The 144,179-nt window shown below is 38.2% G+C and overlaps 1 protein-coding gene and 2 long non-coding RNA genes across 12 annotated transcripts; 1 reads left to right on the top strand and 2 right to left on the bottom strand.

Moving 5' to 3' along the window:
* Positions 1–27,022: 27,022 nt before the first annotated feature.
* LOC138834294 (uncharacterized) lies at positions 27,023–28,366 on the bottom strand. Its single transcript, XR_011374050.1, has 3 exons — positions 27,876–28,366; positions 27,594–27,708; positions 27,023–27,380 (listed from the first exon to the last, which is right to left on the bottom strand). It is a non-coding gene; the product is annotated as an uncharacterized lncRNA (long non-coding RNA).
* A 397-nt stretch (positions 28,367–28,763) lies between these two features.
* Positions 28,764–119,790, top strand: Ktn1 (kinectin 1). Of its 10 annotated transcripts, none has more exons than XM_070032966.1 (44): positions 28,764–28,866; positions 43,421–43,973; positions 48,028–48,165; positions 50,136–50,306; positions 51,531–51,661; positions 55,032–55,148; positions 57,002–57,142; positions 61,113–61,219; positions 62,606–62,738; positions 64,435–64,522; positions 67,732–67,898; positions 68,467–68,535; positions 70,073–70,110; positions 70,806–70,896; positions 71,228–71,296; positions 71,902–71,939; positions 72,096–72,177; positions 72,555–72,623; positions 78,935–78,969; positions 79,709–79,772; positions 80,419–80,487; positions 81,226–81,263; positions 81,969–82,059; positions 82,258–82,326; positions 83,406–83,443; positions 84,925–85,015; positions 85,090–85,158; positions 85,629–85,666; positions 87,294–87,384; positions 92,701–92,769; positions 93,667–93,704; positions 95,946–96,036; positions 98,221–98,307; positions 101,696–101,785; positions 106,437–106,517; positions 106,993–107,082; positions 107,206–107,298; positions 109,055–109,126; positions 109,567–109,650; positions 109,802–109,885; positions 113,245–113,328; positions 115,644–115,736; positions 116,833–116,957; positions 119,312–119,790. In XM_070032966.1, the coding sequence occupies exons 2-43, from the start codon at positions 43,451–43,453 to the stop codon at positions 116,935–116,937; spliced, it is 4,026 nt and encodes a 1,341-aa protein (XP_069889067.1). In that variant the 5' UTR covers positions 28,764–28,866; positions 43,421–43,450; the 3' UTR covers positions 116,938–116,957; positions 119,312–119,790. The 10 variants fall into 10 exon arrangements, with proteins under 10 accessions (XP_069889067.1, XP_069889056.1, XP_069889072.1 ...); XM_070032955.1 differs by having other exon boundaries at positions 79,709–79,799; XM_070032960.1 differs by lacking the exon at positions 28,764–28,866 and adding an exon at positions 29,678–29,757 and having other exon boundaries at positions 79,709–79,799.
* A 4,521-nt stretch (positions 119,791–124,311) lies between these two features.
* Positions 124,312–138,427, bottom strand: LOC138808431 (uncharacterized). The gene is made up of 3 exons (XR_011366465.1): positions 138,246–138,427; positions 133,628–133,759; positions 124,312–124,466 (listed from the first exon to the last, which is right to left on the bottom strand). It is a non-coding gene; the product is annotated as an uncharacterized lncRNA (long non-coding RNA).
* Between the last annotated feature and the right edge of the window lie 5,752 nt (positions 138,428–144,179).

Below are 144,179 nucleotides of genomic sequence, written 5' to 3'. Positions count from 1 at the left end.
TCTTAGCAAAGTCATTTTGTTGGACTTCAGGTCTATGCATGCCCTGAAGATTTACTTCTGTGGATTTTCTGAGTTCCAAATGTCATATTACACCCAGCTCTTTGAAGTTCAAATTCCCTGAATTGCTGTAATGCACACAGATTATTACCTAAACAGACTCATAAAAAATAAAAGAACAAATCTAGCCAACTTTATAATAACCTCACACTAGCCATGTATGTGGGGTGTTTTATGAAGATTGTGTTGGCTCATTTTGATAGTTAGCATTTCTTTCTGTAGAAAGTAAATCAGAGCTGGGCACTGGTGGCTCACACCTATAATCCTAGCTGCTCAGGAGGCTGAGATCTGAGGATCGTGTTTCCTGCTTTGAAGCCAGGAAAGTTCCTGTGAGAATCTTTTTTTTTTTTTTTTTTTTTTTGGGTCCGGTCGTGGGGCCTGAACTCTGGGCCTGGGCGCTGCCCCTCAGCTCTTCAGCTCAAGGCTAGCATTCTACTACTTGAGCCACAGCTCCACTTCCGGCTTTTTTCTTATGTGGTGCTGAGGAATGGAACCCAGGGCCTGGAGCATGAGAGGCAAGTGCTCTACCACTGAGCCACCTTCCCAGCCCATCCTGTGAGACTCTTATCTCCAGTCAATCACTCAAAAACCAGAAGTGGAGCTGTGACTTAAAGTGATAGAGGGCTATTTTGAGCAGAAGAGCTCAGGGACTATGCACAGGCCCTCAGTTCAAGTCCCAAGACTGATAAAAAAAATTCAATCTGTACTCCTAATTTGATGCTAGTAATTCTAACGTTTTTACCTACCAAGTTGTTAATTATTTCTAAAGTATTACTAAAGCACAGTTATAGAGCTAAGCGAAAACTGCCAAGCGCAGGAGGCTGTGAAATGATGCAACATTCAAATTTCAACTCTTAGAAACAAAACCAAACCTCAACCCAGCTATTCATTAGGGAAAATACAAGTTAGAGCCTTGAGGAAATACCACTGTATCCTTGCTAGAATGGCTAAAATCAGAAAACCTGACAATCTAATTTTTTTAAATTTACTTTATTGTTATTATAGAGGGGATATACAGAGGGATTACATTTACATGAGTCAGGTGATTTTTTTGTACATTGTGACAATCTAATTATTGACAAAGATATAGAGGAAGCAGAAATCTTGTATTGCTGGTAGAACCATTTTGAAAACAGCTTGACAGGTTTTGGAGGTGGTTTTTCACATTTTTGCCAGTACTGGGGTTTGAACTCAGGCCATTGTGCTTAACCTGCTGGTATTCTTCCACTTGAGCCACACTCAAGATGCTTATTTTGGAGATGGAATCTCATGGACTTTTCTGCTCAGGCTAGCTTTAAATCTTAATCTTCAGGTCTCGGTCTCATGAGTAGCTGGAATTACAAGTGTGAACCAATCAGTACTTGGCTTGATAATTTTATACAAAGCTCAACATAAACTCTTATTTGACCCAAAAATCTCACTTTTGCTTACCCAAGAGAAATGAAAATTTATGTTCCCACCAAAATACTTATTTATAGCATGTATATATACATATACATACATGTAAATATGTATATATATGTATACATATATATATATATAATTATCCCAAGCTAGAACTACCCAGATGGCTTTTAATGGATGAATAAATAAATGATCTGTGGCATATCCAAGTGGAAGACTGACTAGTACCCTCCCCGCATCCCAGGCACCACAAGATACCCATGTACTCATACTGGGAGCCTCGGAATGTTTCCCTATATGACAACAAAGAAAAATACTCCAACAGTTATTAAGCATCTTGAGATGAAGAAAGGCATGTGTATCCTTATTAGAGAAACAGATTCAAAACAGAACTAAAAGGAAGCACTGACCACAGAGGCAGAGAGTAGAGTGATGTAGCCACAAGCTAAGGAGTATATGAGGCTACCAGGAGATGGAAAAGGCAAGCAGTAGATTAACCTTGAAAGCCTCCAAAGACTTTGTCAACACATTGATTTTGGCCTAATTAAGACTGATATTGGACTTGTGGCCTCCAGAACTGTACAAGAGAAACAAATATTCCCTTATTTTAAGGCACCAGATTCATGGTAATCTGTCATATTAACCAGATAAGCTAATAACCCACATAGACAGAAGAATACTACTCAGTGATCAAAAAGGATGAGAATCAGTATACATAACACTATGAATGTATCTCAAATACACTGTGCTCCGTGGGCGAATCCAGACTCCAGACTCACAAGGTTATAGGTTGTATAATTTCATTTGTATGGCCTTCTAGAAAAGACAAAACAAGGACAGAGATCAGATCACTTAGTGGACAAAGGTTGGCATTGATTCCGGAAGGACCAATCTCAAGAATTTGTGAAGGATTTAGAGAAGAGAGAACTATTCTGAATCTTGCTCATCATGGTGGTTTGTACATGATTTGACAAAAGTCATAAAAGTATATACTCAGGAGAGTAAAATGTTATTGTTATGTACATTTAAAAATAAAATATTAAAAATAGCATAAGCTTTAGCAGCCAGGAAAAATATGGAAGTGTTAAACTTCAAAGGTCACATAACACAAGTCCCTGGCCCAAAGAGGCCATGGTTTTCAGCTCAGACTTGAGGCCACCAGAGAAGTTAACCCTTTGTCAGCTGATAACATTATAACCCTGAAGAGCAAAGCTGAGAACATTTTTTTTGTGGGACACTGCAGAGAGAATACAAATACCTCAGACTGGAAAGAAGGGAGGAAGAGAGAGAGGAAGGGAAGGATGAAAGAGAGAAGAGGGGAGGGGGAGAAAAGAGAAGATAAGAGAGAAAAGGAGAAGAGGGAAAGGGAGGAGAGAGGAGGATGTGATGGGAGGAGAGAGGAAAAAAGGAGAGTATCATTTCTGGAGCACCTGTTAAGGCAGGCCTGAATTAGTATGATATATTGAGGAGAATAAGCTTCTTCAAAATCTGTCCTTAAGAGTTTTGGTACCAGGGATTGAACTCAGGGCTTGAGTGCTGTCCTTAAGCTTCTTTTGCTCAAGCGAGCTGTGCCTGAACTTCTCTTTTTCTATTACTTGAATCACACTTCCATGTCTGGTGGTTAATTGAAGACAGGAACCTCATGGACTTTCCTTCACTGGGCTGGCTACAAACTGTGATCCTCAGATCTTAGCCTCCTGAGTAGCTGGGATTGCAGCTGTGAACCAGTGGTGCTCAGCCAGGATAAAATTTAAATAACCCCAGATTGAGAATTCTGCAGAAGGCCCTGGGTTCGAGAAAGGGATCTTGTGAGAGCTTTCCCTCTGAGTGGAAGTGGGGTTTCCCTGCAACAGTGGTCATTGAAGGTGTATAGCATTCTCCTTCCAGGTGCCAATTCCTCCATTGGCTATGAGTCTTGGTTGTGCTCACCAGGCAACAAGTTGAGTGAAGTCTGGTCTTGTTGCCCTACAGGGTTGTTAAGAAGAAGCAGGTTAAGCATCAGAAAATGATGTAAAAATGATCATTGAGTGTCCAAATATTGTAAATATTTGAAAGTATTGAGTGACAGGTTGAGGAGAGTTCTGCTTTCGGCAAGAGTTTGATGTCCCCTGATGGCAGTTCATACACAGAGGTCTTCTTGGGGACAATTTGAAGTCCTTCTGGGACAGAAGCAGGAATCTGTAGGCCAGTTGATACTTATCTTGATGGCCTAATACAGAGAGATTGGACAGGAATGTATCATGGGCCCAGGGACCTCCTCACACCTCTGCACTTCTTAAGATTGGCCCAGTCCTCATCTTCACAGTCCTCTGGAAAAGACAAGACTTTTAGCAGGCTCCTATTTGTGGATCGGGCAAGATAGATAATGGAACCCAATGAAAAATTGTGTTATGCTTGAAGTGATCGCATTACAGGATGTGCTTGTATTCTGAGGTATTTAGATTTTTTTTTTTAATTCCAAAACCTGTATCTCAAGTTGGGCATAGTGGCACAGGCCTGCAATCCCAGTAATCAGGAAGCTGAAGTGGGAGGATTGTGAATTCTAGGCCATTTTTAGCTCTATAGTAAGACCTTGTCTCAAAAATAAATGAGTAAAATCACACAAAACCTCTATTTTGGGATTCATTATATTTGACAGCAAGTTGAAAGCAGATTGATTGATTGTGAAGTCACTCTGAGGAGAAAGTTGTCATCTTCAACTGTGGTGCTGAGTCCCAGACTCATTTATCAATTGAATTGTAGTTGGATTTGGCCAATGAGAAGCTGTGGGAGACAGAAGATGTGCACTGACTCATCCCAAACTGGTAGATTCATTCTAATCTCTTGAGCCCTTAAGTAAAGAGCTTCCATGGGCTAGGAGCATGGCTCAAGTGGTAGATCTCCTGCCTTGGGATCATGAGGGCCTGAGTTCAAATCCTAGTAATCTACCTAACGATAGATAGGTAGACAGATACATATATAATGTAATATTATATATATATATATATATATGCAGAAGGGGGAATCTGAGAGATCTGAGCCATGGCTAACTTTGAAAATAGAGTAGGAGAGCCATGGGCTAGCCTCTAGAATCCATTTTGTTGGTATCAATTTGATTCTGGCATGGTGCTAAATTCTGCCAGCAATGAGCTTGAGAACAGACTCATCCTAAGAGTCTCCAGAACAAGAATGTAGCTCAGACAGCACCTTGCTTTGACTTTTTGAGACTGTAAGTGAAGAACCCAGCGGAGCCACGTGGCACTTGCACGTCTCTCCTATGGACAGCAGTTCCTGAGGTTCGGTAATATCAGTTTTCCCTGTTGTCCCTCCAACCTGAGGATCCTAAGAGCTCCCTGTTAGACATGTTGCTAATGGCTGGGATTCCTACCATTCATCAAGAGTCATCTCAGTCTCTTCTAACTCCCAGGATAGTAATTCAGTGTAGAAAATCCCCTCTACCTTAAATCATGTGAGTGAGCTCAACACCCTGATTTGACTCTACATGATGAATATAAGATAATACAAACCTTGCGGTGTCTTGGTAAATTGGAAAAGGAATCAATCATCCATTCAGCAAACATCTGTTGAGCCTCTATATCACACTGGTGATAGACAAGGAAGACAAGGTCTTTGTCTTAAATGAGATTCACATTCCAATCTAGCATGCAGTATTTTAATTAGTAGTTAAAACAATTACAAAAGGGAAGAACAGGGACCTATGAGGACATAAAGCAGAGAGTTCTTAAACTGACCTAGGAATAAGGGAAGGCCATAGGGACTGTATGTACAGTTAAGTTCTTAAACTGACCTAGGAATAAGGGAAGGCCATAAAGACTGTATGTAGGGTTAACCACATCATGCAAAAATGTAAGTAGTAAGGCTAGGAAAAGGGAAGGGTTTGTTGGAAAATAAGAGCAAAAGGAGCCTGTTTTATCCTGCTTGAAATTCTAATTGTTTCATTAAAAAGTGTTTCCCTAGGTTCTGAATCTCATGCAAATCTCCAGGGGTAAGTCTGAATAAATACAAGGAGTTGGCTGGGCTACATTAAGTTCATAGGCTTAAACAGTGTCTGGGTTTTGTCCATCGAGAAGCAATGATCAAGGAAAAGTTAAGAGCACCTTCAAGGATTCTGCAGTTACGCTGGATTGCCTAATCCAGCGCCTGTCCCCATTGCTTCCCACCTGCCCACCAGAGGCTCCTGCACAGGCTTGTTCCCATCTCAGAGTAGCTGCGGCAGGCCTGCAGCACAGGTGTGGTCAAGCACACTTGAGAAGGACTTTCTAGAGGAGCGTCTTCTTTTCCAGGTAAAAAAGCCAGTCCTGATTTACATGGCTGTCCTTCCCCTTCCTGCCCCAAACTGGATAGCTTACCTGACATGGTCATCTTGTGGTCAAGTAGCAGCAAAGGTAAATACCTTCATGGTAAAGTGTGGAAGGGCCTTTCCTAAGTCCTGCTACTCCTTAGAAGTCTTAAACTAACACACGGCTGTCTAAATTATCTGTATACATTAAAAAGAAGACAGAACTTTTTCTCTTATTGTACCTGTCAATTTAAAATAAATGACAATACAAATGAGGTTCTGAGGGCAGACTACTGCCTCAAAAACTACAGAAATAGACATACAGACTGACAACTTAGCCTAGAAGAAACCTCTGTAGGAGTCAGTTCCAGTGAGGATTGATTGTTGGATTGATAAACTAATGGAAACGCAGTGACTCTTCTGAGAGCTCAAAATGCCAGGGAACCAGTTACAGAGATCTTTCCATCTGCCTGAGAGTTTGACCTCCAGTTACTGTACCAAGCTCTTGTGATAAGTATTAGAAAAAATTCCCTTGTCCCCCTGTCAGGGGAGAGAGAAAAGGAGCCCTTTTGAACTACATCCAGGGGATTTTCTTCTTAGCAGGATCTGTCTCAGGAGAAGTGGTACCAGAATTTAGCTAGGTAGAGAAGGGAAATGTATTCTCCAGGTTCTCTGACTTTTCTGTCCACCTACAGGGTGAGGGAAACTGAGAAGCACAGGAAAGCTCATGATCCAGGGGGTCTGGCTCATCAAAGGACTGACACTTGCTTTTGTGTTGTAATGTTCTGTTCCCATCTCTTCCCCCACTATACCACTGACACCTGTTTTGTTTGCAGTTTCTTTACCAGTGGTGAATCATGTCTATGTATTTGTAAATGCCAGTCCTGCTACAAGTAGTACCATTTAAAGAGACTAGACAAACATCAGAACCACATTGAGCTATAGCAGGGTTGTTAGAATTACCAGACCAGCATAATTAATATGCTCAGAGCTTCAATGGTAAAAGTAGATTGCAAGAATAAGTGAATAATGTATGCAGAGATAGGAATTCTTTAAAAATGAGAAAGAATTGCTAGAGATCAAAGACAATGTAACTGAAATGGAAAGTGTCTCAGATGGACTCATGAGGAGATGGGACATGGTGGAAGAAAGAATGGTCAAGATTGAGGCTAACACAATGGAAGCTTTTAACAGAATAAATAAAGGCTGGGAAAGGGGAGAAAAGATTAACCAAGAATGAAAGGTATAACATACACATACTAGGACTATTAGAAGGAGAAGAAAAATCATATTAGCAATAATGACTGAGAACATCTGAAATTAGTATTGGACACTAAGCAACAAATCAGAAAACATCAAACAACATAAAAGTCAAAGGAAAACAAATACAAATATCTTCCTCAAAACACAAAATCCACAGGCCTGTAACTAGACATATATTCAAGTTTCCAACAAAGATAAAGAAAAAATCTTAAAAGAAGAGAGAAGCAAAGATGATTATATATAACTTCTCGGAAGCCATGCAAATTGAGAAGAGAGTGAAATATTTTAAATGATTGAGAGTCAACAGAATCAAACTAGTCAAAACAATATAGCAATGGCAAGTATATAGACAGAGAGATCACAAATAGATCAAATAATTTAACTTAAATATGGGCAAAGACATCTTACCAATGAATATACACAGATGGAACATATGAAAGATATTCAACATTGCATGTCATTGGGAATTGCAAAGTAGGATGATAAGAGATTATACAATTGGCTGGGCACTGGTGGCTCACTCCTGTAATCCTAGCTTCTCAGGAAGCTGAGATCTGAGGGTCGTGGTTCAAAGCCAGCCTGGGCAGGAATGTTCATGAGACTCTTATCTCCAATAAAACCACTAGAAAACCAGAAGTGGCACTGTGGCGCAAGTGGTAGAGCGCTTGCTTTGAGCTGAAGAGCCCAGGGACAGCGCCCAAGCCCAGAGTTCAAACCCCATGAATGACCAAAAAAAAGATATACAACTGTTAAAAATGACCAAATTCCAAAATATTGACACCACCAATGCTGGCAAGTTTGTGGAATAGCAGGAACTTTCATTTATTGCAGTAGAGGATGCAAAATGGTCTAACCACTTTGGAAGTTAGTCTAGCAGTTGTTTACAAAACTAAACATACTTTTTACCATATGATCTGGCATTCGCAGGTCCTTATGAATTATTTATTTTTGAAATTTCTCCCTTAATAACACAAAGTAAATATCACATATTTATCCAGATGAGCTAAAAACGTATAGACAGAAGCCTGTACACAGATAATTATAGTATTTATATTCATAATTTCCAAAACTCAGATATAACTAAAATTATCCTTCAGTAGGGGAGTGGGTCTGCAGTCCATCCCAACAATGGAATACTATTCAGCACTACAAAGAAATGAGCTAGGTCATAGACTGTTGACTTACACACCTGCAATCTCTAGCTACTCTGGACACAGATCCAGAGACTCTTGGCTGAAACCCACTCCAAACAGAAAAGTCTGTGAGACTCTTCCTCCAATTAACCAGCAAAAAGCCAGATGTGGCTCAAGTAGTAGAGCACCAACTGTGTACAAAGAAGTTGAGCAGGTATGAGGCCCTACTTCAAGCCCTGGTGTAGGCAAAATTAAATGGATTAACTAAAAAAATTAAAATATTTTTAAAATAGAAAAGTGCTATTAAGCTATGAAAAGACATGGAGGAAACGAATTCATATTGTTAAGTGATAGAAATCAATCTGAACAGGCTACCTACTGTGATTTCAAGTAGGTAGCATTCTTGAAAAAGCAAAATTAGGGAGACAGTAAAAAAGACCAGTGCTTTCTAAGGGTTGTGGGGAGAGAGGGATGAATAGGCAGAGTACAGAGGATTATAGTAAAATAGTGAACAATAGTGAAACTATTGTTGATGATTGTACAACTTGTAAATTTGTCAAAACCTTTAGAATGAACGTGAGTGAGCCCTAATTCTAACAATGGACTTTGAGCAACAATGATATATTAATGAAGGTTCATTGATTTTAACAAATGTACTATTTATTGTTATTATTATTGAAAGAGTCCCACTATGTAGCTTGGCTCTCAATTCTTAGCCTTCCTCATGCACTACATGTCTGGCTTATAAGAACCATTTTGGGTTGGATCTGGTGGCTCATGCTTGTAATACTAGCTACTCAGGAAGTTGAGATTTGAAGATCATGGCTCAAAGCTAGTCCAGGTAAGAAAAGTCTGCAAAGCTCTTATTTCCAATTAACTATCAAAAAGCTAAACGTGGAGGTATAGTTCATGTGGTAGAGTGCTAGCCTTGAGCAAAAAAGCTCAGGGACAGTGCCCAGGCCCTCAGTTCAAGTTCTAAGACTGACACAAAAAGGAAGGGAGGAAGGAAGAAAGGAAAAAGAAAAGAAAATAGAAAAAATACAAAAGGGAAAAGGAAAGGAAGGAAGAAAGAAAGGAAGAAAGAGAGAAAGAGAAAGGAAGGAAGAAAAAGAAAAGAACCATTTTGGTATAAGATGCTGAAAATCAGGAAGACTGTATATGGACGGGGATAGTGGGTATGTGGGAACTCTGCACTTACACTCAATTTTTCTGTGCCCTCAAAAGCTTCTCTGAAAAATAGTTTTTTAACTTTAAAAATTCCAAATGCTATTTTAGTGGCAAGCCAGTGTAGGAAGTGATGTTTTCACCCATCATTGAAAACCCAGGCCAAGCTATATGAGTTTTCAGGGATCCACAGTGGGAGCTGACCTTATTGGACTTGTATACCAAATCAGGTGTCTAGTGTAGTATCTTTTTCATGCACTATTGAGAAATGTACAGAGTAAAAAAAAAATACTTTTCTTGCTACAATAAATAATGTACCCAGTTGTTGATCTAACAATTAAAATTCATATAATTTAAGATGAGAAAATATTTATTTAAAGAAAATATTTATTTAAAGACGTTCAAGCTGGGCATTGTGGCAACTGCCTCTAATCCCAGCATCATGGAGGCCAAAGCAAGGAGATCATGAGTTTGAGGCCAGCCTCAAGGCTGGCTACATAAGTTATCATTGTCTCAAAAATAAATACAAATGAAGATGTTTACCTCAGTGTTTGGCATAGCAATTTTTTAAAAAAAGGAGTTATATAGAAAAGTTATGTAAAACCAAATGCATTCACTATTCCACAGTGAAGAATATTAGTGGGTACCTATTTTTTTCTCATGCAAAAATGTTCATACCATGCTATTGCAGCAAAATAGCAAGTTTTAAAACCTGCTAGGTGCATGCAGTTGACTCATACTTGTTATCTTAGTTATTTAGGAGGCTGGGATCTAGAGTACTGCAGTTCAAAGCTAGCCAGGTCAGAGACTCTGACTCCAATTAACCAGCAAACAATCAGGATGGAGGTGTGGCTCAAGTGGTAGAGTATGGTGACCTCTAGCACTGTAAGCTAAAAGCGAGAACGCAGAGTTAACAGGAGACCTTGAGTTTAAGGGTTGGTATTAGTACAAAAATAACATGAAACAAAAATATTCCCCCCCCCACAAAAAGCATACACATCTTTGCATACTGTCATGTAGCAGTCCTAGATACTAGGATTTAGAATATTTGCTAGTTCCCAGTGTATTGCCTCTTAGCTCCACATTTATGCTTCATTGTTTGCTTTACAAAGAGCCAAACTCTTTATATGTTTGCTTTTGCCAGTTGGCACATGTATTGAAATTTATCAGTGCAGGGATCTGGAGTTGCACTGTAAAAGGAGGGGTTTCTTCCTGGACAAATATGCTGTCTTGGCAGGAGGCTCCTGTGATCAGAAGCTTGCTCAACACTCTTGACCTGTCAGTTGGTTTTCTAGCAGAATGCCCCTATGATCCACCCTGGGACAGCTTTCTCTAGCATCTTGAGAACAGATGTAAGCAAGTTTTGACAGCACAGTGGCACAGCCACTTCTCTGCCAGCTGTTAAGGTGTGATAGCTGCTTCAACAGGGTCTGGCCCTGTGCCCTATGGGATATGAGGATTCTTACTTGAGTTATATGGCTGTTCCTTCTACCTGCTATTCGTATGGGGTTTTAAAGATTTTCTTTATCTACTAATTGACTCTGACTTTCTGTTCTTCTGTTATAGTGTATTTTTTTTCTGGCACTGGGGCTTGAACTTAGAACTTCCTGGCTTCTGGCTTGCTTGGTTTGCTTGCTTAGCTGGTACTTTACCAACTTGAAGCATGCCTGCAGCCTGGTTGTTTACTGGTTAATGGGAGGAGTCTCCTGGACTTTTCTGCCAGGGCTGGTCTTGAGCCTCAATGTTCCAGATCTCTTCCTGCTGAGTATAGGATTACAGGTGTGAGCCACCTGTGCCTGGAAAGTTAGCACTCTTTATATTAAACTCTTCTTGCTCAACACAAAGCAGAACAAAACACTTAGACAAAAAAAATCTTAAGGGCTGGGAAGGTAGCTCAGTGGTAGAGTGCTTGGCTCATATACCTGAGGCCCTGGGTTTGATTCCTCAGCACCACATAAGCAGAAAAAGCCAGAAGTGGCGCTGTGGCTCAAGTGGTAGAGCGCTAGCCTTGAGCTGGAAGGTCTGAGGGACAGAGCCCAGGCCCAGAGTTCAGGCCCCATGACTGACCAAAAAAAAAAAAAAAAATCTTAAAACCCTGCTTTCCTCATGCAACTTCCATTTATAATTTGGTGTCTAAATTTACTTTGAATCTATTTTGCTGTGTGATTGTGTGTGTGGATTTGTTGTGTATACATATGCAGATAATACCACATTATATATTTATATACACACACATATACATAAATACACACACACAAGAAAATCACGCAGATTGTTTAGGGAGTTTTTCAATACTTTGAGTGCTTACATAGCATTTCACACGGGACATATACTTTGAATAGTTAAAACCCATCCCACCCCACCTTGGTTTGGGTCACTTAGGTTATTTCCAATGGTATGCTGTTATAAACAGTGCTCCACAGAACCTCTAAGTATCTGATAGCTTGTGCTTACTCCTCCACATTCCTTTTCTATTCTTCTCCCTAGAGCTCCACTCTAGGGATTATATTCACATCGACTTCAGCGCATAGCAAGTGAGAGGGAAGGACAAGGGTGTCAGCGTCTTAGTCCTGGGTTTTCCCCTGTGAGGTCTCCAAGAGATGGATGTGGTCCTACACTGAAGGATTTTGTTCTCAAGGTGGCTACTTCTACATAGTTCTCTATCCTCCTCTGTATACAGGAATAATTCTGGAGCTTTCACCCAAGAATTAGTGCATATTAGACAAATGCTCTACCACTGGTCTTCACCATTACTCTATCTTTTCCCTTTCTTCTGGGCCTAAAGAAGGGTGGTAACAGCTCAGCTATGGCTGCTAGTACCCCTGTGGGTATCCTCCTTGCCATTTTCCCACAACTCCTCTACACCTTTGTGAACAATGCACTTGAATTATCCTATTAGAATGTGACCGTTTCTCTCTGACTGATAGAGCTTTTGTATATTAGTGCTTATATGTATTTTAATTATCTTCAAATAAATTCATAGATGGAGAATTTGCCAAGACATTGGCAAGCATTTACTTATTTAATTAATTAATTTAGGTGAGTCCTGGAGCTTGAATTCAGGACCTGGGCACTGTCCTTGAGCTTTTTTGCTCTACCACTTGAGCCACAGAGCCACTTCCAGTAAGAGAGAAAGACTCTCAACATGATTTGTGTGTGTGTATTTGTGTGTGTGTGTGAGTACCAGTACTGGGGTTGGGTTCTCTCCCTTAGTTTTTTTGCTGGCAATCTATTACTTGAGCCATACCTCCACTTCTGGCTTTTTGTGGTTAACTGCAGATAAGAGTCTCACAGACATTCCTGCTTGGGCTGGCTTTGAACTGTGATTCTCAGATCTCAGCCTCCTGAGTAGCTCGGATTACAGACATGAGCCTCCAAAGCCCGGTTGAATAGGCATCTTTTAAAAATGTATGATGCATATTTTGGCATTTATTTTAGATGGAGTGTCTATTATCTTGACTTTATAGAGAATTTCCCTATACAGAATGGATAATCCAACCAGATGAGAATATATGTAAAGATTTAATGTGGAGGGGTTGGAGGTGTGGCTTAGGTGTTAGAATAACAACAAATGAGCAAATAGTGTCAGGTAATGAGTTCCAGTCTCAGTCTGGGACAGGAAAAGGATTTATTGTGGAGAAAGAAATTGAGAAAAAATAGAACCCACCATTTACTTTGATCCTTATTAAAGCTCTAGGGTCCTCCAAATGTCTGGGCTTTTAAACCAACTTATTTTGTAAAGGAGAACTATTATTACTAGTAAGATGCATTAGAAAGTGGACGAAAGTGACAAAAAATCCAGTCAGCTGAGGCTGCTTTCTAGAGCAGAATAAATCAGCCTTCTACACGTCAGCTGTGATCTGGGCTTTCTGACTTATCAACCATCAAAGTCCTAATGCAAGCAGCCACATCCTTAAATTTGTTTTCCCTTTTTGATTGAATGCATACTCACTTGATGGTGATTTCTGCATATGAACTTTCTTTTTGAGATGATACGATACTTAACATAGCTATACTGAATATTTTCTGCCAACTCAAGGAGGAGGACAAGGAATATTATATGTTTATATGAGAATTAGGTATATTTGTAAGTCAAATCTATTAGCAATTTAATATGCTAAATCTCCATCTTACTTTATCTGGCCATGTTCTCCTGCTAGAAGTATGACAAAAGTCCAGGAAGTGCTGGGGCAGGAGTGGGACAAGCATCTGAGCAAGTTGATGCAGTGCCTCGTATATCCTTGCTGCTGTGTCCTCCTCATGTTGATATTGGAGGTGCACATCAAGAAGGGCTGAACAGGCTCAGCACTGGTAGCTCAGGCCTGAAGTACTATCTACGCAGGAGGCTGAGAGCTGAGGATCATGGCTTGATCCCAGCCCAGGCATAAAAGTCCACAAGACTCGTATCTCCAATTAACTAGCAAAGAGCAGAAGTGAACGTGTGGTTCAAGTGGTAAAGCGTCAGTTTGAGTGAAAAAGCCAAATGAGAGGCACAAGACCTTGAGTTGAAGTCCCAGTACTGGCACAAAAAAGAAGGAAGGAAGAGAGAAAGAGAGAGAGAGAGACAGAGACAGAGACAGAGACAGAGACAGAGAGACAGAACAAAAGAAGGAAAGAAAGGAAGAAAGGAAGAAAGGAAGAAAGAAAGAAAGAAAGAAAGAAAGAAAGAAAGAAAGAAAGAAAGAAAGAAAGAAAGAAAGAAAGAAGGAAAGAAAGAAAGAAGGAAAGAAAGAAAAAAAGAAAGAAAGGAAGGAAGAAAGGAAGGAAGGAAGGAAAGAAGGAAGGAAGGAAAGAAGGAAGGAAGGAAGGAAGGTAGGAAGGGAGGGAGGAAAGCAAGAAGGAAAGAAAGAAAAGAAAAGAAAAGAAAGTCAGTCCTTTTCTTTTCTTTCTTTCTTCTTCACTGACACTGATCAGTGACTTCATAAGAAGTTTTCATAGAAGTCCAGCCCTGAGTGTAAAGGGGTTTTCAAAGGATCATGACAAGGCTTACCACAAAGATAATGGATCATTGTCCACAGTATCTGGAATGTCACTGGCACTCAGCAAGTATTGATTAAAGGAATAAATAAAGCCTCAACCTGAGCATAGTAAGCAAAATGAGCGGAAAAATAGCAATAGCCAACACAGAACTCTTAATGTGACGGGCATTGTTCTAATTGCTATACCTACATCAACTCATTCAATCCCTGAAATGGCTATAGGAAATATGTAATGAACCCAGCGAAGGCAGATTCCTGTATTCTGATTCAAAAGCCTGCAGACTGAATTACTTCATATTGCAGCCCAATCATGCAATCAAGGGTGCTTTTAACTTTCTAGAGAAAGAGCTGGGCCTTTTGATGGCCTTGGATATTGCATGTGGTTTCAGAACAGATTTCACCAGTGACATTAATCTATGATACTTAAGAGCACTTACAAATCCTAGGCAACATCCTGGTATATGGCCAGCCCTCTGGCATTCCTATTTGGCACATTTTGCAGGACTGGTCATGTGATAAAGACAGCTAACAGCAACAATTGCTGGGTGATGAATGGCTAGAAGTAGGGCAGCTTGAAGCATGACAGGGGAAAAGGAATGCAATCAGGAAATGCTGACCTGGAACTTAGAGCGGGTAAGTGAGGCTGTGATGGATGGATGGCAGCAGCTGCACGTACAGCACATTGGCATGCGCAGTCTGCAAATGCATTGCTTCATTTGAATCGAAATGGGCAGCTCAAGGAGCAGAGAGACAGTGACTACAAAGCCACATACCAAAATACAAACCTTTCATTAATCTCTCCATCTACGCTTATACTTTCCGATAAGTTGAACAACAACTCATAGCTGTGTAGAATCATATTTCTTTTTGTGCTGATATTAGGGCTTGAGTGCTGATATTAGGGCTTGAACTCAGGGGTTAGGCACTGTCCCTTAGCTTTTTTTGGGGGGGGGTCTGGTCATGGGGCCTGAACTCTGGGCTTGGGCGCTGTCCCTCAGCTCTTCAGTTCAAGGCTAGCACTGTACCACTTGAGCCACAGCGCCACTTCTGGCTTTTTTTCTTTTTGCTTATGTGGTGCTGAGGAATCGAACCCAGGGCCTCATGCATGCAAGGCAAGCGCTCTACCACTAAGCCACCTTCCCAGCCCTCCCTTAGCTTTTTTACTCAAGGCTGGCACTCTACCATTTGAGTCACTCCTCCACTTCTAGATTTTTGGTGGCTTTTCCTGCCTGAGCTTGCTTCAAACTTTAATCTTAATATCTAGCCACTGGAACTTGACAGCATCATTTTTCAATATGATAAAGAACCATGATATAATATTTAATGCTTAGCCTACAAAACTAGGAAAATTGAAGGGAGGGGTTGAGAGGGATAGAGGGGAGAGAAGGAAGAAAGGAATGATGTCAATCATGATCCATTGTACTTATAAACTGAATAGTAACCCTTTTGTACAACTACTTACTGATAATATCTATTTGTTATATAATAAATTATATAATACTATATATATGTATGTATATATATATACTGTGATATAGGCCTCTGAGTCCAGGCATTATGAGACTTCGGATAAAAACAGGAGGAAGCAGTTGCAAACTAAGATTTAGTGCATGTATCTGAGCCTATGGTCCTGTTTAATTGTTTTTGTTTGTTTGTTTGTTGTAGTGGCGGTAGGGCTTGAACTCTGGGCTTGGGTGCTGTTCCTCTGTTCTTCAGCTCAAGGCTAGTGCTCTACCACTTGAGCTACAATACCACTTCCGGTTTTTCTGGTGGTTTATTCGAGATAAGAGTCTCACAGACTTTCCTGCCCCAGCTGGCTTTGAACTGCGATCCTTGTATCTCAGCCTCCTGAGTAGCTAGGATTACAGGTGTGAGCCACCAGTGCCCAGCTCCGTTTAATTGTTTTGACAGACATGCCAGCTCTGGAAATTATGGAGGTGCTCATGTGTATGAGCAGAGTATTGTTGGTTCTCCTTATCTCACATCTCAAAGTCAAGGGCTCCTGTTATTTTCCTGCTGTCTATTTTGCTTATAGCTGTGGCATCTCAGCCTGGATTGCCTAAGATACAGCTTCTTGGTGTCATGAGACCATGTGGTTATGTAACATTGGGTTATCAACATTGGACCTACTTGCCCAAGTTGCCAAGGAAGGCACTTCATAGGTCTATACTTTTTTTTATTCCAAACTTTAAAGGAGACTTAGAATGGATGATTAATGTGAGAGAAAAAAAAGAATGTGATTCAATTTTAAGATTCTTAAGGATTGTCATAAAGTCAATCTCTGAAACAAAATTGTTATTCAAGTCACATCCTCTTCATATGTATGAAAGCAATTCTAGATCTAAATGCATAAGATTTTTTTCTTTCTTAATTTCCTTTCTAAATAAGGTCCCATGAGTTTCTAGATGATTTACAGTGGGACTAGTAATTTATATAATCGTCTGATTCAAGACCTAGAAGAAATGTCAGAGATGAGCTAGTAAAACCCCTTGATTTAGAGAGCATAACTGAGTAAAGGGTTAAGTGACTCCTCAAACATTGTCCATCTGAGGAGTGGCAAAACCCAGCGTTAAAGAGAACATCTTTTCCCTAATGCCGGTTGATGTCTCCTGGTTACTTTCTGTCCTTATGGAGGAGAGTGACATGCATGCCTGGCTTGCTTTACCTCCATTTCCTTCCTGTTTCCCTCCAGGGCTCTCTGCCTGTAAGCCTAAACTCTGCTCTGACCTGCCCCTCAGGAAATTCCAGTTCATTTAATCAGTGTTGAAGTCTATACTTTGACCTCCAGCAGCCTCATAATTGTGTAAGTTTTCAAATCATTCAGAATCTGAACTAGGGAGAGGAATGCTAATAGGGGTATTACCTCAAGGCTCCATCCAGCACCTTAATCAGTCTCCTTCTCCATCCCAGCTTCCTTCTACTGCATGTCAATGCTCCCTGCAGACTTTCAGAAGGAAGACAGCAGTGGTTATCATGATATTGGAGTATACGCAGGATGTGCCGTCATTCATTCTTTCTGGGGTGTGTGTGTGTGTGTGTGTGTGTGTGTGTGTGTGTGTGTGTGTGTGTGTGTGTGTGTGTGTGTGTGTGTGTGTGTGTGTGTGTGTGTGTGTGTGTGTGTGTGTGTGTGTGTGTGTGTGTGTGTGTGTGTGTGCTGGTACTGGGCCTTGAACTCAGGGCCTAGGCACTGTCACTTAGCTTTTTTGCCTTCTTGGGCCACAGCTCTATTTCCAGCTTTTGGCTGATTAAGTGAATTACAGGCTTTTCTTCCCTGACTAGCTTTGAAGAATGATCCTCAGATCTCAGCCTCTTGAATAGCTAGGATTACACCCAGCTTTATTTAGCATAACTTTAAAAACTTAAAAATTTTCCCCCAGTCCTGGCCCTTGAACTTAAGGCCTGAGAGCTATCCCTGAGGTTCTTTTTTGCTCAAGGCTAGTACTACCACTTGAGCCAAAGCATACTTCGGCCTTTTTCTATTTATGTGGTGCTGAGGAATTGAACCCAGAGCTTCATGCTAGGAAAGCACTCTACCACTAAGCCACATTCCCAGCCCAGAATTTTTTTGGGGGGGTCATGGGGCTTGAACTCTGGGCCTGGGTGCTGTCCCTCCATTCTTCAGCTCAAGGCTAGTGCTCTACTACTTGAGCTATAGCACTACTTCCAGTTTTTCTGGTGGTTTATTGGAGCTAAGAGTCTCACAGACTTTCCTGCCCCAGATGGCTTTGAACCTCAAATCTCAGCCTCCTGAGTAGCTAGGATTATAAGTGTGAGCCATCAGTGTCTGGCTCAGGAAATATTTATATACAGAATATATATATGTATATATATATATATATATATATCATTGGCTACATAGCCATTTTAAATTGTATATTGTGGTGACATAAGGTACATTCATGACACTGTGGAGCAATCATGACTTCCTATTTCCAGAACTTTCATCCAGCTAGCAACCTCACTCCTATTAAGTGGTAGCTCTCCATTCCCTTTTCCCATTGTCCCTGACAACCTTGTTTCTGCTTTTGTCTCTATGAGTACATCTGTTCTGGTTATTTCACTTAGTGGTGTTATGTAATATATCATCTCTGTTTGGTTTCTTTCCCTAGGCCATGTTTTCAAGTATCTCCTAGATTGTAACTCAATTCAGCATTTTATTCTTTTTGTGGATGAATACTATTCCATTTCCTGAATGTACTACATTTTATCAGTTCTTCTACCTTTGGGTGAATATGTAATGTTAAATTCTTATATAAAGGCTTTACCGCCACCCATGGGGGAGAAGCCATGATCTACTCACCCCTTAAAGGCCCTACCACTTGGTAACTTGCATTGAGGACTGAGTTTCAAGATGAACTTTGGAGAGGACACAAGCACTCAAACCATATCAACTCTATACAACAGTTAACTCCAAATGAATCAAAGACTTAAGTATAAGAGACAAAAAAAGAAAACTCAGGAGAAAACATAAGGACAAGTCTTCATGACTGCATTTACCAATGGTTTCTTATATGGGAGACTAAAGCATAAGTAACAAAAGAAAAACTAGGTTACTTGAACTCCATCAAAATTGAAAAGTGGTATACATGGCAGTATACTAATCAAAGAGTGCAAAGACAATCCATAGTGTGGGAGAAAAAACATGAAAATCATACACCTAAAAAGAGCCCAATGTTCAGGATGAAAAGAACTCTTATGCCTCAACAATCAAGGAAAAAAATCCCAAAAGTGAGCAAAGGACTAACATGTACATTTCTTCAGAGATAATAGACAAATGGCCAAGAAAAACATGAAAAGATGCTTAATGTCATTAAACATAAGAAAAATACAAATCAGAACTATGTTGAGATCCAATTTTATACCATTAAGGTGGATATTATTAAAGGAAAACAAACCCAGAAAATGTTACTGAGGAGATAGAGAAATTAAAGCCCTTATGCATTTTGTGAGGGATGTAAAACTATAAATCCAGCGTGGAAAGCATTGTTCAGTGTCTCGAAAAGTTAAACACAGAAGTATTGTATGATATAGCAAAAACTCTGCTTCTGAGTCTCTACCTCCAAAGGATTGAAATCAAGGATTTTTGAGTCCTTGATTTATGACTTTTTTTTTTTTTTTTTTGCTTATGTGGTGCTGAGGAATCAAACCCAGGGCCTCATACATTGCAAGGCAAGCGCTCTAGCTCTACCACTGAGCCACCTTCCCAGCCCCTTTGAGTTCTTAATTTATATGTAGATGAAGTTTCATGAAGCATTTGGCTTTTTTGCTCTTCTTCCTACTCATTTGCGTTTTCTACACTCCTGATGGGGATTGAACCACTGCCAGGGAAGTGCTCTATCACTGAGAAACATACCCAGCTGGACACAGGCTATCTTTATTTTGATCTTTGTTTTCTTTAAGCAATGTTTTATAGTTTTCAATGTATGATGTCTTTTATCTTCCTGATTTAAATTTATTTTTAATTATTTTATTCTTTTTGGTGCTATTAAAAACAAATGTTCTTTTTGACTGATTTGTGCTAATGTATTGAAATATAGCTACTTTTTTTTTGGGAGAGGGGGCTGGTCCTAAGGCTTGAACTCAGGGACAATGCAGTGTCCCTGAGCCTCTCTGTGCTCAAGGCTAGCACTCTACCACTTGAGCCACAGCTCCACTTCTGGCTTTTTTTCCCCGAACAGTTTATTGGAGATAATGGTCCTATGGACCTTCCTACCCCAGCTGGCTTTGAACTGCAATCCTCAGATCTTAGCCTCCTGAGTAGTTAGCATTCCAGGTGTGAGCTACAGACACCCAGAGATATAGCTACTTTTTAATGTTGATTTCGTGTCCTGCAAGTTCACTGAATTCAGTTATTATTCCTAGTTTTTTTTTGTGGATTTTATAAGATTTTCTGTTTATAAGTTTATGTCATCTGAGTACAGAGAGAGCTTGTCTTCTTTTCCATTTTGGACTACTATCTTCATGACCACTGTTGAGGTGGGGAGAGACGTATATCAAAGGTAAGAAAAATATCATGCAGCTCTCCTACCATGTTTTTGTGGCCCTTTTCCTATTTCAGCACATGTCTTTGACTATCTTCCAGTAGTCTGTGAAAGTTGATTCTAAAGGGTTTTCCTAGCTCTCTTGTGTTTCTGTGGAGGAATGACTCCTCAGTTTCCTATTCTACTATTTTTACTAACTTCACAACAGCATAATAGACTCAAGATTAATCATGTTGTTGATTGTATCAGAAATTCATTCTTTCTTATTGCTAAGTAGTGTTCTATTGTATTAATACATCACACATTGTATTTCCATATTCAGTGATGGATAGTCATTGTTTCCAGTTTACTTGAGTTTGTGTGTTTACAGGTTTTGATGATATTAAAAAACAGTACTGTACGCATTTGTGAAGATATACGTGCTCATTTATCTTTCATTTACTTACCAATGAGATTGTGCGTTGTATATGATTATAGGTTGTTCCCTTCAAAGTCTTATCTTGAAGCCCTGATTACTTCATAATGTGATTATAATTGGAGCGAAGACCTTATAAACATCTTTATGGGCTGGTATGACTATTCTTTATGAGGAAAGATTAGGACAAAGAAAGAGACACCAAGAGTATGCATGCACAAGGAAAGAAACAGGAAAATAAACCAAAAAGGTGACTGCTTGTATGTCAAGGAAAGAGGCTTTAGAATAAACCAAGATTGCTGATACTTTGAGCTTAGACGTCTAGCCTACAAAAATGTGAGAAAATAAATTTCTATTTATTTCTCAGCTAACCTATGCTATCTTGTGATGGCTGCCCTACTATATTTAATATATGTTGAGCGTTACAAAAATTATCAATTTATTTTCTGAAGTGATTGTACACTTTTCATTCTCACCAATAATGTATGATGCTCCTTTGCACGACAGCTCTTTGTATGCTTGTAGACATTTAGTATGGGAAGAAAATTTAACACTAGCCAGTAAGATTTAATTGTGTTCTAAATTTCTTTAGTGACTTAGTAACATTAAGCATCTTTTATTTTTATGTGCCACTCAATTTGGTTTTGTGATTTTCTGATGGTTAGTGATATTTCTGAATGTTTTTCACTTGTAAAGAACCTGTTCAAGTATTTTGCTCATTGTGGCTCACGCCCGTAATCTTAGCTACTCAGGAGGCTTAGATCTGACAATCCAGGTTTGAAGCCAGCCTGGGCAGTAAAGTCTATGAGGCTCTTATCTCCAATTAACCACTAAAAAGCTTATAGTAGAGCTGTGGCTCAGGTGGTAGAACACCAGCTTTGAGCAAAAAAGCTAGCTAGGCACTGGTGGTTCATGCCTGTAATCCTAGCTACTCAGGAGGCAGAGATCAGAGGATTGCAGTTCAAAGCCAGTCTGGGCAGGAAAGTCTATGAGACCAATTAACCTCCAGGAAACCAGAAGTGGTGTAATGGCCCTGTGGCTCAAATAATAGAGTGCTTGCCTTGAGCTGAAGAGTTCAGGGACAGTGCCCATGCCCAGAGTTCAAGCCCCACAACTGGAAAAAAAAAAAAAAAAAAAAAGCTAAGGGATATCACCCAGGCCCTGAGTTCTAGCTTCAGTATTGGCGCAAGTGTGTGTGCGCACACACGCGTGCACACACACACACACACACACATTTGTTTTTAGATATCACCTTTCTTTCCTGACAAGCTAATGAACTGAAGGACTAATGAACTGGCTTTCTATGCATACTGATTATTCCTTGGTTAATATTTAAAATCACAGCTGTTTCTGCAAATCCTGCTGTTCTTCGTTGCTGACCTAGAAAAATCAGAGAATTGATTCGTAAGAAATTAACACAAGACTAGTGATATATTTAAAGCATTGTTTGCGAGTAGCACCCATGGAGGTTTTGTGGAAGGCCATTGTCCTGTCCAAGCTGTTTCACCAATGAAATGAGATGAATCTTAATCTTGGATTCTTGAGTTCTACTCAGTGGTTGGTGCCATTAGCCAAGTCCATCTGGAGGCAGATCTTCGCACAATCACAGATGTCATTATCAAGGCACAATAGAAAATAAGAATGATTCACAGTACTTAGAAGACCGAGGTCTCATTGAGTAGTGAGATTTGATGAAAGCCAGCGATTTGAAAACCAGAGTTCACTCTTGTTGTCCAGGCAAAAGTCAAGTGTAAGTATGCAAGTGTAAATCTTGGTTACTTGAAGAAACGAATGTCCGAAACAAAAAGATAATGAGCAATTGCAATTGAATGTGAAAATACTTGGGTTTGGATTTGATGGTGTCTATGATCCCTTCAAGAATGAGCCTAAAATTCCCATAGTGCTTGAGAGAATTTACAAACAAATAAGTAAATCACCAAGGTGCCTATTATTGAGATCACCCCTAGAAAATACTGGAAAACATGACTAAAGAGCGAGAATGAGCTGAAGTGTGTGATATTCTGCTCTTTCCTTTCAAACTGCCAAGGAAGCATGGCTCTGTCCTCAAAGGCATCTAAGCCTCCTCCCTACCTCAAAGATGCTATCTGGGTGTCAAGGTGAGAAAAATGAAGGGGAAGACCTATTTTCAGATATTTGTTCCTGGAATAGGGAAGAAATTTGAGTGTCATCAAGTTTACATTTTGTAAGGTAGGGATAGATTCTGTCAGACATACGTAAGATCCACTCTAAAGAAAACAGTGTTTTCAATGTTCCCAGATTGGTAGTGGAGTGCACAACTATCTCAGGTTGCCCAGGACAAAAGCTGAGATGGTCTCAGGTACATTGGCATAACCTGGCTATCCCATTGATGATCAAATGAAACAATGGTCAGATCTCCTTGCTGGTGGAAATCTCTGACTCCAATCAGAAGAGTACATCTCCTTTCTGTTGGTCAGTGACTTGAGAAATGCCAAACGACCAGATGGAAGTCCCAACTTTATATTCAGATAGGAATATGTTTGCCTCCTGGTGGAAAATTATCTCTTTTAGAGCCTAGGCTTCTAAACCTGCAGAGATCAGAAGCAATTTTTTTAATATGTATCTGTACTATCATTGGAGGAGCCCCTCCTACTTCTTGGTTTCTGCAACTATGTGTCCTGTCTATACCTTGGTAGCTGATGGGGAACATCTTTTGCATCTCCTAGGACAGCACTCTAGTTTTACAAGACATTGTCTCTGTCTCTCACTTGTTATCCAAGCTAGGCTATGATTGTATAGCCAACCATTCTATAACGCCAGAGACTTCTGGCAAATCCCGGGGCTGTACCCCATGGCTTTGCTCTTTTTGCTGAGAAATGAGTTCTCTCCTTAGAGGCCATATTGTCAGAAGAGCAATGTGGGTGAGGAGACTAAAGTCCAGAGACAGTCTTCTAGAAACAGTCAATGGTGTTACATATGATAAAGAGGTTCTTCCAGATAAACTCTGAGATACTGTCCTGACGTTAGCTGCAGAGATGTCATAGGTTACTTTAGGAAATGCATTTCAGGATGCATTTGCTAGTGTAGAAGCAGATTGTGGTAGTATGGAAGGGAGTGAGTAGTAAGAAGACCCACTCAGGTAAGTGCTTCATACCCCAACAATCAAACAACATCCAGAAACTTGGCTTTGTAGGGAATGAGATAGCCAGAATTGTCTGGACTTTGAGGGATTTTGCCATTTAAGTGGAGAGAGCCCTCATTGTATGAGACAGAGAGGGGCGGGGGAGAAAGGGGAAAGGGAGGAGAGAGAAATATTGATTGAAGACACAGGCAGAAAGGGCACTGCTGATGGAGTGAGGTCTCTCAGGAGGCCAAGAGGGCTGACAGCCAGAGCTCTGTGTCATGAGACTTGGCATCCAGAGAAATTATACTGAAGCCTGCACAGAATACTGATTTGTAACCCAGCTGGGAATCGACTTACTTTGTCCTCATAAATCTAAAATTTCTCAAACAACATACAGAAGTAACAAAATGTTTTTTTAAATTGTTGAACCAGGTCAAGAGAAATGGTTAAGTTGAAGACATGGTCAGAAGTAAATGGAACAAAGCCCTCAAAGGATAATCTCAGGGTTGTCATCCTACAGGGAGGAACATTACTGGGCAAGTACTAGCTAGAATCTAAGAGCTATTGCTGAGGGGCTGTATACTAGTCATTGAGTAGATGCATGGTTTATATCAGCACCATTCTAGACAGTAGGAAAAAAATTAAATAGATGTTTATCTTAAAACACCTGTGTTGTGCACATCGCATGTGCACTTGGTTGGATTTGATTTGATTTGCCTTCACCAGGTCCAATTCTTAAATTGTTATCTGGATAGCAGTGTGATGCTTTATGCTGATAGACTTACATTCTCTTGCCTGATTACCAAGATGTTCAGGACATCATGTAACCTATAATGGTGCTGGCTAGAGTGGGGTCTGGTAGGGAGTGGTGGGGGAAGGGAAGGAGTTATTTATTTATTTATTTATCAATCAATCATATGTGACAACACTAAACAGCTTGAATATGAATAAAATTTTGTGTTTCGGCCTTATTGAGGAGCTAAGATGAATTAACTGATTATGATCTAATCTACCAAATAACGCTGGCGAAGTGAAGACTAAAGAATTACAAAGTAACTTTCTGATATCTTAAGCAAGTTACTAATAATGTCTACTAGCAGTTATTAAATAAATATTCATAAGAGGAGCCCAAAAGTGAAGGAACAGGGAAAATAAGACCTGTGTGAAACTAAATTAGAAAAAGGAGAAGACTGAAAGGATGAGGTTACAAAACTAAATATTTACAAAAAATTGTGATCAATCCAAATGATGCAAGAAAAGGTAAAAACCACACTAATTTCTTTGTGTGTACATATATATATATATATATATATATACATATACACACACACACACACATATATCTGTTTCTACAACTTTTTTGGTTTTTCCTTCAATATTTAGTGATTAAAAACATTGATCATAAAGAAGCATTGACAAACAGTGCACTGTACACCTGTATACTTATCACTTAGACTCAACAAGTGCTGATATTTTTCCATATTCACTATCATCTATCTATAGTGTCATTTGAAAATTTGAAAGTTACAGATTGCAGTTTACTCCTAAATACTTTAATACACATTTCTTTTTTTTAAAAGGCATTCGATATCCTCTCAGGATTATATGAACAATGTAGAAACTCCTTTCTGCTTAAACATTTCTTGAAGTTTAGAAAAGCAGAAGAAAGTTTCTGTTATGTATCTATTACTGGATGTCAAACCATTCCAAATTTACAAGTTATTTTCATTTTTGTGGGCTCACCATTTTGTGGGATTAGAAATCCAAGCAAGTTTGAGTGATTCTTCTACTTCATGTGGTAGTAACAGAAACCGCTTGGTATTTAATTTATGGCGTGGATGGCCTGGGGTCCAAGAAGACTTCATCCATTTATCTGGCATCTTAGTGGGGACTATTTGTTAGAAGCACGGGTCTAGCTAGGCCCTCTTCTCTCCCCTCTCCTCTTAGGGTCTCTCTCCAGGATTTCTTACATGCAGCTCAGGGTTTAAGATCAGTGGTTGTAAAAGACAGTAAATGGATTTGCCTGGGCCTAAAATTAGGCACAATATTACTTCTGTCACATTCTACGGGTCACCGCTATCACAGAACCTTCCCAAATTCAAGAAGAGGAGACATAGAGCCCATCTCTTTATCCTGGGATTGTTAAATAATTTGTGGTCATCTTTAATCTGCCATGAAAACACTTGAATACCATAGGATTGAAAAGACTAGATTTCAAAGAGGCACAGTATATACCTCTATGTATCACATACTTCACTAAAGCTACAAGCTACCATTAGCCTTTAAGCTGGAGAAGTTTTAAAGAACCTTCTGAATTCATTATTTGGACAAAGGTAGACTTGGACTATTCCCTTCCAGTTCTATGAGTTGCTTCCAATGTATGTTCATCTCTGTTATCCCTGATACAGTAAAGTCAGGAGCTATAACCTGTTAGTCAGTTGCTACTTAAATCTCTACCTGACTTTGGCTTCTGGGGAATCCACCCTAGACAAGACACGATAGACAAATTTCTCCCTATCTGCTGCAGAGATGTATAACCGTGTCTTTATCTGTTCTAAAACTTTGCAAAAATAGAATTGCTTCATACTGTTACATACTAAATCAAGTGTCCTATAAATTGCATTTTTGTTAAATGTGTGTGGTATATACAGAGAGAGAGAGAGAGAGAGACAGACAGACAGACAGACAGACAGACAGAGAGACAGAGAGAGAGAAAAGGGGAGCAGGCTGAGGAGAAGCAGAAGGCAGATGCTAAGAAGTTTGTGTCTTTAGGTAACATTATTGTGTCTTGCAGTTTCCAATAAAGTTCAAGAAAGTTTAATTTTTGATTGTTACAAGATGTAAGTCAGATGCTCATCCTTTTTAGCAAGTTGATGTGGGTTTCAGTGACATTGGAGGATAGTAACTAATTATATCTTAGATTAATATGTTAATTATAGCTAATTATACTATATTACAAAATTTAGAGGGTAGGCCTTAATTCTTAATAGGATATGCAGTGTGTAACATTTCTAGTAAATCTTTTTGTTTTGATATGAATAATTAGAAGGCTAATAAAGAAAGAAGACTGCAACCACTTCCCTTTCAAAAATTAGAGTTCAATCACTGGGAAAAGCTGAGGTAGCTGATACATTTATAACTTTGTGTCATACTAAGCAACACAGAAGTGCTCCCTGATTATAAGAGGTAGTGTATTAGGGGAAATGTATCCCTAAACTCCACTGTATTGCCTTATTTACAAGTATCTAAATATTAATGTTTATAAGATGGTATTTTGACATTCCTGGTGCCAGGAAAATGATAGAAATTTTTATTCTAATCTGAAAAATCTGCTCCAGTACTAACCGAAGAAATTGCACGGTTATTTGTAGGGCACTCAAGAGCTCTTAAACTCCATTACAGAAAGGATCCATTTCCGTTTCCTATTAGGACAGTAATCGGCTTCACTTTCCAACAAAGCTGCATCTCCTGGCAGTAAGACGGAAGACAGCCAGTGGTAGTTCAGAGATAGATTGCTCTGCGGACCTTGAAGCTGCCAAGGGCTGTGTAATCCCGAGGAGAATGGCGAGGGGGGCAGGGGTAGGCCGATGTCTTGGGTTCACCTACAAGAGAGAACGCAGTTTTTTTGGAGAATATGGTGTCTGAAGATGGGCAGAGCTCTGGGCGGCTGCTACCTGTTCACTTTTCACCGGGGAAGGTGCCCTGGGAAGTTGAGACACACCTAATTAGCACACAAATGTATCAGACACGTACTTTCAATCAGCCGATAGCAAAGAAATCGTCTGTCGGGCTGAGGGCTGCTGTTCCTCTCTTACCAGGATGTCGTAGGTGGTGGTAAGCCCACGCGTCCCGTGTCTCTCTATCCGTGCTCCCGAAGCCTCGGGATCACTTTGGGCTCTGCGAACATTTGGGGAGAGCCTGGAGTGTTGTCTGGATGTCAGGCGTTCCGTGAGAGATGAGCAAGGAGTAAGTAACGAGAGTCAGCACACATCACCTGCCAGCCCCGGCGGAGAGCAAACCCCAAGCGGGGATGCGGGCCAATCCCCCCTTCCCACCGCAGGTTCTTAATGAATAACCACATCATCATATTTGCATACCATTTATTGGGGTCGGTTCCTAATTCCTCTTCATTTGTAGCTAGGATTGCCCGAAGGAGAAGAGGGAGAGTGACAGGGAGAGGGAGAGGAAGAGAGAGAGAGAGAGAGAGAGAGAGAGAGAGAGAGAGAGAGAGAGAGAGAGAGAGAGAGAGAGACAGACAGACAGACAGACAGACAGACAGACAGACAGACAGACAGACAGACAGAGACAGACAGAGACAGAGAGAGGGGGGAGAGACGGGAGAGGGAGAGAGGGAGGAAGGTAGGGAGAAGGGGAAGAGAGAGATAAAAGGGGAGAAGGAGAGAGCAAAGAGAAAAGGAGAGAAAGAAGGGGTAGAGGAGAAAGAAGAAGAGGGAGGGAGAGGATAGAGAAAAGGGGAGAGGAGAGAGAAGAGAGGGAGGGAGAGAGGAAAGAGGAGAGAAGGGAGAGGGGAAAGAGGAGGGGGAGGGAAGAAGAGAGAGAAAGAGGGAAGGGAGAAGGGGGAAGAGGGGGGGACCGAGCCCGAGCACTCCCGCGGCAGAAGCGCGGAGACTCGGTTCGGCCGTGATTTCGGAAGAGCCCCGCGGGTCGGGCGGTCGGCAGCGCGAAGAGACCTCGCCCACGTGGGGCAGGCCAGGTGGTGGTATTTGGGGGTGGGCAGGGCCGCCGGAGACGAAAACCAGCTGTTGGGGGTGGGGGGCGGTTGGAGGGAGAGCTGGGCTTTCGGGGTGACCCGCGTCCCGCAGAGCCCCCACCGTCCACCCCTCGGGTGCGCGCTGGCGGCGGGGCGGGCGCCTGTCCCTTTAAGGGGCGTGTCCCTGGGCCCGGCCAGCCCGGACGCCGGGACGTGCGGGAGGCCGCCCCGCCCCGAAGCCTCCCGTTTCCTGCGGGGCGGCGCGGCGGCACCTGAGCGTCTGCGGCGGCGGCGGCGGCGGCGCCTCCGAGTGGGCAGCCCGGGCTGCGGTGTGGGCGCCGCCGCGTCTTCCCGGTGTCCTCTCCCGGCCGCGCAGGGTGAGGGCCCACAGGCCGCCGCGCTGGGTCGGGCGCCGGCCGCGGGGTCGCCGGGCAGGGCCGCGTCGGGCGGGGGGCGCGGCTGAGGGGTCCGGCCGGGTAGGCCTCGGGCGCCCGGCCGGCGCCTGAGGGGTCCGGCGCGGGCCGCGTCCCCTCGCCGCGGGCGGGCGGGTTCCGGGGCGGCCGCCGCGGCCTCGCCGGGCGGCGTAGGCCCGACTGCTGCCGGCCCCGCGGCGCCCGGGGGCTGCTCGGGGACGTCTCCCGAGGGCGAGGGCGGCCGGGGAGGCCTCGGGGTGACCGAGGGGACTATTTTTAGCCGGGCCCGAGGGCCCCCGGGAGGCCAGGCGGATTACCGCCGCCCGGCGCGGGGACGGAGAGAGGGTGCGTCCCCCGGCGGCGCCCGCCCCGGGCCGGAGCTGGGCCACGCTAACGCCATGCTGGAATTCCATCCTCCCCCCCCCCCCCCCATCCTCCGGGCCACCAGCCCGAGGGGCGCACGCCGTCCCCTCGCCCTGTGCGCGCCTGGGTCGGGGTGGGTGGGGCGGTTGGAGACGGGAAACCAGCTTGGAGGGAGAGTTGGGTGGTGTGTGTGTGTGTGTGGGGAACCCCGCGGATCGGGCGGGGAATCGAGCGAAGTTGTCCCTTCCCGTCTCCCGAGGGGTGTGTCTTCCTCAGTGGGTCCTCCGCCCCCCCCTCCCCATCACTGTACAACGAGGACCACGCCGAAAACCCCAGTGGCTGTGGAGATGCAGACCTAGGGCGAGATGGACCCGGCACCCAGCGTGGGAAGTGCAGCCCCGCACGTTGGTGAGGGAGCGTGAGTGTGCGGGGCGGAGGCGGAGGCGAGGAGCGGCGTCCTGCAGCCCGGTCCCCGCTGGTACCTCCGAGCAGGTGAAGAGTGAGCTCTTTTGAATGTGAGCCAATCCTGCAGGGGGAGGTGAAAGGAAACCGGATTGGTAACCGGGCTGGGCCTTTACCTGAAACGTTCTCCCCCCTCCCCACCCCCCCTTCCCCAGCAGGCCTTTTGAAATAAGCAGTGCTTAAGAAGCTACAGTTGAAGTTAACTGTTACGAGTTGGGCTATTGGAGATGCTTGGTGGAAAGCCTTGAGAGATCATTGCTAGACACCTATATAGTCAGCTAAAGATAAACCTTCCTGGAATGAGCTAGCTACGTTGAATTGTGTAGCACTTTGAGTTCATTTCAGTTTCCCTTAACTCCTTGCTGGTGTTCTCTGTACCTCACCTATTAGGCAAATGGTAACCGCCAGTTTCCCAAGTTTGGCTAAAAGCCCTTGCCAATGAGAGTTAATATTAAAAAAAAAAAAAAATCTCAGGAACAGCAACTCTTGATCCGATCTGTATTTTGTGTATTCCTTGCAGTAGACTTTTAATAGTTGATATGTTTAATTTTTTTTTTTTTAAATTTTAGTTCCCTCCTTTCAGGGATTCGAAATAGCTGGGCCTATTGTTTGTAGGTTCCATCTCCAACCTTGAGTTAGAAATGTCTCTTCTAATTTTGTAGCTCTCAGCAGACTGTCTCAATTATCAGGTGCGTTTAGAGAATAAGATGTTCTACTTAATTTACTGAGGCACACTGAGACAAATGTAGCAAGACCTATTGAAAATGTCTCAGAATTATTAAGGCAATCCCATATTGAACTTTTTCAGGGTCAGCATTATGAAAAGCTATTCATTTTATTTTATTAAATATCGAGATAGTTTATAAATATCAAGATATTTCTGTGTTCTCCTTTAGTATGTCTCTTCTCTTTGATGTAGTGTTTTTCTCTTAAAAAAAAAAAAAACCCACCCCAAGCCAGTTTATAAACCTGCTAGTTTGCAGACTTTAGTTTGCTTCTGTTAGGGAGAGGCATTTTAAGAATTAAATACTAAAAATCATTTGCACCTTCTTTCTAAAAATGGCCTAAAACGTGAAGGTTTATTGTAAGGCTTAATTTTGAAGGACACAGGAAAGATTGTGATTGCTTGAAAGTTCTTCTACTTGATACACACACACACACACACACACACACACACACACACACACACACACACACACACACACACACACACACACACACACACACACACACACACACACACACACACACACACACACACACACACACACACACACACACACACACTTTTTGTTGTTGTTTTCTTTAAAAGTACTGTTAGTCACAGCCCTGGAATATTTCATTTGTGTGTTTTCAATAATTTTCTATTGCAAAGAACACTTGAGTTAAAAAGATTTCCCATAGTTTATAGTGCTTAAAAATGTTAATAGATTTAGTGGAGAGTTTGGCTTTGGTATCTGACCTAACAGTTAATAAGGAAATGCAGAGACAGTATGCTCTTCAAGAATATGTTTGATGATATAGAATGAATAAGGTCTTAAAAATATATTTGAAACATTTGAGGTAACATCTGATCTGCTTGTTCTGTGTACTGTTTGTAGTTTTAGTTCCTTGGAAAGTAAAATTCAGGGTATATGAAGAGGCAGGAAATGATACTAAACAGTTGTGAACAAATGGCCTTGCATTAGTTCTCTTAGCAGTTTTTTTGAACTGAATGTTCTGATGTGAAAAATGCAATTTATATGTAAATCACTGAGAAACCATTGATTTGAAGAAGAGTATGTAACTTTATTTCTATAAATAGAAATCAAACACTAGGAGAAAGATGTTTTAAGTGCCCTGAACTAAGAGGTTTGATAAACTTCTATATCTGAGGTCCAGAAGAAGAAAAGTAGTTTGTGTGTCAGATAGCTGAATGTTCCTTGCATGAATTTTTGGTTTTTGAGAAGGTGATGTTGTATAAGCTATTTCTTTTTTCCTTTGAAAAATGCTGTAGACCATGAATTATTTTTATGTGGAAAGAAAACAAGTACAATATACTTGAATTTGGCCTGGACATTGTCACTGAGCTTCTTTTTTGGCTCAAGGCTAGTGCTCTATCACTTGCGCCATAACTTCACTTTTGTCTTTTAGTGTTCTACCACTTAAACCAAGCTTCACTTTTGGCTTTTTTAGTGGTTAACTGGAGATAATCTCACAGACTTTCTTCTCCAGGCTGGCTTCAAATCATGATCCTCAGATCTCAGCCTACTGAGTAGCTAGGATTACAGCCAGCCCATTGGTGCCTGACTGGTACATTTTTAATACGAAGGAAGGTTGGTTTTAGTAGATACTCTAATGAAAAGTATCATCTTCCTAGGGAGTAACTTTAAAAGGTTATGTTTTTGTATTTTACATACTTTTTTTTCCTTCTTTTTCTTTTACTGAGGATTGAACTCAGTACAAATACATGCCAACCAAGTGTTCTACCACTGAGCTACATCCCTAGTCCTGTACATATGTTCTTTACTACAGGCTAATTGAGAACTTTTTAAACATAGGTTAAATCTGGTTTGTTTAAAAAATACAGCAAGTGAATTGTTTACACTCCTTTTTTGTTGTTGTTCCAGAATACTCTGCTTTTGGTGTCTTTCTTTCTTACTAATTGCTTTTCACATTTCTTTCTAGGTCTTTGTTCCCTTTTTCAAATTGCTGGGTCTGGGCCTGGGTGCTGTCCCTGAGCTGCTTTTGCTCAAGACTTGAGCCACTTGAGCCACAGCCCCACTTCTGGCTTTTTCTGTGATTTAATTGGAGACAAGAGGCTTATGGACTTTCCTGCCTGGGCTGGCTTTGAACCACTATCTTCAGAGCTCAGCTTCCTGAACAGCTAGGATACAGGGTGTGAGCCACTGACGCCTAGCTCAGTTTTCTTTTAATATTTCTTTGGCTATCTTATCTTGTATTGTAGCTGTTAATAACCACATTTACATCCTCATAGGTTTAAATACTCATACTTACATCCAACTTTTCTCTGGATTCTAGTCTGCTCGGGGACTGTCCTTTTTTATGTGTAATAGTGAACTCAAACTAAGTAAACTTCCATATTTCTCCTTAACCTACCTCAGGTTCAACTTAACAGCAACTCTAATGTTGTGGCAGAAAAACATTGGGCATTACCTCTGACAATCTTGTTCACATTTGTCCTGCTGTGTTCTTTAATATATTTGGAATCAAATCACCTCTTACCACTTCTGCTGCTCACTAGCCTGGTCTAAGCCATTGCTATCTCTTGCCTAGATTTTTGTAGTTTCTCTCTTACGTCTTGCTTTTATACTAGCGCCCTACAGTCTGATTATATCATTTTTTTAAAACCCTGCAGAAACTTGTAACTAGTCCATAAATAAACCTGTAAGGCCTTACTGAATTTGGATGCTCTGTCTCTCATACTTCTTAAGTTTAGCTACTTCCCCCACCAACCTCCTCTTTTTTCCTTCCAGTCTCTCTGAATTGTATCACTTTTTCTTAGGATATTTGTATTGCCAGCTCCCTTGTCTCCTTTGCTCATCAAATGCCACTTTTTCAAAACTGATTTCTAATGCCTGTATTTTGTGCATATCACCTGTTTTTCAGAAAAAAGATAATTTGTTTGTTAATTGTTATTGTCACTTTCCCTCCCCCCTAAACACACACTATAATACAACCTCTATGAGAGCAGGACTTTTTGTCTTTTTCTTTTTGTACCTGTCCTGGAACTTGAAACTCAGGGCCCAGCTACTTTCCCTGTGCTTGTTTTTTTCCTTTTTTTCCCCTCAAGGCTTGTGCTCTACCCTTTGAGCCACAGGCTCCACCTTTGGTGGTTAATTAGAGATAAGAGTCTCATGGACTTCCTTCCCCTGACTGGCTTTGAACCGAGATCCTGAGATCTCAGCCTTCTGAGTAGCTAGGATTACAGGATTGAGCCCCTGGTGTCCACCTTAAAAAGGTTTATTAATATGTTCTAAAAGTTTAGGATATCGTACATGTGCTTGGTAAGGACTTATAAATGAATGGATTAAATCATTATCCTCTATTTTTTTTGATGGCTACTGCATTCTTTTATACATGTAGTTTTCATACTTATTTTCCTAGGAATCATTGGAGAGCAGAATCAAGTGTCAGGGAACCTTTTGGGAAGGAAACCTTTGGTGGACAGAGTAAACATTAGGGTGTGTTGTAGACCCTCTTGCCCAAACTATATAATTTAGATCATGATTAATTAATTCAAAAAGTTAGGTTACAACCAGGGGCTCACAATCTATGTATACTTTAAATGTACTTAAAGCTTTAAAAAAAGTTGGGGATCTTTTATTTGGACCAGTTAGCCTTTTTACAGTCAAGGTGCTTTGATGTTTCCTTTCATAAGTCAAACCCTAAAAAACATTATCTGTCATTTCTGGTAATTTGTTTTAAAGTAGAATAAAAATATATACATGGGGAAACTCCCAATTACAAAATTCTATATATTTTCAATCTTTGGTTAAACCTTCCAAAGGACTTAACAGCTTTTTCATGAAATCTTTTGACTTTATTCTCATATTTAGTAGTTTTAAGCAGGTAGGGAAGTTTAAGTGTATACAAGAAGCATTTGGCTTTCAGTAAATACCACTTCATGCATGTATGTATGTTTGTTATGGGGCTTGAACTGTGGGCCTGGGTGTTGTCCCTGAGCTCTTTAGCTCAAGGCTAGTGTTCTACCACTTGAGCCACAGTGCCACTTCTGGTGTTTAATTGGAGATAAGTCTCATGGCTTTGAACTGAGATCCTCATATCTCAACCTCCTGAGTAGCTAGGATTACAAGTGGGAGCTACCAGCACCCGGCCACTTCATGCATTTTCATGAAGGGGGAAAATGTCACTTAAATCAATGAGAAGTCAGGACATCTATTTTGAATAAACTATTGGGGAGAATATTATATACTCATATTTCTTTATTTTAGGTTCTAAATAAATTTATAATTACCTGAATTTATATCAGTTTCAGTGAGTACATTGTTTATCAAAAAGTATGATACTATGGTAAATCCACTGGAAAATATGAGGGGTGTTTCATATACATGAATCATTTAAATTGTCAAGGAAATTGTCTGGTGTAATAAGCTAGCAGTCAGTAGTTAGAAGATCTATAGCTCTTAGACATTAAGGTTTTATGTAAATTCTTTCAAATAACTGTGATATTTTGGAGAAATGAATGTGAGTGTGAGGGAGTCTGAAGAGCTTGGGTTTGAATTTGGCTTTGGCTAGTTCTGTTTGTTGCTTGTGTGAGTTTATCTATCTTAATCTGCCTGAGGCTCATTAAGTAAGGACTTATTGAATTTGTAGTTACTACTTAAGTGATAGCTAACTTTAGAGTGCTTACTTGCTGTCAGCTTCTGTAAATATTTTATGTGCAGTATCATATTAGTCCTCTCAACAATCTTATGAAGTAGTCTCTGTTTGCTAGAACCTAGGGAGACAAGTTGAACTGTCTTCCTAAAGATACAGAGAATAAAAGGAGGAACCTGAACTTAGCATTTTGATTTTAGAGCTCATTTTTATCCATTGAGCTGTTTTGTTAAAAAAAAAATACTGTTAGGGTGGGAAGTGAGCCTTGGCTATGAGCAGTTGTCTAATGGGTGTGTAAGAAAGCTAAGGTTAAGGTTGTAAAGATTATTTTTTTCTTTTCAGAGTGAGAATTAACTTTTAGTGACTTAAATTTGAAGATTAGAAGCTTTCCACGTGGACAGAATCCTTAAAGCGACTTAAAATCTGCTGTAGAATGTTTTAGTTACAAAGAAAGCAGTGAATGGTCTGTGGTTCTTTGAGATTCCAAGTAACTTTTTTATTGTCAGTTTGTGTTTATGTGCATTGTCATACCCCACCGTGACCAGGGACAAGGCAGTTACAGAGACTGGACCTTGGAATTGAGGTATGGAGTACCAGGAGACCTGTAGCCTTCCTCTAGCTTCAGGTGCCCAAGGTCCTTTTCACAAGGTATTTATTGAGTAGGGTATAGGGGCATGAATGCAAGCAGAAAGTGCGGTATCAATATCCTTGAAATCGCAGGCATCAATCAAGAGACACAATCTCGTTCAAGTGATTAATGACTTCCTTATCTTAGGAAGTGGAGGTGAGCAGTAAATGACTTAACAGTTTGCATAAGCTTTTGTCTATCCCCAAGCTCACAGAAAGTTTAGGGTCAAATTATCCTTCACCCAGGATAAAAGGCTGAATTCTTACCATGCCAAGGACTGATTGACCTTTTCTGGAAACTTTGAGAGTATGTTGGGAGAAGGCCTTCCAAATTCCCAATCCTTTCTGGTCTCACAGCTCTGCTTTGGGGGCTCTCACAGTGCATTATGAATTACTTGTAGTTTTGTAGACATTTATCAGCTATTATCTTAGAGAAGGCAATCTAATCACACTACCTAAAAAGCATACCTTCTCTATTTCTTTGTTCTAGTGTTTCATTTTTCATTGTATACCGGTCACTATCTGGCATTATATACTTACTGTCTCATCTACATGAATATAACACTTATCAGGTGAGAACCCCTGTCTTATCACCGAACTGAGACAGTGCTTAACTTCATTTGAAAGTATGGCTTGAGGTTTGAAAAGGATTGGAACTTGTTGAGTCTTAGCTTTACTTGTTCTTCCTGATGTGCTTCTTTCCATTAGCTTGGGTAATTAAGTGGAATTTGGAATGCAATGTAAAGGCGAAGTTCTTTCGGGGAATGATTTGAACAGAAATGGCTTAAAATATTAATTTCAATCTATATTTCTACCTGTAAATCTTGTTAATCATCAGTTAATCTGTATCTAGTGATCTCAGTTGTTGTGATCTAGTTAATTGAAATAAACTTGAGCAAACGAAACTGAAAACTGAAAGTTCTCTAGGGTTCTAAATACTGCATTATTGAACACTAAGATGTTTCCTTAAATCTTTTAATATACAAAGTATGAATTCATTTATACTATTGACCTGTATTTATCTAGGCTATTTGGAAATCATGTATGAAATGTGTTCTATAATATTTTACATGTTTTTCATATCCTTAGATATCTGAGGTTGCCTGAATGTTCAGATTTCAATTATGTAGATTTCTCATTTGTAATTTTTTAGTGTTTATGTGTATCATATTTGTAGTTTATATTCACTGATGAATGGGGAATTATTTCATAATAACTTCCAGTTTAACTTAGATGTATATAATAGGTGAAGTTGAATCTCTGTAAGGAGGATTTAGTTCTTTTGCTTTTTTTTTTCTTTCCTTGTCCATCAGGTTGGAATTTTACTAGCCAGTTTTGGGGCTTGAACTCACTGCCCTGTATTCTCCCTGGGCTTGCTTACTCATGATGTTCAAATGGTGTTCTACCATTTGAGCCACCCCTCCAGACGGGCAGGCCTTTTTTTGCTAATTAATTGGAAATAGAGGCTGACTTAAATTTGTGATCTTCCAGATCTCAGCCTGCTGAGATTCTTATTGTCAATAAACCACCAGAAAACTGGAAGTGATGCTGTGGCTCAAGTGGTAGAGTGCTAGCCTTGAGCTGAAGAGCTGAGGGACAGCATCCAGGCCCAAAGTTCAAGCCCCATGACCAACCAAAAAAAAAAAAAATCCTTTGATCATGCTGTATGTGAGTATATAATTCAACATGTCCTGGTGTATTTTCTGTCTAGCTTCTGCATATGAGAGAAAACATGCAGTTTGTCTCTCTTGAGCTTGGCTTATCTCACTTAACACGGTTTGTTCTAGGTCCATCTATTTTCCTGCAAATATTCTTTCTAATGGCTGTGTAAAATTCCATTGTGCATAGGTTACCCCCCACCCCCTTCCCGCTTTTTTTCTTTGATCTTCTCATTTGTTGTAGGGCATCTGGGCTGTTTCCCTAACCACTTTTTTTGCTTTATAACTGAATATAGTTCCACTTGTGGTGTTTTATTAGTTAATTGGAGATTAGAATCTCATGGACTTTTCTGTCCAAGCTGGCTTGAAACTGAACTTCAGATCTCAGCCTCCTGAGTAGTTAGGTTTACAGGTGTGGACCACTGGCACCTCAGCCCCCTCTCCTTTTTTAAAGAATATCTTGGACGTGTTTAGGCATTCACTAATATACTTTAAAAAAGAAGTCAGCTATGTACCTGTAGCTCACATGTATAATCTAGCTACTTAGGATATTGAGAGCTGAGTATTTTAGTTCAAGAGACAAATTTGAAAGACTAGCAAAACATTGAAACTGGCAGTGTGACCTACGTAGTTGAGCACCAATGAGAGCCCCTAAGTTCAAGCCCTGTTACTGGTGCACGAACACACACAATTGAAGCCATTGCTTGAAACATAATTCTTGAGAGATATTTTGACCAAAAGCAATTAAATGAGCAATTCTGTAGAACTTAATAAAGTATACTAGATAAGCTACTGGAATCTGCTATTTTACCTAGATAACTAAAGAGTAGTTTAGGCTAACAAAGAAAAAAATTAATTGGTTTCAATTTTATGAAACATTAGTCAATTTGCCTTTTGTTCTCATCCTTGTATTCAACACTTTTATAAACTGGTGAGCTCATATTTAAGTAATTGATTAAAATATTATAGTAAGGTCAGGCTAAGAACAGTCTTTTAATACATGATTAAGATACTTTCTACATTGTTAATTGGCAACTCTGGGATATGGTTGCTTAAAATTTAAAAATATTTCTCAATTATGCTACTTTGCAGCTATGTTCAAGATTTAATAATTGTCTCTAGGGATATCTTAGTTACTTGATCAAGTGTTCTGTCAAAACCAGAATTCTGTAACATGCATTGGGTTTTCCAGACTTAAAAGCCCTTTTATTAGCCAGGGACCAGTGGCTCACTCCTGTAACCATAGATACTCAGGAGGCTGAGATCTGAGGTTCACAGTTCAAAGTTAACTAGGTTAGGGAACTCTGGGACTTTTATCTCCAGTTAACCACCATAAAGTCAGAAGTTGAGCTGTGGCCCAAGTGATAAAACTCTAGCCTCTAACTCAAAAGCTCAGAGACTGCACTATTCCCTGATTTCAAGTTCCAGGCCAGCACAAAAAACTCTAGCCAGACAAACAGAAAACAAGCCAAACCCTTCTAATAAAGAAATATTGAAATGACTTTTTGATAGTAACTGATTATAGCGGAGAGTTTTTGTTTCACCTTCATTTTTTAGTTAGTGGAATTCACCAATATTATTTGGATCCTTTTAGCCACCTTAAGAACTTGCCAACTTTTACTCTTCCTTTCCCCCTTTACAATTAAAGCATTTTCTAATAGTGAAGAAAGCAGAAGCCTTTCAAGAAACTTGATGTATAGGATCATGACAGCTGTGTACCATCTGCTCAAGGTAGTGTTGAACAAGCAATTGTATAAGGATGATTTCTAAAGGCAGTCTTGAGTAGGAATGCCAAAGAAGTCTCTACTTGTGTGCCCATATTTTAGGTTTCTGAACTCATCAGCTTTCAGGTTCTGTTGTCTGTAAGGTAGATCTTTGCAATCACAACCTTGAAAGTCCTAGCTGTAAAATTTGAAGTAAGTTATACCAGTTTTAAGGTTGTAGAAATTCAGTTAATGAAATTCAGAGATTTTTTTTTTTTTGGATTAGCTCCATAAAGTATAACCTTTGTAAGATTATTTCTCTCCTAATTTAGGTGCTGGTGGCTGATATTTGTAATCATAACTCCTAGGAGGCTGAAACCTAGAGGATCATGGGTCAGAGCCAGCCTGGGCAGAAAAATCTATATGACTTTATTATCTCCAGTTAACCAACAAAATGCCGGACTGGTGATAGGGCACCAGATAGAAGAAAGCCGAGCTAGAGCAAAAGGCCCTGAGTTCAGATTTGAGTACTGGATTTTTGTGTTATTTTAATTTCCTTTTTGCTTGTATTAAGGCTTAAATTCAGAACATTGTATACTCATTTGGCCTTCTTTCTCATGGCTGGCACTCTACCATTTGAGACCTACCTGTAGTCAAATAGTTTTGCTGGTTCATTGGATATATTATATCAAACTGTTATGCTTGACTTTAATACGCTGGCTAAAATTCATAAGGGATAAACCTTTTCAGGTTTTTGAAGAAATTTTCTGTTCACGATAAACTTGAGAATAAGCAACAGTTATTAGGATTACCTTGTGGTAGTATGATTGGACACATTTGGTTAAAATTAGGATGGAGAGGACCATAGGGAAAGGCTCTAGGGAGATAAGATTTTTTTTTTTTTTTTTAAATCAGAACTAGGAAGAACTTGTCTAGCATCTTTCTAAATAAATGAAAGGGAATTATGGCGGTGGTGGCGGTGGCGGCGGCAGCGGCGGTGGCGGCGGCGGTGGTGGTGGTGGTGTGTGTGCGCACGTGTCTGTTCATCCTTGGTTTTGAGGAATAGGCTGGCTGACCATTCAGCTGGATCTAATCTCTGAAAATATGGTTGGATTAGATGGCCCTTTCTAGCTCAGTAATGATAAGTCACAATGTATATTAGGGGAAGAAAAGCGTTTTTGTAGGATAGCTGATTTACATTTTTGGTAGGAATTTTATGTCTTATTTTGAAGTCTTGAAGACATCTTGTTTAGTCTTTAGAAACTGATTTTGTGTATTGATGTGCATTGACTTTTTACAAGGGAGTTATTAGAAGCTTGTGGGTGTTGTTAGTTCAGTGGCATAGTGCTTGGCAGGCATGTTTTGAGACCCTGGGTTCCACTCCCAGCACTGCAAAAGGAAAATAAAAGTAATATCTTGGGTGTTAAAACTTCAAACTTTTCAATTTAACTATGTCATCATAACTTAGGTTTCCTTACAGATTAAACTTTTAACCAGTTTATCTCCTTTGGAAGTATCTGTAAATCAGTAATGACATGTCTTGAGAAAATGAGCTAGTTTGTAGTTGGTAGTTTAACAAAAGTATGAAAGATAGCTGTTTAAACTGATTTTTCTAGTCTCTTGAAGGAAAAAAAGTAAATTTGATTAAATAGAAGCTTTAGTCGTTATGTCTGTAATCCTAGCTACTTAGAAGGTTAAAATGTGAAATTGGTTCAAATCCTGCCTGGGCAGAATGGTCTAAGAGATTCTTTCTCCGATTAACCAACAAAAAGACTGGAAGGGTAGGGTGGCTCAAGTGGTAGAGCACTAGCTATGAAACATAAACTTTAACATGCATGTTTGTGCACACATTTCAAATGACACTATGCTAATAGAGAAATTTAATTTTAGCTTCAGATTGTGATAGCAGTTTAGAATGAATATTGCTGAAGTAATTTAAGAAGTGTTTAATAAGATGTGAGTCATAGAAGTAATGAAGAACTTGATTTTTCTAGATTATTATGTATTGTGGTTCCTTTGAATCTTTTCCTTTTTATTTTAAAGATTTTTTTTATTGTGCACTCTGGGCCAATATACTTTGGAATTGTGACTGAAGCAGGAATTTAGATGAAATTTGTATTTTGATGACTATTTCTTGAAATGGGTAATGTTTTGTTATTACAGATTTTCTTACTGATTTGTAAGATTAGACTTTTTAGTTTTTATTTTTCTCATTGTCTTAAATACAAAGACTTTGTAGCTCTCTTATGGCTTTTTTTACGTGTTTACTTATGTGCTCATGGCTGGTATTCTACCACTTGAGTAATGTCTCAAATCCTGTTCTTTAAAATTTGTATTATAGATATAAAAACAGCAGTTAAAAAAATTCTTATTGTAGATGTAATATATTTGTAAAAATACTTTTTTTGTGTTGGCACTGGGGCTTGAACTCAGGGCCTAGGCACTGTTTCTTAACTTTTTTCGCTCAAGGTTGGCATTCTACTATTTGAGTCCCATCTCTACTCCTGGAGTTCTGGTGGTTACCTGTAGATAAAAGCCCATGGAGGGGCTGGGAAGGTGGCTCAGTAGTAGAGAGCTTGCCTTGTATGCCTGAGGCCCTGGATTTGATTCCTCAGCACCACATAAGCAAAAAGAAAAAAAGCCGGAGTGGCGCTGTGGCTCAAGTGGTAGAGTGTTAGCCTTGAGCTGAAGAGCTGAGGGGCAGCACCCCAGACCCTGAATTCAGGCCCCACGACTGGACCCCCCCCCCAAAAAAAAAAAAAAAAAAGCCCATGGACTTGCCTGCCTGGGCTTGGCTTCTGAGTCTCAGTCCTCAGAGATTGGCTTTCTTAGTAGTTAAGGTTACAGGTGTGACCTTATGGTAGGGGAAAAAGGGGGGAAAAACAAAGGAGGGAGGCAACAATGCTGGATAAGAATGTACTTGACCTTGCTCATGTAACCCCTCTGTACAGTATTTTCACAATAAAAAACTTATTAAAAAAAAAAGATTACAGGTGTGAACCATTGGTGCCCAGCTTTATACTTGTAAACTTTAAAACATCCCTTTAATAAGGGATTTACCTATTTTGTCATGTTTTCTTCAAATACTTTGTGCTTTTTTTATGTGTATATAATTTTTAATATAAATCTGGATGTTTTTATTTGATCTGAATGACCCAGCCTTTTTCCTACTTACTTTAAACAAAATATAAATTTTTGTATCTAATTGTATTTGGGGTTTTGAGTTCTATTGTCTGTTCTTTAATCTTTTGCTCAATTACATACCCCATGTTCAATTATCTTAGCCTATACTCTTGATTTTAGAAAGTGATTTCATCATTTATAGAATCCTCTAAACTAGAAAGATAGGTGTGGTCTTAAGACTCCTCACTCAATTTTACATAATTATCTTACCTTAATTGTTCCACTCAAGTATTTCTGCTTGCATTGACTTGATATAATCTTCTTTGATATATTGGAACTATTGAAGTAATTTTAATTAGTATTCTTGAACTTATTATTTTTTTTTTGGAGTCAGGGTCTCACTATGTAGCTCAGGCTGACTTTTTAATTTTATGCTATCCTATTTCTCAATTTTTGCTTTTATTTTCTAAGCTATTTGAGTTCTAGTAAGAAAGTTACTGCCTGTGTCTTTATGTGTTTTTCTTCATCAGTTTCAGAAGTTCAGATTTTTTTTTTTGTACATTAAAATTCTCAGGGTTTTTTTTTTTTTTTGTACGTTAAAAATGCAGAAGTTGGTTGGCTTTATCCTAAGGTTTTAAGTGCATCTGTATTATATAGCCTTTTCTACAATGTATCTGAGGTAACATTAGAATACAGATCACTTTTCTGTAGTCTATACATATTGACAATTTATATGAAGAACCTAACACCAGAATCACTTTTTTGCTTTGAGTTAATTTTATCAGAAACTATCCCCCGAGGTAAAGGATGTATCTATAGTCAAGGCAGATCAAGCTAAGTATTCAGATTACAGGTCTTTCTCCCCCCCCCCCCCCCCACTTCTTGTAACAATTGAGTTAATCTGCAAGTGGGGCTGATATGCTATTGGTGCTTTTCAACATTTAAATAGGGCTGTGGTGGTCACTTTTGCATATACATTGTTTTGTTTTATGTGGTAAGTGGTGCCTTGAATGATCCATTTCAGTTTTTTCCCCTAAAGTTTAGGAGTTTTAGTGACTGTCCTGTGTGTGTGTGTGTGTGTGGTAATATTTCATTCCTTTTTATTTTTACATATGGTAAGTAGTATACAACAGTACCATACAATAAAAGGAAAAAAGGCACTTAAAAGAATGGGGATTTTGTAAGATTTAATTTTTATAAGATTTGACTGATTTTCTTTTTCTCCCTTGCCTCCCCATTTAGGTTTTATAGGTTCACATTAACAAAAGCACCATGGAGTTTTATGAATCAACATATTTTATTGCCCTTATTCCTTCAGTAGTTATTACAGTAATTTTCCTCTTCTTCTGGCTTTTCATGAAAGAAACGTTATATGATGAAGTTCTTGCAAAACAGAAAAGAGAACAGAAGCTTGTTCCTACAAAAACTGATAAAAAGAAGGCAGAGAAGAAAAAAAATAAAAAGAAAGAAATTCAGAATGGGACCCTTCACGAATCTGATTCTGAGAATGTACCTCGAGACTTTAAATTATCTGATGCTTTGGCTGTAGATGATGAACAAGTTGTACCTGTTCCATTGAATGTGGTTGAAACTTCAAGTGGTGTTAGGGAAAGAAAGAAGAAGGAAAAGAAACAAAAACCTTTGCTTGAGGAGCAGGCCATCAAAGATATTGATGCATCAAAGGTTCCTGGCAAAAAAATAGAACCTGTCCCAGTTATAAAACAGCCTACCCCGCCCTCTGAAGCATCTGTCTCAAAGAAGAAACCAGGGCAGAAGAAGTCTAAAAATGGAAGCGGTAATCTATTTAACTTTATTGCATGATTGTATTAAGTCTGAAAGCTTAAGTTACTATGTGTTTACTTTCATCAATATTGTTGATAAAAAGTAATGTCAAAAAGCAGTATTTTAAACATCTTAGAACTATAGAAAAAGCTGTGTGCTCACAATTTGTAATGCTATCTGCTCAAGAGGCTGAGATCTGAGGATTCAAGTTCAAAGCCAGTCTGGGCAGGAAAGTCCATGAGACACTTATTCCAAGTTAATCAGAAAAAAGCCAGAAGTGGAAGTATGGCTCAAGTGGTAGAACTCCAAAGCCATGCCAAAGAAAACAATGCCCTGAGTTCAAACTCCCAGTAACAGCACCAAAAAAAGGAAATAAAATATATAAATAGGAAAGACTTTAATGGACATTTACGAAACAACTGGTGGTCTTACTAAAGCCACTAAGGATCTGTAGTTATCATCAGTCAGAAATTACTACATTAATTTTGAACCAATGCTTTCTAGTTTGTAATAGGAATTATAGATGAAAAGATATTACTTCCTTTGATTCAGTTTGCAAACACTTATTGGGACATCTGTATTATGTGAGGCATTATACTAGGTACTGGGACTACAAAGATGAATAGTTCGTTTCAAGGTAGTTACATATTAGCTGGAGACACAGACACTACTAGGTCATTAAAATACAAAAACTTTGTTGGGTACTGATGGCTTACACCTGTCATTCTATCTACTCAAGAGGCTGAGATCTAAGATTGCCATTTGAAGCTAGCTCAGGCAGGGAAGTCTGTGAAACTCTTATCTCAAACTGCCAGAAAAGCTGGAAGGAGCTGTGGCTCAAGTAGTAGAGTGCTACCTTGAACAAAAGAAGCTCAGGAACAGTGCCTAGGTCCTGAGTTTGAGCCCGGTAATGTCATACAATGCACAAAAATACATAAAATTTTTAGTGTGATACTTTAGGTCTGTCTAAACCATTGTAAGAGTTCTAAAGTAGGCCACTTAAAGTATAAAGTTCTGGGAATTTTCAGATTTGAGTAAGTGCAAGCTAGGCTTTTTTGGCTGTCGGAATGGCTGTGATAGGGACCCAAGGGAGGTATAGGTGTAGTCAGTTCTATATATCCACAAATTCTGTATTGTCAGATTTAATCATCAGTTTAAAATATTCCATTTAGAATTGTATCTTTTATTGAGCAGGTACAGGCTTTTTCTTGTTATTCTTTGAATAATACAGGGTCCATTTTTTGTAGTATGTACATTGTATTAGGTATTTTATAATCCCTAAAGTGTATGGGAAGAATACATAGGTTATATGTAAATCTTAGGCTCTTTTGTGTAAGGGACCTTAGCATCTGTAGATTTTGGTGTTGCAGGGAAGTTTTGGAACCAATTTCCAAAGGGATATTAAAGGATAACTGTACAATGGAAAGGACCTTAAAAATGGCAAGTGATATGTAGAACTGAGAACATTTCACTTTGTATGAAAGGACTTAAAAAGTCATTTGTTTATCTTAAAGAGTGTCAAGTTGTTTACAGTTATGACCAAGAATCGTTCTACAGAAATAAGAGTAAAGTGAGGAAGAAAGATACCTAAGCCAGTCACAAAATGTGATGGTATATATATGTAGAGAAGAAATGCAGAAGTCAAAGCAGCTATTACAGGTACTGCCTAGGGGTAGAGGGGTAGAGGGATAAGGAGAAGGATAAAAGTCAAAGAGGAGGCACAAGTGCCTGAGTTGCATCTTGAAGACTGAATCACTTCAAGCAAATAATAGAGTTCATTCCACATTGACAGAATAGAATGTGTGAGAAAACAGAGGGAAGTATATGTAGAATGTTTTTATTGCAGCCTAAAAAGATCCCAGTATCTAGATCTTGATCTTTTATGTACCATTCATTCCAGGAGCTGGGACTTCTTAGGTTAACTGTTAGTAAAGATTTTCAAGCAGGTTAGTTACGTGATCAGATTTATAGTTTAGAGATCTTTGGGAGATTTGTGACAGCAGATTTTATGTGGCAGTTTTGAGATAATACTTAGGAGGCAGTTACAGTTTACAAAATAAAAAATGACATGACCAAGCTCATTATAATAGGGATAGGTAGTTAAAGGTGTAGACAGGATTGGCAGACTATAAGCTGTGAGCTTTATTTGTTGCCCACCGTGTTTTATGGCCTGTGAGCCAAGAATAGATTTTACATTTTAAATGGTTAGAGGGAAATAGACAGATGATACTTAGAGATGTAGAAATTATGAATCAAACCTCAGTGTCTTTAAAGGTTTTAGTTTTGGTACAGTCTTTTCTTCATTTATATACATCTTAGTTTTTCCTGTGCAGAGGCAGATTTGAGTACTTGTGATAAAATCTGTAGTGGCTTGCAAAGCCTAAAGAATTTTCTGTCTGGGCCTTGACAAAGAGTTTTGTAATTCCTGATTGAAATGTGGTTGTTAGTATAAGAGAATGGACAAATTAGAGTGATTGGAAAGGAGAATGCTTTCAGCTTGTGGTCCAGGTGCTTGTAGCAGCCGAGGATGTGGTAAGATACATGATTGTGGAGGAATAAGGTTTTCATGTGTGTACACAATAATTCAGAAGCTTTAAAGGATGAAGATAGTAACTGAAGTCCACTGGTATAGGTAAGGACATCCAAAGGATCTATTTAAATTGAAGATATAACCGAAGAATATCAGCATTGAAGCAGTTCACAAGAACTATAAAGAATATTATGAGCGTAAGGATGATTCTAGGAGCTGATATAAAACAATTTTTTTAAAAGGAATTTTTTCTTGTGGTACTGGGGTTTTCACTCCAAGAGTATTGTAGTTGCTATGTACGTGCTGTACTCCAGGGCCCCACCCCCACCCCCACCCCCTTTTTTTCCTGTACTACTTTTTTGTCAGAGTTTTTGCCTGAGGCTTGCTTTAGACTATAATCCTCCTTCTTGAGTAGCTGGGGTGACACACAAAATCTAGAGAATGTACCTTTATCGTGTAGGTCTCTGACTCTAGAGAAGTAGGAGTAAAGTGAGGAATAAAGATACCTAAGCCAGTTACTTATTCCTGTAAATAATAGCTGCTTTGATTTCTGCATTCCTTCTATACATATACATACATCACATTTCTACATCCAGACTTCTTAATCAGATGGTGGTCCCTCCTAACTTTTTGTTCTATCTTTATCTCCTGAGTAGCTAGGGTTATAAGAGTGAGCTACCATATCTGGATTTTTTTGTGTGTGTGCATGTGTATATATGTGTTGTAAAATACATATAACATAAAACTTAACATTTGAACAATGTTAAGTTCTGTGGTGTTAATAAGTACATTCATTTTGTAGCCTCTGCAAAATTGTGATCTTCTCCAGATGAATCTCTAGACCCATTAAACACTAATTTCCTTGTCCCCTAGCTCTAGGCAACCACCATTCTACTTTCAGTCTTTATGAATCCAGCTACCTTTGGAACTTCATATAAGTAGAATTTACAATATTTGGCCTTTTGTACAAGCTTATTTCACAAGCATAATGGAGAGGAAATTTAAGAAAGGGATGAAGACTAACACAATGAAATGGTGAAGAATAGTGAAATAAGGATTGAATATTATTTATAGTATGTAGCATTTGGGACATTGGAGACCTGATTTAATTCTTTTATGGAGTGAGAGATAAAAATTAGGTTTCAAAATTAGTTGAAAAGTGATTGATAGAAAAGGGAGTATAAACTTTTGTCTATATAAAGAAATGGGTGTAAGAGGCTGGAAATTACAGTGGTAGGGAGGGTTTTATGTTATATATATTTTTAATTATAGAGACCTGACTATACTGTAGGGTGAGTAGGATTAGTAATGGAATAGTAGGATTAGGAGTGGGATATAAAAGAAGAGGCAAGTACATTGAAGAGCTAGTATAGCAGACTAAGGAAGCTGTAATGAAAAAGTCTTGCTGAGAGATAAATATCAGATATTAAGATTTTAGTGGTAAAACATTCATAAGAAGCATTGATTAATAACTACAACCTTTTTGATGTATTTATTTTTTTCTATGATTTTTTTTTTGTGTTTATGGTTAATAAAGATGATCTGGAGAAAAAGGTAGACACGCTCATGGCACCTTCAAAAAAGCAAGAAGTATTACCCTTCCATCAAGAGATTAAGCAAGAAGGTGGATCAGGAAAGAAGAAACTTTCATCAAAGAAACAGAAGGCAGAAAATGGTAAAATACGCATATGTACATATAATAAAGGCTAATTGTGGAGAAGTACATTAGGAGAGGAACCCTGGAGATTTTACAGGATTTTGAATTCCCAGTTTGTTGTTTTAAATTTTATTTACTGTAAAGATGCTGTACAGAGGGGTTATAGTTACCTGAGTAAGGGAATGGGTACATATCTTGTCAAGCATTGTTATCCTTTCCCTTGTTCTCCCACGATATATCCCTTCCCTTTCCTACCTCCTTCACTCCACCCAAAGTTGTAAAGTTGGAATTCCCAGTTTTAATATGTGTTATAATTGAAATTCTAATTGAGTCAAATTCTCTTTAGCTTTTTGGCTTTGTCTTGCTTTAACAGATAAGGCTGAATGAGTATAAATTTGCGATAAGAAATTTATCTGAAATTTATACATTGTAAATATTCTCATTCTTAGTTTTTGGGGAAAAATAGCATATAAACTTTTTTTTTTGCCTGCCCTGGGGCTTGAACTCAGGGCCTGGGTGCTGTCCCTGAGCTTCTTTTGCTCAAGGCATCACTCTACCACTTGAGCCACAGTGCCACTTCTGGCTTTTTCTGTTAATGTGGTTCTGAGGAATCGAACCTAGGGCTTCATGCAGTCTAGGCAAGCACTTTACCACTAAGCTACATTCCTAGCCTCTAGCATATAAACTTACAGAAGAAAAATAGTTCTGAAATAATTAATTTTTTCTCCATTTAATTTTTTATCATACTTATTAACACATTAATTGTACATATTAGTGAATTTCACTGTGACATTTCCATTCATGCAAATATCGTACTTTCATCATATCTACCTTCCCTATAATCCTTTTGTGCCTTTTCTTCCCTCCTCTAGTCTCCTGTTCTCTTTCCTTTTCTCTTAAGGTCTGTCTTCTACTTTCAGGTTATTTTTTTTCCTTATGGTTTTCTGTATATGAAAAAACAATGTAATGCTTAAACTTTATATCACTTAAGATTATACTTGGAGACATTAGGTGGATATAGCATTATTCTTCATCTTATATAAAATTTGCATGTTGATATGGCTGACATCCTGTTAAAAGGGACAAAGCATTGTTACATTTTCAGAAGTTTTACAGAAAAAGCTTGATTATAAACTTCATGGAGATTAAACAGTGATTTCCAAATAGTATTGGATAGTGATATCAACTAATATTTAGAAATAACTAAAGCCAAAAGGGAATGAATGGCTCAAGTGCTTTTCTAAGCAATCATGAGGCCTAGTACCATTAAAAAACAAAACAAACAACCCAAAACCCAAAGACAGAACCCCAGAAACATTATAAACTACCTAAAGGAAATGTAAGAAGTTTTCAGATACTATTAGAGGATGTACTCATTCTTTAGATGACTGAAATGATTTACTAGAAAATAAGTATATTGGTACTTTTTTTTTAAATTGTGAAAATACCGTACAGAGGGGTTACAATTATACGGGCAAGGTAATGAGTACATTTCTTATCAAGCATTGTTGCCTCCTCCTTAGTTTCCCCTTTCCATCCCTTCCCATCTCCCCCCAAAGTTGTGAAGTTCGTTTTTCGACATAACGACTTGTACATCTCATTTTTGCAATGGGTCCAACTGTATCTCTATTTGGTACTTTTGAATTAGGTGAGTGTTTTGACTTCTTTTTTGGTGGCAGTACCATAACTTGAACTGAGAGGGCCTTATGTTCTTAGCTTGGAGGTGAAATCCCACAGACTTTTCTCTCCTGGCTAGCTTAGTTCTTACGATCCTTTAAGTCTCAGCCTCCTGAGTAGTTAGGATTACAGGTGTAAACCACTTGCACTTGGTTCTTGGACTTTTGACATAAGAATTTAAAGCTAAATTGAGCAAATTAGAGATTTGAAAACTGCACTTACCATTAAATTTCAAGCGTGCTTTGCATGTTTTATTTCTTTTGCTTTATAAAACCTCCAGTGATTATGATTTTTTTGAACCTGCATTGCAGTGTTGGTAGATGAACCCCTTATTCATGCAACTACTTATATTCCTTTGATGGATAATACTAACTCAAATCTTGTGGTGGATAAGAGAGAAGTTACTGATCTGATTAAACCTGACCAAGTGGAAGGGATCCAGAAATCTGGGGCTAAAAAACTGAAGATTGAAACTGACAAAGGTAATATATACAATGTCATATTCTGTTAAATTATAAAATGCCATTTTTGAGTTTCATGGGGTTCAGAATGTTTTCTTATTGTATCAGTGAATTGGAAAAGACTTAATAGAATCCTTACAGAATCTTGCCAAAAGACTTATAGGTAGTCTTACAGTCTACTCTTCTCAATTTGTAGACCTGGACATTGGAATTTGATTTGCTTTAGGGCCTACAACTGTTTTGCTTTCTGGTTATCTTTTACTTCCTGCCATTATCTCCTGTGTGTTATAAACTCTTCCCCCCCCCCCCATTTTTTTTTTTGGTCAGTTGTGGGACTTGAACTCACTGCCTGGGCACTGTCCCTGAACTCTTTTTGCTCAAGACTAGTGCCCCAACACTTTGAGCCACAGTGCTACTTCTGGTTTTCTGGTGGTTAATTGGAAATAAGAGTCTCACTGATTTTCCTGCCAGGGCTGGCTTTGAATCATGATCCTCAGATTTCAGCCTCCTGAATAGCTAGGGTTACAGCCCTGAACCACTGGTACTTGGCTTTTACCCTTGAACTTTTAAAATAGGAAAATTTTAAGAGCAGTTTTAGGTTTACAGTAAAGTTGTGTGGAAAGTACAGAGTTTTCCCATGTGCCTTCTTAACCTCATGAATACACACAGCTGCCTTTTAAAATTTATATAACTGAAGTGGTAAGAGCAGTAGGCTCCTTTGGGTTGAATAGGTTGCAGTTCTACATCAAGAAGGTGAGGTTAGTGCCTATTAGAGAGAGCCCTGAGAAATAGGAATGGGTGACTTCTGAATGTTTTTCATGAATACAGACTTTTAGTGTTAGGATTGCTTGTAAATACTTGCTCTTCATAGGATCAGATTTCATTATCTTAGAGATTAATTTATTCAACTGTGGGATTTAGTTTACATCTGTGGGATTTAGTTTATCTCTTAGGATTATTAAATTTAAATGAGGATATTGTGAATACATTTGATACATAGAGTAGCACATACTGGCATTTTAGCATTCTGCAGTTTGTGCAAACTTTTACTTGGTGTAATTATTCTGTAGTACAGATGATAAACACATTTTCCTCCTTCTTGACTAGAGCATTCATTGTTATTTGACCTGAAATGTAAGTCCATTTTTTCTTGGTTGTTAACTTCTGGCTCAGGAATTCTTGATTTTTATTTTTACGGAAGTTATTTCTTATGCCTCTAAATACCAATTTTTTTCTTTAATTAAGAAAATGCTGAAGTAAAATTTAAAGATTTTCTTCTGTCCTTGAAGACTATGATGTTTTCCGAAGATGAGGCTCTTTGTGTTGTAGACTTGCTGAAAGAGAAGTCAGGTGTGATACAAGATGCTTTAAAGAAGGTAAGCTTATTTGATTTTGGTGAACAGTTTAGAAGTCCTTCAAATAAGACTTCAGCCAGAGGAACTTTGTTATTGTCTATTCCTGTCTTTAATATCCTGAACCATAGTCATGCCTAAAAGTTCTGGAGTGCTTTCAGAAATTGTTTTATATAGTTATACTAATTTTTGTGCTTTAATTTAGCTAAGTATCTTTTGTTATGTATCGAGTCATGTAATGTTTTGACAAGAGCCAGTTGCTTAAAAATAAATACGATTTTTGTGGTCTTGAAGTTATTTGGCACTTGGCTAAACTGTACTATGCTTTGACTAGAATTGTTAAAGTCAAGATCAAGTAATTGCTGTATAGTATATATGGAATACTTTTATGATTGAAGATAGCACATTCAGAAATCTTGAGATCTTTGTTCAGAGTGTGTATATGTTTAAAATGTCTATATTTCCCTTCAAAAGTAAGTGATTTGCATGGCAGAATCATTGCTGTGGTAGATTTTTAAAAATATATAAAATAAACTCTAAAACAAGAAAACTACATGGATTTAACATTCTTCTTATGGAGTTCACTATATCATCAGATATACTTTGTCATGGTGGAAAGGTTACTTATGTAAGCTAAGATAACATGGTGCTGGTATTCAATATTAGGTGGTCGACTTAACTCCTTATTCTAAAGCTTTGTGTGTGTATATGCACACCCTACCTGCATCCTTATCTGCTTTAAATAGAGTCTTGCGTAGAGTTAAGCATCAATGTAGGTCTTGCTTATAATTTCAGCTGCTGAGGAGGCTGAGATCCAGAGGATTGGGGTTTGAAGACAGTCTGGGCAGAAATAACCAAAATAACCAGCAGAATGCCAGGCTGGAGCTGTGACTCAGTGGTAGTGCAGTAGTCTAGTGAGTGCAAAGCCTGGATTTCAAGCTCTGACATTAACACCCCAAAATTTTTAGAGTGGTTTAATTTTTTCTTCAAATGAAAACCATTCTACCTTTTCACTTATCTAACTACTCTCAACAGTAAGAACATTTCTTTGGTTAATAAAGTGTTTATTACTTATTATATTTTCTCACTGTATAAACATAAAGGGAGCCATTTCTTTTGAAGTTCAGCTATAATTTTCTGTAATATAATTCTTATATAATGTAATTTTCTGATCTCTTTATCAGTTTTTTCTTAGATGTAGCATGTCTTTCTAGTCTTTAGTTTCAAGCCAATGTTTATTATTGAGAACTTTTCTTTTTTTTGGGGGGGGTCCGGTTGTGGGACCTGAACTCTGGGCCTGGGCATGAGCCACAGCGCCACTTCCGGCTTTTTTTTCTTTTTGTGTATGTGGTGCTGAGGAATCGAACCTAGGGCCTCATGCATGCAAGGCAAGCACTCTACCACTGAGCCACCTTCCCAGCCCCTACTGAGAACTTTTCTTTGTCATTGAAATAACTGAAATAATCTTTATTAAGCACTTGTCTTTTGTCTCTCTTAGCTTTCCTGTCTTAGTCCTTTAAAAAAAATTGAACAAAATAACCAAAAAAACCTTAATATTTTATTTTTTATCTACTATCTACCCTTGAGAGAAAAGACCCTAGCCCTTCCTTTTTATAGCAGTGTGTTCTTTTCTGTTTGCTACCTGTAAGAAGGCAATTACTGAGATGCTGTTACTTTTACTTTGAGATTTACTAGCTTATGTTTAACCTCATTATGTGGTCTTACTCTCTGAAGTTTTGTTGGTGATTTTTTTCTCTTTTCTAGAAATAACTACTATGTTAGTTAGAAATAACAACTATATTAGTTGTTAAAGAACAAAAACTGTAATAAAGATTGTGGTGACATTTTTATTATAGTTTTTGTTCTCTAACAACTTTTTTTCTGCTAATTTTTTTCACTTATCATTTGTATTTTTCCTACAACTTTCCTTTTTAAAGTAGGCTGTGTAGACACATTGTTATATTGCTCTGTCTAATTGTCAGTCTCTCTCTCTCTTGAATGTTTGTCCATTTGTCCATCCATCCACCCATCCATCCACCCATCCATCCATCCATCCATCCATCCATCCATCCATCCATCTTGCCTGCCTGCCTGCCTGTTTTGCTTATCTTGTCTATCCTGTCTATCCATCTTGGTCCTGGGGCTTGAATTCAGAGCCTGAGTCTCTCTCTGAGATTTTTTGCTAGTATCTTACCACTTGAACTACACCTTAACTGCTAGCTTTTTGGTGGTTAATTGGAAATAATTTTATGGACTTTACCTGTCAGGCTGGCTTTGAACTGTGATCTTCAAATCTCAACCTCCTGAGTACCAGCATTACAGACACCATGAGCAACTAGTGCCTTGCTTACTCTCCTTTTTCATTTTATTTTACTTTATTTTAAATTTATTTCACAAATACTTCTCCCCTAAGAAGGGCATTCTCTTAGGTCATCTCTATGCTTTAAGGTGATAATAGTGAAGGACTAAGGCAGGCTGATATTCTTCTGAAATAATCCTTTGGCCCCTCTGTCTTTCCAGATAAAGACTTGTGGCCTTAGTAGAGAAAAGTCTCTTTTCATTCATTCTGCTTCATCGTTAGTGCTCTCTGCGCAAAGTTTATGTGTTTTTTCTTCCTTCGTTCTTCCTCCTTGAGGCTTTCATTGATTTTATCTTCTGTGAAATGCTTGTTAACTTTAGAGAACTACATACCCATGGCATCTCTGCAGCAATAGGCATGCTCTGACAGAATTGTTAAGCACCTGGGAGGGTTTGGTCTTTACTTCTATGTTAGTATTGTGTTGTGATTATAAATACATGATTGTTTCATTGGAGGTAGGTTATGTTTTGGTTTCATATTTCTTTTAGTCTTCTAGAAGGAAAAGAAGGGATATTGCTAATTTTGACTTTATGCTTAAAACGAGAAGTCCTATAATTCTTTGTAAAATGTGTGTGTGTGTGTGTGTGTGTGTGTATGTTTTAAAAAAAAATTTTTTTTTGTCTGTGTGGAGCCTGAACTCTGGGCCTGGGCACTTTCCCTCAGCTCTTGAGCTCAAGACTAGTGCTCTACCACTTTGAACAACAGCACTACTTCGGCTTTTTTTTTTTTTTTCTGCTTATGAGGTGCTGAGGAATGGAACCCAGGGCCTCATGCATGCAAAGCAAGCACTATACCACTGAGCCACCTTCCCAACCCTATAAAATGTGTTTCTTGATATGTAATTCTAATTGATTGGTAATTTTAGATAAACATTATAATGATTTTCCTAAATTTTGCAGTTTAGGCAGTCACTTTACTTTGTATGCTGTACATTGACCTCTACATGGACCCAAAAACTTGATATTAGATTATTTCATTTATAGTTTTCATTAGCCATATCAACTAATACTGATCTGAATTGATGTCTCATTGTAGTCAAGTAAAGGAGAATTGACTGCACTTCTGCATCAGCTTCAGGAAAAGGACAAATTGCTTGCTGCTCTAAAGGAAGATGCTGCTGCAGCAAAGGATCGCTGTAAACAGTTAACCCAGGTGAAGACATTCTTAGGTTCAATGGATATAGTTCTTAAATCAAAACAATGAAAGGATAAACATTGCCCCTTTTCCCTGATTTCATTATTTGTATAATAAATTTATACCAAAAAATAACTTTTTTCAGAATTTTTGTAGTAAAGTTTCTTACTCAAGACATATATAGTTGAATTATTAATTTAAAATAACAGTACTTAACTAGATATCTTAATCTTATGCTATCATTCTGTTGAGAGGCCTGGGAATTTATTTTATTTTATTCATTTATTTATTTATTTTGTCAGTCGTGGGGCTTGAACTCTGGGCCTGGGCACTATCCCTGAGCTCTTCAGCTCAAGGTGAGCGCTCTACTACTTGAGCCACAGTGCCATATCCGGTTTTCTAGTGGTTTATTGGAGATAAGAGTCTCATGGACTTTCCTGCCTGGGCTGGCTTTGAACTGTGCTCCTCAGATCTCAGCCTCCTGAGTAGCTAGGATTACAGGCGTGAGCTACTGGCGCCCAGCGGAAGTTTATTTGAAAATAGATAGACCTACATCTATTCTCTGTATAAGAACAAAACTTGATTGTAATCTTGTTTAAGTTCAATTTATGGGGTAAATGAAAAGCATTCATAGAAGTCACTTATTTATAAACAGTATGTTTACAATTTTTATCAACTTCAAACCCCATTAATTTTAGTTTAGAAGGGGAAGAAACTACAAAACAGCAACAAAAAGCAAAACAAACTTAAAAAATTATGTAGAATAAAAGAAAATTTCAACTCTAAAAATAATTTGATTTTCTTCCTCAAGTGCTTATTTCTCCATTTAAGAATTAAATATAGTGGGGAAATGAGTTTATGATTTATCCACCTACCTAGTTACTTGATGATATCTAGAGAATGAATAGGCTTTGCTTAAATATAAATCCTTTATGTTATTTTCAAGTGAATGAGAAATCAATGGAAGTACCCTTTTAGATATGATAAGTCTGCTTCCTTACAGTTACTTAGTTTTATGTGACAATTGCTTATAGACTGTTTAAAAATAAGTTAGCTATTTTTTGATAACTTGTACTTAAGATGTGTATATTTCTTAGTTACATTGTGTATCAGTGTAACAACTTGCAAATACAAATAAAAAATTTAAAGATATAAACTAACTTAGAAGCAATCATAAATGACAAAGTTGTTTTGTCAAATAGTTTCTTAGAGCAGGGACATGAACTAATTAGTCATAACTACAGATGACAAATTGGTTGGCTTTGATGTACTGTGGTAATATTCTAGGAGTTGATAACAGTTGAAAAAGAAAGTGAAATTACCCTTTTAGTATTTGAGTTGGGAAGATGACAAAGATTTGACTTCTGACTTTTACCCAAACTTTTGTTTTAATACAGATATAATCTAATCTCGTCTAAGGGAAGAGATTAAGCTTTTTTCCCTCTGTTCCAAGACCTGTTTTTTTCTTTTTTTCTAGGCCTTTTTTAGTATCCCCAGAAATAACAGGTCCTTGAAAATAATAACTAACTTTTGAAGTATGTTTTTAGTAATCAAGTTACACTACAGGATTTATCCTAGGCTCTCAGTGTTTTAATTTTTAAACCAAAAAGTTCATTTTCTAAAGCACTTGGTGGCAAAATGCTTATAAAATGGTCTGAACTTAGGTAAGAGTCAGAGTTAGTTTTTTTTTTGTCTTTTTTTCCTTTGAATTTTTTGATTTTGCTTTTTGAACATCTTTTTAGCATTCAGGATAATTTTACTCATTTTTTGGGGGGAGGGTAGGTTACAGGCCTATAGTACATTTCAAGTAAGTTCTTTATAGTTTTTTTTTTTTTTAATCTTCCCCTCCTCCTCATGTTTTACTCTTTCAGGAGCTGATGACAGAGAAAGAAAGAAGCAATGTGGTTATGGCAAGGATGAAAGATCGGATTGGAACATTAGAAAAGGAACATAATGTATTTCAAAACAAGATGCATGTCAGTTATCAAGAGACTCAACAGATACAGATGAAGGTATATTTTCGTTCTTTAGATATGTGATAAAATGAATGCATTTAGCTAATTAGCAGACTTCAAAGTGTCTTATACATACAAGGCATTATGCTGGACCATTGGCATAGAATAGCTAGTCAAATTCACTCCTCATTCTTAGGTAAATTTTCTGGTTAGGGATTAGAGGTAGGGAGGCTGGAAGTAGATAAAGAAATAGACTATGAAAATAGATCCAGCATTATGTACCATGGAGCAGTGGAGATATTAGGAAGTATATAGAATGTGTTGATTTTTTTTTAAATCAGGCATTGTAAAGTGTGAAATAAGAAAAGGGTATGTATATAAGTGCTACTTGGTGTGATTCTTTAGTTCTATACCTAGAGATAATGACTTATATGTCTCTTCTAGGAGCCAGGATTATGTTTCCACTGTGCAAAAATGAATAAGAGTTCTGGGAATTGGGAGCCAGGATAGAAATGAAGAGGAGAAAGATGTAGAGAAGCATGTAGGGTCCTATCTAAGGACCTTGTCTGAAGACTTGGCAGATAATAAAAGAGTTAAAGCAAGCCAGCAGTAATTATTATTATATTTAATTTTCACTCTGGTAACAATGTGTAGAGTCAAACAAGGGGTAGTTTGAAGGGTTTTGGAGGAATTCAAGTCAGAGAAAACAAGGAGGCCAGGTGCCAGTGGCTCATGCCTGTAATCTTAGGTCCTGAGTTCAAGTCCCATGACTGACAAAAAAAGAACACATAAGGAACAAAAATCAGATGTTGAAAATGAAGGGATAAGTTTGAGTAAAAATAATAGAGTTGAGTAGATGGGGCTTGGTGTTAAGAACGGAGGGGAAAAATTGGAGCAGAGGAGATAATAGTGTATAATGATTCTTGAGTTTTGAATTACCTTTTGTCTCTTGTTATATTCTTTAACCTATCTTCTGTTAACATTTCTAGAGAGTCAGTTCTTACTGTTTGTCTTTTCCATGTGTCATGAGTTTTCATGATTCTACTTAGGTCTAGACTAGTGAATTCTGCCTCTCTTTCTCTCCTGCTCTGCCTGGTTCCATGTTCTGAAGAACATGGATTCAGTCTCCTTGCCAAGTGAGCTAATAAAACTACCCTTAGTTGAATTCTCTGGGTCAGTGACACTCTGAAATTGTTACTTTCATTTGCTGGCTAATACTTCAATTTGGAAGGTCTGTCATTATGTCAGATTTAACATGTCTAAAGCTAAATTCTTGCCTGTTGATCAACATTATTTTCCTTATGGTTGAATCTTTTGCTTTTTCTTTCTCAGTCTGAAAATTGGTCTGAATCGTAAAGATTCAGATTGCACTTGGTTGTTAAGTATCTTTATTTCATAGTAGGATAATTATAGCCCTTTATTAATAGTTTGCTCTTTTCCATTCTAACTGTAACTGATACTAGATAATTTTTTATGACATTACTTTGATTATATTGCCAGTCTGCCAAAATTTATAAAATTATTCCTTACTGCTGAGTTCAAGTATTTTTCATGGAAATGTTACTGATAACAAAAAAGAAGTGAATGAAAGGTTGTCAGGTTGTTACTCTGTCCATAGGTTCTAGCTTTCATTTGGCCCACTCTGCAATCTTGTCATTCCCCAGCCATTTGACATATTCTTTTATCAATCAGGTTATTGAATAACTGATTTAAAGTGATCTTTTCTTAATTCCTATTCATTGTTTATTTGAAATACAATCAAGTACTTGTAGCAACATCTCTTTTTGAAGGTGAAGATACTGAAATGATTCAACATTCTTTTACTTAATTATTTATGGAGATCAGGATATAGATTCCATATAAATTCTCTGAAAAATAAGGGCTGGGAATGTAGCTTAGTGGTAGAGTGCTTTACTTAGTATGCATGAAGTCCTGGGTTTGAGTCCTCAGTACCACACACACAGAAAAATCTGGAAGTGGTGCTGTGGCTCAAGTGTTAGAATGCTAGCCTTGAGCAAAAGCTCAGAGACAGTTCCCAGGCCCGGAGTTCAAGCCCCAAGATGGAGGATGGGGGTAAGAAAAAAAGCATATCATTTTCAATTAATTTGAATTACTAATAAAGTTATCAACACTTAATTTCCCTAAAAAGTAATTTTTTTTTGGTTTTGGTTGGTCATGGGGCTTGAACTCTGGGCTGGGTGCTGTCCCTGCGCTCTTCAGTTCAAGGCGAGTGCTCTACTGCTTGAGCCACAGCGCCACTTCTGGTTTTCTAGTGGTTTATTGGAGATAAGAGTCTCACGGACTTTCCTGCCCAGGCCGGCTTTGAACCGCAATCCCAGATCTCAGCCTCCTGAGTAGCTAGGATTACAGGCATGAGCCACCAAGTAATTTTGCATAATAAAGTAATATGTCTTTGTCAATGTAAGATACAATGTTCTTCACTTCTGATCTGTTATTCTGAAATTAAAAAAATTAAAGTCTAGAAGAAAGTTACATTGGTAGTTGCAGGGGCTAGAGAGAGGGTTGAATGAAGATTATTGGTTAATAGACATAGATTATAGTTTTAAAAGAATTAGAGAAGCAAATGGTAGTGATGACTGTAAAATAGTAAAGATATGTTTAAACCTGTTAGACCTTTTATCTGTTATGATGGCAGTGATGTAGCTTATCAGTAGTGTTGGCCGAGGATGTTCAAGGGTCTGAGTCAGATTCCAAGCAGTCCCACCATAAAAAAGACTAATATGCTGGGTTCCAGTGGTTCATGACTGTAATCTAGCTACTCAGAAGACTGAGATGAGGTTCAAAGCCAGCCCTGGCAGGAAACTATGTGAGACTCTGATCTCCAATTAAATCACAGAAAAAGCAGAAGTGGCACTGTGCCCAAATTGTAGAGTGCTAGCTAGCCTTGAGCAAAAAAAGAAACACAGGGATAGCACCCAGGCTCAGAGTTCAAGCCTCAGGACCAGGAAAAGAAAAGATTAATATGTTAGTCTTTTTTTTGTTGTTGTTGTTTTTGTTGGTCATGGGGCTTGAACTCTGGGTGCTGTCCCTGAGCTCTTTAGCTCAAGGCAAGTGCTCTACCACTTGAGCCACAGCGCCACTTCCAGTTTTCTGGTGGTTAATTGGAGATAAGAGTCTCATGGACTTTCCTGCTTGGGCTGGTTTTGAACTGGGATCCTCACATCTCAGCCTCCTATGTAGGTAGTATTATAGTCATGAGTTAGTCCATAGTATGTTTATATTTACTAGTAGTCAGGATATTTTTCAGGTAGGTTTTTGTATTATCTAATTATGTTTCAATTTGTGACAATATAAGTGCATTTGAGTATATTTTCAGTTTTTAAACTTTAGATAACTGAACTCTTTCATTTAAAAATATTGCTAATATCAAACTGACAGGCAGGTGTAACCCTATATTGAGTAAGCAAGACCTAAATCTTTTAATTCTGAAATTAGGTGTTTTATATTTCAAATAAAGCAATGGCTAGCCTTATTTTTTATTCTGTTGCAGCTTCTATTTACATTTATCAGTTTATACTATCAATAAAGTTCTTTAAATGTGTTTATATTTACTTGAAAAGAATAATTCTGATTTTATTCTACATGTTTTTTTTTACATTCTCATGATAGTAAAATTTCTTTTAAATAGGTAACTTTTGGGCCAGGTATAATGGTACATATCCTTTTTCCCAGCTCCTCATCAAACAGGGACAGATCTCTGTTGGAGGCTGTGGGAGTTGTGGGGAAGATAAGAGGCTGAATGTAGGAGTAGATTAATGATCATATCTTAAATAAGCTGGCAGGAAAGCTAGCACACCTGTATTTCTAGCTGCTCAGGAGGTGGAAATCATTGCCTGAGGCCAGCTTTGGCAAAAACAAACAAACAAACATGAGACCTTACCTGAAAAATGCACTAAAAGCATAAAGACTAGGGACATGTTTCAATAAGCACTGAGTGTTGGGGGGTGTTGGGGGGAAAAATAGCTTTGTCAGTTTTTCTTTTCTAAATCTTTTTTGTGTAAAATAGTTTCAACAAGTTCGAGAGCAGATGGAAGCAGAGATAGCTCACTTGAAGCAGGAAAATGGTATATTGAGAGATGCAGTCAGCAATACTACAAACCAGCTGGAAAGCAAGTATGTTTCTAAAATGTTATATTTTAAGTTAAATATAAAGTACTTTTAATTGTAAAGGTGATGTACAGAGGGGATATAGTTACATAAGTCAGGTGATGAATACATTTCTTTTTAGAGTATTTTCTTAAATAATATTTGTTAGTAATTGTTTAGACTTCTGTTTCTTACAATTGCTTGTAAAATTGAGTTACTTTTATAAACAATTCTTTTTCACTGTGTGAAGGACTTTAGCTACATATCAACTACATATCACATATGTGTATATAATGAACGTGTATCTTTTTATGTATGTTATATACATATATATTTCTACTAGTGGAGCACTCTTAAAATTTATCAGACTGAATTTAAAGTTTTAAACCATGTGTCCCCTATGACAGAATTCTCTAACTTCATTATTCTGAATAGCACCTGACTAATTTAAAAAGCTCTGTGGCTCTCAGGTGATGCTCAGGAGTCTACAAGTAAAGACACATTGCTATAGATAAGATAGGATATAGATGATTCTTGAGCCACTTGAGAAAATTTATATTTAAAGCTGAGTGCCAGTGGCCCATGCCACTGCCCTAGCTTACTCAGGATGCTGAGATCTGAGGATCTTGGTTTGAAGCCATCCAAGGTGGAAAAGTCCATGAGATTTTTATCTTTAATTAAGCCACCCAAAAAGCTGGAAGTGGAGTTGCGGTTCAGGTGGTAAAGTGGTAGCCTTCAGGTTCTGAGAACTGGTGTACGTACACACACACAGACCACAGACACACAGACACACAGACACACAGACACACACACACACACACACACACATCAGTTTATGAGTACAATACATTTTGATCAGTGTCATTTCTTTTATCTTTCACCCCTTCCTTTGATGTCCCTAATCTCTCCCAGCCTCACCAAGAAATAATAATTTGTAAAAAAAAAAAAAAAAAAAGAAATAGTAATTTGTAGAAACTCATAGTATAATAATACAGAGAAGTAAGCACTCCACCTTACTTAATATTTTTTATTTTTTAATAACATGAAAATTTATTTTATTAGAATTAAAAAATGTTCTTTCTCTGGGTAACCAGAATAGTCCAGTAGCAATGAATTGGTTGAGTTTAATAAGTTTCTAGAAGAGAACTTTAAGAATGACATTGTCTAGTTGTGCTTATGAGTTTTTAATCATCTATTTTACTTGATATTTTATATTTTTAGAAATGATATAATTATCATTAAAATTATTTAAGAATTTCACCTACCCCAACTTGACTATTAATGATCAGTTGCGTTCCTTTTCATTTTGCCATCAGGATTACCAGTTCAGCAAAACTAACATAAAATATGTTGTATTTATTCTTATGTATATGTGTAATAATGAAAGGTTCCTAATGTAGTTATTGTTTTCAGGCAGTCTGCAGAACTAAATAAACTACGCCAGGATTATGCTAGGTTGGTAAATGAGCTGACTGAGAAAACAGGAAAGCTACAGCAAGAGGAAGTTCAAAAGAAGAATGCTGAGCAAGCGGTCACCCAGTTGAAGGTAATATATTTCCATTTTTATTACTTTTTGAGTAATAGAGATATTTTACTCGGTAACCTAAATGTGTGTTTAAATTTGAGAAACACAATTTGAGGTTTAATAAGACACATAATTTAAGTGCTCTGGCTATACAGAAATGTCTTGATGAAAGAATTGAATATAAACTTGAATTTGAAACTAAAGACTGAAGATAGGAAAATATAGTTAGCTGATTGACTAGCATAAGTAAGTAGTGGAATTTAATTTCACTTTTGAGGGTATGTAAGGCCTACATATTTAGGGAAATGTCATGTGGCTAAAATTACCTTTTTTTTAATGTAAAGATACTATACAGAGGGTTACAGTTACATGAATAAATGAGTAAGGTAATGAGTATACTTCCTATTGAGCATTGTTTCCCCCTCCATTGTTTTCCCCCTACTATCCCTTCCCTCCCTACCTTCCCCGAGGTTCTTTTTTTTTTTATTGTGATTAAGTGATTACATAATTTCCCAAATTCCACAGTATTGTGGAACGATGATTCTCATTTAAAGTCATAAGCTCATTCTAACTTTCCTGGAGCAAATTGTCTATCAGGGTCTATAGCATATAACGGTGTACCACATATATACCATACATGTGATCAGCAGCATGGGGATATTTAGTAGTGTTTCGACCATATGAGTGGAAGTTCTTTGTTTCGTAAGTCCTGTTAATTTTGTCGTATCACCTAACATTTTGGATTTAACATCCACTCTTCAGGGAGACCATGTATCGTTTGTCTTTTTGATCTTGGCTTACCTCGCTAAACATGATTTCTTCTAGCTCCATCCATTTCCCTGCAAATGCCATTATTTTGTCATTTCTAATGGCTGCATAATATTCCATTGTGTATAGATATCACAATTTTTGGATCCATTCATCTGTGGTGGGGCATCTGGGTTGTTTCCATATCCTAGCTATTGTGAACAGTGCTGCAATAAACATGGAGGTGCATGTGTCCTTGTATATTGGTTTCTGTTGTTCAGGGTAGATGCCTAGAACTAAAATTACCTTTTAAACATCCTTTTCATCATTTGCAACTTGAAAATCTCAATATTTTTCTTAGCACTTTGGATTAGTTTTCCCTTTAATTGAAAATAAGAACAAATACTGCTGCAGTGGCTTGCATTTGAGCCACAATAAACAAAAATATTACATACTGTATTTTCAGACACTAGAATAGTACTTGATAGAATGAGATGTTCATACTGTGAAGAGATGCATGGATGCATGGACTTTTCTCAGGCTTATTGAAAGAGGAGCAGATTGATTTATCTTATATGTACTCGAGAGCCTTATGCATTTTCTTTTCTTTTTCCTTCCTTCCTTCCTTCCTTCCTTCCTTCCTTCCTTCCTTCCTTCCTTCGTCCCTCCCTCCCCCTCTCTACCTCCCTCTCTCCTCCCTCCTCTTCTCCCCCCATTTTTTTCCCCTCTTCCTCTCCTCTCTCTCTTTGGTGCTGGTTCTAGGGCTTGAACTCAGGGACTGGGGCACTGTCTGTGATCTTTATTGCTCAAGGCAACTTGAGCCACAGCTGCACTTCTGGCTGGCAGATTATGAGCATTATGTTTTATTAAAATGTAGAAGATAAATTGTTGTAAATGATACAAGTAGAAAATGCCTTGTTGAAGTCTTGTATTGGTGAGGATTTATCCTTCTCTCATTTTAAATATCAAGGTTCAATTACAAGAAGCTGAGAGGAGATGGGATGAAGTTCAAAGCTACATTAGGAAACGAACAGCAGAGCATGAGGCAGCACAGCAAGGTAAGGTACAAGGCATTAATGTCAACTATGCATGCAATGTTTTATCCATCTGTGAGGAAGAGTATATTTAGCATTTTGGTTTCTTCTAGCTCAGTAAAAAATAGCTTTTAAAATCTACTAGTTTAGCCTAAAACATCAAGTTGTAGGCAAACTTTCAGAACATATTAGGGAAATAGAAGCCTGTTTAAAAGCTATTAAAACCTATTAAAAATTTTTTTTTGGAAGTGGCACTGTGACTCAAGTGGTAGCGTGCTTGCCTCAAGCTGAAGAGCTGAGGAACAGTGCATTGGCCCAGAGTTCAAGCCCCATGACTGACAAAAAAAGTTTTGTTTTTTTTTCCTGTAGTTTCCTCCTTTGGCTTCCTTGATTTAACTCTTCTTTTCACTTTTTGTTTCTAAGAAAAGATTCATAAGCTGGCATTGGTGGCTCACACCTGCAATTCTAGCTACTCAGGAGGCTTAGATCCTGAGCATCATGGTTCAAAGCCAGCCTGAGCAGGAAATGTCATGAGATTCTAATCTGCAGTAACCACCAGAAAACTGGAAGTGGTGCTATGGCTCAAAGTGGTAGAGTGGTGGCTTTGAGTAAAAGAGCTCAAGGACAGTGCCTAGGTCTTGAGTTATGAGGAGAATAGTAGTGAGAAGATTACCTCAAGCAGTTTTGAGCTATTTAAAAAACCTTAACTTCTACTCTTTACTATTCATAATTTGAAGGATCCATCTTGGAGATAATGGAGCTTGTGTTCTATATGTTATTTATGTCTCCACTATTCTCTTCTTCCATAAAAGAGGGAGTTCCAAATAATAAGATAGATAGAATTTTTGTCTCATTAGACTTTTGATTTTGTCTGAATCCTCTATCTCTAGAATAACTATCTGTTTAATGTTTAAGTGTACAGAAGATATGTAAAGGCCCATTTCTCTTTTTTTGTTCTAGTCCTGGGGCTTGAACTCAGGGATTATGCATTGTTCTTGAGCTCTTTGCTCAAGGCTAATGCCCTACCACTTGGCACAGTTCCACTTGCAGCTTTTCCTGGTTAATTGGAGATGAGAATCTCATCTCACAGATTTCTGCCCAGGCTGGCTTTGAATAGTGATCTTCAGATCTTAGCCTCTTGAGTAGCTAGGATTATGGGTTTGAGCCACCTGTACCATGCCTTTTTTCTTTTTTTTAGGCTAATATTTCATATTTTATGTCCCACCAGTGAAGCACAGAAATCTCACTAAAAGGATTAAAACTATAAGTGATATAACTGTAGAAAATAAAGTTACTTACTAGCTGTAACATTTCAAATTTTTCCCTTTTGGTTTTAGTGTTTTTGTTTCTAAGCAAACATGTCAGTACCTACACTGGTCTCTCTTAATAGAAGTCTGATTATCTATTGGAGAAAATGAGGACTTACTTCCCACATCATTTCTCCTACCTGCCTGTTTGTCATTGGCCTGAATTGTTAATGTATGTTTTTTGATTGTCAATATTGATTATACATTATGTATAGTAGAATGCTGAGCCAAGCTATATGTAAAACTGATTCTTTCCTTTACCAGCTGTTTATTTTCTGGACCTAATTATTGCTTTATTGCCTACTTAAAAGTTACTTTTATCTATGATTAAACTTCTCTTAACCTTTACACCCAGTCTAACCCATCCAACTCAGCCCATCTCTCATCCTTATGTTGTTCAACATATTAACTTTTAGAAACTCACAATTTTTTTCCTGGCTTATATTCTTTGTTCAGTCTTTAGTTTTCTTGTTCTAGTTAGTACTTAGGTTGGCTCCATAGTTGTCTTCTCTTGAGATTACTTTTGTCTTTCTACCTTTTTTTCTGGATCTTTTGTTATGCTTGTCTTTCTTGTTTTTCTCCTTCATTTAGTAAAGTACTTTTTGTTTTTTTTTTTTTTTGCCTGAGAGTATGCTGAGAAATATGTAGAGGCCCCACATAACTGAAAACATTTTTATTCTCCTTTCAAGATGTAGCTGGTATATTTACTGGATGTTAAGTCTTAAGTTGAAAATAATTTTCTCTACAAAATTTTGAAGGCATTACTTCCATTTTTTAACTTTTATTCTTAGTAGTTTGAAATTATGTTCTCAGTTCTGTGTTCTGCCTTCTATCCCAAATATGACCACTATGTGTTTAACTTTTAAGTTACATTTAAGTTTAGTTTTGTTCCTTTTGTCTTTCTTCAAAAATAGACATAGAATTGCATACATATATCTTTTTATCCATGGTGGTAGTGGTGGTTTCCCTAACACTCTGCTTTTTAACTTGTTGATGGTATGGGCCAGGGAAGCAGCTCTCCTAATATCTGGTATCTCCTGTCATTAGCCTTTCTTGGTTTTAGAGCTCTATAAATTTTTTTTTTTGGTAGTTGTTGTTCCTCTACTCTACCAAGTTAGTGATTGTTTTAACATTTACTTTGTCTTTTGTGAAATGAAATAAAAGTAGTTCATATTTCTCATTTTCCTAGTTCTTTTATAGTTCTCTCTGTGAAATGACAGAAAAGTTATTTTAAATCAGGACATTTGCCAGCCTTCAGACAATAGATTTCTTCAGGATTTTTCTTTGTAGCAAAATACAAGGTATTTTAAGGTATCCGAGTTCACAGAATTTAGAAGGTACTCATTGGAATAGTTTTATTAAAGTAACATTGAGTGGGGAGGGAAGGGGAATAATAAAATGCTGAAACAAGGACACAGGATGACCCACTGCAACAATGATATTCACAAGACACTATGTTGGAAATGAACTTTATACTTGCGGGGGTGAGGGGGCTGGGGGAAGAAACGGGGGAGGGAAGGGGATAATAGGAGAAAAACAAAAGAGAGGGTAACAATGCTCCACAAGAAATGTACTCATTACCTTATTGATGTAACTATAACCCCTCTGTACAGCATCCTTACAATAAAATTTAAAAAAGGTAACATTGGGGAAATAAAAAATAGGACCAGGACATGATACAATAGGTTAAAAAAGTTTGTGCGCCATTCAGTATATGATGTATGCCCACCTTTAAGTATGGTTGTGGATATACATAAAAGTGATCTCTGGGCTTAAGAAGCTTATGCTAGCAAAATACATGAATTAATACAATATGATATGATAAAAGCAAAAGGAAGTGGGGTAGACACGATGAAGTTTTCTAGAGGAGATGATTCCTAGAAAAGGAATGAAGAGTCCTTTGTAAGATGTCATATTTTGCTACAGATTTGCAGAGTAAATTTGTGGCCAAAGAAAATGAAGTGCAGAGTCTGCATAGCAAGCTAACAGATACCTTGGTATCAAAGCAACAGTTGGAGCAAAGACTAATGCAGCTAATGGAATCAGAGCAAAAAAGAGTGAACAAAGAAGAGTCTCTACAAATGCAAGTTCAGGTATCATTTTTACTTTTATGAAAGTAAAGATTAAATGTTAGGTATCTAGAATCGAGAATAAGATATACTTTTCCCAATTCTGGATTGATGGTAACACTTAATCTTACCCAGTATGTTGTTTTTAAAGATGTGGTTATCCACAATTTCAGACTCTTCGTAAGAACAGCAAAAATGTACCTTATAAATTAACTTAGAGTAAATGCTTAACCATTGTCTTTTTTTCCGCTTGAACTCAGGGCCTAATACTTGCTCTGCTGCTGAGCTACATCTTCAGACCTTTTATTGCCCTGGTTATTTTTGAGATATAGGGTCTTGTGTTCTGCCTGGATATATGTCTAGACAACAGTGTGCCTATTTATGCTTCTGGAGAAAGGGGCCCTAGGAACTTTTTTTGTCCTGGCTGACTTTAAACTCTGAAGTGTAAGCCATCGATACCCAACTTTAATCATTATTTTAAATAAAAAAATCTAAAGATGCCTTAAATAAGCTGGTAAGTAATTTTTCTTGTAGTCATTGGGATATTTATTAATAGCACACTCTTTCCCTTCTCTTTGGCTGTTATTTATAGGATATTTTGGAGCAGAATGAAGCTTTGAAAGCTCAAATTCAGCAATTCCATTCCCAGATAGCAGCTCAGGTAATGCCTTTTTAAAATTGCTTATTGTTAATGATGGCTTCTCAGCCATTTAAATAGTCATTTAACTGGCACTGGACTAGGCTAGTTATTGAGTCAATGAAAGATGATCCTGAGTTCCAAACATTGAGTATTAAAAGCATAATGCTATGGGAAAACTCAGAGAAACTCAACTTTAATTAATTGGAAAGGGAAGAGTATTATAGAGCTCTTATGATATGAGGAAACTATGTCCACAAGCCTTTTATAAAATAAGAGGAATTGGGGCTGGGAAGGTAGCTCGAGGGTAGAGCGCTTGCCTTGCATGCATGAGGCCCTGGGTTCGATTCCTCAGCACCACATAAGCAGAAAAAAAAAAAAAAGCCAGAAATGGCACTGTGGCTCAAGTGGTCGAGCGCTAGCCTTGAGCTGAAGAGCTGAGGAACAGCGCCCAGGCCCAGAGTTCAGGCCCCACGACCAGACCCAAAAAAAATAAAAAAATAATAATAAAATAAAATAAGAGGAATTAAGTGGTATCTAGAACAATGGCTTATGTATTAAAGGTATTCATAAAATACTGACTAACATGGGGAAAAAACAAGCTCATGTACTACAGAGCTAGTAGTGAGTTAACTATAGTTTTCATTATATTTGCAAAAGAATCTGTTTCAAATTAGTGGTAAGTGCTCCAAAGTTAAAAAAATGGTATTATTAAGATATTGTTCTTCAGCAACATTATTTATTGATAGAAAGACTTTAGAATGCAAATGATCTAACATTAAGAAAAAAAGAATGAGAACTTCCAAGTACTTGATTCCATAATATACATACCATAAATTTTAATTTAACTTCTAAATTGTGAATGTTGCTTATAGCAAAAATACTAGATTAAAAGGTTGACTTTTCTGTGTGAAAGTGGTTTTAACATTAAAAACTTATTATTGGGATTCACACAAGTTCAAACTCAAAAGCTTTGAACATGTAAACATATTTTTCTAATTGCTTTATTTGTAGAGACAATGGCCTAAAATGAGTTGAAAAGAACATTTAGGAAAAGGAGCAAGTTGTATATACATGTAAATTACCAACTCAAATTGGATCAAGATGTTTAGTTATTTGAGAGGTAGCTGTAGAAAATATATCAGAAGTTACTTAGAGAATGCTATAAATAGCTTTCACAAAGGAAAAGGAAAGATGAGTGAGTATCACCATACTTAATTAGCTTAATTATGAAGTGGATTATAAGGAAAAGAAGCACAGGAATGCAAAATGACTGTTGTGGCTACTTTTTCCTATATATTTGTTGCTTATCAGCTGTTCTAGGCCTGGCGATTTGTTCTAAAAGTCTTGTGGTATATAATTCCCTAACGCTGGTTGTTGGTGATCAAACTTAATTTCAGAGTGATAGCTATTCTGTATTAAACACTCATCATTGGCTAGATACTTCCTTAACAACTTTATATGTATTACTTTTTCTTAGTTTTTAAAGCTCTATTGTGATGATTAAGTACAGTGTTTAAGCTTTCTCTCATCCTTTTATGTTAATGTTTTTATTTCTTAGACCTCTGCTTCAGTTCTAGCAGAAGAATTACATAAAGTGTAAGCCTGCCTTTTCACACTTCTCTTAATAATTGTTTAGTCATCACTAACAGATACTTGTTAGATACAACACTTAAGATTAGCTTTGTACTTTAACCTACTTGATAAATACTCTGAATTAGATTTGTAGAACTTTTGCTTTTTAAAATTTCTCTTCTGTAGTATGTTGGGTCTGTAAACATTATGTCTTATGTTTTGATAGCTTTCTCATTTAAAAAAATGGGGAAATTTTGCTTTATTTGGAGTGTTAGCAATTATGTGGGAAAGGTAATTGTGTTTTGAGAGTAGTAGAAACAAATTAGTTTCTGTTTCTGATGGGAGGTATATCCACTCTTTCTAGCTATGTATACTTAAAATTGTTTGTTCGTTGTGCTAATATTAATTTTACATAGATTTGAATCATTTTAGTTGAGAAGACCTGAAATCTTGTTTGAAATTTCTAGACTTCTGAGCTTATGTTAATTCACTTCTTTGACCTTCAGTTTTAAAATGAGGTATATATACTTAAGGAGTTATGGTAATGCTTACGGTAATTATTAATAACATGAAAAGGGACTATAGAAATAGTCTATATTAGAACTACTTAAGTAAGGATGACTTTAAGGCTTTTAATTCTTTGATTTATGATATGATATTAGTTGGTTCATAAGTTTGTAAAATGTTTATTGAAAGCATCAATATGTTTCCTCTTAAAGGATTGCAGAAAAGGATAAGCAGATAAAACAGACTGAAGATTCTTTAGCAAATGAACATGATCACTTAACAAGTAAAGAGGAGGAGCTTAAGGTACAGTAATTCTTGTAAATAGCTACAGTATTTTATAGAACTCAGAATTGAATTATTCTGATCTTTAGTTAGTATGAGTTTATATGAAGAATTCTGGAACTCATTTGAAAAGTGTACATATCTCTTCCAAATTATAAAATCTTCTTTAGTGCTAAGGAAAAATTCAAAGAGCTTTAATCACATGGTATGATTCATATAATTTAGAAATTGATGTTCCTCTTTCTGACTTAGGAAATTTGTAATTTGAGATGTTTGCTTAATTCTTACATAGAACAAGATGTTTTCTAAATTTTCAAGTCTATTAAAATTTTCTGTTTTTTTCTTACTCTAGAATATACAAAATATGAATTTTTTATTAAAAGCCGAAGTGCAGAAATTACAGGCCCTGACAAATGAACAGGTAGATTTTTACTGCTTTAGAGCATTTACCTCAGACTTTTAATTTGTTATTATTTTGGTTGATGCTTGAGCCCGAGTTTTCTTTGTGAAATTAATAATGACAATGGTTACTTCTGTTTTTCTTTCTGTGGGATATGTTTCTGAAAGTATCTTCTGTTTCTATTTCATGTAATGTTTGGTTCAATGAATTAATTGTGAAATACCATGAATCCATTTTAAAAAAGAGTCTAGTGAGCTAGCTTCTTTAGCTTTCTGCCAACTTTTCTAAGAAGGACAAACCTTTTATTAGGATAAAAAGTGACTAAAATATTTGGCAGCAAAATACAGAATGTATGATATTGCTATAACTTGAAAATGTATGGAAATGTAATATGTAAAAATAAGTGAGAGCATAGTTTTGAGCACTTACTTTGAGCTAATTTTTTTGATGTTTCTTTTTTGAATTTTAAAAATTTTATTATCATTAAGTCCTTGTACAAAGAGGAGTTGCTATTTTACAAAGCAGTTTATAAATACAATGCATCTTAATCAGTATTACCCCTTTCAGTATTCTCCCATCCCTCTCAACCCACCTGAAATAAAATTCTTATTTTATTCCAAACACAGGCTGCAACTGCACATGAGTTGGAGAAGATTCAAAAAAGGTAACTAAACTATGATATATACAGGCACTCATATATTTATGTTTTAGTGTAATTTTGGTAGAAAGTACTATCCTATAACTGATAGTTGTATACTTAGCTTCCATGTAAGCTTCTGAGTATCTAAAGTAGTTTTAATTGGTATTTTTTTCCTCATAGTATTCACATTAAAGATGATAAAATAAGATTGCTTGAAGAACAGCTACAATGTGAGATTTCAAACAAAATGGAAGAATTTAAGGTGTGTAACTGAACTTGTCTGCTTAGTGTTTCTAAGCAATACTATAAACTTTTATTTGTACTGAATCTAGAAATATTTTGTAACATGTTTCCAAGGTGAATATGGGAGTCTTAGATAAATAGTAAATTTTATGATAGCCTTCTTGCCTGTTCTGTAATAGGCTTTCATAATTTAGTTTACTCGAACCATTTTTGACAGATTTTTCATTGGTGACTTTTTTTGTCTCCACTATTGAGCATCTGTTGCTGGGACAGGGAACATCCCAGTGTCCAGTGGGATTAAAGTTTTGTGTTAATGTGTTATTGGCCTGTCACATTATAAGTATGTAAATCTATTATCTCTCTTTCCTTAATAAAAATTGATTTTTTTCCCCTTAGATTCTAAATGACCAAAACAAAACATTAAAATTAGAGGTACAGAAGCTACAGACTCTTGTTTCTGAGCAGGTAAGGCTTTTCATGAATTATAAGGTACAAATATCCAATATACACTAATACCTGGTATGCTCTGTCTCTTTCTGTATCTCTGTGTCTCTGTCAGTCTGTCTCTGTCTCTTTCTCTGAGGTCTGAATTCAGGGACTTATTAAGGAGACTCACCCACTGAGTCTTACCTCCAGGCATTTTTGCACTGTTTATTTTGAAAGGGCTCATTTTACAATTTTGCCTGCCCCTGCAACTAGACCATGACCTTCTTGTTTTATGCTTGCAGTGAAGCTAGGGTAACAGGTGCATGTTACCATGCCCAGCTTATTCCATTGCGAAATGGGTGCTTGTGATGAACTGTTTTTTTTTCTTGGCTGATTAATCAGAATTCTTCAGTCTCAGTCTCCCATGTAGCTGGGATGACAGTAATATACCACCATACCCTGGAATTGGTTGAAAAGTTGCCTCTTGAACTTTTCACCAAGGCTGACCTTGGAGCTCTATTCTCCTTCAGCCTCCCAGGAAGCTAGAATTAAAGGTGTGTGTCACTATGACTGGCTGGTGCCTCTAAATTGGCAACAAGTTAAATAATTGAGAAGTATTCCTTCAGCTTAAATGTTTTTTTTTCCCCCCTCCCTTCTTTTTTTTCCCTTTTCCCTTTTCTCTTTTCCCTTTCCTTATTCTCCTGTTCCTTTTTCCCCTGTCCCTTTCTCCTTTCCCCTTCTTCCTCCTTGGCAATCTTGGGTCTTGAACTCAGGGCTTGGGTGCTGTCTCTTGAGTTTTTTTGCTTAAGGCTAGTGTTCTACCAGCTCGCCACAGCTCCACTTCCAGCTTTTCTTTGGTGGTTAATTTGAGATAAGAGTCTTATGAATTTTCTTGCCTGGGCTTGGTTCAAACCACAAACTCAGCCTTTTGAGTAGCTATGACTATAGGCATGAGCCATCAGCACCCAGCTTAAATGTCTTTTAATTGCATTTTTATTCATCTTGTGCTTATCATGCTTCTAAATTAAAAATGTCACAAGTATTAAAAAATGTAACAACAATTTATAGGTATGGAAGTCTTATATTTTTGGAGCCTCAGTCTTTTTCATTCAGGCATCCAGCATTTATTTGTCAGTTGTGGGGCTTGAACTCAGGGCTTAGGCGCTGTCCCTGAGATTCTTTTGCTCAAAGCTAGCACTCTACCACTTGAGCCACAGTGCCATTTCCACCTTTTTTTGTGTATGTAGTACTGAGGAATTGAACCCAGGGCTTCATGCATACAGTTCAAGCACTCTACCACTAAGCCATCTTCCCAGCCTGCAAAATCAATTTATTACGCATTGCTAGCGTTAATGAAGCCTCTATGTAAAGAACTGAATAATTATCAAAACCTTTTATTTTTCTGCCACTAAGCCACATTCCCAGCCCTCTAGATACCCTTGCTATAAGATGACACATTAGAAAGGGTGCGTGTTTCCATAAATAATAACTTTTTGAAATGTGCTTTATGCAAGTATAGAACTGATATAAGTAGGTTTGCTACTAGAAGTAGTTTTTTTTTTAATATCTGTTTACTTGTTAAGAAATAATTTACTTATTCCCCTGCTCCTTGTGCAAGCAAAAAGTAACAGGAGAAAATGTTGAAGGGACACTTAGCTTAAGTGACATGTAAGTTTTATTCTTAAATCTTAATTCTTTGTTAAGAGTATAGCTTATGAAAGATATAACATTTTATCAATTATAAGAATCTCTGACCAGGTGCGATTGTCTTTGTCTTAACACAGATATTTGGGCTGAAGAGATTAGGTTCATGGTTTGAGGCCATTTCAGGCACAAAGTTAGTGAGCAAGCTCCCCTTTACCAAATAGGTTAGCCTGATGGCACATATCCATGGCCTGAGGCAACAGGGTAGAAGGATCTTATTCTTAGACTGGTCAGGGCACAAAGATGGTACCCTACTTGAAAAATACTAAAATCAAAAACAAATGGGGGAATAGAATAGCTCCAGAGCACTTTAGTCTAATAAGCACACAAAAGACCCTGTGTTTAATTCTAGTACCACCAGGGATAAAAATAAGAACCCTCATCCCAATTACCATCTTTGAAAACTGAAAGTAAATGATGGCCATATGCATATTATAGTTTCTGGGTATAGTTTGGTTGACATTTTAAATTTTTATTGTTGAAATATGTAACAGTGATAGCTTTGATTGATAAAATACAATATACATATTGGTGTGTGTTAATTCTTACCCAGGAAAGCAGAATGTAGTTTCTCTGTGTTTTCCTTTCTAAAACCAGCATCAGTAGAGGTAAAACAAATGTTTAGAAACTTCTAAATCTTTCTTAAAATTTCAACTTTAATAATGTCCATTTAAACATAAATCCTGACTCTTTATAAAACTTTTAGCACTTTTAGCTGGCAATATTCCATCATTAGACAAGATTTGAAACCATCAGGTTTAAGTCTTCCTTTTACTGAAAAATTGTGTGATACCTCGAGAGTTGCCATTGTAATATCTTAAATAACATTGTGGGTATCATGTTTTCAATATTAACTTTTTTTTTCTTAGCTAGCACCTGTGGTTCATGCCTATAATCCTAGTTATTCAGCAGGCTGGGTATTGTGTTCAAGGCTAACCTGGGCAGGAATGTCTGTGAGCCTCATACCCAATTAACCACCAAAATCTTCAAGTAGAACTGTGGTTAAAGATGTAGAGCACTAGCCTTCAGCAAATAAAACAAAAACGATCCCCCCCCCCCAAACAAGTAACAAAACGCTCAAGAAACAGCATCCAGGCTCTTTAGTTCAAGCTTCAGGTCCAGCATATACACAGGGGCACATACATATATAATTCCATGTTACTAAGAACTTACAGTTCTTATGTGTTGTTACTGAGTTAACTTTCTTGTAAATGTTATCTAGTATAACAGTTCTACACACTCTACACACTCTTTACACACTCTTAAATACTCTGTTAAAAGGACAACTTTTTAGTATCTCATAAGTGGTTTGTCGTTATTTGTTTGGTTTGAAGCTGGTATTGGGGCTTAAACTCAGGGCCTCATATTCTAGGTTGGCTTTTTGGCTCAAGGCTGGAATCTCTACTTTCTGAGATAATTTTTTTTTAATGTTCCCAGGAAAAAATTTCATAGCCACATTTTTTTATTTATGTAAAAGAATTATTTGATAATTGTGAAAACTCATCTTGAGTAATGCTGGTAGGCCAGCATTTTTCAGTGAAGGAGTGGCATGATTTATTCTAGTGAATTTTAAAATTCAATGGTCAAGATTATTAAGTGAAAGCTAGGCAGTTTCCTCTCTTTGCCTTACTGCTTGGTTAAATTGCATTATGGAAGAATTCTTTATATTATATAAAATGAAGGCTTGAAATCATCTAGGAAGGAAATAGTTGGGTTTGGACTAATAAAGTAAAAATGTTGGATAGATCTGCTGAGTCAGTTTTGTGCAATTCCATTATTTGATGAGTTGAAGACAAAACTTTAATTAGACTGTAAGTTTATCAAAGGTAATCTAGTTCATCAAATGTGTATTTGCTAGTTGAATACATGTTAGATACTTGTCTATATGCTAAGGCTATGGAGATGAATGAGTTGAGTGGAGATAGATGTGTAAAGCAGAGAAGTTGTAAACTATACATCCAGATTTAGGGGATAAGATAATATATTCTAGTTGAAGGAGAAGGGGAGATGCAACACAGGGGACAACTAGCCTGATTGTGAACGATGGCATGAATTTCCCAAAAAGCTAAGGGCAGTCCTGACTGAGGGAAAACGGTATTAACAGTCATGACCGTTTTTGGCAAAACTGATATATTTAGTACATGCTGAGATAGTGTAGAAAGTGCAGAGTACTTTGTCTGGTTGAGTAGAGGACTACGCCAGTAATTCTGAAGCACTTTGTAAGGATCATGGACCTAATCTAACCTAAGCTAGGATTACAGGTATGAGTCATCAAGTCTAGATATTCATTAAGGTAGCATTTCTCATTTATGCCTGGACTGGCCTGAAACCTCTATTCTTCCAATCCTAACCTCCACCACCTGAGTAGCTAGTATTATAGCAGGCCTGAACTACCAGTAATAAGCTTCAATGGTCTTTTAATATGTACATATTTTGTAACCCATTAAGACCAAAATATACATTATTTTAAAAAATGCTTGTAAACTGCTTGTAGCAACACAAACCAATCTGCTTATAAAGCATTAAAACATGATGCATAAGCTGACCTTTCCCCTTTGGCCCTTTTCCTAACATTCTCTCGTACACACAAGTCCCCATTGCTATGCTAAATATGAGCTTCTTCTCTAGTAGAACTCTGAACAACTAAGCAGATTGACCAAATGGGTTTGGGATCTTTCTCCTCAAATATTCTCTTTTATACACTACTTCTCCCATACTCTCCTAATCTTGCTGTTTTCTTAATTCTTAACCATCTTAGTACTACCATTTTTCACAAACAAAACTATTTTTTTATATTGCTAAATTCACATCATATGATTCTACTTAAAAAAACAAACAAACATGTTTCTAATGTTAACCCCTTATCATTAAGTGCCTAAAGCTCCTTGGTTTGCTTTCTTTTTTTTTAATTTTAATTTTTTGTGAACATACTGTACAGAGGGGTTACAATTACATGGGCAAGATTTGGTTTGCTTTCAACATCTAAAAATATCACAATGCTTGCAGTTCAAAAAGACTGCTTAGGGGCTGGGAAGGTGGCTCAGTAGTAGAGCGCTTGCCTTGCATGCCTGAGGCCCTGGGTTCGATTCCTCAGAACCACATAAGCAAAAAGAAAAAAGCCGGAAGTGGCGCTGTGGCTCAAGTGGTAGAGAGCTAGCCTTGAGCTGAAGAGCTGAGGGACAACGCCCAGGCCAGAGTTCAGGTCCCAAGACCGAACCCCCCCCCACCCAAAAAAAAAAGACTGCTTAGTGAGGGGCACAGGAAGAACATCTCACTCCCTATGTGGTCATCAAAAAGGAGAAAGAAGATAGATGTCCACAGTTCATTAAATAAAATTTATACTGTAAAAACTATATAGTATGTTTATAAATCATTCATGAAGATGAATGCCATCTCACAAAACAATTATTAAGCCTAAATTATCTGAACCTTCATTAGTAATCTGGCACATTTAACAAGTCTACCTGATTCTCTCTCTTATAAATTCAAACACCTCATTATGTTACAGAGTGATTTTTCTAAAACATTAACACTATACTCATTCTTTCATTTGTCTTCAGTATTAGATTAAATAGGCAGGTAGATCATAGTTCAGTCATATCAGGAAGACTTTATTCTAAGAATACATAGGCAAAAGGGCTTGGGGGAAGGAGTGACTGGGGGTAGAGCATCTGCCTAACAAGTGCAGTGCCCTAAATTCAACTCCCTAGTTCCACCAAAAAAGAAAAAAGAAAAAGTATTGAGCTGTAAACAGAATTTGTGTATTTGTGTATTGTATATTTGCCTATATAAATTATATATTATGTAGTATTGGAAAAAATAAATTTTAAAAAGAAAGAGTTGGGTGCTGGTGGCTCATGTTTGTAATCCTAGCTACTCAGGAGGCTGAGATTTGAGAATTGCCGTTCAAAGTCAGCCCAAGCAGGAAACGCCATGAGACAATTTTTTTTTGGGGGGGTGGGGGGGGTTGGTCGTGGGGCTTGAACTCTGGGCTTGAGTGCTGTCCCTGTGCTCTTCAGCTCAAGGCGAGCATTCTACCGCTTGAGCCACAGCATCATTTCTGGTTTTCTAGTGGTTTTTATTGGACTTTCTTGCCCAGGCTGGCTTTGAACCTCAGTCCTCAGATCTCAGCCTGCTGAGTAGCTAGGATTACAGGCATGAGCCACTGACTCTTATCTTCAGTTAACCACCAGGAAACCAGAAGTAGTACTGTGGCTTGAGTGGTAGAGCACTAGCCTTGAACTGAAGAGCTGATGGACAGCACCCAGGCCCAGAATTAAAGCCCCACAACTGACCAAAAAAAAAAAAAAAAAAAAAAATCCTCTTCTGACTTTAAAGATATGAGACATATAGGGGATTGAAGAAAAATGTCTTTTCAAAATTATCTTTGATACTGATAAAATTATTCATGTTACTAATTCGTTGTGTCCTATGTACTTCATTTTTTTGTGTTCTCTATGTAGATATCTCTTATGTCTTTGAATTAATTTTGTAGTGACTATTAGTCTTCAAAGAAGAGCACTTGCTTGAATTCTGGAAATATTTATAATCCTAAACAATTTGCAGACTTTATTTCTAAAATAGTTTTAACTCAAGTAGACTCAATAGCATTAAACTACTTTTGATGATTTTTTTAAAATTTTTAGCCTAATCAAGATGTTGTGGAACAAATGGAGAAATGGTAAGTTTTAGCTTTTTCTTTTTATATTTTGATGACTCATATCTGCCATTTTGAAGTAATAACATTATTGAAACTACATTAAGCTAGGTTCTTAAGTTCTTTCTACTATGTGGATAAAATAGAGTGTGGTATACTGTTGGATAGAGGAGGTTATTTATAATTTATGTATGTCCTGTGTAGAAGTTGATTGACTTGTCTAGGCTAGCATATAGTATATAGTACCTCAGCACATTTTAGTAAGGAGGAAGTATCTTCCTCATTTTTTTTTAAATTCACCCTTCCTTCCTTCCTTCCTTCCTTCCTTCCTTCCTTCCTTCCTTCCTTCCTTCCTTCCTTCCTCCCTTCCTTCCTCCCTCCCTCCTTCCCTCCCTCCCTCCCTTTGTCAGTTGTGGGGCCTAAACTCTGGGCCCCGGTGCTGTCCCTCAGCTCTTCAGCTCAAGATTAGCATTGTACCACTTGAACCACAGTGCCACTTCTGGCTTTTTCTGCTTATGTGGTGTTGAGGACTCAAACCCAGGGCCTCATGCGTGCGAGGCAAGCACTCTACCACTGAGCCACCTTCCAGCCCAGGAAGAAGTATCTTGAGATCCTGACTGAAGAAAGATTTCTAGAATTAAAAATTGTATAAGAAATGATAGAGGGTGTTGACCTGTGTAAAATATTTAGGAATATTAATTACTTTGATGCTCTAACTTTGATGTTCTTGTTATTTACAAATGTTCTAAATTTGTAATTTCAGCATTCAAGAGAAAGATGAGAAGTTAAAGACTGTAGAAGAATTACTTGAAGCTGGACTTATTCAGGTGGCCACTAAAGAGGAGGAACTGAATGTAAAACATTTTGTAGATTTGTTTTTCTTGTGCTTGTTTAATGAATATCAAGGGGTTTGATTCTAATTGTATGAGATTTCCCTATATCTCTTACCTTACAAGTTATATAGGTTTATAAAATGTCCTTTTTCATTAAGTTTAAGATTTCTTTAGAAATACACACACACATACATAGTTGATTTAGCTTTCACTGCCTTAATGAGATAGATAACTATTGTTGGGTTTGATAATAAATGTTTCCTCACTGGCAAATTATAAACAAATGATTACTAGCAGACTTCCTAATTCCATGGAGGTTAGAGGTTAGAGACGTTAGAGAAAGAAAAGTTCAGTTCTGTTTTATTATTCTCTTTAGATTTAACTAATTGGGTAGGAATAAGGTTCTTAGGAAATAAGTTGGTGTACTATGTATTTTTTGGAAATATAAGTAGAAATACATAGGTGGTAATTGTCAGAATACTAGTTGGCTAGCTGTAGAAGTTAAAAAACTGTAGACCTAAAATTTGGGGCCTTCCAAAGAGTAAAAAATCAGCTAAAGATAAGGAAAAGCTAATGTGTTTTGAAACTTGCTAATTTTTTAGGAAATAAAATTATGTTGTGCTTACATGTCTTTGAAAAGGCTCTAAGAACAGAAAATTCAACCCTGATGGAAGAAGTTCAAGCTTTAAAGGCTAAGCAAAATGATCAGGTAATGTAGATTGTAGATTCTACAACTGTTCTCTTTCAAACATTCAGCAAAATTGCTATATAAAAACACAAGTCTGTTGTTTGTCTCTTTCTCCTCCAAGGGGAAATTTAATTAGTGACATGATTGGTAATCATGCTGAAGTTTATTGATAACCGTATGCCAGGCATTGTGTAGATTACGCTTACTAGGATTTTTTTTTTTTTTTTGGGTCCGGTCGTGGGGCCTAAACTCTGGGTTTGGGCGCTGTCCCTTAGCTCTTCAGCTCAAGGCTAGCTCTCTACCACTTGAGCTACAGCGCCACTTCCGGCTTTTTTCTTTTTGCTTATGTGGTGCTGAGGAATCAAACCCAGGGCCGCAGGCATGCAAGGCAAGTGCTCTACCATTGAGTCACCTTCCCAGCCCAATAGGATTTTTTTTTTATTATATTGATAGAAGTTTTTGCATATACAAATGGTAATTAAGGCTTTAAATATAAAGCAGTGTCCTAGTTATATTTTCTCATTAGGTGAAATTTCTTAATAATTTAAATATTTAATGCTTCTTATGGCCTATATTTTAAAATAAAAGTTAAGTGTATACTTTTAAAATGCTAGTTGTTTTTATCATCATGACATTTAAAAACCTATAAAAAATTCTTGGGTTTTCTCATTTGGATTCTGTTGTAGAGGCAAATTGACAAGTTGTATGCTTTTTCTGGCCTAGTTTGAACAAAATTGCTAAGATTCCTTTTTATTTCAGGTTTCTTTTGCATCTGTAGTTGAAGAACTTAAGAAAGTGTAAGTGATACCATTATAATAAACTAGTCTTTTTCTTTTGGAGTCTTTTTTTTTCAAAAATAATCATAAATCTCTTTTTTACGTTTAGTTGGGATACCTAATGTATACTAGTTTTAACTTTCACTGTAGAATTTTTCACTAATGGTTAAGGAAATTAGTCATGTTGTCTCAAATCTAATGTAACTTAAACAAAAACATCAGTTTCCATAATTGATTGCATTTAGTTTCATGTGATATCAGATTGTTACTTGTTTTGTATGTTGCAGGAGCAGCTATTAAGGAACAGATGATTTTTTATATAGAGATAAATCTTTGCGTGTATGATGTTGTTGAAATTTGATGTCATAGTTATATGTCGTGCCATAGCTTTTGAAGGCCTAGAATCTTGTTAATGAAACATGATTTTCTCTTATGTTCTTCATGGGACAAATCTTAAATTTATGTAAAGCACACCACCAGCCTTATGTATGCCTCCTAGATTTTAATCATCTAGTAGTTGCTGAAGAATTCTCATTTAGGAGGAGCTTTTAAGTGCTTGTTTCCCTTCTTTTGCCTGCAAACATAAGTTGATATTTTATTTAAAACTAGGAGTTGATTTAGAAAACTTTCATGATTTTTTTTGTTACTATCAAAAAACTCCAAAAAACTTATTTGGTAAATCTTAATGATTTCTATTCAAATTAATGTATCATTTGTTCATTTAAGGATCCATGAGAAGGATGGAAAGATCAAGACTGTAGAAGAGCTTCTGGAAGTTGAACTTCTCAAAGTTGCTAATAAAGAGAAAACTATTCAGGTATGTATACATACATATATGTATGTATGTGTATATATATAGAGAGAGAGGGAGAGCGAAAGAGAGAACAGTGTTTGACTTTTCTGTTTATCAAGTTTAGTTAATATCATTTAATTTTATGTTTGTCTGTGCATTGCATTTTTTTGGTCAACTTCTGTGTTTCCATAGTCCAATCTCGTCTATTTTGTCATTGTCAAGGATTTGAAACAGGAAATAGAGGCTCTAAAAGAAGAAATAGGAAATGTCCAGCTTGAAAAGGCTCAACAGGTAAAAATCCCAGAGCCGTAGCATGACAGATTTATTAGTGTATGTATTATTTATGAGCTATTTGTTGTTCTTTTTACTCAGAAAACAATTTGTAATAGTGTGCTTTATGTATACTGAGTTTAAGTGCTTTACTTTTTGCCCGAGTTGACCAAGAGTCCTTGATATTTTAATCTATTATCTTTAAAAGCTTTTAACAAGGCCCTTTTCCAGGAAGTTTTCTTTATTAATGCTTTAGTTTGCCAAAATACTCATAAACTCTTTTTTAAGCCCCTCATTATAAAAATAGATAAACTGCATGGACCAGATTTTCTTATATAATGTGTATTGTTAAACCTTTGCCTCTAGAACAAAATACGAAGTTTCTATAGAGGATTCCAGAGGTAGACATGATTACTAGAAACATATGCATTTTATTACAATTAATTTGATAAATATTCATTGAAAAAATAATGAGATTGCATGGAAAAGAGAATTCATTCATCCAGCAGATTCATTCAACAATATTTATGGAATTCCTTCTGCTTATTATAGTCTTGTGCTAATGATTAAAGATAATATGTTAAGTAGTTGAGAGTTCAGGAGAGGCTCTTGCTGAAGCACTAACTGTAAGCCAAGATCTAAATGCATTATGGGAAGAGAATGGGGGAGGTGAAAGGTGCTATTAGATTGTATGACCTTTTAAAAGGTGATAAGGAAGGACAGTCAAGAGTACCATTGAGTAGTGGGTATTAAAAAATGAGGCTGACAAGAGTTCTGATACTGTAGAGAAGGGAGGTGTGAGAACAGTTAGATAATATGCTTAATCTTCACAACTATAGAAATACCACATTATTTAGACTTATTAATTATAATCATCTTATCCTTTCACTGTTAAAGTTTTAGTTTGATAGTAAAACACAAAGCACGAATACAAATAAAACACGAACTGTGTTTGAAAATAGAACACATGTTGGTATGAAATTGACATCTTTGCAGTTTGACATCTTTTAATTTGAAGTGTGCATATTATAAATATTTATGAAGCTTAATAAGGTAAATTAAAAGATTATAAGTTACTTTTCCTGTCCTTTTTATTTTAGTTATCTATCACTTCTCAAGTTCAGGAGCTTCAGAATTTGTAAGTACCATTTTTCTAATTACCCTATTTTCCACCAATAAGACATACTGAAAATCAGTTAGTTTGATCTCAGTGTTTTAGAAAGTGCCAAATTAGTTTAAAAGGACAAAGTTCTTTTAAATTTTTCATTATTCTTCAACCTATTAGTTTTTTGGTTCGATCAAAGTTTCATTTTTCTTTGACTATAATTTGAATATGGCCTTAAGCTTGAGTTGTTGCATTCATTTTAATGGCCATGTAGAACTGGCATTTCATAGTCAAACTAGTTGTGTTTTTTTTGGTCAGTCGTGGGGCTTGAACTCTGAGCCTTGGCCTGGGCCTGGGCACTGTCCCTCAGCTCTTCAGCTCAAGGCAAGTGCTCTACCACTTGAGCCACAGCAGCACTTCTGGTTTTCTGGTGTTTAATTAAAGATAAGAGTCTCATGATTTACTGAAGAGGCTTTCTTCCACCCTGTTTTTTTGGATCCCTTATTGAAGATTGGGTGGCTATAAGTCTGCAAATTTATTTCTGGGTCTTTGGTTCTGACCATTGGTCATGAACACAAGAAGTTTTCCTTTGTTGTTGTTGTTCTCAGTGTAGTATGTGATTTCTTTTTTCTTTTGTGTTTTTTTCCCCTATGGTGTTTGATTTTGGTACCTTAGATATTGCATATATGTTTATATGAGCTAGGGAAGGGGAACAACAAAATGGTGAGACAAAGGGGGAACCTATGCAACAGCAATACTCACAAGACAAGATGTTGGAACTGATCTGTACAACTTGCAGGGAGAGGGAAAGACGGAGAAAAATGAGGGAAGGGGTAACAAGTTAGACTACCTTACTTAAGTAACTGTAACCTCTCTGCACATCACCTTGACAATAAAATAACAAACAAAAATGGGCTTTCTTATCTAGGCTGGCTTTGAATCACAATCCTTAGATCTCAGCCTCCTGAGTAGCTAGTATTATAGATATGAGCCACCAGTGCCTGGTATACTCAAATCAGTTTTAATGAGATGTCCAACTTTGCTGATAATAGTTTAAGATAGCTGAATCATTCGATATCTGGATATTTCATGATAGTTTTTTTTTTAAACTGGTTCCAGGGCTTGACCATGCAGTACCTCACATTCTCAGCTCTACTACTTGAGTCATGCCCCAGCCCAGCCTTTTGTTAGTTAATTGGGGATGGAGTCTCAAGGTGTTTTCAACCTGGGCTGACTTCGAACCTTAGTCGTCCAGAACCCAGCATCCTGAGTTTCTAGGATTATAAGTGTTCCTGTAATGCCACTGGCTTCTGGTGCAAAGCAGTTTTAAAATCATCATATAGTCCCTAATTTGATTATTTCTCCAAAATCTCTTCTACTTTAAGTACTTTTTAGTTTATTTTAATCAGTATGGACTCAGAACTACCTGAAACATACTTTTCTAGGCTTGAGTACTTATGCTTTTTATGGTCATCTGATATTTTCATTTGTAATAATTACCAATTTATTTTCAGATTAAGAGGAAAGGAGGAACAGATGAATACTATGAAGACTATTTTAGAAGAGAAGGAGAAAGACCTGGAGAGTAGGGGGAAATGGCTACAGGTGAGAAGTTAAAAACAAAAGTAAAAAACAACTTCAAAATAATTGAATATCAATTCACACTTATTATTTTTAAGGATCTTCAAGAAGAAAATGAATCTTTAAAGGCTCATATTCAGGAAGCAGCACAGTATAACTTGCAAGAGGTATAGTATAAACGTATCTCCAACATGCTACATAAGGAATGAGAAACCTTTATATAAGGTCCTGGAAAGTAAAGAAGTTAATATATTTTCTGTTTGCCAGAAAAACCATGTTGTATCATAATTTTGTTATTGTTGTTAAAATAAGTTAGTTTTTTAATTCCTGTCAAAATCTATTTGTCTGATTTGTAAAATGTAAGCTTACAAGCATTTCCTTTTTCTTTTTTCAATTGCACCCCAAGCACTTTGAACTGCATTGAGTTGGTGTACTAATCTGTAATACTTCATGAAATAAATAATTAAAATTTAAGTTTTATAGAGAAAACTTTTCTGTCCTTGCGTGTTACAAATGTTCTAATCTAAACTTTACCGCATAATTACATTTTTACCTTACTGGTGAGTGATTCTGCATTTATAGTGTAGTACCTGGTTTGTTTTGATGTTAGTATTATAAATGTGAATCTGTTTCTTAGGCATGTTCTGCATCACGATTTGAAGAACTTGAAGTTGTGTAAGTATACTTTTAGCTAGTATTTTGAAGAACTTCTGTTTATTTTCCAGAATGTGCTGAAAGTCCATGATTCCTCTTAGGAATCATGTTAAGTGTTCAGTGTTTAAAGTGGTACAGTTCAGAAGCAAATAAGGCAAGTCTCTGTAGTAATATTGCAGAGGCTCTTTAAATGGTTTGGGATATCTGAAGGTTTTATCCTTTTCAAACCCATCTAATGTGGTTTCTCAAATATTCTTTCTGTAAAGATAGACTTTTTAAGTTGTTTTAAAAAATCAAGGTAATTATTGTAAAAGGTAATTAATTTCAAATCAGAAGGTTATAGCTATAATACTGGTAATGGATATCATATCCATTATTAAAGGGGAAAATAGGACTTGCTGTGTTTAAGTGCTGAATAATAAACTGACTCAGCATGAGATGTCATTCTTTCAAATATTCATTTAATCCTATAAAATATCTGTGTTCTGTACATGAAATCAGTCATTACTGGTGAAGAAGGGAATCGAGACCTCAACTTTTCGAGTAAGATATTGAAAGTGTTTATTAGATCACTTGTAATGAAAACAAGGTAGATGACTCCTGGATCCAAGATCGTACATTCATAAAACGAATTGTTTTTCCCTTGGGCATCATATAACTCTCAAAGTTCTTTTATCTGCTAATAGCCTCTAGACAAAATTGTGGCCCTTATATAGTTTATATATATATATATATATATATATATATATATATATATATATATTACTAAGTTATATATAATAGTGGGCTTATTTTTGCTTTACATTTTTCTTGTCCTTTATAAATTATAGCAGTTTAGGTTTATAGAAACAAGAGAGAGGTACAGAGAGTTCCTGTTACTCTCTGCATTTCCCCTGTTAGTAAAGCATTAACTAAAGGCCACATTTTCTATTAGCGCTTACTTGGTAAGATTTAACCAATGTAAAATGACAATATTTCCATCATTACAGTATTACACAGAATAGTTTCATTGTCCTAAAAACCTCTCTTACCTACATTTTAATACTGCTGTCCGTTAAATTACTCCCCTGGGCCCCTTGAATTCCTATCAACACACACACACGCACGCACGCACGCACGCACGCACGCGCGCACGCCAACTATTGAGATAATTTTGCCTTTTCTAAAATGTCATATTGAAACTATACTGTATGTAGCCTTTTCAGATAGTTTAAAAAAATTAACAAATGTACCCTTAGTCCTCTCCTCCCTCCTTCTCCCTTCTTTCCTCTCTTTTCCCTCCCTCCCTCCCCTCCTCCCTTCCTTTCTCCCTTCCTTCCCTTCCTTCTTCCCTTCTTTCCCTTCCTTCTCTCCCTTCCTTCCCTTCCTTCTCTTCCTTCTCTCCCTTCCCTCCCTCCCTCCCTCCCCTCCCTCTTTCTCTTTCTCTCTCTTTCTTTCTTTTTCTTTCTCTTTCTTTCCCTCCCTCACTCTCCCTCTCTCTCCCTTTCTTTCTTTCTTTCATCTTGGGGCCTTGTGCTAGGTAATACTCTTGTTGCTAAAATATAGAAAGAAATGGCTGGTAGGCAATGAACTATCTTCCTTAGGAGTGATATTAGAGTCTGGTTTTTGTTTATGTATATTAGTAAAATAAGGTCTTTAAAAAATTTAGGTTGAAAGAAAAGGAAAATGAAATGAAGAGAGTAGAAGCTATGTTAAATGAGAAGGAGAGTGATCTTTCTAGCAAAACACAGCTGTTGCAGGTAAGTATGATTACTTGAAATGAATTTTTGGGTGGATTTATTTTCTGTGTGATTTTTTTTTTTTTTTTTTTTTTTTGGTCGGTTGTGGGTCTTGACTCTGGTTCTGGACACTCACTGTCCCTGAGCTCTTCAGCCCAAGGCTTGCACTCACTCTTACCACTTGAACCACAGCGCCACTTCTGGTTTTCTGGTGGTGTATTGGAGATAAGAGTCTCACAGACTTTCCTGCCTAGGTTGGCTTTGAACCATGATATTCAGATCTCAGCCTTCTGAGTACCTAGGATTACAGGCATGAGCTACTGGCACTTGGCTGATTTTGTGTTTTTATTAAGATTTTTTATTATTATACATAAGTTGTGCAAGTGGGCTTTCTTTTAAAAAAAATTTTACTATCTTTAAGTAGTAATTCAAAGGAGTTGCTATTCACCAAAACAGTTCATGAATACTGTACAGTTGCATCAGTGTCACACCTTTTAACATTCTTATCCATCTCTTCCCACCCACCTCTTCCCTTAATTTTATGTTATGTATTGAGGTTTTTTTGCCATTTAACAAAGCAGTTTATATGTACAATTCATCTTGATTGGTGTCATCACTTCAACATCTTCATCGCCCTTCAGCCCACCCTTATATTTCACAATTCTGTGGTATATACAATGAATTCTTGCCTGCATTTTGTCCCCTTCCCCCCTTCATTCCTCTATTCCCTCTTTCCTTGGCCCCAGCAAGTGGGCTTTCATCATAGTATTTTTGTACATGTATACAATGTACCCCAAGAACCCTCACCTCCTTAAAACAATTTCAACAGGTTTCATTGTTCTATTTTCATATGGGCTGCTGCTGTTATAATTATAGTACAGGGGTTTGAATTCAGGGCCTTGCATTTACTATGCAACTACTCTTTGAAAATTTTAGTAAGGGTTTAGTATAATAAAGTTAGAGTAGGAAGAAATTGAAAAGAAACATTTTTTGCTTTTTGATGGTAGGAAATGGAATTTAAAGACCCAAACCATTCTGCTACTTGAACCATGCCTTCAGCCTGGTTTTTTTTTGTGGTTTGTTTCTTGGGTTTTTTGGGGGGGCCAGTCCTGGGGTTTGAACTCAGGACTTGGATACTGTTGTCCCCAAGCTTCTTTTGCTCAAGGCTAGCACTCTACCATTTGAGCCACAGAGCCACTTCTCACTTTTTCCTGTTTATGTGGTACTGAGGAATTGAACCTAGGGCTTCATGCATTCTAGGCAAACACTCTGCCACTAAGTCACATTCCCAGCCCCTAGCCTATATATATATATATATATATATATATATATATATATATATATATATATATATATATATATATATATATATATATAGTGTGTGTGTGTGTGTGTGCGCGCGCACGCACACGCGCATATGTATGCATGTATGCATGCATATATATGCATGTGCCCACACTTGCTGTACAAGTGTACTTGCTCGTTCTGGGGCTTGAACTCAGGGCCTGGGTGCTGTCTCTGAGCTTTTTGCTGAAGTCTAACTCTACTACTGTGACACAGCTCCATTTTGGCTTTTTGGTGGTTAAAGACAGAAATCTTATAGATTTTCCTGCTTAGACAACCTTTGATTCATATGTGATCCTCAGATCTGAGTCTCCTGAATATCTAAGATAATCATCATGAGTCTGGCTGTTTTTATATGTAGTTTTTAAAGATGGCTCAGTGCTAGAGTACTTGCCTAGCATGCATGAGGCCCTGTGTTTGATTCCTCAGCATCACCTAAGCAGAAAAAGCTGGAAGTGGTGCTGTGGCTCAAGTGGTAAAGTGCTAACCTTGAGCTGAAGAGCTGAGGGACAGTGCCCCAAAGCCAGAGTTCAGGCCCCACAACTGACCCCCCCCCAAAAAAAAAAAAAGTAGACTAAATTGCTTTAAGAGAAATAGAAAACAGATCAATATTCTCATCAAGATAATGGTTCTTATTCCTTAAAGAAAACTACTGTCTATGCTGGTTATATCTTCTGAACAAGTACCTATTACTACTATTTTTAAGAACCTTATATAAATATATATCTACCTTTAACTTTTGTTGTTTTTATTTCCAGTTTTTGCTGTGCTAGTAATTGAACTCAGGGTCTTGCACACTGGCTTAGGCAAGTGCTTTACCACTAAGCTATATCCTTCACCTCTGAATTTTTCCTCCTCTTGGTGGTACTGGTGGTTGGAATCTTGGCCTCTCATGCTTCTTGAGCAGGCATCCCACTTAAGCTATGTGTGTAAAATCTTTTCCATAAACCAAACCATTGTTTCTATTACTGATCTATGTCCCTTGGAACTGTTTTATTTTATCTTGTTTTTCTTAAATAATGTCTTGGTATGTAGCCCACAGTATTCTTAAACTTGGTATATAGCCTAGGCTTGTTCTCCTGGAGCTCTTCCTGTCTTTGTCTCTCCAGTGTTGAAATAATAATAAGCATTCCCAATAATAAGCATTTAACTCTTAATACCTTCAAAATGTTTTATGGTTGTATCATTGTTTATATAATTGAGGTTGATAGTTCCTGCAGTATTTAGTGTGTTTTTTTAAAGTCATAAATAATGCTACACTGATCATTTCTTTTTTTTTGGGGGGGGGGTCCGGTCGTGGGGCCTGAACTCTGGGCCTGGGTGCTGTCCCTCAGCTCTTCAGCTCAAGGCTAGCGCTCCACCACTTGAGCCACAGTGCCACTTCCCGCTTTTTTCTTTTTGCTTATGTGGTGCTGAGGAATTGAACCCAGGGCCTCAGGCATGCGAGGCAAGCGCTCTACCACTGAGCCACCTTCCCAGCCCCTACACTGATTATTCTTGCATACACAGTTTGAATGGTTTTGTTGGTAAATCTGTTACAGATTACTGAAAATAAAATTCTGGGTCAAAAATTTATTCAGGCTTTGCTTGGTTTTTAGAGGTAATTTAAATAGAAAGACATTGTCTCCTTACCTATATTAGTAATTAAAAGTACTTCTTGGAGATTTGAAGTGCTAGCAAATTTGTAGATGCTTTCAGTGTCTTAAATCTGTCTTGCTCCCACTTGGTACTCCAAGGATTATCATATTTCCTCTGCCTGCCAATTATGCTCAGTTTTAGTTTTGTTAAATAATGCTAAATTGTCATCCAAAATATATTTTAATAATTTATAATATTGCCAGTGAAGAATTGTTCCCCTTTTTCAATGCTGAAAAATAAAACATTCAATATTACACTTGAAAGGTGTATTGTAAATTGTATTTGATTGTGAGAAAAGTTAAACATTCTTCAAAAGTTTAAGCCATATATGTATGAATTAGTTTTTAATTTTTCCAACATTTTTTTCTTCCAGGATGACTTTTTCTTAGCAAGTTATGATTTTTTTATATAATAAACTAAGTTTTTATTATATGAGGGAATTTGTTTTTTCCTACTTGTTTTCAGTTTTCTTTTTTTGTGATAGTATCACTATGTAGCTCAGGCCTTGAATGACACTGCTGCTTCAGCCTCCTGAGTGCTAAGGTTACAAAGTGTGCCCCACTATGCCCAACTTTCTTTTGAATTCATTTATATTTTCCCTTCTCTTTTGAAGGTTAGAATCCCCCCCCCCCCCCATTCTGGTACTGGGGGCTTGTACTCAGAGCCTGATGTTCTTGGTTGTTTTTTTTTTTTTTACTCACAGCTGTTGCTCTACCAGTTCCAGCTGTGTTGATTAACTGAAGATAAAAATAAAAGTCTCTCAGATTTGTCTGCCTATACTGAAATCCTCAGAACTCAGGGTTTTGAGTCACTAGGATTATAGGTATGGGCCACCAGTTCTTTGATTAGTTTAATTTTTTTTTTTCTGGTACTGGTTTTTATACTTGAACCTCAGGGCCTGGATACTGTCCTTGAGTTTTTTTATTCCAAGGTTAGTACTCTGCTACTTGAGCCAGATCTCTACTTGGAAGTTTTTTCCTGGTTAATAAGAGATAAGAGTCTTAAGGTTTTCCTGGACTGGCTCTAAGGCCATCCTCAGATCTTAGCCTTTGGAGTAGCTAGGATTGCAGGCATGAGCCACTGGCACCCAGCTGGTTTAAAACTTTTTTTTTTGGTCTGGTCTTGGGCCCTGAACTCTGGGCCTGGGCGCTGTCCCTCAGCTCTTCAGCTCAAGGCTAGCACTCTACCACTTGAGCCACAGCACCACTTCCGGCTTTTTTCTTTCTGTTTATGTGGTGCTGAGGAATCGAACCCAGGGCCTCAGGCATACAAGGCGAGCGCTCTATCACTGAGCCACCTTCCCAGCCCCGTTTAAAACTTTTTTATACTCAAATATAAGTTTATTTTAAGTCTTAGGGAGAATGGAATCTTTCACTTGTAATTATTAAAGTATTCTCACCTGTTTTACTAAATTTACAACTTCCATTTTATTTAGATTTTCAAATATATATAATTTATTTCATGTTGTTTTATGGAATAGCTTTCTACTAATTTTTTTAAAAGGTTAGCTACATCATTACATGATCCATATTAGGTTGGGATGAAGCCTCAAGACATGAGGCTCTGAGTTTAAGCCCTACCTTCAAAAAACTCTGCCCCGGAAATGGCACTGTGGCTCAAGTGGTAGAGCACTAGCCTTGAGCTGAAGAGCTTAGGGACAGTACCCAGGCCCAGAGTTCAGGCCCCATGACTGGAAAAAAAAAAAAAAAAATCTCAACATAGTGTTTAAACACTGATCTAGGTGCAAGGCCACTTGAAGCAAGTTTTATGTTTGGTTGTATTTTCTTTGTATATTATAAACATTGAAACTTGTTGCAGTTTGAAGTAAATTTCCAAAATGTATGCTCAACAATAATCATTAAAATGTTTGGAGCATACAAAAAACCCCAAAAACCCAATCCATTATAATTTCCGCAGTTTTTCCCAGGAGACATTTAGCAATACCTGGAGACTTCTTGGTAGGAGAGAAATGCTAGTGCAACCACTAGATGGAGGTCATGAAAATTGCTAAATGTCCCACAGTGCCTAGGACAGTACCCTAAAACAAAGGTATATCAAGTCTAAAATATCACTAGTGTTGAGTTTGAGATACTGTGTCCTACTCGGTTCACATGTCCTAGAATATACATCTACCGGTACTTGGGTCTACTTTCCAAAACTATTTCGTTCTACTGAGACATACTGACTCCTAAGTTGCTACTAAATATACATGATAATTACATAATATATTTTAATATATTGCTTATCATATCCTTTTAAAATAGTTTTGCAAATTTTGTAGATTATATAAATTTCAACAGCTTATAAAGGAAATAAAAATCTCTAGGTATTCATGTTTAATTTTTGTTTAAATAGGAGATACAAGATGAAAATCAACTGCTTAAATCTCAAATTGAACAGATTAAGCAGGAGAGCTACCAACAGGTTGGTACTATTAGATATCTTGTCTTTGATTTGTGTAGCAAAAAAAATGTAACTCATGACTGTCTATAACATTCTTGCCATTTTTAAATTTCATTGAGAATAAAAGGTTCTCTTACTGCTTTTCTATAAAAGAAAGCAATTTGCTATCCAATATTTAAGATAAAATACAACTTATGAAAATATACACACAAGTATTGCCGTGTGTATTCAAGCTTTAAATCTTCTAGAATGCTTCTAGCTGGTCTATTTAAAATAAGTGGATCTTCTCCTTAAACAAACATCAGTAACTGGAGGGAATCTTAACAAATATGTAAGTTAGAAGCAACAGCCTGTTACTACTTAAAACTGTTTCAAGATGTAATTCTACTTGGTAAAAATAAAATTAAAATAATGATTTTTAGAAAAACGTATATCCAGTTTTCTTTACTTGGTAAACCAGATTAGACCATATGTATTTTGAAAGATAAAGAATTAGAATGCCTATTGACATATAGTTTCTGTAGTTAAGGAGTTTGTAAACAAGGAATAAATACCATATATGACAGTGTACTTGTGCATATTATGTAAAATTAACTTTTCTGTTATGTGCTCAGTAACTAGTTTTTGACTTTCCAAAGCTTAAAAATTTTAAAATAGTGAAGTATAAATTAAACTGCTGTATACATAGGAAATAAATTCTTATTAAATGATGATTATTTGCAGCCACAGTGAAGGTTGGAATTAGCACTTAATTCATTTTATAAATAATTTTTTATTAAGACCACATGGTTGAAGTCAAAGTTCTAGCATGTGGAATACTTTTTTATCTTCAGTGTTGTCTTAATTTATATGTGAGAATTTAATTTTGTTGTTGTAAGGAATGCTTTAATTTGAAATAACACTTAATTTTTTTAATAGGCCCCTTCTTTTCCCCCTCATGAAGAATTACTAAAAGTGTAAGTAATACGTTTGGTTGACAGTTTGGGAAGTAGTAAACTTTTTATATGCTAAATTATAGTTCTTAAGGAAGCAATTTAGTGTAACTGTTATAAACATCACTAACTTCAGTGGTTGTACTCTGACCTACTATCAGTGTATTGCAGCTTTGTCTTTGGCTGATGTGCCTATTGCATCATGAATTTCTTCTATCTTGTTATGAGAGATACTTGGGTTTTTTGTTTTGTTTTCTTTTTAGGCATTCAGAAAATACTGAATCAAATTAAGCTGTAGTTGAAAGGCTTTATCTTCAGATTGCCTCAGATATCCTACTGTGTGTCCTTTATTCTGGATCTTGTGTAATTGAATGGTTTAGATTTTGGCTTACCTCTTCCATTTTTAAGAAAACTTAGAAAAAACTACTGCTGACAAGAAAAATGGTTCAGAAAAAAAAGTCACCTTCAAAGAGAGCACCAATAAAACTCCTAAAAGGCTAGTAATTTAAATCATTTCTAATAAGTTACGTTTCAACATGCCAAAAGCCAACCACATGAATATTTTAATATATAATGCAGGTATTCTAAATGTTTTCTAATTTGGCTTGTTTATAAAGTAGATTCTTTACTATTTTCAACTGAGTCCTGTGGTTGACTGTAGAAAACATGATTTGCCATCTACCTCTAAGTCCAGCTTTGAAACATTTTTGATAAAGGGCCTGGTAATGAGTGTTTTAGGCTTCATGGGCCAAAGGAGCCTTTTTGTTTCATTCTGTTTTTTTTTTTTTTTTAGTAAGGGATACTTTTAAGAACATCAACACAAGTTGGGTATAGCATTTCACATATGTAGTACCAGCTACTTGGAATGCTGGATGAGATCATGAGACCTTGTCTCAAAAAAAGTTATCAACAGCTGTTGGTTCAGACCAGATGATGAGCTGGTCAATCCTATACCTATTTGTGGATATGAGGGTCATCTAGCTGTAACATATGTTACTTTAATGCCTTATTGATCACCAGAGTTGATTCACTTGATGAGGCTGACTAGGCATTTATCACTTTCCCCTCTTTCACTAGTTCATGTATGTCCCTCTTGAAGCTGCACACTCTGCTAAAGAGGATAACCTTCCCCATCTTAGAAGGACCATTCTTCGGTTAGTGGTATATGAGCAACTGTGCTCTCTTGATAAGATCTCCAAATAGCTCTTAAGAAATAGCTGCCTGATTTATCTCTAGTTGTTAGTTCCTTATATATAGTCTTATTCTTTTTTTTTTTTTTTTTTTTTTGTCGGTTGTGGGGCTTGAATTCTGGCAGTGGGCACTGTCCCTCAGCTCTTCAGCTCAAGGCTAATGTTCTACCACTTGAGCCATAGCACCACTTCCGGCCTTTTCTGCTTATGTGGTCTGAGGAATCAAACCCAGGGCCTCATGCATTTGAGGCAAGCACTCTACCACTGAGCTACCTTCCCAGACCAGTCTTATTCTTAAGAAAGATCTGTATTTATGATTTAACTTTGTGTATAAGCTATTCTTAACATAATGGAAAATGAATTCTACATCTACCATGGTTTCTTTGTTTCTGAAAAATAACTATATTATTGGCAAAAACATGAATCCTAAGATTGGGTAAAAATGGCAAGAGAACACCAAAATCACTTTAATATATTTTTATTATAGGTGAGCCACTTAACTGATTTTCTTGCTTTTAAGAAAAAGAAAAATATCTGTCTGTCTGTCTGTTGTCTGTCTGTCTATCTATCTATCTATCTATCTATCTATCTATCTATCTATCTATCTATCTATCTATCTATCTATCTATCTGGTATTGCCTTATCAGTTTCACTTGGAAAATAACTGCTTTAGGAATCCAGGTTAAAAAAAAAGCAACAGCTCTAACTTTAGCTGTTATAGCTATAACTATTCAGTTATAATAACCAGTTTATGAATTGGTTCATACGGGTTGAGATTTTCCTTTAGCACAAACCTAAGCATGCTGTATATATTTGTGCAGATTTATTTAAAAATAATTTCTAAAATTAAGAATTCATAGGATAAGGTTCCCATGACATCCTATAGCTAAGCTCTCAAGTTAGTACATTTTTCAAACCTCATTTACTTACTGCTTTTATTGTCAGCTTACTGTTTTTATTTTGTAGTAACAAATATTGATATATAGGTATTTAAGTTATTTACCCAATGTCTAAATTGTATAATGGTTTATCTAAAATTGTTGATTGCCTAAAAAAAATTTACATTCTCATTTAGGATTTCAGAGAGAGAAAATGAAATAATTGGACTCCAGAATGAGTTAGCGTCCTTGAAGAATGCTGTTGAACACCAGAGAAAGAAAAACAATGTAAGGAAATCTTTATTGGAATGAAACTTTGCATAAGTGGTGAAAGATGAGATGCTCATGAATCTATTTGTACTTTAGATGTTTTAAATCTTTATAAGAAATTACTATTGATTTATTATGTTGGGGAGTACTATTAACTGTTTAATTGATGAGAAGTTCAAATTTTATGCTTGGAATATCATGATATTCATTATTAATTTGGAATATCATTTAATTTGGGATGTATTTTATATTTTGGAATATCATATTGTAGTTGTAATTATTGCATTTTTAAAATTCTTTTAAATTAAAAATGCAGTTGACTTTGTTCAACTCATACTTGGAAGAATAATTCTTCAAACTTAGCCTTTTAAAATTAGAGGTCTTTCTTATTTAATAAGGTAGCCTTTCTGTAGATGAAAAATAATGCCAATATTTAAACTTAACATGCTCCCTAATCAAATTCTCAAGCCTTCTGAAACTTGCCTTTTAAAACTGAGATTAAAGCTGGGCACTGGTGGCTCACGCCTGTAATCCTAGCTACTCAGGCTGAGATCTGAGGATCGCGGTTCAAAGCCAGCCCGGGCAGGAGAGACCGTGAGACTCCTATCTCCAATAAACCACCAGAAAACCGGAAGTGGCGCTGTAGCTCAAGTGGTAGAACGCTCGCCTTGAGCTGAAGAGCTGAGGGACAGCGCCCAGGCCCAGAGTTCAAGCCCCACGACCGACAAAAAAAAAAAAACAAACTGAGATTAAGTTTGCTGGATTGTTTATTCTTACATTTATACTAAAATAGGAACATTCTCTAGTGCTTTTATTGAACAGATAATAGTAAATATAGATAAATTTTATAAATTCACTTTGCTAGATGATAACCTATAGGTAGAGACTAGCCATTCTTGCTAGAGAAGAAATTTTTGTACACAAAGTGATTATTAAGTCATAAGCAAGACTAAACATTGTTGAAATCTAAGGGGATATTGATATTAAATGGATATATGGTTTGTAAGGTAAGTTAGATTTTTCTGTGTTTGTGTTAAATTATTAATTTAACAAATTGGAATTTCCTGTACCCCTGAGTTTGTAAAAATTAGGCATGTGAATTGACCTTAGTGTGTTGTGTAATATTAACAGCATTGCTTGATCAAAAAACTGAGGTGAACTTGCCAATATACTACTAATATTTGTATTTTATTGTTGGGATTCTGAGATAAAGAGTACATGATACACTAGCAGCAACCGCAGCAGCAGCACTGATGGCCTTGAAGCATGTGGACAGAGCCAGCAGGGTGCAGTGTCAGTACATTCTAGTTCTGCCACTCATTTGCTGTTTACAGTTGGCCAGATTTTTTTAATCTTCAGCAGTGGTTTCCTTATCTATAAAATGAGTAAATAACTCATAAATTGCAGGGATTAATGAGGATTTATGAATGCCAAGTACTGTATTTGGCACCTAAGTATTTAATAAAGTGATAAATGGCTTTGTTTAGATTCCTACTTCTGACATAAGACTGAACTGTAGTAAACTGTTTTTGTGTACATTTGCTAATGAATTGCTGTTAAAATTTAGATCTTTCAGAGCTGTTTTTACAGACGTTTGCTTTTTGTAAAGAGACTGTTTTTTATGGTTTCCCAGCTTTCTCTTTTGCCTCAGTCAACTAGCTTATATTGTTCGTGTCAGGTTATTTTGTAGTATACACACCATGCCAAGAAAGAAAGAACACAGTGAGTTACTATATCATTCCTAGATAGATTGGAAATACGTTAATTTTGTTAAAACAGAGTTAGAGGAAAAAAAATACTGTTGTGTACTGTCTCCTAAAAGATGTTGAGCCTTGTTTTAAAATCACATGGAAGTTTTTTGTAGTACTTACATGTTGTTCTGTTCTTACCCTCTACTGTTTGGTAAACTTGTAGTCTTGATTTGTGTCTTTATTTTGTGTGCTTTTTTCTTTGTCACATGTGCATAGTAATATTTCAAAAGCTGGCGTATTAGGTGTGTATACTAAAAAAATGAAAAGTAGGCCTCTTTTCTCATTCAAATTTCTAAACATTTTTTTATTTTTTGCTAATATACATATTTTCCCATTGAAGTAATTTTGCAGTAACCAGCATTTAAATGCAGTGCAAAAATACTGATGAAATAAAAAGCAAAAATCTTTCAATAATAGATAAACTGAAATCATTCTTTCTAAAAATGATTAGGACCTTCGGGAGAAAAACTGGGAAGCAATGGAAGCATTGGCATCAACTGAAAAATTGCTGCAGGACAAAGTGAACAAGACTTCCAAGGTTGTAATGCTAACTCCTAGAAGCAATCCACTGAACAGAGAAAATCTGCAGCTTCTCTTAAAATCAGACTAAAGCATTGAATTTTACTGCAATTTAAATATAAAATCTCCTTATCATCCACATTTATCATCTCTGTCCTCTATGCTTTTTTCATCTATTCCTTGAGGCTTTAATTTTCAGCATGCTATTTTTTTGTTGGGAATTACCTCATCATTAGATATTTGGTAAACTGGAGAGTCTCAGAAGACCTAGGCTATAAATGCAAGCCTTTGTTAGGCAGTGTGCCGATTGGAGTAGTTAAGAGAACTTTGATGAAAACCCCAAAACCTGACTGAATTAGCAAACATATTTACAAACCTGTCATGATTTGTGATGTGTAGTGAACTAGGTTTTCTGTGACACACCAAGAAGACTTAGGCAAGGTGGAAAATGATAAAAGTCTTAAGTAGCACAAGAAAGGGATTAGTTCTTAGTGTGTTACTGGGGATAGTTCCTTAGAAGAAGGGGAGTTAACTTGGATTTTTAAGTATGATGCTAGTATCATATTTGGTACGGAATATTAGTGTGAAGTAATATTCTTTAGAAAGAGTACTTCAGTACTCCTGAACTATTCCTTTGTCTTCAAAACAATGAAGGACATTCTCCTTGAGCTTAAGTTGTCTATTGTATATAAAGAATTACAATGGAGAAATCAACTGTAAGAATTACATAATACAAATCTAAATATTGTAGATGGGCTAATGAAGGGACCTGTATTATTTACTTCAGCATTATGAAAGTGTTTTGTGTGGCAAGGTAATCTGTTGCAATTTTAAATACAAGTCTTAAGGATATTTGGAAGATTGCTTGGTAGAATGTAGCTTTGTAAACTTTGTTACATTTATATTTGCGGTTTTATTTTCTTTAGTGGATTTATATTTACCTAAAATCTTTAAATGAGATAGCTGGTATATAATAGAGAAATTTAGTCAGAGAATAGAAGAATCTAGTTCAGGTAAGATGTTTGCTTCATTATGAGGGATTATGATAGCAATAGTGATTTCTATCAGAAAAGAGGGCTCTAGTATGATTTTTGCTTGTCTCTACCTTAGTTTTATCTTAAGTTACCTTTTGCTTTTGTTTTGTTAGACTGGATAGCTAGGAACTACTGATCATATCATTAATACAGAAGTGATAATGCCATCCACCAAAGGCATTTTTTGCATATTATTCCTAAAGAAAGCTACAATTTATGTTCATGATGGCTTCTTGCATAGCTAATTATCTACAGAGAATGGCATTTTCTGTTGGAACAGAATGTAGACAGGTTTTACATAGCATAGGGAATAAAGTGATATTGATTGTCTCAGTGCCACAAGTTGTGTTGTAAGAACTAATTAGAAAATTTTAGTGTTTTAGTTGCTAGAAATACAGGTCAATAGACTGAAGTATGACGGAGACTGGAATACTTACTGCCTTTCCAGGGTTATTTATTTTTATTAATTTTTTTCTTTTTGAGACAGGATAAAATACAGCTGTCACTTAAATGAAGATTGTTAAAGGGAAATTATGCCATTCCAATATTAAACTTTTTTTCCAGATATTTAAGTGGAACAGAAATTGCTGTCTACAATCAAACTATTCTTGTCAAATGAAAAATTTTCAGCCAATATTGTTAATAAAGAGTAAAAGTAACTTGTCATCTTTGTGGCTCTGGATTATAAGTTAGAGATGTAATTTTTTTTTCTTTGTAAGTTTTAAGAACATATCTGTTCGCTGTCTTTTTTTTATTGCTTTAGCAGTGATCAAAGTTATCTCTTGTTTCTGAAAAAGCAGCTATTTTCTTTGAATGAAAATAATCTACTTTTATTATGTAGTTTATGTATATTCTTAAAGTTGAGCAAACTTTACTGAATCATTGAAAATACCTAAGTAAAACACCTATTCTGAAATATTGCCACTAATCCTTAATAAAGTAACCGCTTTCTGTGTGTATAGGACATGGTAAAATCTCTAGCTCTGCTGTGTTTAGCTTTAGATTTCCATGTAATTAAATTTTCTGAAATTGAATTGTATCTATCTGAAGTCAGTAATATATTTCAAAAACATCTGAATGGTATGGGAAAGACATGGCTGAGATGTTGCTAGCTTGCTTGCCTTGTCACTTGTTGAAGTCCCTGGATATTGTTATGAGATGGTTTTATTGGCTTGGTTTAGATGTGCATTTTTAAAAATTGTCTTTTTTTATACTAAAAACCATTTGTAGAGAAATTTAAACATAATTTGGGTGGCGGATGACAGTGGCAATGTGATGAAATTATTACCCTATTTTGACAAACCATTATTTTGAGTGTATAATTGATACCCATTACAGTTGAATTCATAATCAGCAAATTTAGACTTAAACCATATACAGGTGTCAGAATTAATCTTTCTGATGCTTGATGTTAGTAAAATAATATGACATTAGTTTTTCTTTGTTTTCTTCCATTTCTACCACCCATCAAATTTGATGGTACTTTTGTGTAGTATAAATAGATTCATCTAACCTTGAATATGGAAATATGTGATTTACCATTCTTATGACATTATAGTCTATTGATGATGTATTTTTTGATGCAGATTTTTAGAAAATTACCTTACAGCCGGGCGCTGGTGGCTCACGCCTATAATCCTAGCTACTCAGGAGGCTGAGATCTGAGGATCGCGGTTCAAAGCCAGCCCGGGCAGGAAAGACCGTGAGACTCCTATCTCCAATAAACCACCAGAAAACCGGAAGTGGCGCTGTAGCTCAAGTGGTAGAGCGCTCGCCTTGAGCTGAAGAGCTGAGACAGCGCCCAGGCCCAGAGTTCAAGCCCCACGACCGACAAAAAAAAAAAAAAAGAAAATTACCATACATTAGTTAAGAGGACTTAACATACATTAGAGTTTTCATTGTAATACTTTTACTCATTTGATTCTTTTTTAAATTAGAGATTTACTAGCCAGTAAGCCTCAGTTATGTTGCCCAGATATATATATTTCTTTGTTAGAAAGTTGATACTGTTTTATTGATATTGTAGGAGGTGGAGAGTATGTGTGTAAGAGGGTGCTGGGGGGGAGAGAGAATATAAATAAACGAATTGTTCCTCTAGTGATAAATTACTTGATTTCTGATGCCAAGGAAAATGTCCATATTGTTAGACATTGTTTTGGCTTAATTAATAGTATTATTTTTTAGGATGCTTTAGAGACTTTGCAGATTTTTTTATGGAAATATTTTTAGTAGTTTAAAATGGGAAAATTGTCATTTGTTAGTATTGAAATAATTTTTCACTGACATTTTCTTCCTCTAGAGGTTAAAATATCGTTTTTTCTTTTATCAATTCTGTAATCTTCTAATTTTTATTTGGTGTGTCTTCTGCTTTAGGAAAGTCAACAACATATACAGTCTGTTGAATTGGAGGCTAAAGAAGTTCTCAGAAAATTATTTCCAAAAGTATCTGTGCCTTCTAATTTGGTAAGACTAATTTATTATTAACCTGACATTGTTCAAAAAAGTTGTGAGTGCACAGCATTTGCACATAGTCTGCACTTGGTTTTGATTATATATTGATTCCTTAATCTATCCCATTATTAATCCAGGGTAGTTAGAAATAAAAACTTAGTTCACAGCTCATTTGTATTTATTTACATGAAACTTTTATTCTGTTAAGTAAGATTTCTGAGCTTTATTAACACTATAGTTGGGAAAGCATTTCTGAATAGTCAGTGAAGTCAGTCATATTCCCAATGGCTTTGTTCAATGTAGAACTTAATTTTAAGTGATTACGTCTCAGTTTTAGCAACAATTTATTTCTTATGTATTTGATACTATGAACCAGGCTCTTTACATTTCAGAACTCAAGATTTTGGTCATCTATTAAATTCTTCAAGCAAAAGTCTTGAAGATAATAGAGAACAACTTTCTTTACTTAAGGTTGAACATGTTTTAAGTGGGAAAGAAAAGTGGCTTTGGTTCAGAAAATTAATACAGTAAGTATTTGAGAGCAGAGAAGGCCAGTGAGTGCATGTGAGTTTCCTAAAAAGGTGGCGTAGGTCTTTTTCTATTTGAATAGAAAGTTGTATGTTTTCAAAGGTATTGAGACTAGAATACTGAGTCTAGTTCTCCATTCCAGCAATGATAACTACATGCCTTGAATTAATACATAATCTATACATAATCTATTTTGTCTCCCATACCACACTGCTCTATATTACTTTGAAGAAATTCAAGCCTCAGAACATTTCATTTGTAAATATTTTAGTATGTTCCTAAAAATAATAATTCCTTTCTTAAAATATTGCTAAAGACATCCTACATTTCATATATTTAGTCAATGTATTCCTCTAGTTACCATAAAAATTTCTTTTGTAATTAAATAATAATTCATAGTTATCTACCCACCTACCCACCCACTCACTCACCCAACCTGGGTACTGAGGCTTGAACTCAGGGCCTGGGTGTTGTCCATTAACTTTTTCATTCAAGGCTTGCATTCTGCCACTTAAGCCACTGCTCCACATATGGGATTTTGGTAATTAGTTCATTGGAGACAGAGTCTTGTGGATTTGATCTGGCTTTGAACCAAAATGTTCAGATCTCAGCCTCCTGAGTAGCTAAGATTACTTGTGTGAACCACTTGCACCTGACTTGTTATATTTTATTTCCCTCAAGACCAGGATATGTTCAACATGTAACTTATGTAAGATGTCTTTTTTTGGGGGGGGGGGAGGGGTCCGGTCATGGGGCCTGAACTCTGGGCCCTGTCCTTCAGCTCTTCAGCTCAAGGCTAGCGCTCTACCACTTAAGCCACAGCGCCACTTCCGGCTTTTTTCTTTTTGCTTATGTGGTGCTGAGGAATCGAACCGAGGGCCTCATGCATGCAAAGCAAGCACTCTACCACTGAGCCACCTTCCCAGCCCCGATGCCTTTTTTTTTTTTACTCCACTAGTTCCCCTCTGTCTTTGACTCTGTCTCTCTCTTTAAAATTTTTAAATCTAGTGGATTCTCACTCAGTTCCCTAAGTTTAGACTTAGCTGACTATATCCCAGATGGCAGCGTGTTCCTCTGTTCTTTGTTTATCTCATAAATCCATAGGAGAGACTATCTGGTACAGGGTATTTTGAGATGAGATGGGACATGACTACTTCATGGGCATTGTTGTCACCTCCAACATGAGGTCTGTAATGTTGCTTTGTCTATCTTTGGCCTGTTGTAACTTATTTAGACTGGTTGTTGAGTCCTTTTAACATAAAACTACTAACCTTTTATAACTTCTGTGCTTTATGGTATAACACGATGCTCTTGATTTATTATATTCATTTCCTGCCCAAGTATGGACTTACCTTTTTCTTAAAGGAGCCCTAGCTTCTATAGGTGTGAAAGCTAGAGGTAGTGTAAGTCACCTTAAGCTTGTTCTCTGTGTAGTCTGAGTTTAGGTTCTTTCTGTCTTGGATTACATTTGCATACAGTCTACTTTTAATTCAAGTATGGAGCACAAATTCTTCTCTTCATTGTAACTGTTGAAGATACAATCAGGCTTGACCAGTTTTGAAAATGTCTATAGTTGAACTGATGAAATGTCTTGTTTTGAGTAGCCTGGAAAACAGGCTGCTGTAAAAATATTTTATATTTTTTTCTTATATGGTGTGATCCATTTTAGCTTCTACTGTGTATATTATTAATGGGTTTATTTATTTATTTATTTTTCCCTCTGTGCCTGGAGCTTAAATTCTGGGCTTGGGCACTGCTCTTTAGCTCCTTTTTGCTCAAGGCTAGTGCACTATCAGTTGAGCCACAGCACCACTTGCAGCTTTTTCTGATTAATTGGGAGATAAGAGTCTCAAGGCTTTTCCTGCTTGGGCTGGCTTCGAATCATGATCCTCAGATCTCAACCTCCTGAGAAGCTAGGATTATAGCATGAGCAACTGGTTAGCTGTATCTTATGAGCCAACTGAATTAGCCATTGGTAGTTTCTAGTTTTCAAAAATTGTGCAGAGCCAGGCGCCTGTGGCTCACGCCAATAATCCTAGCTACTCAGGAGTTGGAGATCTGAGGATCACGGTTCAAAGCCAGGAAAGTCTGTGAGACTCTTATCTCAAATAAAACCACTAGAAAACCGGAAGTGGCGCTATGGCTCAAGCGGTAGAGCACTCGCCTTGAGCTGAAGAGCGCAGGGACAAGCGCCTAAGCCCAGCCCAGAGTTCAAGCCCCACCACCGACCTCCCCAAAAATTGTGTAGGTTATGAACAATAAAATATTTCTTTTAATATTACAAATCTCCCCTGACCCTTTTTTGAACTCTTCAGCCTCTCTTTCCTCAGCCTCTTGAGTGCTAAGATTACAAGTGTGTATCACTTGTGTCCAGGCCAAATCTATTTTTTTTTCTTTCTTTGTGGGGAGGAGGTTGATAGTATGCTTGTTAGGCAAGCACTCTATCACACTAGCCATACTGCTATTCTTTTCTGCATTTAGGTTATTTTTCATGTAGAAACTTACTTCTTTCCTGGGCTGGCTTGTACCTTCTTTCTCTGACTTAACACCTCCCACCATAGCTGAGACACACATTGCCATACTCACCTTTTTTGTTGAGATGTGAGATGTGGTCTTAATCTTGCCTAAGCTGACCTAAACCACAGTCTTGATCTCTGTTGCCCAGGAGCAAATAATAACTATAATATATACATTGTTCATGTCAATTAACCTATCAGCACAAATATTTGTTGTATTTAGGCAAATAATTGTATTCATTTGCCTTATTATTGTGTGGGGTTTTGTTGTTGTTGTTGGTCCTGGTGGTGGTGCTAGTACTGGGCCTTGAACCCCTCAGGGCCTGGACACTGGCACTAAACTTTTTTCATTCAAGGCTGGTGCTTTATCACTTAAGCCACAGTTCTACTTCCAGCTTTTTGGTAGTTAATTGTAGCTAAGAGTTTTACAGAGCCTGGGCTGGCTTGGAACAGAGATCCTGGGGTCTTAGCTTCCTGAGTAGCTAGGATTATAGGCATGAGCCACCTATGCCTGCTTATTATGATTTTAAATACTTGCATCATACTTTTTAAAGAATTGGTGGTACTGTAGTTTGAACTTGCTTATATACAAGTGTTTTACCCCTTCAGCCACACACTTTTTTGCTTCTTATTTTTCAGATAAGGGTTTCCAGCCTTTTGCCTGGGGCCAGTGTTGGATTGTGTTTCTCTTCTCCCTTGTAGCTTAGGTGATAGGTATGCCTTGGTCCTCACAATCTCTGTCTCTGGAATATCATGGATTATACACATGAGCCTCAAGCTATATTCCTTTACTGACTGAAGCATTTTCAGGAATTCTTAGAGCATTTTCAAAGAATTTGAAATTCTCTGAACAGAATGTCTTCAGTTGGATTTTCATTTTTTGAATTTGAAATACTTAGTTTTAAAGAGAAATTTTACTTTTAAAAGCAATTTTGAAAAAGTATTTATTTTGGCTTTTTTGTCTTTTAAATTTGGCTAATGTAAGGGCCCAGGGCCCCTACCCTTGAGTTCAAAATTCATTTGTAAATATTCTTGGTCTAGATAAATAAGACTTTATTTTGATGGTGTCACATAAGCATGTTTTTAGTATTTATTTTTATTTTTATTATTGCAAGGTGATATACAGAGGGATTATAGTTACATAAGTCAGATCATGACTACATTTCTTTCTGGACAATTTCACCCCTTCCCTTGCTCAAGTATTCCCTCCCTCCCCCCCCCCTTTTTTTTTTTTTTTGCCAGTCTTAGGGCTTGCACTCAGGGCCTGGGCACTGTCCCTAAGCCTCTGGGTGCTCAAGGCTACCACTCTACCACTTGAACTATAGCTCCCCTTCCAGCTTTTTCTGAGTAGTTTAATTAAGAGTTTCACAGCCTTTCCTTCCTCCTGAGTAGCTAGGATTACAGGTGTGAACCACCATCTGCCTGTCAGTCTAGTATTTAGTTTTTAGGCTGGATTGCATTCAGTTTATGAAAGTTATATTCTTCAAGTTTTTAAGTGTGATAGTGTTGTTCATGTAAGTTTCTTTTCTAATTTTTTAATATGGTTATTTGAATGTTGATTTGTTTTAGACTTTTGTTTTTTAGAAATTGGTGATTTTGAGTTTTTTTCTGCCCCACAGAGTTACAGTGAATGGTTACATGGATTTGAAAAGAAGGCAAAAGAATGTATAGCTGGAACTTCAGGTTCAGAGGAGTTTAAGGTTAGTTCAAGAAGTCAACTGTCTATATTTTAACCAATTTGAATTGTGAGCTTTGGAATGGTAATGGATATATTATTAGTAGGCTAATGATGTTTTGAAGAAAGTATACGAAACTTGTTTCATTTTACATAGATTTTAGCAATAATGCTATAGGTCTTCTGACATGTGATATGTGTATAAAGCTAATATTTCCCTTTCTCTAAATCTGTGTCTTAATCATTTAATATTTTAATTATCCTGCTTTTAGCCTAAGTTTAAAGTAAAACTCAATTGTAGATAGAATCTCACTCATTTAAATAGTACTGTCAGTAAACAATAAATGATCAAAATTGACTTCATTATTACTTGGAAAGGTTGAAATTTAATGTTTTGTTATAAATAATTTGAAGTTATAATTCAACATTAAGTGATGAAACAAATTTAAAGCACAAAAAACTGGTAAAAATTAGAGAATTTTTCTTTATTTCATTTTCAGGTTCTAGAGCACAAATTGAAAGAAGCAGACGAAATGCATACATTGTTACAGCTAGAATGTGAAAAATATAAATCCGTCCTTGCAGAAACAGTAGGAAATGATTTTTAATCTACATCTTTATTTTTAAATTAGCAACTTATTCCTTTTTGTCCCAAGTAGTTTTTTTGGCATTAGAATGTGAATTTCTCAAAACAGCTATACTTTAATCTGTAGGAAGGAATTTTACAGAAGCTGCAAAGAAGTGTTGAACAAGAAGAAAATAAATGGAAGGTGAAGGTTGATGAATCACAGAAGACTATTAAGCAGGTATTTTGTGAAGTGCTTATAGCACCTCTCAAATGTGAGGCCTGGGTCATCAGAATCAGTGTCACCTAGGAATGTATGAGGTATACCCCAGACTTACTGATTTGAAACATATCAGCCATCTGTGGTTCAGTGATCCTTCAGGTATTTTGATGCCCATCACATTTGAAAATCATTAGTTTAGAGCCTGTAATCCTAGCATCTCAGGAAGCTGAGATCTGAGGATCAAGGCTTGAAGCCAGCCATAGCAGGAAAATTCCAAGAAACTCTTACCTCCAGTTAACCACTAAAAAACCAGAAGTGGTGCTGTGGCTCAAGGAGTAGAATGCTATCTTTGAGCCAAAAAGCTCAGGTACAGCATCCAGGCCCTGAGTTCAAGCCTCAGGATCAACACACACAAAAAGAAATCATAGCTTTTAAAGTATATCCAAAAAGCAATGATGGAGAATCTGAAGGACTTTGAAAATTATAGAACTGCTGTGTGATAATGCAAGGTGGAACATTCTGTCATAGTTTTAAAGTACTGCTATTTGATCCATGATATGTAGTCAAGAAAAATTACCATTCACTTTGATTTTTCTTCTCATTTATGTGGGTGAGGTAGTGTTACCTGTTACTTATTGGGCTAGTGTGTATAAGCTATATGTCACTAATGATACTCTGTTAGTTTAGTTTTTTTGTTTTTTGGGGTTTTTTTTGGTTGTGGGGCCTAAACTCTGGGCCTGGGCACTGTCCCTCAGCTCTTACGCTCAAGGCTAGCGCTCTATCACTTGAGCCACAGCGCCACTTCTGGCTTTTTTCTTTTTGCTTATGTGTTGCTGAAGAATGGAACCCAGGGCCTCAGGCATGCAAGGCAAGTGTTCAACCACTGAGCCACCTTCCCAGCCCATGATACTCTGTTAGTGTATTTTGGAATAAATATAGCTGATGCCTAGTTAATTGTTAATAAAGAGTTGGATATGATAGCGCGTGCTGAATCTCAGGTACTTGGGAATCAAAAATGGGAGGACCAAGGTTCAAGGCCAGTCTGAACAAAAGTTAGACCTTATCTCAAAAACAAGCTGATCTTAGTGGCTCATAGGTGTTACTTCAGCTACTCAGGAGGCAGAAATGGGCTGATTGCATAGTCTATGGGTGGCCTGTGGAAAAGTGCAATACTGTTTGAAAACTAAAACACAAAAGGACTGGGGGAATGACTGAAGTGATAGAGTGCTTGCCTAGTAAGTGCCAACTCTTGAGTTTAGTCTCAAGTACTATCAAAAAGGAAAAGAAAAAATTGAACTTTTTAAAAATTTGCTGGTCTTGGGGCTTGAACTCTGGGCCTGGGCTCTGCCTTTGAGCTTCTATTGCTCAAGGCCAGCACTCTACCACTTGAGTCACAACGCCACTTTCAACTTTTTCTGAGTAGTTTATTGTACATAAGAGTCTCACAGACTTTCCTGCCCAAGCTGGCTTTGAACTGCGATCTCCTCATAGCTCAGCCTTCTGAGTAGCTAGGATTATAGGTGTGAGCAACCAGCACCTACCTTTAAAACAAACACAAAAAACAAACTTTTATCTAGACCTATTACAGTATCATACAAATGGAATAGGTTTTGACCACAAGAGATCAAGTTATATGTTACTCATTTATTTTTAGTCTTTAAAAATACATGAATTCAAAAGGTGAAGATCAAAATGTTTTACATTGATTCAAAATTTCTCAGAAATATCTGCATCTTTGGTGGTTTACTTGTTCATACATTGTTTCACATTTCAGATGCAGTCATCATTCACATCTTCAGAGCAAGAGCTAGAGCGATTAAGAAGAGAAAATAAGGATATTGAAAATGTATGTTATTTGATTATTTGGTTTGTAACCTGTAAACTTAGTAAAATGGATTCCCTAAAGATCTGTGTTTCGAGATTGTTTATCTAATGTTAGTTACACTTTTAATATATCGAATAATGTTGAATTGATATAGTTTCGTGTTTAAGTATCTTAATTTTCTTTTATAGAGAAACATAGTGAAAGAAAATCTTTAACATGGGCTGGCTCAGTGGTAGAGTGCTTGCCTTGCATGCATGAGGCCCTGGGTTCGATTCCTCAGCACCACATAAGCAAAAAGAAAAAAGCCAGAAGTGTCGCTGTGGCTCAAGTGGTAGAGCACTAGCCTTGAGCTGAATAGCTGAGGGACAGTGCCCAGGCCCAGCGTTCAGGCCCCATGACTGGACCTCCCCCCAAAAAAGAAAATATTTAACATGTTAATATTTCCTTTGTTTTATTGATAGCTGAGAAGAGAACGAGAGCATTTGGAAATGGAACTAGAGAAGGCAGAAATTGAACGATCTACCTATGTTTCAGAAGTCAGAGAGGTACTTAAAACCATTTTTTCATACTTGCTCCTAAGTTTTTAGTAGAGTGATAAAATATTTGAAGTAAGTTGTTTTTGGAAGAGCTTCCAAGTACCATACAAAAGATGGGATATCATAAGGAGATCATTCTTAAACTCTAACTTCATTGCAGCTGAAAGATCTGTTGACTGAATTGCAGAAAAAACTTGATGATTCATATTCTGAAGCAGTAAGACAGAATGAAGAGCTTAATTTGGTAAGAAGCTTGTTCTCCACTGGGTATCCATCCAGTAGGCTTTGAAAACACTGGGGTTGACATGTGGAGAAACCATCCAAACTTTTTTTCTTTGCTAACCGTCTTTAGCTTGGCATTTTTGTAAATTTAAGATAATCTTTATATTCTAATGACTTCTAAAATGGCCTTTTTTTCTTGACTCCTAAGGTGATTCTTCTTTTCTTAGCTCTTAACAACAGCATGTTTGACTTTCAACTATTTTTCAGAGTTTTCTGCTTTTTATATGGTCTTAATTTCTTAAACATTATTATTTTCAGTGAATAAAAAAACAAAACAATAGATTGACCCATTTGTAAAGATTCTCTTCAAATTTGTGATAGTTAACTGGGCCTATTCTGTTCTAACCTGGGAGAAGATAACTGAAGGTTATAGATAACATACTCTTCATTTAAGAGCTATTAGCCCCTCCAGCTTCTTTTTTTTGTGTATGTGCCAGTCCTGAGCATTTTCCACTCAAGGCTAGTACTCTACAGCTTGAACCACAGCTCCACTTGTGGTATTTTGGTGGTTAATTGGAGATACAGTCTCACTGACTTTCCTGCCTGGGCTGGCTCTGAACTACAGTCCTCAGATGTCAGCCTCTTGAGAAACTATGATTACAGATGTGAGCCACAAGCACCTGGCTTCAGCTTTTTAACTGTCTTTATTTTTAATTTTTAAAATTATTATTTTTGGTCAGTTGTGGGGATTGAACTAGGCTTGGGTGCTGTCCCTCAGCTCTTCAGCTCAAGGCAAGCATTCTACCGATTGAGCTATAGCACCACTTCCGGTTTTCTGGTGGTTTATTGGAGATAAATGGGCTTTCTTGCTCCAGCTGGCTTTGAACCACGATCCTCAGATCTCAGCCTCCTGACTAGGATTATAGGCATGAGCTACCAGTGCCTGGCTTTTAACTGTCTTTATATAAATTGTAAATGACAAAAATTTTGTAAAATTCTTTTTCAGCATATTGCTTAGCATATAATAATCCCCAAAGTATACAAAGAAAACTAGTTAACTAAACGTTTAAAGAGGTTTAGTTTTCTACATTCCAATCAGTATAAATTTCTGAAAAACTTAAGGATTGAAATGTTCCCATTTCATACAATAGTCATATCATTCCTGACAAAATTTTTACAGCATGGATTTTGATGTTTTCTAAAATTTCTGAACATATTTTAGAAATATTACAGCAAGCTTTTCCTTATACCACATTAATTCTATATAGTTTGAAATTGTCTCATTAGTACTCTTATGTTTACCATAGAAAATACATTAATTTGTGGTGTTTTTTGTGTTTTGGCACTTGTTTGCAAGAATCAATTTTTAAAAACACTCAGTCTACATATGTATTTATACACACTTAAAAAATTCTTTACCAGTGCTTCAAATGAACATACTCCCATTGTAACATAAGAGTAGTTTCTTTGTTTTTTTGTTTCTGTCAGTCATGGGGCTTGAACTCAGGGCCTGGGAACTGTCCTTAAGCTCTTTTGCTCTAGGCCAGTGCTTTACTACTTTGAGCCACAGTGCCACTTTTCAGTTTTTGAGTAGTTAATTAGAGATAAGAATCTCATGGGGACTTTTCTGCCTGGGCTGGCTTCAAACCGCCATCCTCAGATCTCAGTCTTCTGAATAGCTAGGGTTAGAGACATGAGCCACTGATGCCCAGCCGTAAGACTAGTTTTATGAGCATGCTTGCTATACATTGAGTAGACTGGGGCTGTGATATGCTATAGTCCTTACCCTGTAGTTTTTTTTTTTTTCTTTTCTTGAGAGACAAGTTTTTATCATATGCCAGGCTGTTCTTCAATTTTTTCCTTATACTGGGATTACAGATATGTGCCACCATGCCCAGCTTTAAAAAAAATAACTTCTAGCTAGTTGTTTGAAGTTTGTTTTTTTTTAATTTGGCTGCTCAGAGGTAGACTGAACAGTTTCACCAAACCTGTAATTGTAGTTACATCTCAATTTAGCACAAATTCAAGATGTTCTTGAATTCTGGCTCCTTTATTTTTGTCCAGAGATGTGTGTGCACATGTGCCATGTGGGCCAGTAATGGAGTTTAAACTCAGGACTTGTGCCCTTTTTTTTTTTCTAGTCAATGTCAGCACTTTACCACTTGAGCCACATACCTCTACCTCCACTCCATTTTAATGAATATATCTTTTTTCTCCCTTAGTCTTGAATTTGTGATTGTTATTTTATTTTGTTTGCCTGTACATTGTGTGTTCTTTGGGTAAACTTGAGTTAGCTAAAGAAGCAAACACTATTTAAGAATAGTTTCCAGGGCTAGGAAGGTGGCTTAGTGGTAGACTGCTTGCCTAACATGCTTAAAGCTTTGTGTTCAATTCCTCAATTCCACCTAAATAGAAAAAGCTGGAAGTGGTGCTATGGTTCAAGTGGTAAGAGTGCTAGCCTTGAGCAAAAGAAGCTCAGGGACAGTACCTAGGCTCTGAGATCAAGCCCCAGAACTGGCCAAAAAAAAGTAAAAAAAGAATAGCTCCCAAATAAAACTTCCAAATATGGGATTCCCTACTCTCCTCCTGCCTCTATGAGTTCTCTGTCAGATTTTAAATGTCAATGTCTCATGTTTTTCCCCTTTTAAGGCTCAAAAAGTGTTTGCAAAAAGTGTTTGGGAACTCATGTCTGAGTGAGAGACATAAACAACAAAAACTTGATGAAATAGTAAAAGACTTGTGGGCAACATAATCTTTCCTATATTTCCTTGAAACAGTTGTCAGAAAAAGGCCTTATATATCAGCACTAAGTTTTTGTAACTGTTTTAATAATTAGTTGGTTGTTTTGAGAAGTATGTATCAAGCCCTTTCTTATTAGTGTAATTTAGGCCAGTGGTCATGCACTGCTCTCTTTAGTGAAGTCATCACAGACTGGTAAACGTTTAAATTGTTCCTTTTACTGGATTTATAATTGTCTTTTCATTGTCTTTTAAAGTATTATGTAGTTGACACTTTAATTGAACTGTATAGATTAAGAAAGACTTCAATTTGGTAGAATTTATCTATTTCTTTGGGATTTTGGTAGCACATTATGAATAGTGATTCTTAAAAAGTAATTTAGAGTTTGGTGGCTTTGTTTTTGCAATTGCAGTTTCCTACTCTTAAGCTCTGGTTCATATCTAATTCTTTTTATGTTTAGCTCTACAGATGGGAACTTCCATTGCATAGCTTTTCTGTACATCTGGTATAACATTGGGTAATTCCACTGTGCATAATAACTGTTCGTTATTCTATTCTTTCATATTCACTTTTCTGTCCTAGAGATATCAGTATAATCAAAGAAAGTTGAAAATTAATTGTGCTGCTGCTTTATTTTTACAGCTGAAGACACAGTTAAATGAAACACATTCAAAACTTAGAACTGAACAAAGTGAAAGACAGAGGGTAGCTGGTGATTTACATAAGGTAAGGCACTTTTACCTGGAGAAACAATATTCTGAGCCAATATTGTGACTTGTGTCTTAAGCAAACACCTGTTAATTTTTGTCTTTTTTTAATATATATTTTTTATTGTAAAGATACTGTACAAAGGGGTTACAGTAACATGAGTAAATTCTTGTCTTGCTCTTCATTCATAAAAATTTGTTTAGATTCAGTAACTTTTTAGGAGTTATATTTTGACTTATTTCTCCATTCTTAATTTACTTCATTTCATCACATTTATGCAGTTATTGTGTAAAATGTATAAAATTTTTTAATTTAATTAGAGTTATTTAAATTTGAATATATTCATGTTTTTAAAAATTGGAATTCAACTATGGAATTATTTACAAAGTATGTTCTATATTGATACTTACAGGTAAAACTGAAGTGTAAATTTCTGGTGTTTTGATAAGTTTTTTCCTTTTTTATACAAATGTATTTTTAAAATATATACTAGTGGATTGTTTTTAGGATTATATTTCCTCTTTGCATTAGGTTAATAGGTTTTTTTGTAGTTTTGTGTTTATGAAATCTCATTAAAATAAGTACGTGGCCTTGAAATATGTACATCTTAACACTCGAAAGTTATAAACGAATCCTCACTATCCATTAGTCATTCCTAGCATGGTCTGAGAATACCTGTTTTCTTGTACTTCTATAAAACTGGATAGTGTAAAACATTTTAAGTATTTATTATTCTAGCTAATTAAAGTATTTGATTTTTTAAAGTATCCTTTAAAATATGAGAAAATTTTCTATTCTATTTGCTCATATTTTGTGATTGTCATATACAAAAGCGTAGGGTTCCCAAACAGCTTCACATTATTTAAGTGCAGGTTAATGGTGCTGAGTGTGGGAGGGCCACCTGTGATACCAGCTAACTAGGCAGAATAAGGGTATGACAGGAGCCTGGCCCTAGGAACAAAACCTGAGACTGTGTGTGAAAAATAGCTAAAACCAAAAAAGGACTGTGGGCATGCCTCAAAACCTGGGTACTGCCTTCCACCACCCAAAAAACAGATGCATGAACTTAAAGTATTTGTTTTAGAGCACCAACTTTGATATTTGATATACTGAGAATTTTAACTTAGACATTTGATATATCATTCTAATTTTTTACCTCTGGCTTAAAATAGAAACTATGAAGGTACTATGAAAGTACTTTAAGGTAATAAACAGATGCTGAAGGGTATAGATAGGTCATGTTATGTAAGGTAGGCAATATCACTACTGTGCAGTTCTCAGTTGGATATGAAAATAAATATGTATTGACCAAATGAACAAAATACTTAATAAAGCAACAAGTATGAAACATGTATGTTTAAAGGCCATGGATAAAAATTTCAGCAGTTTTCTCAGAGCACTTAAGCACAGAGGGATTTAGATTTTTTTTTTTTTTTGGTCTGTCTTGGGGCTTGAACTCTGGGCATGGGTGCTGTCCCTCAGCTCTTCAGCTCAAGGCTAGCACTCTACCACTTGAGCCACAGCACCACTCCCAGTTTTCTAGTGGTTTCATGGAGTTTCTTGTCAGGGCTGGCTTGGAACCACGATCTACAGATCTCAGTCTCTGAGTAGACAAGATCACTTTTGTCCATTTCAGGCCACTCTGAATATGAAGCTAATCCACAGGACGTCCACAGGACGTAGACAGATGAAGTAAAATCATACGTGTGATTAGAGATTTATAGGAGATAAGAGTCTCACAGACTTTCATGCCTGGGCTGGCTTTGAACTTCGATCCTCAGATCTCAGCCTCCTGAGTAGCTAGGACTACAGGTGTGAGCCACTGGCACCCAGCAGGATTTAGATTTTAAATCAGCAAATGCATAGGCTATTTTAGGATTTGTTGTTGCATATGATGTCTCTCAAATATTCGTATTTTTTTTCATTTCTTTTTAATTAATGTTTTGAAATTAAAATGCATAACCACTCTTAGTTATGAGCTGTACAAACACAGTTTTGTGTTTTCTTAGAAAGGGGGTGGTTGGTGTAGCATGGGGATGCCATACTAGATTTGAACTCATTATGTAGTCCTGGCTGCCTCAGATTACCTATGCTGTTTCTGCTCTCTTGAGTACTGGGATTTACTGGTAAATGACACCCAGCTTTGTTTTTCAACTTGTGGAACAATGAGCATGTTTTCTTATAATCTGGTGGTAAAGTATATGTATTTTAGTTTTGCTTGTAAAATTTTACATTGTAAGTTTGGAGGAGCTTTAATTTCTTACAAAATATATAACAAAATCACTCATTCTGTATGTATTTACTTATTAGTGGTTGTGTTGCTTTTCTTATAGGCTCAACAGTCTCTAGATCTTATCCAGTCAAAAATAGAAAAAGCTGCTGGAGACACTACTGTTATTAATAATAGTGATGTTCCTCCAGATTCGGTACGTGTTTCTTTACCTCCAAATATTTGTGCTAATTACCTTGTAAAACTCCTTGAAGAATAAGCAGTTAGAGTCTGACTAGAAAAATATGCTTCCATCAGTTACGTGACACTTTTTGTTGTGGTTATTTGCTTTTTTCACAGTTAGAAATGGAAACCAGATCTAAAACATGTCAGGCAAGCACTATGTGCTACTCCACCCAGCCCCCTAATTGAAAGTCATCTTTTCAAAATAGCCGGTGTCTTAAGTGCACTATTTTTATTATGTCTGTTTTTAGATGGAATTTGTGAGATTCTATGTTAACTTTTTTTTTTGCGGGGGGGGGGTCTGGTCGTGGGGCCTGAACTCTGGGCCTGGGCGCTGTCCCTCAGCTCTTCAGCTCAAGGCTAGCGCTCTACCACATGAGCCCCAGCGCCACTTCCGGCTTTTTTCTTTTTGCTTATGTGGTGCTAAGGAATTGAACCCAGGGCCTCAGGCATGCAAGGCAAGCGCTCTACCACTGAGCCAACTTCCCAGCCCCCTCTATGTTAATTTTAAGGTATTTCTGGAGAGGTATTATGGTATAATGCTTAAGAGTGTAGGCCATATACAGTTCCTCAGTACTCAAAAGATGTATAGAAAGGCCATGTTATTTATAATTGCTGAAATGGCACTGATAGGCATCTTTCATCTGGCTCTACAGTAGAAATAGTGTGAAACACTCAAATGAAATGTGTGTTAGTATTGTTGGCGGTGAACGTTTAAATGTTGTCCCTGTCTTAGTCACATGTGACTTGTAGCAAATCCTTCAGTCACCAAATTTAGTTGCCTCATCTATAAAAGGCAATAACTAATAGGACATATTTTATAGGGTTGTTGGAAGAAATAAAATGAGTGAATATCTAAAATACCTTAAATAGAGGATAGAGCTCAATATATGATAACTGTGACTTCTTACTGTTTATGCATGTTGTTTCCATTTATTTCTGATATTCATAAAATCTAGTTTTTCCTTTGTAGCCAAGTGGCATTTCCTGCAATGTACATTTTTTTTTCTTCGCTTTGGAGGTATTTAAAGAAAAGTTTTAAGTTTTAATCACTTCTATCTTTTTTTCAGGAGTCTTCTGAGAAGGAAACAATGTTTCTAAGTCTTAATCAAACTCTAACACAGTTACGGCAGTTGCTTCAGAAAGTAAACCAACAGCTCATAAAGGAGGAATAACAACACTTACCAGGTCTTGGGTAAGAACAACTGGAATATTGCTATTTATGGCTAATTGACTTAGGGAAGAAGGAAGGATGTGCCTGTAATGTACAGAGGCAGGGTGTAGGAATCTCTCATTCTTTATTCTTAGAACTTTGAGATGACAGCTTTTACTTTTCTATCTTGCCTATAATTTGAAGGTCTTCTAATGTGGAGTGGAAAGCTTTTCTCTGCCTACTTTGACTTTTTTAAAATCATGCCTTCTTATGATTTGGCTACTTGGTTTGTCCATTATTACTATGCTGACAATTTTTTTGTCGTTTTATTCTGATCTTAGGTCAGTGCATGTGTTTGTATGGTATTTCCTCCTTTCCGTCTCTTTAGGACTTGGTAATAAATAAAGTGACCATATCATTTTTAACTGATACAGGATTGCAGAACTGAAAATGAAGTTACTACAGTTTTTTAAAGTATGATAAAGAATGCACAGCATTTATTACATCTCTAAGGCAAGGGAATATTAATATTTCTTTAAAGAAAGCTGTATTTTGTTGTGGTTCTGTCAGGTTTTGAGACTAGGTGCTGCTATGCAGCTCAGGCTGGTGATCTTACATTAGCCTCCTCAGTGCTAGAATCATAGGTGTAAGACTGGAAACTCTGTTTTTCATAATCTAAGCATTCCTCACTCTCTGGCTTGACTTTGCTGCTCAAGGCCTTTACCCTGCCACTTGAGCCATCCTTCCTCTTTCAGCTTTTTTGCTGGATTTGTCTAACTGGAGTAGTTTGAACTAGAATCCTAAGATCTCAGCCTCTTAACGAGAATGAGCCTGACTAAGAATTCCATTCTTTGATGTTGAAATGAATGTTTTAAATGAGGATAAATAAATCCATTATTAACTAAAGTATATTATAAACTTGGATTGTCTATGTTACCTTGAAAAGCCTAGCTGTATTAGCATTTTAAGCTGACTTAGTACAAAAATTTAAATATTGCTGGCATCACTCAGATGTGGAGAACCTGCCTAGCAAACCCCCCCCCCCAAAAAAAAAATAAATAAAGGGACTTGCTGTATTGTAGGTGGTAAATGCAGATTTTTATTGTTGTTGTCTGGGTTTTATGGTCTTTGAATGAATTATCATACTACCAATGGTACAATATTCAAATATAGACTTAGACTAAGTATTTCAGATAATCTTTTTTCCTTAGCACTGAGGGTTTTTTTTAATTGCTCTCTCCTTTCTCTCTCCTCTCTCTCTCTCTCTCTCTCTCTCTCTCTCTCTCTCTCTCTCTCTCTCTCTCTCTCTCTCTCTCCCTCTCCCTCTCCCTCTCCCTCTCCTTCTCCCTCTCTCTCTCTCCCTCTCCCTCTCTCTCTCCCTCTCTGTCTCTCTCCCTCTCTCTCTCTCTCTCTCCCTCTCCCTCTCCCTCTCCCTCTCCCTCTCTCTCTCTCTCTCTCTCTCCCTCTCCCTCTCTCTCTCTCTCTCTCTCTCTCTCCCTCTCTCTCTCTCTCTCTCTCTCTCCCTCTCTCTCTCTCTCTCTCTCTCTCTCTCTCCCTCTCTCCCTCTCCCTCTCTCCCTCTCCCTCTCTCCCTCTCCCTCTCCCTCTCTCCCTCTCCCTCCCTCTCCCTCTCTCCCTCTCCCTCTCTCCCTCTCTCTCTCCCTCTCCCTCTCCCTCTCCCTCTCCCTCTCCCTCTCCCTCTCCCTCCCTCTCCCTCCCTCCCTCTCCCTCTCCCTCTCCCTCTCCCTCTCCCTCTCCCTCTCCCTCTCCCTCTCCCTCTCCCTCTCCCTCCCTCTCCCTCCCTCTCCCTCCCTCTCCCTCCCTCTCCCTCCCTCTCTCTCTCTCTCTCCCTCTCCCTCTCCCTCTCCCCCTCTCCCTCTCCCTCTCCCTCTCCCTCTCCCTCTCTCCCTCTCCCTCTCCCTCTCCCTCTCCCTCTCCCTCTCCCTCTCCTCTCGTGCTGATCTTGAGGCTTGAACTCAGGGTCTGAGAGCTGTCCCTGAAGCAAAAGTCCTTGCTTTGTGTTCATGGATAGGTTAGTGCTCTACTACTTCAGTGCTATTTCTAGCTTTTTCTGAGTAGTTTTATTGGAGATTAGATTCTCACAGACTTTCCTGCCAGAGCTGGCTTTAAACTACACCTCAGATCTCAGTTTCCTGAGTAGAGCTAGGATTACAGGTATGAGCTACCTGGTGCCTGGCTTCACATATTAAAATATATATCTAAAACCTCTTTTTGAATCCTGCAGGTATGTTCTTGTTTTGAGGAACAAAGTATGAATTGTTTTAAGCCTCCTTGAAAGTGTCATGCCAGATCAAATGGAGTATTTACAAGAAAAATATATTCTGATTGCCTTTCTTGCTTTATTTTAAAAATAATTTTATGATTTTTTTCTTACAGAGTGAAGTTATTTGAAAACTGTTCAAGGATAACTGAAGGCATTGTATTATATTTTGCCAAATTAAAGCCTTATTTATGTTTTCACCCTTTCTACTTTGTCAGAAACACTGAACAGGTTTTGTCTTTTCTAATCCTTGTTAGACTACTGATTTAAAGAGGAAAAAAAACCTAAAAAAAGTCAACTCTGTAGACACCTTCAGAGTTTAGTTTTATAATAAAACTGTTTGAATAATTAGACCTTTACATTCCTAAAGAAAAATAAACATGTAAACTTTACATTATTTTACTCAATGAAATTGTTGAGAAGATCAAAGTGGTCAAAGCAACATAAAATTTAACATTTTAATACTGATATTGTACACTGTTTTACTTAATACTTTGGGTAGTAACTGCCTCCGATATCAAGGAAAACACTTGTTGCTAATGAAATCAGTTTTTGTAATGGCAGTCAACAAATAAAGGGACACTTATTATTCAAACTTGACTTCTAATTTTCATTGAAGTTTAACAGATTTCATTAGCACTACAGATCAGCACAACTGAACACAATTATTAGTTGCAACCGTTGAACAAGGTAAGGAGGTCTTGTTGCTTATATAAACCTTGCTGATTGGAGCTTTGGGTCTTTTCTAATTGTCTTCTAAGTTTTGCCCCAGTGTGCTGTGGATTACAGAAAGGATAAGGCAGGAACTTAGGGGCTGACTTACCACTCCACTTCTGAGAGAGGAGTTCTATTTTAGTTTTACTATTACTAATGATTTTTAAAATAATAAAATTAATTTTTGAGATTCCTCTTTTCAGACACTGCATTAAATAGTTTATATGCTACCTTTTTATTTAAAAAAAAACTTAAAAAATAGCTGGATAGTCAGTATTGGCACATACCTATAAATCAGCAATTCAGGAGATGGATTTAGGATAATTATGGTTTGAGGCCAGCTCAGGCAAAAAGTTAGACTAACCCTATCTCAGTCAATAAGCTGTGTGTAGTGGGGTACCTTTGTGTTGCCAGGTACCACCAGACTAATAGGTGGAATACTAGCCAGCCCAGGGCTATCTGAAATAAACTAAAAACAAAAACAACTGAAGATGTAGCTCAAGGGTAGAATGCTTGTCTAGTAGGCATAAGACTTTAAGTTCAGATTCTATAGTAAGCCGGGGCTCTGGTGGTTTATGCCTGTAATCCTAGCTACTCAGGAGGCTGAGATCTGAGGATCGTGGTTCAAAGCCAGCCTGGGCAGGAAACTCTGAAACTCTTCTCTCCAGTAAACCACCAGAAAACTGGAAGTGGCGCTATAGCTCAAGTGGTAGAGCACTAGCCTTGAGCTGAAAAGCTGAGGGACAGCGCTCAGGCCCAGAGTTCTAGCCTCATGACTGACAAAAAAATCTATGGTAACACCAATGATTGGGGCAGAAAAGTTAAAAAATGTTTTGAAAAGCCTTGCTCTCTTTAGGTGTCAATTCCATTGACAGTTACACCATGGAGTATTAATAGCTACCTTTTTGAGCCTAGCACAGCGGCTCCTTGGGAGGCCAGTATCAGGAGGATCAGTGTTCAGAACCAGTCAGGGCAAAATGTTGCAAGGCCCCATCTCAGTCAGTAAGTTGGTGTGCTTGTCTGTCATCCTAACTTCAAGGGATGGTGGTATAAGGATTGTGGTCCAGGACAGCCTGGGCAAAAACTGAGACACCCTATGCAAACAGCAGTGAAAACAAAACAAAACAAGAAGGGTGGGACTCAAGTGGTAGGGTACCTGCCTTGTAAACTACGAAACCTTAATTTCAAACCTCAGCAACCCACCCATGCCCCTGTAAAAGAACGTTCTTTTTAAAGTGTTTCTTGAACAGAGCAGTCATGCTTCTCCCACACGACTGTAGCACTGTCTCTTTTAAATGTCAGTTTGGGCCTGCTCCTTCACCATCTTCTCATCTACCTTAATGTCATTTTTTGGTGAGATCTTTGCTGACAATATTATCTCCCTGGTTCTTGTAATTTTGCTTAATTTTGTCTGTAACACAGCTTTCTACTTGATTGCTTCCCAACCCAAGTGGTACTTCCTAACCTTTTCTCCTTGCAGTGCATACTAAATACTGTTTTTAAAGTATGCATCGATAACCTGAAGGATGTTTGTAGTCAAGTTATGCACTGGCTTGTAGATTTAGGCTGTGTCAGCCTTAGCTTGCCGCTTGTAGCAAGCCATCTGAACTGTAAGCCAGATGGATTTCTCCATTCTTTCTCTTCTCCCTGTGTAAGAGTTCATGTCTGCCACCTGAAACAAGTTCTGCCCTTGATCATAACCTCTTCTTGCTCCTCTCTCTCATTTCAGATCTGATCACAGAAGAATTGTGTAATTGTACAATTCTTTGGCCACTGTATGATTAATTAAAAAGAAAGCCACAACATTTAAGGAACTTTAGGATCACAGTTTAGTGTCCTGTTGGTTTGGGACCCTCCCTAAACATCCCAATCCTACACTCAGAGCTTTTCCCTCTGAAGTAGCAGGAAGTTCTGGGAAAGTGAAATTGTGGCATGTGCTCAGCTTACTACAGTGTTGAATTCTACCAAAATAAGCCTAGAAAATGTGTCAGTCGGTGATCTTCTTGATATTTCCTCTTGCAAGTTAAGCTGGGTGCTGGTAACTCATGCCTATAATCATAGCTGCCCAAGAAGCTGAGAACTGAGGTTTGAAGCCAGTCCAGACAGACAAATCCAGAGACTCCTATATCCAATTACCAGTGAAATGCCAGACGTGGAGGTCCTGTGGTAAGAATGGCAGCCTTGAGTGAAAAAGCTAGTAAGCAAAAGTATAAGGCTCTGAGTTCAAGCCCCAGTATTAGCAAAAGCAAAAACAAAAAGTTAATTTCAAGCTTTTTTCCTCTTTGGTGAATTTCTTTATTACCATCCCTATCCCCCATCAGTCTAAATATGCATTAATGTGCTTTTCCATTTGATTAGTGTTATAATTTTTATGTCACTGAAGAAAAATTAATTGGAATAAGATGAGACAAGCAAAAGTTTTCCTCACTTTTTTCTTTTTCTTTTTTGTTTGTCATGTGGCTTGAACTCTGGGCCTGGGCACTATCCCTGAGCTTTTCAGCTACCACTTGAGCCACAGCACCACTTCCAATTTTCTGAGTGGGTTATTGTAGATGAGTCTCATGGACTTTCCTGCCTGGGCTGGCTTTGAACCATGATCCTTAGATCTCAGCTTCCTGAGTAGCTAGGATTACAGGTGTGAGCCACCAGCGCCTGGCTTCCTCACTTTTGATACCAGTTACGCAGTACATTGTGTATACATTGTGTACCAGTGTGAGGACTATAAAGTCCAGAGAAAAGGTTCTTACGTCTTGGCCTTAATGTTAAGGTACAATATATAAACATGGTCTTCTGTAGAACAGCTAAGCATATCTTAGAGGAAGCAAAACTGATCTTGATAACTTTCTGTTCTGAATAAACTAGTGTCTTGTTTATTAAACCTACCCTTCATAGAGAATACAAAACTTGCTTTTATGTGATGAACACCTGGTTTTAATATCACAAGTAACCCTGTTAGACAACTGGCTCTATCACTGCTCTGCTCGCAACTCTCAGAACAGCTTAGAACTCAAGCAGGACTTAGAATACACACTTAGAATGTATCATTCAACTTTTCACCAAATGGGCCTATAGAACAATTATTTGGGAACATTTTATTCATTATGGCAGAAATAATGGTGGTCATAATTATAAATATGGAGTGCTCCTTCAGGTACCATGCTAAATGTATTAAATGCAAGGTTTTTGAAAGTTATCTCCAAGGTACTCTTTGAACACATTTTTTTGGAGTCTATATAGAGCAAAGTGCCTAAGTTGAATATTTGGTAGTAACTTATTTTAACTATATATTGCATTATATGCATACTGTATTGGCTTATCCACTCAACTGTGGATTAATATCTGAGTTGTTTGCAGTTTTTGACTATTACAAATAAAGCTGATATATTTGTGTGCAAGACTTGTGCATAATTCTAAAATACCAAACATAGTTAAATATTAGAAGGTGACCATCAGCTCACAAATCATCCATTAAACAGAACTACTCCCACAGTTAAGACACAGATCTGAAGGATTCTGGGGTAATCATTTGACATTGGTTGGGAGGGGGAGGGGGGAAGGGCACTGACTCCTTGCATTGCCCATCATCATGCCTTTTGGAAGTCATTCTGTGACTCATGCTCTAGCTCCCTTCTGCCAATTCATCTAGGTCTAGAGCTGAGCCATCTTCCCATTGATATTCTCTGAGACCTTTGTTTTTGTTGCTGCATTACTAATAGCAATAGCATTTGTTGAGGTGTCTAGGCTAGCTCCTCCTCCTGTGTTCTATCTTTGCCCTGTATCATCTTTTCAGCAGGTCCACCAAGCCAATAAAGTTTCTCCCTACCTAATATGGCTGCTGTCAAGGTACTCAGGTAAACAAGTGTCTGGGACATAAGCTTTACATTATTTGTTAATAAAATGTAGTAAGCCTGTGGGGATAAGAACTGTCTGCAGTCATGATCTGCAAGCTTTGGGCCAGCTGACAATTTCCAAAACATCTTTTCCAAAGTTACGGAGCCCTTGCTGGAGGCCAGGAGGAAACTCAGTCCCTGTAGGCCAAGCTTTCAACCTTAAATTTTAAAAAGCATATTCAATACTATTGGGATATGTTTTTTCCTCCTTCCTAAGTTCTCACTAAAATGTAAAGGAACTATAAAAGGCCATATATTTACCATTTTCAAGTGAATGTGAGTTGAGAAAGAGTATCACCCACACACCTGCACTACAAGCAATCTTAAAAGGTCATTCCCTCTAGCTGAAAGTTAATGACAGGGTAAAAATGAGTAGGAAGATACTGAGAATTCTGTGCATAAATATGAAAGGGGTGAGTGCAATTATTTATGACATAGGGTACTACTGTGTTAATTTCAAATAGACTGATAGGTCAAGGAGGCATATTGTAAACTCTTGAGGAGGTGAGAACCTTTTTTCTGCCAAGGGCCATTTAGATACAACATCAAGGGTCATACACAATTATCAGTACAGGCAGGCAGCGTCCAGCAGCCGGTGGAAAGCATATGTCTGTTTTGTTGTTTATCAGATGATTGGCCAGATTCCTTACCCCTTCCAGAGCACTACCTGAAAATAAAACCAAGAAATATAGCTAAAAAGACAAAAAAAAAAAAGGAATAAAATATAATACTAAATTAGATTTAATTTACCAACAGAAGTGGTGAGAAAAGAGTGAAAAACAAAAATGGTCATGAAGAAGAGTATATAATTGCCTTCCTCCAAATAACTACATAGCTGGTCACATCATTTGATCTTGTAGTACATATTCACACATGTATATGTAGATATGTTTTAATTAACACATAAACATGTACATAGCACTGTTTTAAGATGGGACCACACACCATGGGACTGGTAAGTGAGAAAAGGAAGACAACCAAGATGAGCTCCCTCATCGTTCCAAATCTCTGCCCCACACCAGCTGGACACCATCTGCATCCTCAGCTCCATAGTAACTATAGAGTTTTCTGGAAATGGCCAGCAAGTTCACTAGCCTCATACACCACCGTCCTTAGTCAACACCCCAAATTGATGGCTCCTCTGTGTCAGTTTTATTGCTGGTTCGCTCCAAACCTATGTCTCTCTGTTTTTGTTTTTGTTTTTTCTTTTGTCTTTTTTGCTCTAAAATAGAGCTGGGCCCTTTAAACACATCCCCTCCACACTGGCGCAGGCTTAAGCTGTGTCACTAGAATGGATGGAGGGACATGGCAGGGGAGCAACTTTTCTTTGTTGTTTCCACCCATTTTCTTGCTCCTGTGGAGCAGATGCCAACTGTGCATGTGGGGCATAGAGAGTGACACCCTTGGGGAATTTTAGCTGTGGTCTGGGGAAGGTTCTCCGGGGTCTCATAGGCACCCTGGTGATCTTTGGGGCCTAGCCATATCAGCCTCATGGATGTTTTCCTGCTTCTAGTGGAGCAGGCTCCAAGATGTCCCAAAGATGCCCATGTCCTTGTCTCTGATTGTTATGTGGATAGGAAGAAATAAGGTTGTAGGTAGAATTACAAGCAGGATTATCTAAGATGGAAGTGGGCCACAGTAGCTGGAGCTGAAGCAGCCATCTTGTGACTATGAAAGATGGGCCAAAATAATTACAGAATAGACCTTGCAGCCATTGAAGCTGTACACCCCTGCAACCTCACATCTTCATAGTTGTGAGTCTATGAAATGAACTCCACTGATTTTGCTTAGAGTTACTTGCAGTCAAGGAATAGTCCTATTATATCATGCTAGAAAGAAGCTAATCTTTACTCCAAGTTTCCATCTGACATGTTTTCCAGCCCATTGTCACCAAGGATTTATTATGCTCGTTTACCTGTCTGACATGCCCAATTCTGTGAACTGGCGATTAAGGACAGCCCTATCCTGGCATGTAGTAGCTGCTTAGGAGAGGATGGCAAGATGTTACTGGTAGTGGGGCCAGCAAGAGGCTAACTAGCATGAGGTGATAGCCTGGGCCATACAGCAGGACTGTCTGAAGGGACTCAACAGTTGAGAGGCAGAAGGGAGTGGGTGAAGGAAGAGAAAAAAGGGCTCAAAATGGCTATCAGGTACTTCATGTGTTATGAGTTGGGGCACTTCCAATTCGTGGCCTTGGGAAGATTGGAACATGGTAGTGACTCATTCTTCCTGGGAAGCAAAGGTAATGGTAGTGACACATCTCAGGGGCTTAGTGTGACTAAGAAACTCAGTGCATGTAACTGCTCCTAACAGAGCCTGGCACACAGTTCAAGGTAGAGTTACCAGTTTAAATCGCCTTCCCCTACTATTGGGGCAGGATGGATGAGAGCAGGGATATTGAAAGAGAAGGGAGAGAATGAGTAGAAAGGATTCCAGGAGGAAGGAGGTGGGAGAGCCAGCTGGCTAGCTAGGTGCTGTTTGTCACTGGAAAGATTTGCTTTAAAATGGGACTGGAAGTGAGATTAGAGATCCTGACTTCACTGAGGGATTTGTGTCACCAGTAAATACTTTTTTGATTAGTATTTTAAACATTTTCCAGGGAACTTGGGGTAAGAAGAGAACAGTTGGGATGCTCTTTCCTCCCCCTCCAGTCCTGGAGCTTGACTTGGGGCCTGGGCTCTGTCCCTGAGCTTCTTTGTGGTCAAGGCTAGCACTCTACAACTTGAGCCACACCGCCACTTCCAGCTTTTTCTGAATAGTTTATTGGAGATAGAATCTCATGTACTTTTCTACCCAGGCTGGCTTTGAACTGCAACCCTTAGATCTAAGCCTCCTGAGTAGCTAGGATTATAAGCATGAGCCACCTGCACCCAGCTGGGATGCTCTTTTTAAACGTGAAGACTTGTATTCTGGGGGCACTGTAGCAGTCTCTGTCCCTAATGGATTTCTATAAGAATTAATGAAGCCCAACAACAAAAATGACAGAAGATTCCAGATAGTAAGTCATTAGTCTTGAGGCAGTGAAGAATGCTGCAGGACCAGTAGGTGACATATCAGGGCAGAGACAACTTTCAAATACTGCAACCAGGGACCATTTGCAAGGTTACTGGTTCATACCTGTAATCTAAGCACTAAGAAGCTGATGCAGAATATCATGAATTCAAAGCCAGCCTAGGCTGGCTTGTATACACTTGTATACATGCATATTTACATATATATATATACATATATTCATATAATGCCATTGACGCTCTCTCTGCTGATTCCTAATAAATACACTGCACTACCTTATGTGTACATGACAGCAATTTGAAGTAAAGCAAGAAAATATCCTTTCAAATGCAGTGGATGGAGACCATATTTTTAAAATTACATGGACTTGAAACAAATATTTCTTGCTTTTTATATTAAGAACCTGATTCAGGGAAAGGACAAGTCAAGGTGACTGGTCTCTGGTGAACTTGTGTGGGCCACAGGGGTACTAGTGCCAGACTTTCATCACAGGCCTTGTGAATGTCCCTTGATCAAACCAGTTGTCTGCTGACCAGCCTGGATGCTGTGGATGCCCAACACAAGGGCAATAAGTAAGAGGGGATGTGTGTGTCATGTCACAAAGAAGAGAACCCAAATAAAATGCAAAGCCAAACAATGGGAAGACATTCAAGTTATTCTTTAATCCTACTAAGGAGAGTTTGGAAATTACTACCTGACCCCACCTTGCTCAAGATGACCTCTTATTACATATAATTGTGATTAATAGTAATAGTAAGCATTAATGAACTGATGGCTGTTTCCAGCTACTTGCTGGGTGCTTTATAGTAACTCATTTAATCTTCACATTAAATAAATCTCTCCCATTGTAAAAATTAAAAAAAAAAAAAAAAACAGGCTCAAAGAGGTTCATTTACTTGCCCAAGTTTGTACAGCTACTCACTGCCAGTGTGACCCTACAGCCGGTCTGAGTTCTGTTTGCTGGGGAGGATGGAGTCATTCTCATCTGGTTCTTTGGCTGGCACCACTGAGTTAAAGAACAACTTCAAATTTCTGAAGAAGTGGTTCCCAAACTGTTGATTGTAATTAAGATTTGAGAGTCCAGACTGACTAGCTTGCCTACGAAAATCTGCATTAGCCAAATTTGTCCCTATCTGAGTGTGTTTTTTTTTTTTCTTTCTGGGCATCAATTTCCACTAGTAGTACCGTTTGCTGTCTCTCAGTATCAGCACTGTAATCAGAGCACCTCTACATGTCTAGGCCTTGGTTCCAAATCCTTATTCTGTCCCTCAAGCTTGTGTGGCCATGGGAAAACGACCTAACCCTTCAGAGCCCTGACCTTTGCATCTGTCTAGCCAGGATTCTTTCTCATGGGACACCATAAGGGCTAAACAATTAACACAGGTCAAACATCCAGCACAATGCCTGGCACTTAAAAGGTGTTCAGTGAGTGTTCATCTCGTGAGCCAGGCCTATTACTTCTTGGTCCTGTTCCTTCCCTCTCTACAATTCTTGGAGGCATGTAAAGGTGTGTTCAGTATACATTCAGAGAACCCTTCAGTGTGATTGAACAGAGCAGAGCAATGCAGTGGTCCAAACATGGTACTAACCATGGCAAAGTAGGCCTAGGAACCCAAGTCCCTGACTCCAAATCCCTGGATTGGGTTAGCAGACAGGTCCTGGGATTCCTCCAGTTCTATTCATCCTTGGCCTGGGCTCACAATGCAGGCTGGTATGTAGATGGAGTTTGCTGCTTGCCCTTCATAGGCTGGAGTATGAGTTCTCTGACCTCACCACAGAGCTGGGTGCGGTGGGGCAGACTTGCTTGTGTGGAGGGTGAAATTGGGAAAGGACCTTCCTAAGGCATTAAAAAAAAGTTGGATCTATGCTTTTGCTGCTTGCTGAGGGTGAGGGTGGCATTTTCTCCATAGTAGAAAGGGAAATATCAGGACAGACAAGCTTTCGTGGTTCCTGATTTGTTCTTCCATATCGCATAAGAACCCAAAGGGATGTGGCAGACTCTCAACTCTGCCAGGAAACAGATAAACCAGCACCTGCTCCAAGGGCTTTCTGGGTGACTCCTGGTGTGTCAAAGATGTTTGCTCAAGAAAAAGCTTGACATATGCTAAATCCAGGTGCTGACACTATTTTTGGAGCTGAGTTTAGAAATGATTTCCCAGCATCCCCAAGCAGATCATGTAAACCTATAATTACTTTGAACCTGTGTGTGTGTGTGTGTGTGTGTGTGTTGTGTGTGCGCGCGCGCGTGCTGCTTAAGGTGTTATGCGCCAAAGCTTGTTCAGTAATAATTAGCCTGATCTTCTGCCCTTTATCATGTCCCATCACTCCTGTGCTGGGGGAATTTCCCTGAGTACAGCCTGGTTTGATGGCACTCTTCTTTGGTGCTCTGCTCTCTGTGTGCCCTGGAACAGGCTGCCTTTCTGACAAGATCTGAGGACTCATCGCATGGTGAAGCATAAAAGCTGAAGTTGGTAAAAGCAAGTGTAAGTTGTATCCTGTGGATGCAACTTGGATTTTCTGCTGCAGAAATGAACTGCCAAAAGATAAGTCAGATGCCAGATCAAGAAGGGAAAACTAACTAGAAAGCTGACCAAGAGAAAGAAGATTTAAGTAGTTTTCCTTCCCAGTTAGATACAAGGAAGAATTGTCTCCTGACTGGTTCAGAAACCGTAAATAGAATTCTAAGCAATTGAGAGATACACCAACTCCAGCAATATCATTTCAGCAGCAGCAGCAGCAGCAGTAGCACCCTGCCCCCAGTACTGTATCTGAAGAGTTTTTACCTCCATCAGCACCATGCTCACTATTACAAGACTCACATGGTGTAGTGCAGAATCAGCCCCATTTTACATGGATGGAAACAGAGGCTTGGAGTTGAAGCCCATGGCTGGAAATCACAAAGGGTGCATTATAGCACCAGGCTACAAATGCAGATCTGGCTTCTGATTCTGCTGGGTTGTTCCTTCCTGCCACATTGTGGCTCTAGAACAATGTCAGAGAGAAGATTTGGTGGTAGAATCCATCCCGCCTGGTTCCCAGAGTGGTCCAGTTACCCCAAGTACCCTGTGGGAAAGTGCAGTCATTTGAGTTTTCCAACTCTATTCATGTATCCTTCGGTGATTTCCCCCATCCTGTCAGTAGGGGGAGGCAACAGACAATGCATATGAGCACCTTGGAGGTGCTCTTGGAGGGAAGTATGTTTTTCTTTAAAAAATGATGCTTTGGGAATTAAAGTGGATAACCAAAGGTCCGTGTGAGGGACTGGCTGCCATCTCGAGCAAAGGCTGAACTTGTGTTTTTGTTGAAGTCTTTCCACAAAGCTTTCTCTGGTCTATCACAAATATGCGACAGTGAATATTGACCAATGAATGACAACAGAACCAAGGTGTTGCCTTCATTCTCTTTCGCCTTTATTCTTGCCTTTGGTCCCTGTGTGACTTTCTACTCATGATCAGTTCTGGTTTTGTAGATGTGCAGTGGCAGGGCCTGTGCCCACAGGGCAGTTATACTTTCCGCCTGTGTACCTGGGAAGCTCTTCTTATGTCATTGGGGGCAGAGATGGGCTGTTTGACTGTTGCATGCAGGTTGGTTCTGTGGCTATTTCTATATCATTTTTCTTCCTGTGGTGATTTATTCTCTTTCTAGTCTTCTAAAATTCCATGTCTGCCTTCATTTCCTTCCTTTCTGGTGGAAAGAATGCCAACTGTCCATGGCTAGGCCCTGAGGCCTCGCAGTGTCCTATGAGCTTTCATGTCAGGGGTAATCACACTGCCCTGTTTAACACCCAGCTAAAGGACAGGTTAGCCCCAAATAATCCAGCTCTTTCCTCAGTTGTTTTTGCATTTAGCCACATGGTCCCTTTTGTCCCTCTCTTCAAGTCTTCCTGGAGGTCAGTCCTAAAACTGTCATGCAGATGACACTTCACTATGGTGGCTGGCTACTAAGCACCAGCGCTGACTACCCTTCTCCAGCCAAAGTGGACTTTCCTGTGGCTTTACTGGAAACCAGAGATACCTGAACTCTCTCTCAGTCTGATAGGAAGCTATGATAGACTCCTGAAGACCCAGTGGCTTGTAACAATAGAAATACATTTCTCACAGTTCTGGAGGACAGAAGTCAGCAAGGTTGGGTCCTGGATTACAGGTGGCAGCAACATATACTGTCCTGTGATAGAGATATCTCAACCTTCCCTCTCTTTTCCTCTTTTGTGCTATTACTAGGACTTGAATTCAGAGCCTGGGCACTATCTCTTGGCTCAAAGCTAGCACTCTACCACTTGAGCCACAGCTCTACTTTCAATTTTTGGTTGGTTAATTGGAGATAAGTCTCTCACAGACTTTCCTGGCTGGGCGGGCTTTGAACCACAATCCTCCGATCTCATCCTCCTGAGAAGCTAGGGGTACAGGTGTGAACCACTTGTGCCAGGCTTCAGCCACTTCTCTTTATATGGAGAAAAGGCAATGAGAGAGCTCTCTGGGTCCCTCCCCAAAGGGCACAAATCCCACGAGTCTTTAACTTTCATGCCCACTATAGTCACTTGTCCAAATCCACACATCCTACTGTATCACATTGGAGGTTAGAACATTAGCATTTGAGTCTTGGTAGACACAGACAACCATCCAACAGAGCCTACAACAATCACTGTGGCCAAAGAGAAGAGTGGTTCTCTTGCCTCTATGCTACCCATGATGGAGCTGGCCCAGTGGTTTTTGAGCCTCCATGAGCACAGAGTGCATGCACTTGCCTCTTGGTTGCCTCTCTTACCCTCTGGCCAGGTGGAGGTGGGCTCATACAAAAGTCCTACACTTAAGTCTTTAGAACATCAGCTCTTCTTAGTGACAAGGGGCCTCTTAGCAGTGCTTGATTCTGCCTTCCCTTGGGATGTATTCTACATTTCCACAGCTCTCTGCAAAAGGACTATTGTCCAGGCATAGTAGCAGGGTGGGGGAGGGGAGGACCTTGAGGTCTCTCCAGGGCACTTTCCATCCATTAGACTATTGTCAGACCTGTCCCCAAGGCTTCTCAATGTGTCTAGACCCCCCCCCGGGGGGTCTGCTGAAGATGAGACCTTGGTTTAGTTTGAAAAAAAAAAACACCAAACATTTGTCACCATAACCATCTTTCTCTAGCCCAGTCCTATGGTTCTTCTTTCTCTGATCTTCCTTCAATCTCTTTCCTTAATTCTAAATCCCAGAATATTGTGTCAGGAGGATATAGGCCTTACTTAAAAGGGGTTTTCCTTCATCAAACTTGGGATGACCTGAGCATTAAAATTAATCACAACAGTTATAGGTAATAGGCATTTAAGGAGATCGGATCAATTTGTATTTATACCAAATAAAAGAGGAAGGGACATAAGGAAGGGCCTTCTTTGTAGAAGAATGCTGATTAATAAATTTGAAGGAATGATAGAATTAAAAAGTACCATTTTTAACCACCATAATAATAAGTCAAGAAAGAATACTTTTCAAAAGTAGATGCTGAAGTCATTAGGTAAAGGTTGTTTGGGAAGAGTACATTCAGTCTCCAAGCGTCATCTCAAAGATTTCACATGAATTGCAAAGGTAGATACCACCATATCTAAGTGATCAAACTTACTGTGAGCAATGGACAAATCAATATCAAGGCCCCTGGTGTGACACATGGTAAAACATTCCCTGCATAGAAGTTCTGCCCTAGCCAAAAGGAAATATGGCCTCATGCCTGTAATCCCAGCTACTTGGGAGACAGATGTGGGGAGGATCTCTGTTCAAGCCAGGCAAGGCAAAAGTTACTGTGACCCCCATCTCAATCAATGAGCTAATGTGGTGGTGTGCACCTGGGAGCCCAATCATGTGGAGCTGGAGGTAGGAGGTTTATAATTAGAGGCTCAATCCATACAAAAACACAAGACTTTATTTGAAAAATAACTAAAGCAAAAAAGAGCTGGGGGCATGACTAATGTGGTAGAGCACCTGCCTAGCAAGTGTAAAGCCCTGAGTTCAAACCCCCATACCATGAAAGAGAGAGAGGCAGAGAAAGAAATTAAGGAAGGAATAGAAAGAAAGAAATGAAGGAAGGAAAGAAGGAAAAAAGAAGGACATTAAGGAAGGAAGGTACCAAAAAAAAAAAAAGGAAAAAGGATGGTATCTGGAAACATTCTTGTAAACAACTGTCCTAAAATCTCTAAACAGTCAATTTCAAGTCTGAGAGTTACTCCAGATTAAGAGATGAGCAAGACTAAATACAATCTAAATACAGCTAAATACAGGGAGAGACCTTGGATTGGATCTTAGGTTTTAGGATGAAATCCACCTCTAAAGGACATTATTAAGACTGTTGGGAAAATTTGTATGTGAGCTGTAATAATACTATACCAGTTAAAAAATCATTAATAAAAGAAAAATTTAAATGACAGAGAAGTAGTTTTCATTATTTATGCATGTGTGTCTGAAAACACTGTATTGTTCTAAAAGTTGGGTTGGTAAGTACTACAGCAATCTTTAGTCACTGATTGTCTACTTATTTTTCAGTTTTCGTTAGAGTGGACTCATGAAAACAGGTGGGAAAATCAACAACTGTCAGTTAGAAGGGCTGTGTACACTTGGTGTTTCCCTTCGGGACAGTTGTGGGAGAGCCACAGCTTTTGGCAGGAGCTACTTCTGTTGTTTTTGGACAAGTGCTGGTATAGCACAAATTGGGGTTAAGTTATTATTTTTAACTTCCTTTACATTCTGAAAGTTACTGATTTGAAAAGCCCAGAATTTCCTTTCTTTGCTCTTGTTAGCTCTCTACACAGGCAGAAACCTGGATCTAGGGAGGAGCCATAATACTTACATGGATAGCATAGCAACTTGTGTGCAGTGAAGCCTTGCCCAGAGAAGAAAAGTTGCTGTGATCTTTAAATCATGGTGATGATGATTTGAGTTCTAACTCTCAGTATTCCTGAAGGGGCTTAAGGTTGATTCCCTAAATGATAGAATTGGAAAGAATGATTGATTATAAGTACTATCTTTCCTGTCAAATACAAACCTATTACTGACTTTGAAGACGTATTTTTGGTCTAGCTTTTTGATCTGGGAGAAGAAATAAATTGAATTGGACATCATGAGTGTTTTAGGGAAAACTACACTCGAAGAACTCAGCCTCAGGTCCAGGGGATGATAGAAACCCCCGATAGGTCTTGAGCAGGGTGACTCTTGAGCAGACAGACTTATGCTTTTTGGCCCACGGAGGCCATTGGCTCCTTCAGGCTCCCTGGAATCAGCCCAGCCCCAAAGAGACAGAGTCATGGGTGATGGTAGAACAGCCAGAGGGTTCTGGAGCAGCATCATGGTATCTTGGCCCCCATCTTACTTCACAGAAAATACTCAAAGGTTCTGTGCTCCTAGAAGGCCAGGGCAAGTCTGAGAGAGTCCCTCAATGGAGATGGGGGAAAATATGTGTATGAATATTTGGTTAAGTTTGACAAGAAGCTCACTACCCTGCCACTGAATGGGACTCAACTTCAGAGATCAAATTAGATCCAAATAGAATGAGGATTCAACTTGACAGTCTGATAGGCTATGGAGGTTACACAGCCTCCCTGTTTTGTTGGCTGTAGCTGGCTGCTAAATCAATGGCTGGCCATGGTCTGCTGCTACCCACAGCAGATGGTCTTGGCTTGTTCTGTTTCCACTTGCATGGTTTTTCAGGACTGAGAGACAGGCCCTTTCATTTCACCTGGTTTTCCTGATGCAGACAAAGAGTGCTGTGCTGAGTTCTCCCTATGTGCAGACCTCAGCCTGCACCTGGTAGTCCCAGCAGGAAACATCCAGAGATGATATGGTTGCAGCTACAAGCTTTCTCTCTCCTCTACCCTCACCCTTAGCCCTGGTGCTGTGCACACTCTCTCTTTACAGCACAAAAGGCTACACTGGGAGGCCAGGCCACCAGCAGCTCTGAAGAGTCTCTACCCTTACCTGAGGGGCCCTTTAGTATCTGGAGAGGAGTCACCAAGGAGAATGACTTAGAGGACACAAGAAGGTTACTTAAGAGAGAGGAGCTTTGGGAGCCTCAGGAGAACCCGATTCAGCTTGTACCCTGTGGCTTTGGGGTTTAAATCTCAAATATAACTTGTCTATTACCCGGGAGAGTCATTGTTGCAGAAGACAGAATGCACTATTTGGAGAAAGGAGTAAGGATTGTGGAAGTCATCTCCAACTCTCTCTCTCCAGAACTGGCTCAGGAATGGGGAGCCCAAATGATGGCCATTTAGTTATTTGGTTCTGTTACTTTTGGCCTGTGCTAGCATAGTACATCATGATAGAATTTCATGGTAGAGAAGCTGCTCATGTTATTATGGCCAGGAAGTAAAGAGAGAGAAAGACAAGTGCCAGGTCTTAATATCCTCTTCAAGGACATGTCTCCAACAAGTGAACTCCATTCCATCTGCCCCTTTACCCAAGGGTTCCACCACGACCCAAGAGTTACACGGGCTGACATCGAAGCTATTCACACATGGGAGGTGGGCCATGGCAGATCCACATTATAGCAAGGAAAGAGATACTAATTTATGCCTGGTTTGCATACAACAGGACCAAGAGGTAGTGTACTACATGTGCTCTGGAGAAATCCAGAGCCCAGTCTGAAACAATCTAATGCTATATTGCCTTAATATATGGAAACAGGATGAATAACTCTGCTTGGGTTATCATCAATCAAAAATGGATCGAGTGAAAGTCCCTCAATGACCCACATTTGATTTCACGTGCTCCATAATAGATGTATGTTGTTTTTGTAAGGCTGGGGATTGAACCCAGAACCTTCTGCATGCTAGGCTATGGCTTTACAGCTGAGCCACATTCCCAGCTCCCATAATGTGGAGCTGAGAATGTGGAAAGTTTTTCTGTTTCAGAGGATCATGTAGAGCTCCCATAATGTGGAGCTGAGAATGTGGAAAGTTTTTCTGTTTCAGAGGATCATGTAGAGAGGCAGACAGCTCCACGTCAGGCTTCGTAAACTTCCATTTTTTTTTCTCTCCAATTTCAGTGATGGGTTCAGAATTGATGACACAAATGTTGGAAAGTAGGAGCCAGGGGAAATGATTTCCTTCAACCAAGGATCAGGTCATCTTATTTGCTATATCTCAGGTGCCCTTATTCTCCTGGTCTTGTCTGCGTCTGAGACCCAGGGCTTGCTCTATCTCGGCAGTGATGATTGTCTGTGGCAGGGCTCTGAGGTGGGGCTGATGCCTGAGCCCCATGCGAAAGGTCTCTGCCTCTTCCTGGCACTTTAAATGAGCATTGTGTCACAGGATGTGGAGGCAGGCTTTCCCAGGGGCAATGATTCCATTTGATGCTACTCAGAAATTGACTGGAGCTGAGAAAGTTAATTTCTCTCCATTCTTTTCTTTGATGGACCGTCTGTGGAAAACATTTTCTTTTTTTCTCTCCTTACCCTGGCCAGAGAGGACTTGTGTATTCAGGCAGTTCCACCCGCTGAGAAATAGCTGCATCTGCTCAGTGAAACTGAAAAACACTTAGATCAGTTCTTTGGTTTCTTTGGTGTTGAAGAATAAGTCCATTGACATAGAGGAAGAGGTAAGTTGGCAAAGATTTATTGAAGAAAAGGGTAAGCAGAGCCCCTGCTAGACAGGGGTTACAATGCCTGGGGTGCATTGTGCAAGGGTTATTAAAGCATCTCTAGGAGAGAGCTATGTGATTCTTAAGATTATTGGATAACACATGGGCCATCTCAGTCCTCAGACCCAATCAGAGGCTTCATACAACCTGCACGAGCAATCCATGCACTGTTTAGCCCCTCTGACTAGATGCTGGAGTCCAGTCAGTCAGTCTACTGTTCGTATGTTCTAGGGGCAATGGGCCATGATATGGTACCCACCTGTGTCACATGGTGATGTGATTGAGGTCTTAGGGGCCTGCACATGAGACTGCTTAAAGCCATGGTGAGGAATGCAGAACTTCTATGGGAAGGCCTTTGCCCTGATTATTCAGCCACTCTTTCTGCTCTATTAGAATTTACTGGGAAGCAACAGAAAGCACCATAAAGGATCAAACTGCTTTGCTCCCCATCCTTTACTGCCCTACTTGCTTTAACTCTTTCTTTCACTGTCCTGTCCCCAAAGTCCTTGCCATAGGGCATGTTTGCAAGAAATCCAGACTGGGCATTATCAAACATGGACTTCAGCATTTAAATGAAAGCTGCTTCTGAGCTTTTCCTCTAGGTTACTGTCCCATACCATTCAGTTTGAAAGGAAGATGCCATTGCCTGTACAAGAAGCAGCCCAGAGATGATGACATTGTGAGTGTGAGCTCAGTCCATTGGCCTCACCACCACTATTATTCCCAAGGAAAGTGAGGAATCTACTACCAGAGGGCCATGTCACTGGCTGCCATCTTTGATTTTCTTGTTACTTAGCCAGGCCTCCCTCTTTGGCCCATCCTGTTTTCATCTGTGCACTGGGAGGTGTGCCCCCATGTTCCTGTACTGAGCTTACCCACATTCCTCTGGCTGAGCCTAATAAGCTATATAGTGACTCACTCCCTTGAGACTGCAAATCCCTGTTGTGTATTGGTGGTATTAGAAAATTATGGCCATAACTTTCCACTTTAATCACTCTGGATGAGTTCCGTTGCTCTGATATGACTGCCAAATTCCTGTGGAACTCTTCACAGATGCATTCCCAACAGCTGAGAATCTTGTCAACAAACAGAGAAATAGAACTGGAACTTTTCCTCCGCTGAATTAAAGAAATGTTGAGAATGGGACATGTGGATTCTGATGACAATGGGACATCCTTAGTGGGTTACTTGGTTATCTGATGGCCCCTGGCTATCGAGAAGTCTCACTGAACAACTACGGAGACTGGAAGCCCAAGCTTCAGATTCCTTTAGATTCCTATTGGCTTTTGTGCAACAGTGAGCTCATCTAAGACTTTGTGAGATCAAAAATCTCTAAAACCCCATCTAAATCTCTAGAGGTTAGAAAATATCTCTTCCATTGTTCTGTAGCTGCCAGAGAGAAAACACCAGAGCAAAGCCATCAGTAGCAAGGCTGCTGAGCTTGCAGCCCAAGCTTAAGCCTGAGGACCTTCCTTGGTCATAGCTACATGATAAAGGTGGCTTTATTTAGAAAATAGAAGGTTAACCCATGACCTTAGTCTGGGTCAGATTGGAGGGGAGAGGTGGAAGCTTTCTGAATGTCAAACCAAGTCACTCAACAGTGCAAATCTACCTTAAGATCCTCCAGTAGACAACTCCAAGGCACGAAAAAACATGGCAGGACTTGCGTCCCTTGAATTGAAAATGGAATGTCTCCCTGAGGCACTGCTAAGAGAAAAAGACACAAACTCCGCCTGAGTGGTCTCCACCCAAGCCCCCTTTTTGGTATATGGTATCTTGGGACAATGGTTTCAGAAGCAGAGGTCACCCAGGCAAGTCCTAAAGAAGCTCACCAGTAGACAGCAGCAGGCCTGATGAGAAGCAGCCATCTTGGCTACATGGAAGACAGGGAAATGTCCAAGAAGCCAGCAGCAAGCTGCAACTTCTGGATCCAGTTGCCCAAGCAATAGGTCTCTTTCTCCCTCTATTGGTGCCTCTGTCTGGCTTATGCGATGGCTTTGTCCTGTCTGGTCTCCAGGACACAGGAAAGATTGTGAGCCTTATAGAATCTCCCTTCAGAGGCTTTTAGAATCAACAGAATCCCTTTAGATTCTGGAGTGTGGGTTCTTTTGAGATGTGCTTCCTGCTTCTCCATCCTGAGTACCAAACTCATGCTTAATGGAAACACATAAGAAAAGCAAAGGCCATCTCTTTCCAGATGTTCAAGTGGCTGTATGTGTTGTAGGGTCAACCAAGGTAAAAACAGACTAAGCTACTTGGAGTCAAAGACTTTTGCTAACGGGTTCTTTGGAGATCAGACTTGTAAACAGAGATGTGTTCTCAGCGTTGTCTTGGTCATATCTTTGGTGCCAGGTTGTCTGACTTCTGTGTTGTCAGGAATGGCATCAACTTGACTATAGACCACTCAGCCTAGGTTCTAATTTCTCTGTCTTTGTAGCTCAGCAGGACTGTGAGTTGATAGTTCCCACAGGTGTCTGGATGCAGACATGCCTCTTCATAGCCTGTCTCCCAGCTCTCCTTCAGTCTGTACAAACCTTTTAATAGTTAGGCCAGATCATCCCTATGGAGAAGGCAAGATAAGTCTCTACCATCAAGATAACAGGACAACATTACCTGGTATCAGAATTCTGCTTTCTCCCTAACGATTCTCTTTTCTCCTTCACACACGTGGCTTGTCTTTGTTCTTTTTATAGGTTAATTGAATGCCCATAGATATGGGATTTAAAGATTTCCTTTAGGTGTATATTAAAATAATAAGCACTAAATCTTCTCTCAATTTCTTGGTCCCTTAATTGTGCAATAGCACCTGCGAGGCCTTGCTAGAGCCCATTGCTCAAGCTGTGAGTTTCCTGGACATTTCCAGAAAACTCTAATCCAAAGTGTCTTTCTTGATGCAGAATCTGGCGTTACAACTTATATGTTTGAGCACTGACAATGTAGAAACAGTGAAAGGAGTGTTTGTTGACTCTTAGTTTCAGTTGGTGATGGTGACTTTGCTCTGCATCCATTCCATAATTATCAGAACATATTCCCAGTGTTCGAATCTGCCCCTTCTTTGGGTCTTTCTAATAAGGAGCTATAGAAATGATCTCTGAAACTATAGTCTTTGGTCTTTCCCCTACATGCTCAGTTATGTGGTATGAGGGAGATAGTTAGTTCAATTATGGACAAGAGAGGAACAGCATGTGTGATGGAATCTGTAGTCCATAGCTCATTCTTTGAAACCATTGCTCAGTTGCATCTGCCTCCATTCTTTTTCCCCATGCTAAATAGGATTTCAAAATAATGACTATATGTGTAAGGGCCAATGGGGTTCAGCATAACCTGGTCTGGATTCTGATGCTGCCACTTGCTATATAGAAAACCATAGGCAAGATACATGGACAAAAGTCCAACTCCTATCATTGATAGAACCCTACTATGTGCAGGGAATTTGATGAGGAAAGTACCATTATTCCCCTTTTTTTTTTCAGAGGTTTAATGATGCCAGCCATTCAGAGTTTTAATGATGCCAGGTGTCAGTGGCTCACGCCTGTAATCCTAGCTACTCAGGAGGCTGAGATCTGAGGATCATGATTTGAAAGGCAGGAAAAGTCCATGACACTCTGATCTCCAATTAACCACCAGAAAATCAGAAGTGGTGCTGGGGCTCAAAGTGGTAGAGCGGTAGCCTTGAGCAAAAAAGCTCAGAGAAAGTGTCCAAATCCTAAGTTCAAGGCCCACAATGGACAAAAAAAATGAAGGAAAAAAAGGAAAAGAAAAAGAAACGTTTTAGCGACATGTTCAAGTTCACATAGCCGGTGAGAGGCAGAGGTGTCGCAAGCCACATGTGTCTATGGCCTTGGTGGCTGGCAGCTGTGCGGTTTGCTTCCAGGCTAACATACTTCATTGGTGATGCAGCTTTTCCCTGGCACTCCCTTCCCCTCTGGAATGGTGACAGCTAACTCATCGCTGTCATCTTCAGTGGGTGACAATGGCCAGAGTGGCCCACAGCCTGCGATGAGCCTGTGACATGGAATATAACTGTGGTTTTCAGTCACGAAGGCTTTGGAGATCTTTGTTACTGCAGCATACATAACCTGACAGATCTTGGACCCTGGATCTTAATGATCTACAGACAGAACAAATGCTTGGTACACTGTAGCTCTCAAATATTTTTTTGAAGTCGAAAGGAAAATCCAGAATCTAGAAAAATGTCAGATTTCCAACCTTTTTTTCATTGACAATTTGATAAAAACTAGTAAACAAAACCAAAACACAGAAAAACAAAAAAATGATGATTAAGGGATTGTCCTTTCAACCAGCCAGTCTTTAGAAGACCCCATTCCTTAGATTTTGCATATCTTCAAAGGCTTCTTTGCTTTCTCTTGGTACCTTAACTCTGTGGCCTGAGGAGGAATCTTGTCTAGGATGTGGTTTGCACCTGTGCAAACAAATTGAATTTATTCTGACTGAGCCCCTTCCTATCTGTCACCCAATTACCATCAATAAATATTTAAATATCAAGCTAGCAGCCCCAGAATGGAGCCTTGAGTATTAGGCCTTTGCGAATCCCAGATGATCATTATTAATTCAATGACTGTAGTTGTAAATTGGCTAACTACACACAATGGGAGAGATGATAAGAGCTATCCTCAGTGTGGGCTCACTCCATTGAAAGACATTTTAGATTTCCTTTTCCTCATTCCAAAACAACAAAAAATATATGAGATGCAATTTGTTTCAAACTGCATGCTCCTTTAGTCTTTTCCCTTAATATTAAACAAGAACAAGGCAGGTTGGAAGGGCCATGTCTGGAACACATTGTTCTGAATGACTCAGAGGTTGGTAGGGTCATTCTTTGAGCTAATGTGAATTGGCAGGCAAAATGCTTTTCACTGAGATGAGTTATGTGCTCAGGGTTACCTTTTTTTTCCCCCTCCATCTGAGTTAGAGAAGTCAGAGCAGATAAAAATGAAATGACCCATTATCAAGTAATCAATGAAAAAACTACACTCCTGCAATATTCCTGGATCAATATACAAGTTACCTTTGAGAGAGATGAATTATTCTGTATAGTTCTGAGAACAAAGCCCACTTCCAGCTAGACTCCTCACACACACTGTGTGTAAAAGCAGAGAAAGAAGTCATTTCTCCACTAGGGATGACAAAGGCATGCTGTCTGCTGAGCAGCCTTGCCAAAATAGCCCAGGGGGACTATTCTTGGGAACTTAGTTTGGTAAACAATGATCCAGAGGTACAAGCTGATGGAGTTTGAGAGGGTGTGGTGCAGAGAAAATTCTGGAGAAAGTGTATGTTCACACCCCCAAGGTCAGGAGCATAAATCAGACTGTCTGGATGGCAAATAGCATTTATCAGAATTTAAATGACCCTTTTGACTGAGCAATCCACTTCTAAGACTTCATTTTACAACTACAGTTATAGTTTGTAGTATATAAAGATGCCTGGGTAAGGATGTCTGTGATACATACATGCAACTTGAAAATGTCTGTCCAAAAAGGGAATGGTTAAGTAAACTGTAATTTATCAGTACTACTGATTATTATCAACCACTAAAAGAATGAGGTAAAGCCAGGCACAGTGGCTGAAGCCTTTAGTACTAGAACAGCCCATGGGAAAAAAAGATGCTGAAGAGATCCCATCTTAACCAATGGTTGAGCACAACGGCTCTTTACCTGTAGTCCCAGCTACTGTGGGACGCACATGCTCCTGTTAGCTCCCCAGACAGCAGGCAGAATGAGTGGGAAGATCACATCCTGGGCTGGCTCAAGATGAAGGAAGACCTTACCTTGAAAATAACCAATAGAAACAGCTCAATTGGTAGAACGCCTGTCTAGCAAGTGGAAGACCCTGAGTTCAATTCCCAGGGCTTGGGGGTAGATATCTTTGTGCTGATACAAGGCCTTGGACAACTGCTTATCATGTTTGTAAAATAGGGATGATAATAACGTTCAGTGAGTATCTATTGAGTATCTATGCAAGTGTGCACACAACCTTCTAGCTTTAGAAAGGCTAAATTTCAGAAAAGTGAATCAAGGAACTCATTATCTCAAGGTAAGCCAAGACTCTTCACAGGAGCTGAGGAGATGAAGACAGGAGGAGGAGGAGGAGGAGCATGACACTGTGAGGGTCTTCTATCTGTTGTCTACATAATCATCTCATTTAAATCTGAGGTAGGAATACCATCCCATTTTACAGAGAAACATCTCCAAGCCCAAATCGTTGTGAGCAACAGAACCGTGTTTCGAAGCTAGGTCTTCTCCTGCCAGGCGGAGACCACAGCTTCTTCACGCCTGAATAGCACAGGGCCTGACTCCACTGTGCATCTTCTTTTTTTTTGGTGGGGGGAGGGGTGTCTGGTTGTGGGGCCTGAACTCTGAGCCTGGGCGCTGTCCCTCAGCTCTTCAGCTCAAGGCTAGCGCTCTACCACTTGAGCCACAGCGCCCATTCCGGCTTTTTTTCTTATGTGGTGCTGAGGAATTGAACCCAGGGCCTCAGGCATGCAAGGCAAGCACTCTACCACTGAGCCACCTTCCCAGCCCCTCCACTGTGCTTCTTCTTCTAATGAAATATTTGCTGGAAAAACTGAGCGCACGGACAAAGAATTCTCCTTCCTTTACATCCTTTAGTGCATGGCAGTAATGATGACTATATTTCCTTCGATGCTATGTGATTTACTTTTACAGGTATCCCCTCCCCCTCCCCATACTTGCATACATACATCAGTATAGGTGAAATGATGCAGAGGTGACAACCAGAACATCACAGGGAATTATGCTTTGTAACATACACTTCTTGGAGGGACTGCCATGCTGAGCTGTGTTCTCTGTGTTTCTGAACGCAAGCAGACTTCTTCTTGGGACATTGTGGGAGATGAGAAGACAGAGAAGCAAGAACCACCCAGTGGGGCTTAAAGCTTCTATGTAGAAGTAATCCAGAACACTTTGACTGGTCACAATGAAGTCAGGTGGGCAGACACAGTGGGTGGCAAAGAGAATGGCCTTCCAATGGAGGATCCCTGCAGAAGAACCTGGTCAGCAAGGCAACAAATATTCTGAATGAGAATACCATGTACTCTGCCACCTCCTAGCCTGCTATTTAAGGTTATCAGATCCATATTTAAAAATGTCATTTCTAGCCGGGTGCTGGTGGCTCACGCCTGTAATCCTAGCTACTCAGGAGGCTGAGATCTGAGGATCACGGTTCAAAGCCAGCCCGGGCAGGAGAGACCTTGAGACTCCTATCTCCAATAAACCACCAGAAAACCGGAAGTGGCGCTGTAGCTCAAGCGGTAGAGCGCTCGCCTTGAGCTGAAGAGCTGAGGGACAGCGCCCAGGCCCAGAGTTCAAGCCCCATGACCCACACACACACACAAAAAAAGTCATTTCTAATATGAAAAAGGCAAGTACTTACAATACACTTCCTCAAAAGCTCTTTCAAGTCCTTAACTATCTTTCAAGAGTGTAAATACTCTGAGTGTTTATCATCTTTCCCTATGCTCCAGAGCATAGGAATGCTCAGTTCCTTGAAATATTTTAAGAATTCAACCATGGATCCATGCAGATCATTTTTTTAAAATCTCCAACTTAAAAAATACTTTCTGTTCAATGTATTGATCATTTCCCTCCCTCTATCACTTGTTTGAGTTTTGACAAATATTTCCCTAGAAACTTCTTCACTCCAATCTAGGCTCTCAGATTTGTTAACATAGCGCTATATATCTTATTCTTTCATGATCATTTCATACATTATCTTTAATGTCTGTA

The sequence above is a fragment of the Dipodomys merriami genome, unplaced genomic scaffold (genome assembly GCF_024711535.1).
Source record: "Dipodomys merriami isolate MVZ:Mamm:240054 unplaced genomic scaffold, mDipMer1.0.p SCAF_1, whole genome shotgun sequence".
Lineage (NCBI taxonomy): Eukaryota > Metazoa > Chordata > Mammalia > Rodentia > Heteromyidae > Dipodomys > Dipodomys merriami.
Note: the sequence above shows the minus strand (reverse complement) of the source record. Positions and strands in the feature narration are given on the sequence as shown.

Excerpts from the sequence above, each read along its gene's own strand:
- Ktn1 (XM_070032955.1), top strand. The coding sequence starts at position 43,451 with ATGGAGTTTTATGAATCAACATATTTTATTGCCCTTATTCCTTCAGTA. Across the intron at positions 64,523-67,731 it reads GCATGAGGCAGCACAGCAAG|ATTTGCAGAGTAAATTTGTG; the intron begins GTAAGGTACAAG and ends ATTTTGCTACAG. Across the intron at positions 78,970-79,708 it reads GTGGAACAAATGGAGAAATG|CATTCAAGAGAAAGATGAGA; the intron begins GTAAGTTTTAGC and ends TTGTAATTTCAG.